Genomic DNA, 138417 nt, shown 5'->3' on the forward strand with positions numbered 1-138417 from the left:
TAACCATTCATAGCCACCCCCCCGACGGGCAATCTCGAGGTCCCGACCAATGCTGCTTGCAGCTTTAATTTCTGCTTAATGTTGCCCATTTCCCCGAACAATTTTCTTTTTTTAGACTACTGGACTCATTTCACATAATTTTGTTTCGTCAACAGGAATTAGCCGGAACATCCTGAACAGTGACCGTCCGTGAACAAAACCCCTTCCAAATGTGGTTGAAGCTTTTCCTTCCTCAAACCAGCGAGAAGACGGGTACAGTTACGTCCGTACAGTGAGCCCTGGTGGAGAGGCCTTCAGTCAATTGTGAGAAGTGTAAGAACAGATTGCAACAGTTGAGTCTGTGGAAGCCTCGCCGTAGATATTGCCATAAATATTGCATGCCGCAGATGTGTTTTATTGAACTGCATATGACAGGCCGACACAGAGTGTGAAACCGGAGTGCATCTGGATGATGCTTTTGGGTCAGAGACAGATCATGACGTCTCCAAGCAAAGAGGAATCTGGTATCAAAGAGCTGCCTTGCTGAGGCGACAAGAGAGGAAGAGGGCCTTATCATGTTGAGGCTTGAAATATTTATTTGATACAATAGACACTTACAGTTGCCGCAGCTCAAGTGTGACATGATTGAAAACCAGAGAAATCCATTAATGTTTCACATGTGGCTCTGAGTAAAAGATGAACCAACTCCCCCTTTTTTATTATTCTCCTATTATTTATATATTCAACTACAGTAGGTAATACAGTTGGAGGCAATTAATCATTTTACTGACTTTTCTTCCCATTTCTCTGCCCTGACAGTGTTGTTCACTGAACATATTGTTTCCACTGAAGGCGCTGCCTTAAATGAATTCTTATTAGCCATCTAAAAATAGTCTCCTGGTTTCAGGGTCTGGGCTGCCTGTAATCTGACAAGCACAGAGGGAGCATCATGACCAGCCAGCTGCCAGAGCCTGAATGAAAAACATAAAGAATACGGGCATTATATTCCAGATCTCCTGTGGAGCATCAGCCACTGTTAGGAAAGATTTCTTACTGATCATTAGCGCTGGTAAATCAATACAAGAAGACAGCTACGGCGTGTCTTACGTTATACAGCATCTCACAACAACACTGCTGTTGACTGTTTCATCAGAGGGTTTTGTTTTTTTCTTCCAAGACATCCGTTTCATCCACAATAATTTGACATTCGAAGTGGAACAGGCACGAGTAGATGAGATCCCATTACTGTACTTTCACACTTAAAACTTCCGACATAGCATCACCGCTAATGATGTGTTTGATGCTCCGTTGAAATCTATCCACACTATGTCCCAGCTATATTTTCTTTGATGTTAGATTGTAGATATCTACAATTATTAAAGCCATTTGCAAAGACTTTAAAGTCTTTAAAGTCTGACCTGTACAATTGCTCATTTTGATTAACGATTGTTTTAACAGATGTTTTTTTGTTGTTGTTGTTGTTGTTTTCTGTTTGTGTTAGGATCAGGAACCGAGGTGCAGCCGTCATCGATATAATAATATCTCGTATAAAGTCATACTCTCTTTACCCTCTTTAGGGATTTTACAGTCTTCTGTTCATGAAATGGTTTGATAAAGACAAAAAGAGAACCATACACGCTCCCAAAATACAAGACTCCCTCTTTGCCTGATAAATCACTCTCAAAATTACCAGATATAATTACACAATTTTAAAAAATTACTAAGCTGAGGCAAGTCGGTATATAATTGGTCTTTAGGATCAACCCCAAAGCCTTAAATCCTGGCTCATTATTTGCGCAAACAATTTGAAACGTACCTACAAAACCCTGCTCAATATACACAAAATGCACTTCATAGTTTGGATCCAAAACTATCGACCCCAAACACAGCATCCAAACTTCTTAATATAAGAAAATGAATTCCCCAAACGAGGATCAATAAAATCTATTCATGTATTCATTCAGATCAGAGCTGTGAGGTTGAGTGTCAGGATTAAAAACTTCTCCCTCTTTGCATTTGGAGCAACATTAGAAATGGATACGATTTACAAGGGTTAGAATTTGTGCAAACAAGTCGCCAGAAGAATGATTAAAAGCAAAAATGTAGTCCTCCCTCAGAAATGCTGCTGGAAAAAGATAAAATCTAAAATCGAGTTTTACCTTGCTTCTTTTTTTTTGTCAGATTCCGATCTAAAAAGTTTCACTTTATTCTGAAACCTGGTATGTTTCAAGGGTCATTAAAAGGGGTCATATTATCCAAAATGCACTTTCTAATGCTTTTACAGCAGTGATATGCCCATACCTGCAATGAAGCTTCAGAATTGAAGAAAGTGTGTCCTCTCTCTCCCTGGTTTGTTTCAGTTTTTAAAAAATGTGTTGCTCCAACCAGCCAATCAGAAATCAAACCCTATATAGTGTCATTGGGGGTTTAGCCAATCACAATCGAGGTAGGCTCCTCCCCTTTGACTCCTCACACAGTTTGGCAGTTCTGCTCAGGCACATGGCACCACGAGAGGAAGTACTTCCTCCTCTTCCCAAGATGAGCATGTGTGGGCGGAGCCAGTCTAGCTCACACAGACGCAGCAGATTCTGAATGAAGCTTCTATGATCCAATATTCAAATGGAGGAAAATCAAGGAAAAGCTGGATTTGGGGCAATAAACTTTGTATACAATGGAGCAACAAGACCATGTGAAAGTGTTGAAAAGCTGGAAAATATGACCCCTTCCATCTTAGCAAAGTGAAAATGTGAGTCTTCAGCTGCCACGAGAGAATAAAAGATCTTTTTTTATTTATTTATTTTTTTTTCACGTTAAACTAATCACTTACATTAAACACAAGAGATTCAGGATCATGCGTATTCTTCTTTTAGTCTCTGTGGGCAGATTTCAATATCAGCAATGCTCCAACTTGCATTTGAGTCCACTGGGAAGAAGGTGGGGATGCAGGATTTTTTCCTTTTTTTATTTAAATGCACAAGAGACCTCAGCGAGGATTGGCTTTAACACATGCACCAATTACAGTGAGCACAGCATGCCTCCTTTTCCAAACACTGCTGAGCGCGCCACACACCCCCTGAGAAAACATCTGCCTCTGTACACAGATCCCAATTTTGCTCCTGCATATTATTCTGGTGCACATGAGCGCACACACACACACACACACACACACACACACACACACACACACACACACTCCAAATGAAAATAAAAATAACCGTTTCTTGTTAAGTGGTGAAGCACATTTTAATTTCCGTCTTTCACATTAAATTGTAATACATATCTCCGTTGGTCTTATCCTAATGCTCACCAACTGTGAAATTAGAAATTACTTGCAAAAGTACCAAAACAATGAATCTTTAATCTTTTTTTTTTCTGTTGCCATACAAATTAAACCATTTTAAAAATTGTTTCCATTTTGGGTTTTTTTTTTCCACAAATACCAATTTGTCTCATCTCTATGAGATACAACAACATATTCATTGGATATTAAAGACTGCATGTAGCACATGAATAACAGTTTTCAGTCACTGTAATGGCTCAGTTCAGTGATGAGAATAGTTCAGTAGATGATAGAGATATTGGTGAGATTCTGCTGCTGATTTAGACTAAATGGAAAAGTAAATTAAACACTGAAGAACCAATAACAACATACACAACATGCATGTTGTTTTGTTCACGTGCTCAAGATTAGAGCCTGCAATAAAGACACTGCATGTATTCTAACTTTGAAATAACACATTTTAGGTTTTTAAAAAACATTCTTTAAATATTCAACATTCATTTCCCTCTCAAACAAACTGAGCGTGTGACAGGATGCAGTGTCGTCCCAGAATCACAATGGCTATCTCACTGTTTTATTTTATAAATACACACACTAGTGTATAATCCTAATTCAGACCCTGAATGAGATAGCAATAATTAGAAAACATTTAAAAGCTGGTGAGGCAGTGAACCACCACAGGCACGCATAATAGTTTCTAATTTTGTGCATGGCCATTGAGGGAAGCAAGAATCACTTTAATTATTTATCATCTACAGTAATGTGTGCAGAAAGAGCATAATTTGTGTGAAAGATTTAAGAACCACATGTCTTGTATCGCTTTAATGGTCTCTAATGCAACATTTACAGTTTATATCTGCTTTCATTTGCACACACACATGCACGCGCGCACACACACATGCGCGCACACACACACACACACGCACGCACACACACGCACACGCACACACACACACACACACACACACACACACACACACACACACACACACACACACACACACACACACACACACACATCATAAGTAACTAGAATTACTAGAACATCAAAATAGTACATAACAGTAAATGTCTTTAATTCTCTTGGTTAATTACATAATATTTTGGTTTAATGACCCATTACATATTCAATTCTGTTTGATTTACTTTTCATCAAATATAAATCAGTTATGTAAAAGGCACTTGAAATTCACATAACGTGCAAGTTTTTGTGGTACCACAAACGACAAAACCTTTGGAGAGATAGAAACCCGACAGGATTACAGGATTGTAAATGATGTACAAAAGGTAGTAAATTGGAGGGTCGGGACCACAGGGAGAAGCTCAGTGCATTACTGTAAATGAAGATAATAATATAATAATAATAATAATAAAAATCATAATATTCATAATAATAATCATAATAGTTGCTTTTTATCTTATTAAAAATAGAGCAATAAAAATAATCACCATCATAATTATTATTATATTCTTTAATAAATCAGTATAAACATTATTATTATATTATATATTTCTTGTTTTGATAACAATAATAATACCAATAATAATAATAATAATAATGAGGATAACTATTACTATTATTGTATTAAAAATAGATAGCTTATTCACGTAATTATTTATTTTATTTACTCCTAATACTAATAATAATAGCCATCATAATTAGAATTATAAATATTTATTGTTTAATATAAAAATATAAATATAATTACAACATTTTACAGTCAATGTTTTGATAGAACATTTAACAATGAAACTTTAAGAAAATGGTTTCCAGTGATAAGAACAAATAAGTCCTGTGATTTGTCGAGTGGGAAACGACGTTGGCCAAGAATGTTTTCATCTGAGTGTATTTTTGGTTTGTATTTATATAATTTACCAACTTTTTGCAAAAATTCCTGACCTGAATTGCATTGAATTTTCAGGGATGATTTATCATCTTCCTATAACCAATAGATTCCATTTTAGGATAATAACGGCTAACCGTTTCTGAAATAATTGCCCCCCAAAAAATGCAAAAAAATGTCTCATACAAAGCGGATGGTGACGGCACCTCATGGAGATCCAAGGAGATCAGCATCTGTTGCCATGGAGATGCTCCCTGCTCAATGTTTCACACAGTGATGTTGCTACTGACAGGCTAGTTAGCATCGATATGAGCCAACAGCTATCATGCTAGCGATGCTAACTCTGTTCTGCATACAAATGTGGCTTCGGCGATTCTCTGCGTTCTACCGAGTGTAGCTCTAGTCTCAAAATGTGCTGCTTCTTGGACTGAAACAGGAAGGACCACCAGAGCTGAAAGCTCTAATCCCCCATGTTTCCATCAGAGGAGGAACCTCATTAAGCTGCTCTTTGGCAGCAGAGGATCCTGCTATGGTACAAACAGCTCTAACAGATAATTGTTTAAAGCATTGTACCTTGGGAAGACAATTTAAAATCATGGCTGGTTTTTACAGGAAGCAAGTAAAGAAAACTGCAGTAGAATTACGATCTCCTCTTTGTTCTTATAGTCAACTTTTAAAAGTCTTGCAACCAAACTTTCATAAACATTCATCATTTAAACATTAATCTCCAAGATCAATGGATCAAGACAAACAAAAAGCACCCAAGTAATAGAAATATTACCTGATTTAAAATTCAATAGTAAGCAGAAACTCAAATCGGTTTTGTTCAGTTAAGACAGAAAAAGAAAACAATAGAGGATAATCTGATATAACCAGTCTCTAATCTCTGCCGCTTTCACTTTGAAATGAATGTTCACACATCAAAAGAATGTTTATCTGTTTACTTGTTTATTATAACCAGCTGTTTTAAGAAAAACGTGAAATAAACTTCTATCACTGTCCTTATAAACGTTGTCTGAACACAAGATAAATCTGCACTCCTTCAGATGCAAATCGCACATGAAATGAAACACCTGTGTTTTTCACAGATATGCTTGTTAATTCAGGTCTTGAATATTGAAGGCAGCTTCACATAGAGCCTCAGGTGTCCCAGCCAGGGATACTGATAATCTGTCCTTCACAACTCCCTGGAAGATGTATTAGGGGTCGTCCGCTTCAGATGGTTAAAGCAGGGATAATATGTACGCTCCGTCTGCACTCTCTAATTTGAGGGATGTGCTGCGCCATTCCCCAGCCACAGTTCACAAAGATAGGAGCCTCAATTAAAACTTCCAACTATGCAACAAGTTCCCGCTGAGTAAGACCGTGACCTCCTGTGCTTTTTTTCCCCCCCAAACATCAAACTGTTTGGCAATTCCACGCAGCTTATGCTCTGAAATCACTCTCACTCAGATTATACAAGGATCAACCGCCAGACACCATTTTCTCCAGATAATCAAAGTAGCATTCCTTGTTCCTCAAATAAGATTGTATTAAAAGCATTTCAGGTTGCAATATCTTACTTTCCACACGTGGATGGACATAAATATCAATCAATCACTAATCCACACGGACACAAGCCCATGAGTTTTACAGAAATTCTTGCTCCACAGTCCTGACCGAGCCTGGATGATTCATTCTAGTAGATATGCATTCAATACACACAAAAAAGTGGATTATGTGGGATGATGGTGGTCCACTTCATCATCAGGGTCTGCTGTGTTTGTGGATTCCATTGTGAGACTGGAATCCCTCTAAACCAGAGGAGTGCAAACATTATTACCAAAAGATCTCTTGTCCAATCTTCCAGCAAATAAACTCATATGGAGCTGCAATACAGGTCAACTTTTATAATAAAGATAACACAACATATATAGAATACAGTACTGTGTAAGTACTAAGGTTTTGTCGTATTTGGAGAAATGTAGTTTAAGTTGCATTCATTAAAATGAGAAAATATAATCATGAACTGAAGATACTTCATTTTTCTACATCATTAAGGAGGAATGAATTACAGGCAGTAAAAGCAGTGTTCCTTCGTTTAGCCGTCTCGTGCTTTCAACATCACATCTTTTTGTTTGGTGACATGTTGGACTGTGATGTAATAGTCTCGTTGGCAAAATGCTGAACCATATTTTTTTTAATGGCACATATCATTTGCAACACTTAAAGTCTGATTACAAAAATGTTTTTATGTTTTTTTTAAATGTAATATTTATTTCATGTTGCGGTCTGACTTGTAAAAGACAATATGTTGTTCTTCCTTTGGATTTAACGGCAGTCGACATCCATGAAGTTCCATTACCGCCATGTGCTGGTTCTAACTCAGGGGCCTCAAACCCAGATCCTGGAGGGCCGCAGCCCTGCATGTTTTCCATGTCTCCCTGCTTCAACACAGCTGATTGCAATGAGCAGCTCGTTGCCTGGCTTTGTGCTGAACGTGGTGATGAACCATCAGGACCTTCAGGGGAGGGAAACATGGAAAACATGCAGGGCTGCGTCGTTCGAGGAACTGAGGCTGAGACCTCTGTTCTAACTCGTCTATACTCTTCCCATTATCTTGCCGAGTTTTACTGAGAAGGTGATTTCTTGTTAATCGTCACTGATAAAACCAAAGATAGTGACTGAGAGTCAACGTTGCCTCAAACAAAACCAAACATTTCAGACATATTCAGCTCACTTGCCGTTTGTAAGTCCAACAAAGGCTTCTTCCTAACCGAGAACGTTGGACTGTAACTGAAGCACCACAGAGGTGCAATAGGATTCATGCATCATATTTCCTCCACTGTGAAACGCAATATAAAACATAATTTGTTACTAAATGAGCACTTACTTGTCAAAGTGGAATCTTTCGGTTGTCACCACTCACTGTCAATTGCATGCCGTCTCATTTCATAATGGCATGAATGTCGAGTGTGGGCAAACGGGAAAGGCTCCAACAAATTTCACCAGAAAAAAAAAAATAGAATAAAGTTGCACTGTAACCTCATTTCTGTAAAAGCAAAACACACTTTAACACTCTCCTACATAGAGGAGCACAATGACGCCCAGCCAGGATGAGCAAACCATTTCTTGCCAACGAAAACTATGTAAAGGCTGTCAAAACCCACCTCTGCATCCATGACTCAAGAGTGACTATGTAGGTCAGCACCCGCTGACAGGCTCTATATGCTCAGAGGGAGTAGCTGCGTATTGCAGAGGCAGCTCGTGCACAGATGCACGCACGCGTCAACCATTTACAGCAGAAAGCAGTCTTGGTGGGAACAGAAAGGGGTCACAGACACCGAAGGACCCAGCAACTAATACAGCATGACAGATCTCACTTGATAGCGAAGAAGGAGAAAAGCAAAGGTTAGAATTACGAAATCTCTCAGTAGATGGAGTGTCGAAACTTTACACAACATTCTGTATAGAGAATGCACACGTTTTCATTTGTGCCTCACAGCGAGAAGGCCCGGCTTCAAACACTGGCACTGTGTGGAGTTCTGTGGGCCCCACAAGCCTGCAAAGGATAAAGCAGTATAGATGATGCATAGATGGGTAAATTAAATGATTAATGCAAGAAACCATCACCGAGTTGCACCGATCACGAATGTACGAGGAACTGTTTTGCATGAGAAGGAGACCCAATGCACTGGCCATAAGGCAAGAGTCCCTAACTACTGCCTTGTGGGGCCTTGTTTATCATCAGCAGCAATTTTTGTGTCGCAAATATTCCCACAACAGCCTTTGATGTAATTACTTTCCAAACAGCTCCCCTCCAGCCAATATCCTGCTCTAAATTCACGGCTTGGCTGGTTCGTGATGTCACTGGAACACACGCAGATTTCATTTGTTGCCCTGTGGAGAACAACGACGCCGTAGTTCCACAGGACCGACTCGCATTCAATACCACAGTATGATGGAGGGAACAGGTGAAGTAAGGATCCTGGCTTTTTCAGACATAAAATGAAAATGTTACGCCGGCTACTTTTTCTTTTTTCTTTTTTTTTAAACTTATTGAGAAAGCAGTGAGCTGCAGTTAGATAAGCTAAGGCTGTGGTTCCTACGAGAAGAAGTAGCAGACTGAACAAGTTGCAATGAGCTCCAGAATACAGTTTCAACCAAGGACAGTGACACAGCTCGCCACAGTCCAGCCATCAAGCCTCTGTTTCTCCTCAGAGCCAAGGGACACAAGTAACTTTCAAACTTCTGGAATATGCTATACAGCAAGGCAGTATATCCATTCATATTCTATAGCTGCTTTGTCCAGACTGAGGTTGCAGGGAGTTAATGCATGTATGACCTCAATCTAGTCACAGTATCCTACAACAGCAGTGAATCAAAAGTTTTTCTTCTACATTCCAGACCAGATAAACATTTGCACTACACAACCTTGCACTACTTCCTGAGTTCAATTTACTCTGTGTGGGATCAGTAACTGCAGCACAGCCTGTGAACAAAGAGACTTTAGAGTTTAAGTTCAGTGGGAACAGTGAGCTTAGAAAAACACCAACACACTAAATGTTTAATAAACCACTCATTTGTGTAAAGCGACTGGGTGGCATGGAGAAATATGTCCCGATAAACAAACTCATATCCTGAAGATGATGACTTGTGTCAGATCATTTAAATTTAAAGGCTGAAAGTTGAAGAAACCAGATCCCTGATTTGGTTGGTTGATGGTTTAAAATTATGTTCATGTTCATGAACATGAGAGGTATTCAACTAGTTAAAAAAAAACAACCCAACAATATCAAGAACAAAATAATGAAGACAACCGCAAAACTCCATAATAAATTACTCGATGCGTGGACTCCAAAGGAGCACATTTCACACGGACCAAACTGTAAGTGAGCCGCAGTAGTTTGGTGCTTCTGATTGTGTAGCGACTCTATTCTCCACGCCAAACGCTGCAACAACAGAGAGGAGCTTCATGTGTCCATGACTACTGGACTGTTGCAGTCACAGACCTGGGATTTCATTTAAATTTTTTTTTATATTTAGATTTTTTGCATTAATGCAACAATGTCACACAGAGGATGTATAGCTATGCATTAATTTATAAAGTTAGGAGTCCCGGAGCCTCCTGAGCTCAAACATGTGGCATGCGCCTGGCATTTGGTCCACTGTGTGATGTGATTGGACTCAGTTTGCACCACATTTATATTGCAACCCTCTTCAAGCCAGGGGGAGCTGCTTGAGCCTCAGAGTTTAGTTTGGCTTTCACAAAACTCTCTGTTTGACAAGACTGCCCAACTCTTTCCAGCCACTTAAACTTATTTTATCTGCTGCTGCCTCCTCTTCAGTTGATGATATTTTGAGATCTGGAAAATCTTCATATTTGTCTGTTTAAGGCCCAGTTCACACAAGGTTTTCCAGTGAAAACCGAAACCTTTTGTTGTGTTTTGGGGGTCTGTTTACATGAAACAGGTGTGTGGAGCCCCTGGAAATACGACTTTTTGAGGAACATGAAAACACAGTTGACACAGTCAGATAGATTTATTGCTAGAAGTTAGGATATATAATTGATGTAGAAAAACAACTTTCAAAATACAAGATTATGGCTATTTGTATGTCGTCCATTTTGATTCTGTTTCCATTTTATCCAAGGGAAGGTGACAAAAACTGCAGCTGATCAAAGTTCATGTTAACCAACAGTAGGGGACGCCTTGGACAAGGCACCACTGCATCACAGGGCCTGAGGCGCCAGTCAAGCTAAAGAGTGTGTTTTTAGACAATAGGAGGACTCAGAAAGGTTCCTGCCAGGAATGGAACCCTGGGTTTGTTTAAATGGATACCAGTGCTTAATTGTGCCATCCAGTCTTGGTTTGTGTGGTGTTATGAAATGATACTCCCTTATTTCATAGGTAACACAACTTGAAACACATGCTGATGTCTTTGTGAGGCTGTTTGTCTGCACAGCGCAGTGTTCGCTTTACTTAAAGCTATAACCTCTGCATATGGCGCACGCAACCGAGGTCTGCTTGGCTGGGTTAAAAAAAACATTTGTTTACATGTTTAACCTGACAGGAGTTCAAGGAAAAAGTCTTTCAAATCATTACTGTGACTTATCCAAAGCAATAGAAAAAATTAATCCAGTGACTGGAGATATTTTATTAGAAACTACAAAGGTTGACCCGATGTGGGCGTTTTGATCCAAACAGTTAAGAGGATCAACACAGTGGAGTGAGACATTTCCTAAAAAGTTGTGAACACTAAGACAAACAATGACAGTGACGGACTCACCCAAGTCAGTTAATAGCAAAATCGGGTTTTGTGATTTCATGCGAGGCAATCTAAGAGTCTATTCTAAGATAATCTAATAGTATTGGATATCTGATCTTCTGGGGACTTTAAATGTCACAGAACAGCTCGGAGGTTTCGCTTAGCACCGTTTGATCTTCCAGAGACAGAGATCATCTCCTGCACTGACCCTGCTCTTCTTAACGTCGAGCTTCACTCCCCATTTTAACTTTATTGTTGCAGTGATGTTGGCTAATACAGTACCGACTAACTATGACTTTGTATAACACATATTAATTACATTTCAACCACAGCAAACCACTTTATTCCTAATATACCCGTTAAAGTCCACATTTATTTTCAGAGGCAAAGAGACAGGGACAAGTGAACAGAACTTCCGGGCCACTGTGCCGGTTTGATAAATAACACATGTCTCCAGGTACAGAATATGAGGATCAAAATGCTTAGTAAATTAAGCCAGGGAGGCTTCAAAAGAACTCTAAATAATGTCCTTTTCATCACGATGGCACTTTGTAAAAAGAGAGCAAGCTCCACTGAAAAGAACGCGTCAGTGTGGAGAGGCTCAGCATGTGCACGCCGTAGCACACCTGTCAGCTTTGTCAGGTGCAGAAATTAAGATTCATTTCCTTCCAGCAAAATGACAAAAGGAACCTTGAAAATACAGCTGTTGTTCTTGGAGTCGCTGCCCCACCATTGTTTTGTTATTTTGGATTTTTTTTGCATTTCAAAGAAAGAAGGGCAAAATGCGCTGTGAAATGTGTATTATTTTATTCATGCCCTTTGTATATAGATATAAATCAAAAAGCAATAAGTCTCATTGAAATGTAAAATAATTTGTTTTGGGAGTCTTTCATCACATTTCGTGACTATTGCGAGTTTATTGGTGGCAAAGTGCTACGCCTGGCCATCAACCTTGACTGAAATAAACAATCCAATCTCCACTTCTAAGCCTTGAAATGGCTAAAATTACCATTTTGCACAGCTGCACATAATTTTGCCAAACAGAACTCATTATCATGTTGCAATGACCGGAGTTGGTTCAAAACAGTCCCACTGGACGTCTGCCAGTCAGTCACCCAACGTGACAAAAAGTTTCCGACCCACGGCCTATCAAACCAACATGACCTTTGAACGAGGTAGTGTCAGCGTTTTCACAGACGCATCACCATCTTCGTACTGACTTGATGAAATCTGCTTCAAACTCCCGTACAGATTTAGGGCGGGGTGAATAGGGGAAATGCATTTCTGCTCATGTAACTTGACAAATTGTGCTTCAAGGTTTCTATTTATATCTTTCTCATCTCACAGGGAGGGTAGAATCTTCCCAATTCCCCTGCCATTCGCCAGAGGCTTAGTGTGACATATTGCTAATCTGGTTATTATGCAATTTATCAGCCGTCTCTCTTTTACAGCCGTGCATGGATATTATGCAGGTTTCTTATGAGCCTAACTGCAATAACACTGCAAGGAGCTAATGAGCAACCGCTACTACCATGGCAATACATCTCAAGTCACTTCAGGGTACTCTTGTTGCAACAACTTGTTAGTCTAAGTCACTCCATTAAACTAACTAAATTATTTTGTTGCTAATGATATAGCAAGCCTCTCAGGCTGGAACCAATGGATTGTGACCAAAACAAGAGGGGAGGAACTCATCACATTCCACTGTTTGACAGCCAATACTTCACGGGGGGAAAGTCACAGACCCCGCTGCAGACCAAAAGCCTCACGATAAACCCGAACCCTGAATTGATGCGGGCAGAGCAGGCATCTCGGTGAGGATTCATTACTGCCTCTGGCATCTCTCAACATATGAGCTATGGCCGCAGCCACCAGAGGAAACAGTTTTTGCAATGTGAGCACGGCTTGATATGGATGACAGATCGAGAGCAGCCCCAAGCAAACATCTTCCTCGAGCCTTAGATGGTCATCCTTTTTCTCAGGATGCCTGCGTTTTTGCGCCATCAGCTAATTAAGGGTGGCCCGTCATTAAAGACGCGTAAATCAGAGCCTAATGTGGCTCAAGAGTCCTGGTGGAGACACTGGGCGGGAAAAATGTGGCCCTCTGATTTAATGGGCCCTGAACTGGAGGGGATATAAGTCTTGATAATGATAGTCAAGTACAGTGTATTGATCACCGCTCCCTCTTATGTCTATGCGGGTAAAGGCGGCCAGGGCGGAAAGTGAACTGGGATTTCTCGGCTGTGTAGAGCAAGCGAGCACACAGGCGAGGCGGTCAAAATAACTTGACTGATAGGTTTTTATGAGACTGCTCTGCTTCACTTTGTCATTCTTCCATCTGTGGCAGGGAAAAGGCTTCTCTGCAGGGCCTTTGGTAATTGCACTTCTTTGGAAAACATTCACTTTAGCTAACTTTCAGATGACAGTCCCAGAAATCCATGCACACAAAGGAATTCACTGCAAGTAGGTCTAGAACTTGTAACTCTCTAATTGTCAAAAGAATTAATATTTAGAGACGGTGGACGCCAAGTACTGAATTGCGCGTAGACTCATCAATGCGCAGTCCAAATCTGCTACAAACACAATTCCCTTTCCTGTCATTGCTCCTTCACCAAAGTGCTAAATGCTGGCAGAGGCTGCTCTGGGAAATTGTTGAGACAGTTTGAGCCTTCCCTAATTACAAGACAACAGCGGCAAAACTTTGACAGTCTGCGGTTTGCCATTTTACATTTGCCATCATTATTGTAATGAAACATTAAATATTTATCATATATGAGCCAGGGGGAAGCATTTTGCTCAGTGTCATTAAGATTTTGGTTAATTATCATGCCCCATTGGATCCAACACCTCCTGCAATGTGCCACTACCCTCTGTCCATTATCCACTGTGTAATTATCAACACACTGTCTGGGAACCATCGCTGCATTTTCTCTTTAGAAACATGTTAATAATTACCTCAAGATGTTGATTTGCCAAACACTCTTAATGGAAAGCTCCTATTCGTTTTCCTCACACTGAAATCAAAAGGCATTTATGAAGGCACTTGGGAGTGCTGTGTGCAATTACCTGTTCACAGCGTTTTCAAAAGTGCTTTTCTTTGCTCCCCACCACCACCATATTTTTCATCACACAGGACTTTAAATTAAAAGCACAAATTGACAATGCCCCCACTCGTCGTAATGACTCACAATCTAGTGTCTGTCAGAGAGAAAACAGAATCCTTCAAAAATGTGTTGTTCTGCCATCCATCACGATTCTACATGATTCACACATTACAGCAAATATGTTGCTGGTGCTTCAGAATGTACACAATAGTGTCAGAAAATCAATCACTCTCTCAAACGCAATATCCACAGAAAGATGCAAGAAAAACAGCCTACCCAAGAAGACGGGCGCGAACATTGAACGGATCATACAGGAACGAATCCCACTTTCAACACAGTCATGTTCTGGATACAGAGATCCGACACTAAGCTAAAAATAAATTACTGTATTAATCATGGTGCGAAAAATGGAAAAGAAGACACTCCTCTGCTGTGAGCAACTGTTGTAAAAAAGCTTGTGATATGAATCCACGCCCTCCATGGATCATGTTATACTTCAATTCACACATTTCACTAACTTTACATTTAAATACAGTTTCTCCACATGAAGCCCACAACATCATTCATAATGCTTAGCGACAACACACCAACACTGACAATTATAACCAGCATGCTGATTTTCTTTTTGTTTGTTTTGTTTAATTTCTATGAAATTGAGGGTTACGATAGCAACCCAACTAATGCAATGTGTATTTTCTATAGAAATATATAGACACCACACAGTCAATTCTACTGGCCGGTCACCATGGCAAATAGGTGCTGACTTCCGGTAGCGGCACAAAGCCGCCCGCCAATTAATCAAAAATGAGCCATAAGCTTAAGCTAACGGAGTGAAGTGCACCCTATGTTGTACTTGATGTAACAAAAAACAACATAATAGCATAAAGTTTTGGTAAAGGTTCACAAACTCACCGAAGCAAAAATAAATGGCGGTATTTACCTAAACACAATCAAATACAGACATAACCATAATGGAAGACATCCATATTAAAATCCACTTTTGAGTACTTGTCTTTTCTCATCACTCCTGATTCACTGTTTACAACATTGTCCTCAATACATGGTTGGATTTGTTTGTAGCTTTGTTTTGTTTCATGTTCTTTTCATCAAGAAGCTGCTCAGAATCAAACCAAACCAGGACTTGATGAATTTGATCACTGAGTTTATTATGTAATCAGCACTCAGTAGCACTCGGTAATGAAAACCGCCGCAGCATTTATTGCAACAAATAGAAAACAGGGAACATCTCAAACTGATGATTTAATCATGGCAAAATATCAAAGGAACATTTTCTTAATGTCACAAAACTCTTGTCAATGAAAAAAAATATAATAAAAAAAAAAAAAACTTCCTTTTTGGATTTGGCTGTCAACACAACAATTCTATGAAAGTTTAAATAAATAATAAAATGATTTGGCCGTATCTGTCAGTGGCAAAGGATTCATGAACATATTCGCTCATCACAGAGCTATGGGCTGTCATATGGCTGAGAAACATTTCTTTCAGGCTCCTAGTGTGTCCAGTGATGACAAACAGTAGGAAGAGGCACTGAAAGCAGCCTCATGTCTCTCCCCCTGCTGAGATGCAACTGCAAGTGTGTGAGTCACGTAACGTGTTGGCTTTCATGTGCATCGCTTGCCAGGCGTTAATTACTGGTTTTGTTTGTGAGTCCCCGCATAGCTTCTCGCCTTGTGTGACACCTGACAGTGGAACAGGCCCAATCAGATATGAGCAATCCTTCCTTCTCTATTGAAAGTCCCTCCCCACCCCTCTTCAATTACCAGGAAGCTTCAGGTCACATGACCTGCCCTAATCACAAATGGCACATTTTGCCATCTGTCAGTGGTTTGCTGCAAGTTGGCTAAAGTGGGAGGAAAATATGAACTCTGCAGGCTGGGAATCACATTTCCTGCTGAAATACTGAGCATCGTCATGTGTAAAATGATATTAAATATTTCATGTTTGGATGTCTTTCCTGACATGCCACATATCAGACAAGAAGCATGAATAGAATTCAAGAAAAATGTGTCTCTTTTCACTGGAGGACAAACAACAGACTGCATCACCTCAGCTCTGACCGATTTATAGCTTAATTGTGGGAATTGTGGGTGACAAGAAAATACCTGTGGCATTATGTCCTTTAAAGAGCTCTGGAGGCTTAATGTGGGCATATGAAGAGGAACAGTGTTTCACCACTGAGTGTGACATGGTGGATTAATGGAAAACGATGCATGTATTGTCTTAAATGTGACATAACGAGCTTTGTCATGTGCGTCTCCTCCATTATTTGTCTCATTCTTCCCCACAGGATCTTCTTGTTTAATGCCGACATGCTACTTAATGGTGAAGAAGTACGTAGGATAATTTGGTCGAGTGATATGAGTAAATAATACACTATTGTCTGGGTTTTAGCATCAATATATTTTTTTTATTAATTAATTTCAGGCATTTGTCGTGTGCAACGTGTAAACGTGTGCAATCACTTGATGTAGCGATATCTATGTACAGTATTGCACAAACGACACGTACGCCCACATGCACACACACACACACACACACACACACACACACACACACACACACACACACACACACACACATTACCATATATAAACTCCTTATTGACAGTATAATTTTTTATTTTATTTTAGAACCATGTACTAAATATATATATTCAAATCATACAGATCATCTATACTACATATATATACTTATAAACATACAGATATTCGTCCTATATCTAGTTAAATGCCTGAAACAGGGGCAGAAGAAGTAAAACATTTCTATTCCTACTCCTCCAATATTCAATAGTGATATTATACAATTATCTTTCTGTATGGAAAAATATATTGTTATATATGTGAGTATACTGTATACAGTAAGGATATTATCTAATCAAGAAGACATAATAAATATATTTCAACACACTCACACTATAGAGACATATACATATATGAACACATATATAATATATAAAGAATAAATTCAAGTTTAAGTTTTGCATTCGTACAGATTCATATACACAGTGCCCTCCTTCTCAATATATGTTCACACCCAAACCCTACATACAAATATATAAACACACACCCGCGTATAGTCCCGTTTCGTGTTTGAGACACCCATCACTGATTATTAATGTGATAATGTGTATAGATTCTTCATCTTCATCCCTGTGCTTGTAATGTACAATAAAAGCACATTTAGTTTAGTGAGTTGCTATTTTCCTTTACATGCACAAACAAACAGGTTTGTCGGTCCTTCAATATTTAGGTCCTGTTATTGTCATTACAAGCTGGACAATAGCCTGATGATTCCATGAGGAAAATATATATTGTGATATCTGAGACACTTACAATCAAAAGCAGACTGATATTTTCCAGCTATTTCATGTTTTTGAAGCAGCTATGTTTGCGTACATGTTGATATTGAACTTCACTCGTGATGAGACTCTAAATGTACAGTGTTTTATGTGTTTTGACTTTGTGAAGTAAAAAGTAAAGGGAATAACAGTAATTCCCCTCATGGGTAAAAGTAATTTTACTTGTCTCAAAGTGCCAAAACTTTATAAAGTACCTGTTAGGGAAGTCAAGAAATGTCGTCAAGAATTGTCCTCGTAGGACGATTCAAGAGCGAGCCAATCTCTTTAAATCTCTTGGTAGCGCTCAGCAATCATGGGCTCCTATCAGCCACTGAGCAGGGATCTGAGATTGGAGCTAATTGAAGCTGATGTCCTCAGAGTGGAGGAACGTCATAAAAATATATTAAAACACTTCCAGTTTACAGCTGCCACTGTCTAAAATGTCATTCAGAAATAACTTGTAATGAGGAAGTCAGGACAAGACGTGGCTGCGAAAGGCCAAAGACACACTGTGATGGACAGAACGGTAAAGTAAAGCCCTCCTGTGAGACTCCAATGGTAACGTCTGAAATGAGCAAAGCAAGCCAGTCATTTTGAAAACAGGAGACACACAACTTCAAGTCATTGTTGACTGCAGCTCCTGTTCAAGTATTCAAGAATCTCGCGATCTTTTCCCACCAGCATTAAAGATCTGTGTGTGTACTCCATCAGTCTACGGCCTGTGGTCATTAACTTTGTGTCATGACAGAATGAGAAACATCGCTGATACAAGCAGCTGAGATGAGTTTTCTCTGCAGGGTGGTGGGCCTCATTCTTCTTGATAGAGCGAGGGATTCAATCATCCATAAGGCACTACTCCTCCCCATTGAGAGAAGTCAGTTGAGTTGTTTCAGGCATTTGATTAGGATGCAGCGTTCTGGGAACATCCAACTGGGAGGAGGCCTGAAGACCCGCTGGAGAGATCGGGTGTGATTTTTCTGGTCGCGCCTCGGTGTGCCTCCTGGAAGAAGTTGTGGGAGAAAGAGATGTCTGGGCTTCCCTCCTCTGTGCACTGCCACCACGACCCCGTGTGGACTCAGCTGAAAAGAAAGCGTTGGCCATGATTTCTGGACGTACAGTTGGAGGGAAAGAAAGGACAACTTAGGAAAGCTTGTTGACGGTGTTGTTTGCTTGGATGCTGTTATTGACGTGAGAAGCATTTCACTACCCAACATATTAACAAGGGCTGGATTCAAACGACCTACAATCAGTACAATGACAACAGATAAAAGATCATTTAACTAAGCACTGAAATGGTTTTAACTGGTTATGAAAACAAATCCAAGTGATGGATAGTAATATCTAATGTATATAGTGGGGTAATGTCTGTATGATTCTAAAGCTCAGTTCTTCTAGCAGAGGCCTGGGAGTATGAAGGTTCCACCAAGTATTTTAACTACTGCTCGGGCTGTGCTCTTCTGGACTGAGGTTCCAGATGTTTATTTCCTGCGATCTGCTGCAGCCACGCTTTCTTTCTGATGCTGCTGTCAGCTGGTGATGCGACATCTATGGAATACATACTGTATATTCATATTTCTGTGCAGTGATCTTATAAGATGTCATCGACACCTGATCGTATTTGTATTTCTTTATTTTAATTGGTTTACAAGTTACTGGCTCATTTGAACTATTTTTGATGCATATTTTCTTACATCTTTATCAGTTATTTTTGTACTGTGTAATTTTCTTCTGATATTTTTTTTCTGCTGTAACATTGTAAATTTCTCCATGAGAGATGGATAAAGGATTACATTATCTAATCTTATCTTATCTCATCTTCAATATAGACAATGCAAAGTTATTTGTTTCTTTATTTTCATTACCATTTCCATACTCTACTACTGTGAGTGTGTATGTGTGTGTGTGTGTGTGTGTGTGTGTGTGTATATATATATACATATATATATATATATATATATATATATATATATATATGATGGGCAATGGGGTTAATCTGACCTTTTAGTTCTGATTGAACAGCTGCAGGACATACTGGTAATCCAATCCACAGAGGTCCTGCCTCCCACCCTTCATGTCTACAGGAAAGATCTTCTTGCTCATTACCATGTCAATGCACTCTAAAATCTCATGAAGAGTCCCTGCCTCGATGGATCAGAGCTGTTCTGGTGAAACGAGATGGGCCTACACAAGCTTCGACCGGTGGTTGTAATGTTGTGGCTGATGTGACAGCTGTGTGATATTGCGTGAAGAGGGACCATGCAACTCGACCATCTATCACTAATTTATCGGTCAATCAAATACGAATCAAACAAAGCAGCCTGACGTTCACTGTAGTATGTCCCTCTTTAATATTTAAAGACATGTAGAGCAAGTTCACCACCAGTTTCATCAGTCCCCCTTGGAGAAGAACTGGACTCATTTCATCACCAACACACAGCTGTCAACATCCAATGAGAAACTGGGTGGAAAAGACGGAGTTCCAAAATAAAACTTAAATGATGTCGCTTTAATTTTTCTCCAGCTATCCGCAGAGGACGGGTTCATGAAGATGAATGCCAATGAACAGCTGTGTTTATTCATTATTCTTATCCAGTGCAATAATACACAGTTTATTTGATACGGAGCGGAGACACACCGCAGGAAAGCGCAGATAATTTGGCAGAAAACGACAAAGTAGCCCCAACACCCCCGAACACCTCAGCACCGCCAACTCCAACCCCACCTCCCACGCCTGGCTTAATCTTTTATTGAACAACCTGAATAACACAAATGAGTTCGTGCATCTTTATTTGTAACATTCAAAGGGACCAATCATTATCTTTTAATTACTAGTACCCAGTAGTGGGGCCCATTAAAGCAGAGTAATTAATCTAACACTTTGGCAAGGGAGGGGATCCAGTGCACAAACAGCAAGTTCATTGAAACTGGTTTTGCGCCGTAATATTTACAGTGTACACACGAAGGGGCACTGAAAAACTAATTAATGGTGCAAGCAAGAGCTAAAGTGAGGCCGTGCAAAGAACTGAAAGTACTCGTGTCATGTAAAGCACACAATACTTTACCAGCCACTCTCTTTATTTAACATTTCCTTTTATATTCTGGAACTTATTGCTGCATAAAGTATCCCTGGTACCATCATGAACATGAGCAGTCACAATAATTCAATAAACCCAGAGCAAACATATTGCGATCTTGCCTCGCACACAACACCACTTTCTGCTATTTTTATTCCCCGCGAACATATTATTAGTGTGTGCTGGAGCTATGTTGATGATTGATTAACACGTCAAATGAAATCACTGTCAAAGTAACATTAGCTGTGCTCATATTCCAAACAGTCCAATTACAGCCATTAATTGAGTGAAACCACTCAGTTCTCAAGGACAACAGGAGACTCTTGAGGACCACAAACATCTGATTTCACTGTCTTATAATCATCGCCATTTCCAGTACAGTTTAGAAAACAGCAATTGTATCATTAGCATTTCACATAATATAATGTGGCCGATCCAGCTGTGTGGCTCGACAGAGGTCTTAAATATCTTTTTGCTCATTGTGGTCATAAAATCAGGAAATATCATTCTTGTCAATTGAATGAAATGAAAAAATAAATAAATAAAAGACAGAGTAAGGCTCACAGTGACACATCCCTGTAACAAGCCAGAACACAGGCCGGTCAGACATTAAGGATAATAAGGTTAAATGCCATCAAATAATATTCATTTCATGTTTTGTCAATTCTGCACTGTAAAACAAGGGATCCATGTTTATTAAATCAGCAACATGCGTCATTCAGGAGGAGTGAGGAAACACTGATCCAGACATATTATCGATGTTGAAATGTAAGTAAAGTATTTAAAGGGGTCATATTATCCTAAATTCACCTTCTAATGGTTTTCCAACAGTATTAATCCTCTCCATACCTGGAACGACACCCCAGAAAGTGAAGAACGTGTGTCCTCTCTCTCTCTGGCTTGTTTCAGTTTTTAAAAAGTGTGTTGCTCAAACCAGCCAATCAGAAATCAAACCCTATATAGTGTCATCAGGGGTTTAGCCAATCACAATCAAGGTAGGCTCCTCCCCTTTGACTCCTCCTACAATTAGGCAGCTCTGCTCTGGCACATGCACCACGAGAGGAAGGACTTCCTCTTCTTCCCTCGATGGGCATGTGTGGGCGGAGCCAGTCCAGCTCACCCAGACGCAGCAGATTCTGAATGCAGCTCCTATGATCCAATATTCTAATGGAGGAAAATCAAGGAAAAGCTGGATTTAGGGCAATAATCCTGGGATAACAAGACCCATGGGAAATTGGTGAAAAGCTGTATGATATGACCCCTTTAAGTAAAGTATTGATGTTAAAATTGAAGGAAAATGAAGCTGCAGACGCTCACACATTGAGGGTGGAAATCATCTTATCAACTGAGATTTCATACAACAAATAGTGAGGCATGTGGACTTCCTAAGAATTTTTTTAATGAAACATAGCAACTGTGACGATCCACTGGAGATAAAAGTTCTATCAAAGACGTGTTTCTCAGTGGTTGTCAGGTGATCTGGTTCTTATTGATTGACCTGAAACCTCTTACAGTCATGGGTGTTTCTCTTAGTTTATTTTAAAACCTTCATTTGTTTTATTAGGTTGACAACACCTTCCAGTCTTAAAATTGTTTTAGTTTTTTTTCCCACCTGTACTCGTCACCCCAACCCCTCCTGGTTTATTCACAATTTGCACCTTTTCTATTCCAGAGGGCAAGAGACCAAGACTCACCAGAAAACCTGCTCATAAGTCCATAACAACGTCACAGCTGCCTCGTACATGGATGCACACAGCTCGTCTTGGGAAACACACCCAGAGGCTTCGTGGCAGATATTTGTTAACCCAGAGATCATAGTTCAACAAACCACTAGCAGCAATAAATGCCACCTCATGTGATGACATTTTGAACAAAATGCACGTAATACTGTAAGGTCCTTGAATAAGAACAAAACTGCCACAGCATTAAAGGTGTACTATGCTAGGAGGTAGTCAATGTTTTACCCAATTTGTCTTCAGTCTAGTTCTTTTCATTTTCTGTCAGATTGTTTTGTTCAGTTGGTGGAAGCTCTCGCCTCTGCTATGTCTACAATTTAACTTGAGGACTTTTTTCCATCAGACTAAGGAAAGACTAGATGCTGGTTTTAGGGTTGAGGTTGGGATGACGAGTCATACTTGTCGACCACGATGAGTCGGGTAATTTAATTAGCATGATTTTTTTTTTTTTAATTTAAGGTCAAATAATTAGCACAAAAACTGACTAATAACTATTCAGCTGATATGTTTCTGGCTTCCATGTTGGTTTTAAAGAGAGAAGTATATATATATATATTTCCATCGGGGGACTGATTTGTACTTAAAGTCTGCTAACTTTAACAAAATTGATGGAAACACTGCTGCCAAACACAGAGTGTGTCTGGATCCAGATCCAGTGGATGAACATCTGTTCCTGTACAGTTACCAAAAATACAAACAGGGACCCTTGCACAGATTGTTGCACACAGGGTAGAGAATGATCAAGCAAAAACACAGTCCAGAACTCCACAGCAGCCAGCATTCCCTTCATTTAGAGCAGTGAATCTTCCATATGAACCTTCCATAATGTCAAGTAGGCACGAACATATAGTTCCCTGCATTGCATTTGCAATTTTGTGAAGCCAATTTCAGAGTTTCACTGCTTAAATTCAAACTTTGTTATTGAAATCTGCACAGTCATGATCACACGCATCCACACTTAAATATGTGGGGTTTTTTTTAATAAAAAGCAGACAATTGCATTGTTCTATAGCAAACAGAGATAAAGTTTGTTTCAGGCTGGGTGTGACACATCCAAAACAGAAGTACAGACACTGCTAATGAATGTCTCAAGGGAGCTGATAACGAATTCATATGTCTGGAGTCAGCTCATAGAGTCGGTCCTGGCTCCGTTGGTGAATGGGGGTCATGTTTTATTCCAGAAGTAGGCTGTCTGATCTCCAATCTCAAAGCTGTTGAGGTGCGTCAGCGTGCTCAAAGTTTCACCCGACGGCGTACAATCTCCTCGCAATGCAGCCATTGTCATTGTGTGAGCGTGAATGAGATCTATCGTGTAAAGCACATTGAAACTGCTGAAGTGGTAAGATATTATGTTATATGATTAAAATTCAGTCACCGGGTCACAATCAGTTATGAAAAGTCTTGTGGTTTGGTTGCTAGTGAGGCGCTTATTTGGTCATGGCAGTGCCTCACACTTGGGGGCGGGGCTTAATGTGCTTTCCTCTCATGAGTGAACGGTGTGCGCCGCTCTGCCGGCTGACATTTGGATGAAACTGGGGTGAGAAAAAAAATCCTCTCCAAGTCAGATTGGAAAAAAGTTAACTTAGTTATTAAGCTATAACTTTTATCTTGTATTCACCTGTTGCTCTGATCTGCGTCACTCGTGGAATATTGCATTGAACCAGAGCAATTGAATCAAACGTTTGGATCACGTTTCCTAGGCCGACCTCAATATAATATCTAGAATGAAAACAGAGACAAAAAACAAAACTAAAATGCCATTCGTGCTCCTTTGTCTTGTGGACTTCCAGAATCGGGACTTTCTGACATTGTTTAGGTGACCTTTTGGCTCAGTGGTCATGGCTCACAAAAAAAAAACAAATGAAAACATGAAAATGCCCCTGTGGTTGTACCTGCAGTTATCAGGCTTTGCGATGAGTCAGGGTTCAGAGGTCAGATGTCTGGAAAGAAGGAAGAATTTCAGGGTCATTGAAGAAGTCAACAGATTTGTGTCCCAGATCAAGACGGTCTCAGATGCAGTGAGGTTCTTTCTCCTGGAATGAGTAAATACATTAGACAACAGCTTACAGTTAATTTAATGGATTAAAACAACATGTTTGTTTAGTGAGAAATGAAAAATAAGATGCAGAATTAGCCTCAAAACATTGCATTTACTGTGGATTTACAGAGAAATGGTCGACGACATTGCTGTTGCCGCATCCATTTCCCATATTGGAAGTGGATATTGCAGTATTGATTTGCTATTTTGATATTGCACCTCCATTTTCTGTATCAGTGATGGTCATCTCAGAGGCTATTCCACACAGCAGCTGTAGTTATTTTTTCCTCCTGACATCTCTGTTATAATGCAAAGTCATGTGGTGCATATTGCAGGACATCATGGCTCCGTCCAAGTGGTGCATTCAATCCATGGTGTGAGCACATTTTTATTACCCTTTATGATCGTAGTTATCAGAGTAAAATCATAAAATACAGATTGCCCTCCAAAAGCAATATAAGAGAAAACATTCCTCTGCTCTCTCTGGAAAAACAAAAAAGGAAATGAGTGCAGCTAATTACACTGTTTATGCAAACTTTGTATTTCTGCCTCAGGAAAACAGGAACCATCATCACCATCATCATCATCATCACCATCATCAACCACCACTAAGGGAAAAGACACATACCACAGGAAAGTGGTTTGGAGATGCGACGTCCCCGTAGTAATTTGTCCGGGTCATTCTCTGAGCGCGTCCCAACATCGTCCCCACACTTGATGCAGGAAATGATTCATCTGCATCCAGGAAAAAAAAGAAAAAAGAAAAAAAGCTGAGCGCCATTTCCAAATTACCTTTGAGTTATCTCCTCAATAACTTCTAATCAGACAGCTGCTGTTTCCTCCACTGTAAACAAAAGTAATTACAGTAGATGTGATGGATGGAGAGAATAAGACAGCGTGTGCATGCTCAGGACCAGTCTGGGACTGCGGAGCAGAATGCTTTAATTAGGGACGGCCTTGCCCAGCACAACTGAGTGAATCTGACAAAGCACACGTTTCAGGAGCTAAAATAAGCCTCTGCCGACGCAGAGCCTTTTGTTGTCCCAAGTTTGGGGGCTGACGATTTACTTCAGTAGCTCTGGAACGCTTACAGACTCCCGCATGATGTCACTTCATCCTTATTAAAGGTAACGAGATTTTAAATAGAATTCACGGGGAAAAATCAAACGTGTGACCGTGGAGTCGGAGCTGCCGCTTCCATTGGCCAACTTGGGAGTGAATCATTTGTCCCTCGGCACACTTGGTGATCGATCAATGTTTGCAAAACATTTATGAAATATTTAAACTTGGTGGAGATACAGGACGGCACAAGTGAGAGACAAATAAAATCAATATGAATCTGAATTTCATTCCCTGTTAATAGACACACAATGGAGAACTGTATGCACTCACTGGAATTGACTCGGCCAAAAGGTAAACGGTTAAAGCGTTTCAGAGGAAAACAACACATATATCAAGATGTAGGTTCTTATGACGGCCTGAACCAGAGACTTCTTTCAAGCTGGAGAATGAGGAGCACTAAGATTTAACCTGAAAATGATAAAAATGCAGGATGGCGCTGACATGTCTCTGGAATAGTCTCTTGTATCAACATTACTTCAAATCAATGACATTAGGGGGGCACATGCGGTGAAGGGAGTTTGAGGGCTCTTTTTTTTTTCCATACAAAATGCTGCTGCCTGACTTTTAACAGGGACAGAGAAACAAGAGCACATCACCCCACTGGCTTCCTGTCTCTTTAAGAATTGTTTTTAAGATTTTATCATTGGCCTTTCAGGTCAGAAATGGGTTGGCACCTTCTTATTTAACCGATTTTTTTCACACGTTCATACTCCTGTTTTATCATTGAGGTCAGCAAATCAGATGATCCTTGATGTGCCAAGATCCAGACTAAGAAATAGAGGTGACCCCCCCTGACTGGGGAATCGTTCCTTTAACCACTGCAGCATGTTCACAACAAGAAGACGCAGATTTCCCTATTCTCAATGTGTTTGTGTGAGACATGTCTACTGGCTTGACTAATGGCTTTAAATTGGCTTCAGTTGTTAATGTGTGTGTAATTGACGACTGATAGACAGGCTATAGTTTAATGGTGCACTTTAACGGTGCCAGTTGGGAGAGTCTCCAGCTCTCCTGACCCTAACTTGGATAAAATAGGTTTAAAAGATGGTTGAATTGATGGATGTTCATTTAATTACAAACATAACTTCAAAGAAATCCTTTATTTACTTACTGAAAGTAGTGTTCAAAGTAGTGTAGTGTTCAAACGCCACTCCTTTGAGAGAAAGCCCTGGCCTTAATCTCCCGCCTCTATATATTACTTTCATCATAATTACTATGGCAACTAGAGCTCACATAAATCTCACCTCCTTTCACTCTCTGAGCACCTCATCACCCCGTGTCTCTGGGACTGACAAAAATCTAGACTAGCCGCTCGTTTGGGCTCGAAATCTGTTAGTAAAAATCTTTTTTAACACATTGTCATCTACTAATAAAAAGATTGTTCACCGTTTGAATTAATAATTGTTCACAAATTTAGGCAACTACAACTGCAGTAAAGGTTTAAGCTTTAGTGATGCAACACAAATCATCTCCAAACACTATAAGTTTGACCCAGGAGTGTGTTGTGGTGACAGTATTTCTGCCTTTGGCTATTGATTCCCAGCTCTTGTGCGTCCTACTAGGTGGCCTTACATGCAATCCTCCGGTGGGCTCCCCGCATCAACAAAGTTAAAAATGAACCTGGAGAAAAATGAACAAAGTGAGGAAGGTACCAACCTGAATCTACGTTATCTTGTGTTTCAAGCACAATGCGATGCAGATAAGTGCCCATCAAAGTGTAATGAGGTTACAAGAAAACGCTTTTATTTCATTGGAAACCAAACAAGCAGAAATGGACGGAGGGTGTAGACCGAACCAACACAGTTGTGTCCCGGTTAAAAATGAATGCGAAGTTTGAGGTGCCAGGAAGCTCCGACGTGTCTTCGAAACCTCATTTATTTGGATTCGGCATATTTGAAAGAGATTGATGGTTGATGGAGTTTATCCATGTCTCATGCTCAGCCATGTGTTTGCCATGTGTTTAATAATCTGCCGCTGTTCTGAGGCACGGGTGTCAAACGCTGGCTGACATTGCGTGTAAAAATGACAATGAAATATAGACGCTGTTTCACAAATGGGAATAACTATTCCCTTTTTCCCTTCTCAGCTGGGTGCGCTGCTTTCATCAAATTAGCCAGCACGATGAACAAGGCCTAAAAAAGATCACTGCAGAGAAATGTCTTTTTGCAAAAATATGGCGTTGTCAACATTCTTTGGTTATTATGCTTTAATTTTCCCGATCCAGTCCTGTTGAAATGAAGTGAGGCTGTTGGTGGCTCCTGAACTAAAATAAGTGTGACACCTCTGATATAAGGCGACTCCGTTCTTGTTTAAACTACATTTCCTCTGTGTGTGGACGGCATCGGAATTTTAAAAAGTCAGAGGCGTTATCATCTTGACTGCTTTTTATATTTGATCTATAGGCACGAGAAGGATATTTGAATTGGAATGGAAATTATTCTTTTTAAAAAAAGAGCCGCAGACTTACCGACGAGCACCTGGGAAACTTCAAAATGAATCTTAGTTTGGTACCAAATATATTCCCATTTCTTTTATTTATGTGTGTGCATGCTGTTATTATTTTCTGCATCGCCTCTCAGCCCCTGTCGGACCTCTGGCTCTGAGAATATTAATAGAATTTCTTTGATGTTGACTGTATTATCAAGAGATGTCTAATGTGAAAGCTGTGGTCCATACATTACGGCAGGGCTGCGTCCATCCCCACGACCTGTTGTACTGGCGACATGTTTTTTTGGATGATGATCCTCAAACATAAAACACAAACAGGTGACCTTTTCCCTCCATGTATTCACTGATCAACAGACAGATGAGCGACGGAACAAACCCGAGTGAAAAAAGAACACCTTCATGTGACTATAGAGGGCATGTTGCTGTGACTCATTCGTTTGGCAAATCGAGGTATTTTGATGAAAGGCCTTGCCAAGTTCACTTAGCGGGGGGAATTTAGCTGTTTGATTTCATTTTGCTGGATCAAAAACTTGGATGCCGGCCCGTCTCAGTGGCCGGGGTTTTTAACGGAGTAAGTGAAGAGGAAATAAGGTCAGGTCTGGTCCGCACCTGTCAAACTGTGCATGCCATCATTGCTAATTTGTGATCTTTTGCACTCTGCTAGTTAATGCATATGGAAACAGTTGATGAATTACAGTTGAACTGCACTGACAGTGGGGCTTTAGAATATTGACCTATTTGAAGGGAGATGTAGAGATGGAGTGGTGAGAACTTTTAAAGTCAGAAAATCCCAGTTGGACTCCGGATCGGAGACTTTAAAAGTGGAGTTTGCATGTTCACTCTTCACCCAGTCGGTTGATAAATTGGTCTTATGTGTGTCGGATCCATGATGGGCCTGTAACCTGAGCAGGGTGTAACCTGCATTCACTCTAATTGTCTGATCTCATCCAGGACAGGCTACTAATGGGTTCGATAAAACACTGAAAAATGCACTAATCAAAGAGTCAATACCATAATATTTCATCAAATAATTTATTTGAATTGATAGTGATTAACGTATGTCATCGACTAATCAACAAAGACCTGTTTAGTAAGCCGATCAGACTTTTCAGTTCCTGTTTTGGATGTCCGGTAGTTCATAAATGCATAAAAACTTTTTTTTTAACTGTTTTTCAAGGGTTTACGAAACATGTTTTAAGTGACTGGCTCTTTGTACAGAATATTATGGCATGTTCTTTTAAGTCTCTTCATAGAACACATTTTTATCGCTTGGCTTTTCTAAACTGATGTTGTCTTGTTTTTTTTGTTTTTATTTCTTCTTATCTGTATTTGCAATTGTATGTTCTGTATTTTATTGCTATTGATTTGATTTTGTTTTTAATGTAAAGCCCTTTGTAGAACAGTTTAAAACAGAAACTGTTTTACAAAGTTTAATATCATTATTATTATTATTATTATTACTTTGTTGTGTGTGAGACATAATCGACAAGTTTTTGGAGTGAGATGTGTTGAGCACAATATGGTAACATCGATGTCTCATGAGATATTCTTATTTATATGTAATCCCTCAGAGCTCACGATATAGAACAAACTCAAAAGAGAACAAAAGATTGAGGTATCCAGCATATGTTTAGTCTGTTAAACTAATATGAAGCAACTTTTTCAGTGACAAATACAAAGAAAGTATTTAAAGCTGGAGTTATTCAGGCCATTACCTCATTTTGTATTTATTTGTCCAAGAAAATGTAAAAACTGAGTTTTTGTGTGCTCTCTATATAAATATTAGTTTATATTACATTTTGTATTGTTTAATTGATGCGTTATTTAGGAATAACAAACTTGATAAAAGAGAAATATGATTTTGTTCAATAACTGGGGTTTTATTTCAAACAGACAAGCCACTGATTGGATTATAAACCATGTTTCAGTAAAGTTGGACCATGTGTCTTCTGTCTAAGACATCTACTTATGTTCACCTCAAATACACAACCACTATCTAAAAATAATCGTAAGTTTTTTTTAATTAAGTATAAATTTTAAACTTTATAGATTAGAAAGTGTCAGTATTTCCATCACAATATTTGTTCAAATTGAAAAATTGAAACGGGAAGAAAAAGAATAGAACCTCATCTACTTTTGAAATTCAGCTAATTCAAAGTGAATACGAGCTGAACGTGAACTGTTCACTTCATCTACTCACTGTGGGTTCATTTGCTGTGACATCTGCTCTAGATTTTTTATTTACATCCCAACATAAAGCACTTCCGATCACAGGCCTTTTATATGTTTTTACCGGTGCACTATATTGTATGCAGACAAGCATGTGTGCTTATTCAAGGTGAACAAATGTTTGATTCTTTCAGCCCCACTTAAAGGCCTCATTTCTTCATTATTAATGGCGAAACCTTTCACAGTTCAAGTGCCATAGTACAGTGGGGCGCCTCACAAAGTGCGAGCAGCATTCTTGCTTTCCAGCGTGTAAAACTAGAATCAGAGGCACAACTTCTACAATACAGGACACTGCATTCTTGACTGCATGTTGAACAGCTTCATCCATTTTTCACAGCTCACCTCGAGCTGGCAGCCCGGTGGCGTTTCTCCTCGGCACACGTCCTCCATCACCCGGGGGGGTGGAGGGGAGATGGGGGGGTGGGGGGGATTCGAAGTCCTTCCTCTGCCGACAAACTCTCCATCAGCTCAGCCAGGTTTCCTCCCAGCTGGATGTGCAGTACACCTCCTGGGGGAGGGATTGCTGGAGTCAGGCTGAGGATGCCTCAATTGGCTGGTTTTGACTCGGAGGAGCAGCGACTCTCTGCAGACGTCAGAGGTTCTCAGCAGGTCCCTGATCCCAGTGGGGGGGGGGGGGGCTTTTAAATTCCACAATCAGCCATCTTTCTCCTTCATCATCTGGCCAAACTGTGAGATTTGCTTTTAGGTTCATCTCCTGTCTCCAATAATCGTCGTATCAATCACTGAATATCGTCCATTTCCTGGATTAAACACTTGTCATGTTTTGGATGGCAGAGATTTGACAGCTATGAAAAGCTATGCATAGAAAAATCAAGTCTTTCAAGGAATGCAGAGAACACAGCTGGTGTTCCTGACAAATTTGAATTGAGGCTTTACCACTCAGCACCTCGATTGTCTTCTTCCCCTGGTTGGGGCTTGGCATGTCTGCCCTTCCAACAGAAACCTCTATTTTCTGGCTCCGTTAAATCCTTGTGCCAACAGCTCATGCCCAGTAAGGCTGCTTGCCATTCTGGTAGTGGGATGAAAGCGTTGTGGATCCAGGTACTTTCAACTTTCTTCCCTTTTCTTCTCATATTTTCACAAAAAAATGCTTGGCTAAAGGAATTTTGATCTAACCTGAAAAAGAAAAAACCCGACTTTTTCCATCCTTGAAGACACCCAGAGCACAGACATACAGACTTTATAAGCTGAGGTTTTTCCAAAGACTTTCCAGCCTCGTGGCAGAAAACTGTGTTTTGCACTTGAATGCGGGTCTCATAAACCCTTCATGTGTTCAACGGAACAAGCGAGTCTCTTCATCTGTTTTTGTGGTCACTTGTTGAACCCGGGTGCAATGAATACATGCTCTCCCTTTGACTGGCCCTTTTAGTTCATACAGAAGCTGCACTCACATTGCTCACACACACACACACACACACACACACACACACACACACACACACACACACACACACACACACACACACACACACACACACACACACACACACACACACACACACACACACACACACACACACACACACACACACACACGCACACACACGCTACAATAAAGCTGCACTCCTGTTTATCTCCTGTGCTCCAACTTATTTGAAGAGGTTTTTTAATAATGTTTTCACTGCTTTTCCGCCAAGTGTGTGCAAAGAAAGGTAGGAGGAGACACAAACACTCATTTGCAAAGGAATAGTTTGGCACGTTTGGAAAATGATTTGCTTTCTGTGGAGAAAGTAAAACAAAACAAAAAAAAAGATATGAAAATAAAAGCGGAGCTCATTAGTCCATCTCAGAAACACAGAGCTGGAGCCAGACAGGAAGTAAGGCTAGTTTAGCAATGGAAAGGATGGGACTGCGATACAACGTGGGTCTAACAGCGAAGGTTCCCATGGAAACAGTTGGCTCTCATGCAGCATTTTGACCAAAATTACATAGAACCCTTGAGCTGCTAGATATTTCTCCTCAAAGAACAAAGAAGGTTTCTGTGACCATTGTTGTCTGGATTCACGTGAGCGTCGTGCTTCCAGGTCAATGATGTGACAAGAAGCACAATTTTCATATAACAATGCAATATGAGCGAGGGAGCGGACTGTAATTATGGAGGAGGTTCAACTTGTGCAGGTTTTTGATTATGCGTCATTGCATCGTGAAGAGGTTCAGTGAGACGACACCGAACAGGAGCTTCAGCAACAAGCCTGATCCAGAATGCTTTTTCAACTCTTGACTTCTTCTTTTGATCAAACCACAACAGAAACAAATGAAGAACAACAGCTAGATAAGTTGAGCTCGACGTGTCACACCTGACCTTGGTTCTTCGTAAAAATTCAGCTTGCATAGATTTCCAGCTGTCCTTTGACCAGATCAGGCATGATGATGAGATTAGGATTTTAAACTTGAACGAGGTTGAAGATTTCCATTATGCAACATATTAATATGAACAGCATTTTAAATTGATATCTAATTAACGCCAACACCCAGGGAAAGCCTTATAGCAACTAGCAGCCATTCTGAACATTGAGGCTACAGTGCAGTTCTGCCATGTTATTGCTTGCGTGTATAAAGTCTGTTTTCTCAAGAACAAAATGCGGCATAATAAATGTATTCCTGTTCAGGAGACGCAAACTCTAGACTGGGTTTCCTGAACAAGACCATATTAGCCATTGATTTAAAGTGCTGTGATCAGCCTGAACGACAAAACCCAGTGTTTTTGAGGTAATGAAGATATTCTGAGTTAAAATGTCTGATTTAACTGTAAAGCAGCATAACTGTACATCCTGGCACCAGGAGATCAATGTGGTTTCCAGCTGTTATAATGGTGACAGAAGCAAAGCAGACATGTGAGAGACAAATGACATACACACTGTGTAATATCTTGCTATGTCTCACCAAGACGTTTTGTACCTTAGTGTTCATTGTCAACCGATGGTATGAAGTTTAAGTTCCTCCCATGTTAAAGTAATTTTCCTCTGAGAGCTCCTGTAAGAAAAATACTTAAAAAAAACAAACAAAATCAGTTTCAATCTTTATTTCATTTTTACCTATGTCCTTTTTTAATGTAGATTTTCTTAAACTTCTTTTATCCCTTTAGAATCAGTTTTTTTTACATTTCCACTTGTTCATATTATCAGTCTGTTATCAGAGCAGCACTAAATGATCTGACACTCGAATAAAGTGTAAATAATTTATTGATTAGTGTATTCGGATTACAATCAGCTCCACGCCGTCAAGAAAGCACATAATGATCCCGCAGTAGCTACTGATTGTCAAGGAATGTGCAGATGGACCCAATCGCAGACTCCCAGAGCTCCATAAAAACAGAATTTTATTGAAAAAAGTAGACTAGATCCTGGGGAGTTGGAAGCCGGGAGAATCAGGGACTCAAGAGGCACGGGGGCCACGGGGACTCAGAACAGAAGGCAGCCGTGCCAAGGGATTCAGGACGGACAAGACTGGGGCTGACAGGACTGGGACTCGGGGGGGAACACTGGAAAGCAGAGAACTTGTTGAACACAGGAAAGCAGAGAACTTGGGGAACAGAGGAAAGTACAGAACTTGGCAAAACCACTGCTTGAGGTGTCGGGGAAGTTCAGCTGGAGAGACATTGGTCCCTCTCCGACGGCGACAGGCAAACTCTCCATCCAGACCACTAGGGCCTCTCGACTGCCCCCACTGCACGGCTGTTGTGGACACTGCCAGGGTCAAGAAGCCTCCCCCCCCCCCCCCCCAAGGAAGCAGAGAGGCAGCCGACTGGACAGGAACAGGTCAGAGGGAAGCGGGCCGGGCAGCCACATGGCGCCCTTGAAGCAATGCTTGGCTCGTTCTGGCAAGGCGTGTGCAGATGAACCCAAGCGCAGACTCCCAGGTCACGTTTACACCTGGGTTTTTAAAAAAGTGGATATTTCCCCCTTTCTGTTAAAAGGTTAATTTACCTGCATATACACCTGGTTCAGAACTACTGTGAACATGCTAAACCTGTAGGGGGCAGTAGAACGAGAAGCAGGCAGCCATAGCAGCCAATCAGGATCCTGGAAAAAAAACATGACAAATTGTGACGGAAATATCCAATTCCCCCACTTCAGATGCAACCGGAGACACTGAGTTTTCCAGATCTCCACTGTGGCCGGGAATCGTAGCTGTGTTTGTGTAAATGAGCAGCTCAAACACAGAGAAATATCACAGCTTTTTCAAATACAAGGGTACGTGTAAACAGAGCCCCAGAGCGCCATAAAAACAGCGTTTTATTAAAAAAGTCCAGGGAACACAAGGAAGCAGACGTGACAAGCCAACAGAGGAAGAGCAGCTTAAATACGCAGGAAAAGGGAGGACACAGGTGGGACTCATAACAACAGGAGCACACAGAGAGAGAAGACCATTGGTTAATTGGAAACATGAGGTGAGACAGACGGGGCAGACAGGCACAGAGACCTGACACGCATATTTACATGCTGCTGATGCAGTCTGACTGTGACTTTAACTTTTTTTTTGTGTGTTTTACATGACATTGTCCAAACCTTTTTGAAAATGTCTTGGTTAAACATTATTTAAATCACAGCATTTATAGTTAGCTTCACTCCTGTTGCTCCAATATAGATCCACATTACTTACTCTTACTTAATTCAACCTTGCAGATTTCAGTCCTTTTGATAACCACGACAAAAATCGAATGATATCGGGGGTAAAAATTGCAAATCCGCACACTTTCGCAGGCTTGTGTTTTGAATGTTGTGTCAACCCCCCCCCCCAAAAAAAAAATCAACAAAGATGGCCAAAGGCAGCTTCGATCCAGGATCCTGGTCTGATCTTACAAAACTCCTCACCGGCAGAACAACATCGCACTCGCTTTTTCCCTGTTTTATGTTGAGCTCAAGCCTCTGCATACTAAATACACTATCGAACCTCCTCGGGAGAAATAAAACACAGTGTAAAATGCTGCCAGCGTTTTCTCCTTAAGCGGTGAACAAACCTAGCAGATCGTAAAAATGATGCAAGGACGCCGGTGGTGAAGCTCAATTCCCAGGGAGTGTTTACATGCTACGCTTACATTCAGAGTAGCCAACCGCTGGCCGCAGACCAAACTATTTACACGCATCTTGATAACTTGTGATAGAGTATCCCAGGTTTCCATGAATAAACCAATTACACAGTGGTCTTCAATCCTGCTCCTGGAGCTGGTTTTCTTTACTGCCCTCTGCTTAATTGCATTCGCTGGCTGTCCCCGGTGTGAATCAGCCCCTGATTAAAGGGAAACCGGCCGAGCCGAGGGTCCAGGCTGCTTGGACTCGGAGCCGCTGACCTCAGGTGTCCCATCGCCGACTCAAAACCAGTAAGTGTGAAAGAATGAATCGCCTATTTTCAATCATTATTATTCATTAATAAATGTGACAGTACTGTAATTGTTCATCCAATAATGAGAAGAAGCCAAAGCTGAAGTCCCCGGTAAACAAAAATGAAAAGAGAGTTTTTCATCTACACGAGTCGTCCTTATTTGAGTGACTACTTTAATCACACTTCAAATCACAGTAAAGCACACCATCGTCCTGAAATGAACTTTATGAATTATTTTTTTCACCCCCGATCTGCCAAACAAGGGGTCGGACCAGAGGTGGGATCAGGGTGATACGTGTTCCTGCGTAGCACCTTCAACCGATCAACACTCATCAGGACCTTGGAAGCAGTTCAGTCTTCTGTCTTTTGCCTTCTTTCTGTCGATTCACACAAAACAAGAGAAACTTGGGGTACCTGCAACTTTCCGTGTCTGCTCGAGCGCACACGTCTCCGGCTAAATTTGTGCTGCTCCGCTTGATTTTTCATCTGTTTGCCTCAGTTTTCTGCTTCTTGATGACTTTCGAATGAACTTGCATTGCCCCGACAAAACCGTTTTTTTTTTTCCGCAGAGAAATTCCAGCACGAAGCCGAAACTTGCTTAGCAGATTTTATTTTGAAGCCGCAATCATATATGACAAGGTTAACGTATAAGAGGTGGGATCTGTTGTTTCACATCTTTGATTAATGCATCAGTCAAAGTTTCCCTTTGATTGTAAGTAGCTCCTAATTACATTTCGTTGTAATTAACGACAAGTGCTTTAGTTTGAGTGTCTCACACTCAGGATGAAAGTAGCTGAGACAAGTGAACATCAAAGTGAGTGAGAGTACGAATCCCAGAAGCGCTCAGTAAACAGGTTTTTTTTTTCCTTTTGTTGTTGTTTTTGCATATTACAACATTCTTGGAGCCTCTTTTGTCCTCTCTCTTTAGCTGAGTGATCAAGTGTGTAACAGACTTCATTTTGAAAGACCGGAGACAAAATACAGCTCAAAGTTCAAGTGCTGCTAACATAAGCCTCACTAATCTGATTTATCCACATCAGCCTGGCGTCCTCCGAAGTCACAAACTTCCCCTTTGAAGAGACACTGTGGCGGATTCGGTGCTGATTGCAACCGCATAAATACGACTCCCCGAGTCTGCAACTTTCCAAGGGTATCAGAGAGAAGACACTGCGGCCATGAAACACAAATATGAAGATCCCCGTCTAACGCTGGTTTGTGTTCTCTATAGATATCGCCAGTAACACATGAATCTGCTCCATGTGCAAAAATACAGTCCCAAGCGTTTACGCTCCAGAAACACAGAGAAAGTAACTTATTGACTCTCTACCTAAACAGTTGTACATTTGAAAGGTAGACAGTTTGAATCAATACGCTTTGGTTTGAAATGTCCAAGAGCTTTTAGTCCATTCTCTTGATCAATATCATATTTAAAATGTTCCAAGGAATAATTATGTATGTTTAATAATAATCACTTGGAGACCAGGTTGGACTTGGTTGTATTTCTGTCTGGACTTTGGACGTTCTTCCTGTGTGCATACAGGTGGTCTCTTGGTGCTCCAAGAACCTGTTTCTGTTTTCTCCTCAGTGTGGCGGGCATCAGTTGATCCACCCGGGATCCTCCACACTGAGACGAGCCAGCTGAGGGGGTTTGGGCGTCTGATTAGGATTCCCGCTGGCCAGGACTCCCTGGGTCTGGGTGGGACTTGGGGTCCCCCCAGAAGAGCTGGAGGAAGTTGCGGTGGGACAGAGCTGTCCGGGCGTCCTTCCTCTCTATGCTGCCATACGAAGGTCGACGGATTGACTCTGCATTTCCTTCCACAGTCCAAAAACATGCATGTGAGGTTGAGTGGTGAGTCTAAATTGCCAGTCCTCGCTGGGTGTGTACTGCTTCCACCTAGTCAGCTGCGATTGGCTCCAGTATACGACCGAGTTGAATAAATGACGTTTCATGGTGCAGTTTATACGTCTGCACAACGCAAATCGTCACTGAAGTGGCTGCAGGAACACCAACGGATGGCTGATGGTCACTTGTGTTTGAACGCAGTTCGAAGTGAATGCAATTTAGAATTAAGGATTGTGAAAGGCTTGACAGACTTCCAAATTAATGAGGGCTTGGCATTTGCTCATTGTGTCGCACAAGAGTGACTTTTTTAATTTCCAGAGTTTACAGTCAAAGGGGGGGGGGGGGAGAAACCGTGAGCCGCTGCATCATTTTCTTTGCTTCCAAGCACCAATTTTTCACTTCTCACAAACCTATTTCCTCTGGGCCTCGGTCCCCTCCTCCTCCGACAATGTGAAATTTAGAAAGTCTTTGCAGTTATAGGGGACCACTGGTTCCAACACTCAGCGCCACAAGAAAGAGAAATATCTCCAAGGCTGCCATTTTCTTCCTTAAATCCCACAACATTTTTTCCCCCAGTTCCAGGATGAGAAAATGAGCGCTGCTCAGAGAGGGGCGGGCCAACCAAATAAACCCCTTCTTTGGGCCGGGAGCCACTAATCTGTAATTTAATTTCAGGCGGGTTTCTGGGCGAGGAGGACACACAGCAAGGTCAAGGGCTACTGTACAGAGAGATCTGTGCATCTGGGCACAACCTGAGGTTTGATCAACAGTCTCAGCCGGCCTATTCAGAAGACACGGTGTGTGTGTGTGTGTGTGTGTGAGATGTTTCTGCAATACTAACATATGTCAGACTTGACGCAAGGTAGGCATTTCACATGTGACAACACCAAACAATCAGAGAGGAAATCCATTATTCACAACAAGTCAAATGTTTGGGATGAGTGAGCTTCTGCAAACAGAGAGGGATTAAGCCCTAAAGTAGGACCACGTCTAACTGGGAACAATTCAACCCGTCACTGTTGATCTGCATGGAAATGAAATATTTGTATTACTTTGACCATAATTCATGTTTCACTCATTATGTAGGACGGCCTCGTCGGGAAATAAATCAACTAATGGAAAAGTGGAGGGAGGAATTCAAGCAGCATGGCTAATCCCGTGTGTGAAGAGAAGAAATGTGGGTAATAAACTCGACCTTGTTCTGCCTGGGCGAACACAAAGTGGCCCCGGGAAAAGGACCAATAATTACCAGTGACCAGACAGTTTCACCATGTCTCTTTAATGTAAATAGGCATAGGGTGGTTTCACAAATTTGTCTTTGGCAATCATACATAGACATATGACACAGGTACTGTAGTTGCATAAGTATGTAAAAAAAAAAAAAAAAAAAAATGGGGGCGGAGGCAATAAAACCAGCTGAACACCCACCCCCCCCCGTCCCCTCTCCTGGAAGAGATAAAACATTCCACACCAGCCGTAGAAAACGAGCCGAGATCGTCTGCGTTCATTAAAAACAGTTTGGTACTTATAAGGCTGTGGGGTCAGTGAAGGAATCAGGGTGTATCCCATGCACCATTTGCAGTTTGCTGGAGCTTAGCTGGCATTCAATTTCAATTCCCTCAACTTACTGAATATAGGCGAGCGACACACACTGACAGGTACAAGTCACTCTGGCGACAGACGCTAATTAGCAAAGCGCAGGAGTAATGGGAAGAGCCGAGCTCGCTCTCTGGCAGGGAGAGACGGTGATGGGAACCGAGGCGGGGGTCATCTCTTTAAGTGTCTCGCTTCCTATTTAGACAGATCTCTGGCACGCGCCCCGTCACGGCCCGCGCGGGGGAGACGTCGGCGACGGCGAGACGAGACCTTGTCGCATCCTGTCGCTTTTTCCCGAACACGGCGTCTGCTCTACATAACTGCGCACGACGCAACCCGCGCTCGGTCGCCACGGCTTCTCTGCGTCCCGCAGTTGACAGAAGAAAAAAAAAAAATAGAAGCAAAAGGCCCGGGCATTAAAAAAAGAAAAAGAAAAAAAAAGAAATAATGGCACATGATGTGTTTATGTGTTTTGATGGAAACTCGAGGGAAAGTCTTAGAAAGAGGATGATGGACTCATCTTCTGCTCAGCGAGGCTTTGACATTCTGTAGGGGACGCTGGAAATAGTCTCCACGTTGATGGATAGGTGGAGGGGGATTACCCGCCACAGTCCTCTCCTCCGCCCCGCCGCCACCACCACCTCCCTCATCTGGCCCCGACTCCTGTGAAAACACACAATCATATAAATCAATGCCGTTTCGCCTCCTCACTGATGACTGTCTCGGAGAAAGAGTGAATAACCACGGGCTGTGATCACAATACCCGAGAAATCAGCCAAAAACCCAAACGAAGACATCAAACTGCTTTTGGTTCGGCTCCACAAGTTTTGACTTGTGGAGCCAAGAGCAGTGCAAACTGGAAATAATGAGAATTTTGATATTTTCTTTGTAGCTTTACAGCAGAAATATTTACATGTATTTTTAAATTTAAACCATTTGTGATTTCTGCGGTCTAAAACTTTGACGCTAGTCTTACATTACAGACAAAAAGGTTGTTAACTGAAGACGAGCAGACAATCGTCCTGTAGGAGAAAATACCTGATATCCCCTATTTCAAGAGGCTATTGGGCATGTATTTGAACTGCCCGGCACAGAAAACTACGGTACTTAGTTACAAGAGGCTTGTGGGCAGCTTGACTTCTGGAGAGCAGACATTCAAGCAGCACAGCTTCTGATCTCTTCACAAACTGTTTGACGGATTAGAGACAATACTGCTCGTTTGGAAAAAAAATACTCTATTTTGTTGGTTTGCCCAGTAAAAAAAAAAAAAAAAAGATTGTGTCGTTGTATTTTGATACACGAGGGGTATTATTTATATCCTTGTGTTATTCCAGAGATTCTGAGGTGATTTCTGTACTGCTGCTATTTGAATGTTTTCAGACACAAATAAAACCATTTTGAATAAGACTTATGATTCTGTGCCTTTGTTCACGCAAGGTTTCGTTTTGGTGGAGAACTATTTTCAAAGGAGGCCGACTTTGAATATATTAAAATTATGAGATATCTCTGAGGGAACTTCAAGTATTATTTGAAATATCTCAAGGCCAATCAAGTGACTTTATTTTTGCAAATCCGAATTTGGTCACTCTGACTGCTGCATCACTTACTGTAAATGTGTTGGTTTTTTTAATATCTGCATTACACTTCAACAGACTGATTTGAGTATATGTGATCGATATGTGATTCTTTTAGTATGTATGCTTTATGTCAGGGGTGTCAAACACATTTCAGTTCAGCAGGCACATGCAGCACAATGTCATCTTGGGTACAATTGTGCCAAAATAACCTTTGAATTTATACTTTAAAGGCTTTCTTTGTAGTGCAGAGTATATGAGATGAAAATGTTTATATTTTCACAAACAATAACTATCTAAAATTACTACAATCATGAAGTCAATTTCAAAAAATGCAAAATACAGTGAAACGTATTAAAAACCTCTCCTGTAACTATTGTGCGTCTCTTGACAAACTCCCCTGGACTGCGTGGCCTGGAACACAATACTAGTTCGCTCGATGAGATAATTAGTTTTCATGGGTTAGCTTTCCTCACTGATACCTCAGTTCGGGTCTAACTGTTGTTTCGTGTCTGCTAATCTCAAGAAACATCTTTACAAAACAAAAAACATTGTTTCATTTGTCATTCTTCCAATGTTCTTGGTTGTTTGTTGGACCCGGTTTGGTTTGACACCCCTGCAGGATATGTGTATGACTTGATGCTCCAACAGAAAAAAAATTAAAAAGGAAGCGATGGAAATGAAAGAATGAAAGACTGATGGACAAATCCTAAAAAAAAAAAAAAAGGCTCCTTTGTAATTTTCGCACGTGAGCTGGTTGTCGGCCTGGGATCTCCGTCCTGAAGCAAGTGACTCACAACCTGGACCATTTTCTGACATTTTCATCATTATTAGTCGTTACAGCAACAGAAAAAAGCAGCCAGAGGTACATTTTTAAGCAAATACTGCAGAGAGAAGGACTAAGCCCACAGATTTGGCATCATTAAACAAAACAGCGACACCATTAAGAGACACACCTCTCTCTCTCTCTCTCTCCCTCTCCCCCCTCTCTCTCTCTCTCTCTCTCTCTCTCCCTCTCCCTCTCTCTCTCTCTCCACGTCTTTCTGAACTTCCCTTCACTCTTTGCCCCTGTGGACCACCCCACTGCTAGCACAGCGAAAGAAATTGTTCTCCCTGCATCATTAAACAGTTTGTATTAAGTCGGGTGGAATTTAATTATGTCACACATGACGCTCCCCCCTCTTCTCCCCCGCCATATCCTTCTAAAAGCAATATGGCGGGCTATATGCTGCGAGCTTCAGTTTTTAGATACATTATTCAAAGCAGTCAGCTATGACTGCATGCAACCGGACTCCCAAATGAAGACTCGCCCATTAATAGAGATCTTTTAATTTGTTTTCCTTCTTAGGCATTAAAGACGTATACTTCTTAAAAAGAAGAAGAAAAAAAATGGTTGGAGTTTTTTTTCTGTTATACTTAAGCCTCTTAACATTTGTTGTTTTACTGAAAAAGAGCACATTAATGAGAATGACATCTTTGAACACAATTTCAATCATTTATTAAAAAAAATTAAAATTAATAGATTCTATATTCTTCAGTGGAAAAAGCAGGCACCACCCTGTCCCCCAAAGCCTGCATCAACGCCCAACCATCTCACAGAAGGAACTGGCTGCTTATCGTAGAATATATGCATGATTGTCTAACAGTCTTTACCATTAGCTCTGATAGATTTGATCACTCTTGCATGTAAAATTCCTTCAGCTTCAAGTCGCCTGCATGTTTTTCTTCCCCTTTTTCAAATGTGCCCCACAAACCTTCAATGGGATTCAGATCTAGGTCATCTGAGAGCTTCTCTGTGAACAATTCCTATGTGGGTTCATGTGCTTCACCTCGTTGGCCTTCATCCACAAGACAACATGACAATTCAATTTTCTCACTGATGCAGATTTCTGGTTACCTGGAAAAGGGAAAGTCATCACAAAACAGGATCCACGAGGCGTTTTCCCTGTTTCATGTCTGTGTGCACCAAACAGATCAGCTGTTACTGAGGTTTGCATGTATGAGGCACAATTTTTCCAGAAGTCTTGGTCTTGATGGTTGGCGAATGAGTTTGAATCCTTTTAAGGGACATCAAAGGCATTTAGCTTCACACATTGAGTTGGTGAAAAATGCAATGTGTTCAAAATCTGAAACAGATTACACAATTTGACCTAAAGTCATAATAGCTGCTGGCAAATCTTTAAAAAAAACAACAACAACAACAAAAAAAAAAAAAAACAACTTTGGGGATCAAGGAGAGGGATCAGTCCAGGACACACTACTTGCAGAGGACTGTCCCCACCGCAAAATAACCGATTTAAAACTAAACTTAGTCCTGCGGTAGAATGGCAGGTTCAAAGTGGTCGTTCTGCAGCCCAAAGAGAGACCTTAAGACCATAATGTGAAGATGGAACAAGAGAGAAAAGAGCCCAAATGTCAATTATTGTCACTGAGACCAAACCTGATATTCCTTTTAATTGTAGCAACAGTCACACAGCTACCGTTTCCACGTGACTGCTCGCTTTTAATAATTATTAAATTGATAAAAGTCACTTCTATGTTTCATCCATTTCAGAGTGCCGCCTTACTAGGCTTTGAAACAGACACATCTTTGATGAATCCAATACATCCAGCAATTTCCTTGGGGTGTAATTATGTTTTCACATGGCTGTATATATCCTGAGAGGTGCTCATCATCTCTGCCTCGTGACAATGGAAATGTTACTTTTAGCAGGAGACTGTTGTGGATCTGCTTTTGTTTGAGATATACTGTACCGTGAGCAGCTGTGACGATGTGTGCGCAGCGGTAATGCCGCGTTTGAAGCGCTCATAAAAATACTTCTGTTAGTGAGCTGCTCCTACCTTGTAATTGACGCTCATTATCATCCCTTTATTACATTTTACCCATGACAGCTGGTGTGATGTGGAAACATCCAAAATGAAAACCCTGAGGGCATTGCTGACAGCCTCAAAATGTCAAAGCAAAAGAAGTGATACAGTTCCTGGGTCTGTCATTGTGAATGATAGGAATCCTCGCAAATTGCAAAGCTCGTCGCCAGAATATCTGTTTCTATAAAGCATTTTAAAATGCGTCCCTGCTTCCATTTGCTCCCTGTCACATAGTAATCTGACTTGCCAAGTTATCCATCACCCAAATGAACACAGCAGCATTTCAACGCACGCATCGCCAACCTCCGCCCATCACATTCAAATCTAACCCCGATCCCCAGAGAGCTCCCGCAACGACTGTTTCGAAGTAGAATCGCGCTGGCTGTGGAGTCCAGAGGTCAGAGGTGAAATGGAAGACCCGGCCTTTCACAGCAATGGCAGCAGTCATTTAGGGATCCAAGAAAATTACAGGTCTGGCCGCTGGCAATCGAAAAGTCAAATCCAACTCGAGTGTTTTACGAAGAGCTGCTGTCCGCCGGAAATAATCCGGAGCAGCCACGGCGGGGCCGAGCCGTCCCTCCACTCCCGACACGTAAGACACAAGCTGATGGACAGATTCATTTACCGCCGGTACACGAGATTGCACACTAGTTTAGTCAGGCTATAGGAGATTGTTCACGTGATAGATACAGCCGCACAGTGAATTCAATCTAATGAAGCGTTGTAAATCCACAGCGCGCCCATTTCTTTCCTCATTTACATTGAAATGTGAGTGCCATATTTCATTTTCTCCATTGGTAACTTCTCCATTATTTATTACAAAAAAAAAAACACACACACACACACAAGCTAAAACTTCTATATTTGTGCAGCATCATGAAAAAAAAAACAAAAAACAAAAAAACCGCAGCTCTTTGGCTCCCACAGAAGAAACAACTACAATCAGAGAAAGCTATCAAAGACAAACCGCAGACAAGATGGGGAATAACCTTGGAGGAGATTTTGGAATAACGAGGAAGCGACTACACCTCGCAGATACTTGAGCATCATTACCTGATGATCAAACGCATCATGACGATTCCTCAGCCCCACAATGGGTAATTATGAAGTGTAACATGTCGCGCTCAAAGGGGATTTACCGAGCTGCCTTTTACGATTCATTTACATTTGTGTAGATACCTTACAACTCAGCAATGGAAACAAGAGCTCAGGTTCCCCCGAGACACGAATGGCGGGGTGTGGAATATATTCAAATAGCAGTTAGTAGCATCAGCGTGGGAAGAAATATAAAGAGGCTATTATTATTAGGTTTAACCATGCGAGTAAATGCCGCTGCCTTCAAATAAACTGTAAACCTCCAAAAGACACTCCAAAAAAAAAGTTACGTCTCGCATTTTCTCTCCTTTTTTGTGGCCATCTGTTTCTGAGAACAGCTCAGTTATATAACCAACGTTTTGACATTACCTTTGTGAATTAAGGCTGATTAAAAAACAAACCTGCTGTTCTGAAGCCTCACAATGGGGCACCGGATGCTGCTAATGAAAGTGTCACAATATTTCAAACACGTTGATATGGCTCTAATAACGAGGTTTACAAGTGCTGGTTTAGAAATATATACATATTTATATAGCAATGCTGCATGCGCCATTGAAAAACCCTGTGACTAAAAACACAACACAAGCGGAAGGAGGCTAATTCTGTCAGAGCAATTATAATTCGCCTAACATACATAATAAATAAAAAAAAATACAAGTAATTCCAGCTATTTATTTATTAAATTCTTTGGGGAAACAGCAGCTGAATATTCATAAATAAACAGAAATAAAACAGTATCTCTAAGTGCTTCATTTCTCCATCCATCACTCTTCAAAATCATGTCATTGTTAATTTGTAGCTCTTATATGTCCTGGTTTTTACCTGAGAAATGACAGTTTCACATTTTTGTATAATGGGAATACATACCGATTGATTAATTCCTCATAATGAGATGTTCAGTTTTCAGTCCAGTTCATAATTCTTTCACACATTTCAGACAATTTCTGGCACTTCACTGATGGGGCCTTTGTGTATGGAGTTCGCATGATCAACCCCTGCAGTTTTGGACTCACAATCTCAATACAGGTTTTGTCTGCTTCAATGTTAACTTTAACCCGGCTCCAGATGTGGACAGTTGTGTGGGTCTGTCTAAGCCCCGCAGTCGGCTGCTGAAACTGCCTTTCGCCCTCAAGATCAGCTGGAATTAGCTTCAGCATCCCCGGTGACCCAAGGCGGGATAAACGCGGTATTAAAGATGGAAGGATGAAAGAAATAAAAGAGATTTGACAGGACCCTTTAGGGCTGAAAGGCGAGCCGTTTCCACCTGTTGGCAGTCTTTTGTCCTGAGTGAAGCAGACTGACGGCTGACTGTGGCGACAGCGTTTCAGCAGGTTTGAGAGTGGCGCCAATCGTCTCATCAAGAAAACAAACATTCAGGATGTTTGTGCTCTGCGGGAGCAGATCTGATTCAGAGAAGAAGAAGAAGAAGAAGTGATGATTCACGTAGGTCACAACATACAACAATAATCAGTGCGAACAATGGAGTGAGGCAGCAGCCTCCCCACTTAATTCCAATAAGGATGAGCCGGGTGAGCTGTCTGACAGGTCATTCTGTTACCACGCCGTTATTCTGAAAGCAGCAGCATGTATCACCCTGTAAAATTTTTACACCTTTATCAGCTCTTTTTCCTATGGCTGGGGCAACCCCACCCTCGACCTCTTCTCAGAAGCAGCCTGCAGCCCTCCTGGTGTTAATTATAATGCTTCGCACCCCCCCCCAGAGCCTGGGTGGGAGGTGGAAGCGCATTAATCTTGATGCTTCACTTCCGTCCAAAGGATCATTTGAAGAGACTCCTGTGGTAAGCCCCAAAGGCAAGCCGACTCGATGCTGGGAGAAAGGCAGAAGGGCAGCGAAACAAAGGGGGCTTTTTATTTATTTATTTGTTTCCCTCTCCCCTCACTCACACCGAGATGTCATCTACCTCAACAAGGAAGTCAATCATTTTGTCGCCCATACCACTTATATTCTCAGTATGTTAATCCGAATGAGTATTTAGTATCACACAGGATGACATGCCAACAGTCTCCCACCTATGTTGTGATTGATTTGTTCCCTGATGCAGCATGAAGGTGACTGTCACCTCGCCGGCTGAGCCGAGCCGAGCCGAGATCTGGATGAAGGGCTGAGGCATGTTTACATCCAGTTTACATTCAGCCTCATTTCACTGCAATTCTAGCCAATCAAATCTCTGCACAGAGGTCAATTCCACACTTTAACATAGCGTATTTTTAGCTTCTTATTCATATGGTTTTCACTCCTGTGATTATATTTTAATCATATAGAATCTCTGTTTTTTGATGCGTAAACATTGTTTTGCTCCTTTTTTTTTTCCTCATAGCAATAAGTCGTTGCTGCCTGACGCACAATTACTTCCACCTCAGTGTGTCCCTGCAATGTGTTGTTACCGATGTCACAGACTATAAAATGGAAGGACGGGAGTGACACAGACAATCTGGTAATTGCTTTAAAACAGCCCCAGTGGTCTGAACACACATGCCATTAAGGAAAAACAGAAGAGAATGTCCACTTCTGAATGACTGACAGTTTAAATATTCACAAGCACTAATGAGCTCCATGTGATTTAAAACAATTAATGTTTCACTTCGAGGGGAGAAGATGATTTTCAAAACATTCGAGCAGCAGTGGCACTAGTCATGTCACAGCATCACTTGTTTGATCATGCTCCTCTTCATCTTTTGCAGAAGTTAATCTACTTCTACAGTGTGTGGGGGTGGGGGGGAGGGTGCAAAACGCATGAGCGTGCAGTTACATGTTTAATCTTTCTGTGAATAAACATATGCAACTTCCCGTGTTTCATCACGAAAACTTAGCATGTAAATCGTCTTGCTGCTCAGTAAGCAATATGTTTAGCATATTCCCATCACAGTGGGAGGCTGTTTGCTGTTTAAGGCTTCTTGCCACGAGTAAATTCCCAGTAGCTGAACAAATTCCCTTTGATAAGCAGAAGATCTGTAAACAATATGAACAATACGCTGGGATCGTTTTAAAAATGTCCCAAACAAATAGGATTCTGCGCCTCCTTCCTTTCTGTGGATGAAATATGACAAATGTCAAAATCCCAGAATGAACTTCAGATTTCATGTCGCAAAACTATGATTTCCACCAAGAAACACCAACCAGTCAAGATGACATTAATGGCTCTCTAGATTTAGAACAATCCAAGATAAAAATCTTGCTCTTCTTTCGGCTGCTCACCACAGTGGATCCTCTTCCTCCAGCTAATCCGGTCCGCCGCTTCCTGTACAGCTCCGACAACCATCTTCAAGTCCTCATTTACAACAGCCATGAATCTTCTCTTCTTCTCCCGGCAGCTCCATCTCCAGCATCCTTCATCCAATATTTCCACTATCTCTTCTCAACACACGTCCAAACCATCTAAACCTGGCCTCGCTCGCTTTATCGCTGAAACCTGCTAAAACCTCAGCTCTCCTTCTGATCCGTTCCTTATTTAATCCTGTCCATCCCGATGAAAATCTCAGCATCTCCATCTTCCACTGTTTCCTAGCTATACATTATCACAGGTCGCAGTAGCGTCTCGTAAACCTTCCCTTTCACTCCTTCTGTCAAACATAAGCCCCGACACTTGTCTCCACCCGCTCCATCCTGCCAGCACATTATTGGTTTTGAGAACATTGAGAAAGAAATATGTAGGCAAACGGCAGTCATGACAGTCATCTCATGGATGTTTACGGGAAATGTCAGGGAAGTTCTCACTGAGAAGATGCGTGATGCGACACTCAAGGGTTAAAATCACACCCTGTTGATCTCTAAACTTCTGATTTTGACACCCTGCATCATCACATAAGAGTATGTGAGAGAGCAGACATCCATTTCTTCATTCAACTTCACAGTTACATAAGCTTGTTAAGAAATGCACATGGTTAAAACACCGAAGGGCAAACTGACTGTACAAGTGACTCAACGTCATAATGCAGTCTTACTTCTGGCACATGTCAATGATATAAAAAGGGACAAGAAATATATATATATTTTTTTTCAAAAGTAAGTTGTTAAGACAACATTTTGATGTTTATTGTGACAGTTTCCATTTTAATTTCATAGGCCTTTGTTACATGCAGGAATAGGAAAGTAAATCTTGAGACAAGAAATGATATAAAAGCTGGATCATACTTACAGAACACATACAAGAACTATTAAAACATGTTCAATATTGACAACTTCAGTCCACTGCAATCTATAAATTCCTCCTTTGAATCTTCATTTAAAGTGTTTTTGAGGCATCGCAGTCACATAAACCCAGAAAATGTGACCCCTTTGAAATTCTACAACTCTGTGATTATATACACATGGATGTGTGTGCGACCTTGTCCAAAATAGGTCTTCTTAAGATACTACGACATGAAAATACATTTCAAATTAAAGTAAGATTTAAGGAAATTCTATGGGATGGACCAACCATAAATATGATGGCAGAGGACGATGATTGTGCTCGTGGCTTGGAGTGTCCCCATCATGGAGGTCAAAAGGACATCGAGCTGCTTGAATGACGAATACAAAGTGATGCTAATCATTAGTGGTTGAAGGCCAGAGCCAGGTGACCAACCCCATAAAGAAAACCAGGTCATCACCATGGAGCTGTCAACATCAACAACATCAAGACACGCGCGACACTTCTGCTGGTTTGGCTCTGGTTCATGTTCACATGGTTTGCTACGTTTACCAGCATTATTGATTATCGGGAGCTCATTGGTCCACTACTATAGTTTGCTTTTAGCACTATTCAATCTGACTATCGACGTTTGGTTGCACAAAGTCTAATCAGATACTCTTTGGTGACGATTGCGAAGATGGGAGTAATCACTTCAACTTGTTTGCCACTGCTTCTGTTGTGCGGAGCTTTCCTCTCGTGTGTTTGGATGCAGTGTCACAGAGCCATGGTGCCCAGCCATCTGTCTCCAGGCATGCCATCCTGTTTACGCGCGCATGTTGTTCAACATCAACACTCAGCCGATCGTGTATGCGGTTTCTCATCTGCATTATGAGTAATCTATGGTAGTTAATTGAGCCCAGAGGCAGTTGGTTTCAATGAAGGCTCCTGTGCTTTTTCTGGCAAAAAAAAAAAACAGGAGAGAAGGAGCTCTCTGGAGAAGGCAGCTCTCTGTCGAGAGGCAAACAGAGCAGAACTCCTGCCGTGTTCATTAGCTGTCATTGATCAGTGATTCAGTCTCTGCACGTCTCGTACTACAGCTCACATATAACCAGTTTCATCTCCTAAAAATTAATATTAAAAAAGAAAAAAAGGGGGGAAAAAAAGGACAGCCAGCGCAGCAGTTTCCTTCCTTGTATTTTATTTTCCGCTGCACTGTTTTGATGTGGATGGATGTTAGCCAACAGCATGCAGAGATTGCTGTGCACCATACTTGTCCATTCCACACTTTTCTGATATCAATATGATCTACTATATTCGGTTATTGGCTTCCCTCAGAGGCTATCATTGCTGCAACCTATTCCATCACAGGAGGTGCACTGTAGAATGAGGCTTGGAGGTATAAAAATGCTGATAAATGGCTGAGACAAAAGCATAAATAATGTAGGGATCAGAGATACTGGAATAGTGAGTCAAACTCCGCCTCAGGACACTCCACACCTCCCCGGAGAGGGTCCGACGCAAGTGTCCTGTCGGGCATCATCAGCATCTGCCGGGCTTCACCTGCCACGTTCAGGGAGCTCAGTCTGCTCTCAGCATGGGGCCTTCCTTGCCCTTCACTTAATTGTACACCTCCGCCTAAAAAAAGACGAGCACACCATCCCATCCCCCACACCTGGCACGATTCTAAAACACTAAGTTTTCTTCTAACTTTCACCCTATTTCACATCCTTCTGAAAATAATTGCATCTATTTATCAAATTGTCATAGTGCAAAGCCTGAGCTGCCACAGGAACAAACAAACAAACAAACAAACAGAAAGGAATGTATTCTTAGCATGTCAGGTGCAGGTTTAAGTGAATATATACAGTAGGTGTAAATTGAATCGATATTTCTTAACACTGCTGAAGGAGCCACAAAAGGGCCATTATGTAGCACTAATTGCACCTATAGGGCCTATCTTCAAAAAGAAAAAAGAAAAAAGAAATGTAATCTGCGCCCTCATTGGAATTCATCAAAAGTCTTCAGGTAGATGACCGGGATCGTCCATACCGCTCCTCATTTCACTGAGTTTTCTTTATTCCCTTCATGTCGGCCTTTGAATATTTATTCTCTTCTAATTTGCAGCTATCACAGACACAGCCGAGGTTCTGCACACACCTCTTCCCCACGTGAACAGAAATTTTTTTTTTTTTTTAAATCACTGTCAATGATGAAGATAGGCCTCTACCATCCAATGCAGAATTTTTCTAAAGGAAAGCTGTGAGGCTTCTCTCGATGAAGCTACCCGCAAAATGCAGTTCTCGTGTGAGACGTGTCATTTGCATAAACGTGATACATTAATTACAACACTCCGAGAACAATACACTGATCATCAGCGTTTTCTTGTTTTTTGCTGGAAACCGCATTCTGCAGGCATTTCGATTACTCAGCTATCAGCGAGGAAAAAGACGGGAATAATGAACTGAGATGGATATGCTCGTGTAAACTTCCAGTTCTTTTAAAGATCATGCAAAGGCTGGTGGCGAGGTTGTGTTGTTTGGACAAATGGTGGAGTTTTAACCTTACTTTTGCCCTTTAACCATCTAACAACTATATAAGCTGAATTTCTTTCAAATTTATGACCGTAGAATTGGCAAAAATGTGCAGTAAGTGAGTCCTTATGCCTCTTTTATCATTTTAATGTCAAGCGGTGACAAAGTTTGAGTGTGAATGGACAGCATTTCTCCTCTCCAATCTTTTAGACATCATAACTGGTTTGGGAGTCGTTGTGTGAAGTCTGCCATCCGATTCATGTAAACAATATAGAAATGACAGGGTTAATGAGCAAACTTTGTTGATTCACTGTAAAGCAACATTTGTTCAATCTTACTACCATAGCATAAGTGACGGGTATGAAAGGATGATGCTTGCTTTAATAATGAATGCCGTTCTCTTTCTTCGCAGGAAACAAACAGGCAGAGACAACTGTGACTGCCGGCTACTGCAAGTACATTTCTTTCTTATAAATACCAAAGTTTTATTCATTGAGCCCCTCTGCTGCCGTCTGAGTCCACAGAACCAGTAAGTTGCTATAATGATCTGTACATAATATTTATGATAACTCGCAGCGTGGATGAGCCACTAACGATGGCAACAAACAGTGTGCACAGCCCACAGAATATTGAGCGAGCTGCAGATAGCCATTTACTGCTCTGCCTGTGTGCTGTGCTGCTGGTAATGAAACAGTAAAAGTTTGATTTGATAAACATAAGTCACAAATGAACACATGTATCGATAAGGCCAAGGTTTATGAAAACAAAGTGCCCCTGTGACTCTAAAACAACTTAATTAAATGCAGAGCCGTGCTTTATTAAATAAGATATGCTGCACTCTGCATAAATGTATTAATCGATGGCAAAACTGCCATACAAATATTAGAATAATTGATCCGGGATGATTCAGCAGTGAGGAGGTCTAGGGGCTTGCAGGATATTACCTTGCAATAACAGCCTCGGTGAAGGTCAGTGGGTACTACAGTAATGACAAATGTCCTCTCTTTGACTCCTACTGGCAGACTTTATTTTGGCTAGTTACAGGAAATTACTTTCTGCACCTTCCATCATCTTCTACCCTCTCTGCATGCTGCAGCTTTATAGCAATGACCAATCAGAGTATAATAAAAACAAGCTGTAACTGTCCAACCTTGTAATAAAAAGTAGTCACACAACTGACACCAAACTGCTGGTTATTAAAGTAAGAGTTAAAGGCTTGTTGGTGAAGAACACAGACACACACTGCGAGTCTGCATGGCACTAATGGGGGGGCAGCAAGCAAGTAAAGAACCGGTCAAACTCCATCAGAATTGCCTGTCAGATGGTGGTACAGCTAAGGAACCATCCTGCCAACTGTTTGTGGCTCGGGGAACGACGCTGTGAGTGCCGTCATGTGGCGACGGCTTGGAAATGTGCGCCATTATCCCCATCTTGTAACGACATTGTTTTCTGTCACTACGACAGCTGGCTTTTTAGCTGGTCTTTGAGTGCGGCCATTCTGAACGATCACAAACGCTTTTGAGTTTCACTCGTGCTCCGTAAGCTCCGTCTTACTGTTTTAATACTTGCTAATCACACAGAATACCAGGCATAAATGTATGTGGGTGTGTGTTTGATGCAGACCAAAATATGCGTTTGAAACATTGAGGTTTGCGCGGCTTGCATTCAAAATCAAGTTTCTCTAATGTGGTCCAAGTTTCCATGACTACTGAGCCTGATGTATGGGGAGTGTCATGTTTTGATTGTCCACTTGATTCAAGTACTTTGTGCAGGTCATCACTTCCCATTTTGTCAAGGGCGTCACACATCTGCTTTCCACAGAGACCGAAGCCCTTCACCATGAGGCATGGACTAATCTCAACATACACATCATCTAATTTTATGTCTTGTTGATAACTCAAGTCCATGGAGTTGCTCAACAAAATATCAATAATACATCAAATCCAATCCTCTTCAGGTATCAGTGTAGCTTTTTTTTTTTTTTTTCTGTCCCAGGCAGCAAGTGTCAAGGTGTTAACCCACTGTTGCATCGCAATCATTCTCAAAACTCACCTGGTCGATGTAAAAATGTCTAGCATGAACGCACACATGCAATATTATTGATTTCTCGCAAACATATATTTTATGATAACAGCACTATAGCTAAGGTTCAAAATCAGACATTTAGCACTCATCTTGAATTTAATAGCAGCAACACAGCATAGACTTAAACAACAAAAGCTTTTCAGGCTTTTTTTTTTTTTTTTAAACCACCAATTAGATGGGCTGCTATCAGCTTCCAATGATCATTCCAACAATGAACACTTGCAATCTTGTGACCCTTGATGCTATATTTACAGGAGTTATTTTATACAGAAAACATTGCAAGGACACCTCCAGAAGCCACTGTTTGTTTACACAGTCCACTGTGCAATCCGCAAATACAAGTTAAAGCTAAATCAGCCAGGAAAGACGGCGCCGTCAATGGCACAGTGGAGTCTCACATGCAGTAGTTTGCTTTAGTTTCTATAGTGTGGGCAGCTCACTCATCTGAATAGACACTATCAATGCTGAAAATTGGATTGCAGTTTGAGAATATTTTCTCTTTCTTTATTGGCTTTATGTAACCAGAAGGACCCACCGACCTGGAGGCACGACGGGGAGCATGTCAAGGCAGCAGTCACACAAAATCAACAGAACTATACAACCTGGTGCATGATACAAACATTTACAATAAAACAGAAGGACAGCTATTCAAGTACAGCGGCCTTTCAAAAACAACTGTGCCATTCCTCTTTTTTTTACATTCTTCATGAGATTTTTAAAATGATCAATATTTTAAGGGTTTTATAATGATTATTCCATGATATGAGTTTTTAAGATACTTTAAAAATAAACTTCACTGGAGTCTAATGCATGATAAAACATCCCAGTGAAGGCAAACACTGACTCTCACCCACATTCAATGCTAACAGCCTTCCAAATGAAAGCCATAGGCATATTTCCAGGTCTGCTCTAGATTCTAGGAGGTGTTTTTCTCATGGTTTTATTTAATATATGTTAATCTAATTTGGACAACAACCTCCCAAGAGGAACGAGGCTCCTGGTTAAAAACCCCTGCATGCCCATGCATAGTGTGGCTTCACGGTGAAAATGATGGTGACCTGGATTCAGTCGGGATCTTTTGTGAAGATAATAGTAAAATTTGAATGACATTTACTTCACAGAAGTCTAAAATGATTATATGCTGTTTTCATTCATATTTACATGTCTGCTGACCTCTTTTTCAAATTGAGGTATAAATGCAATATATCAAATTAATTTTTGAGCCACAATAGGGGAGTGCCAGTTTCTATATTGTTGGTGAAAGTGTCTTGTAATAGGCTTTGTAATTTGTAATGCGCTTCATTTTTGAAATTATACAGCCTATGCTGTCACCACGAATCTCAATATTTGTCAAATGAAGATTGATCAAAATGTCTCTTAAAATGTCTCTCAAAATATCAGCTTCAAATATCAAAAGATCCAAGTGCAATACCAAAACAAAATGAGATCTTTTAATTGAGAAAAGAAAGTTCTGCAGTCAAAAATATCCCTTCCCTCTGAGTGTCCGCTGCTGGTTGGAGAAACAGTCGTTTTTTTCCCAAAATAGCTCAGAGGTTCAGGGCTTTCCTTGCTTATAGGTCCATGTGTATGAGCTGAGGGAAGGAGATGGAGTATGTTACAAGCTCAGCACGGCTGAGTGAGCAAGAAGGGGCAGCTCTGGGAGAGTCCCGTTTCCCTCCCCGGGGGCCTCGGGGCCCAATGATGCCAGCACGCCGGCTCCCCTCAACACCTGCAACACAGTACTTTTCTGCCGACTAATGCTGTTGTTGTTGGTGCAGGTCAAACGGGACATTAAAAAATAGCTCTACAGCCTTGCAGTCAACAGCCAATCAGACAATAGAGAATGACTATAATTGGAAATCATTGCTTGCACAGTAAATACATACTTGCACAGAATCCAAACATAGCCAGGAGTGCGAGACAGAAAATATACAAACGCTCAGCACAGGAACCACATTGTGGTATGATATTCAGGTAGCATACCATCACAGAGATCCAGATAGACCACTACAAAAAGCATGCGTGAATTAAATAGCAACATAAACAACGCCTGGGTGTTTTTTATTGGTTTTTTTCAGGTTGGAAAAGCAAGCCTGAATGACAGCTAACAGAGGGAGAAGTGCCCAGACTGCACCTGGCAGTGGCTGCCCACCAGGGAGTCTATCCACACTGCAGCGAGACATGAAAAAAAAAAAAAAAAAAAAAGGGAGGCAGTATACAGACAGAAAAATGCAGAGATACCAGGAGACGTGGGTCAGACATTCCACACAAACTGTCTGTCATATCCACAGGCAGAAGGCGCTGCGTCGTACCCCTCAGTCTGTGGGGCCGCTCCTTTGGCGTCTCCATCTGATGCACCAGAACTAATGAGGTTACACCCAGTGTGGTCCGGTCGTTCCCTCCATGGTTATGTAACTATTCCCCGCACGCTCCACAGGGAGAATCCAGTCACTAATGTGTTGGGTGTTTTCGGTTATCAGCTCTCTTTCCTTTTGTCAAGCTGTACATTCGAGTCAGCCTCTACTTCAGAACAGACCATCGCTCAGACCAGTGACGGTGCCACAAATCCACAAATCAATCCAACTCAAAGAGCAAAACCGCAAAACCAAGATACAGCATGTCTGCGGAAGATCTTCCCTGTCTGCTTTCACTGCAGGGAGCTGAACCACTTCCATGTACTCTAACGCACATCTACTATGCACAACCACTGGTACTAGAACACCAGCACTATCCATTTTTCTCCAAGATTATATTAATAGTTGCTGAGATTGTTAACATGCTTTTTATTTCCTTTGAGATTGAAGTTGGGTTTTTTCAATCGCCATGACAATAAATATTCCTTGAGATGGGCTTAAACTTAATGTCAATGCAGTCTGCTTCTCTGTTAATTTATCCAACGTGGTGTAAATCTACGACGAAAAAGACACCCAGCTGCCAGTATTTTCCACATTTAACTCACGCCTGCAGCGTGTCACAAATCAGAGAGGAGGAAAACATCTTTACATCTTTATCAACAATGGGAGGAATATCCTTTATAGATCCAGATGTGGGCGTCAATACACAAAATGCAAAATACATTATTTTAAATTCACACACGTCGGCTCAAACATGAGGACCATCCGGTAACATTTTGGTTGTTGATCGTCATACATTATGATTGGAAAGTGCTCATGAACCACACAGGTTTTTCTTTTTGTGATAGTTTCAATTTCTTAATAACATTTTGTAAAGTTTGTTGAGATATAACTTTGTCAGTGGTCAAAAATGAACCGCTGCCATGAATCTCACATTCATATACCGTATTTCCCGGACTATAAGCCGCGACTTTTTTTCCAATGCTTCGAACCCTACGGCTTATAACTTTTTTTACAGGTTAACAGGCTTCATGCCGCCAGATTCTACTTACGCATGTAGATACATGCTGTTTTTAGCGCCTCAGCTTCTCCAAAACTTGCCTTAAAAGTGATATTCCTGCTCTTCGTGAGCTCCTCTTGTGCTGCTTCCCGTGGTCCGGGACTCCAGCAGCTGATGGCTGTGAATGTTGCATTCAGGCGCATCACATAAAGCTAACCTGTTGCGTCTGTGGCTGAAAAAATCTTCCTCCTCAGAATCACAATCAGCAAATAACTGATAAAATACTTTATCGACAGAGTTAAAATTCTAGGTGATCACGTATCTGTCTCTGTGTGTCTCTGCCTGTCTCCTGGCTTCGCAGCAGGTGTGCACCTCACAGTGCTGTGTGCAGGAATTTCCAGCACTATGAAAGACAGATTTGTGAGAATTTTTTCTTTTTTTTTTTCTTTTAAACTTTTGTGGGTGCGGCTTCTATTCAGGTGTGCTCTATAGTGTGGAAAATACAGTACATTAATATTATTCTGGCAAACTCTCTGACCTCAATGCAATACTTCTGGGTTTTTTTGTTCCGTTTTGTTTTCCATATTTTCTCCAGCTTGTTAAATATAAGTAACCTTGGTGAGTCAATGGAGTACACAGTTTGTCTTCAGTCCAACTCTTTTTAAATTTATGTCTGAGTTTTAGTTTGTGTTTCTTATTGAGTAATACCATAAAAGCTGGAACTTTTGCTGTGTTTTATTCTACAGTATTTTCATTTGATTTAGGACAGCCTGGACATAAGATTTGCAAGAAACTACAAGACCTATAGCACAACAGCTTTAATTTTACATGCATCGTTTTTAATATCATGATATCACGCTTAATTTTTAAAGAGTTTTCCTTTTAAGTATAAACAATGTTTCGGATTGCCTTTGACATTGAATATGCATTAGTAGGCTGGATGCGTGACTCACTTAATAGTTCATCAACATTGTGTTTTTGACTGGGGGCACCAACATTCATGTTTGCATGGTGGATGAATTGAAATAAATTTGTCATATCAGTCAGTGACTCAATGATTCCTAAAATCAAAATGTCAAGACTTCTCATATTCCTGACTCTGCTGAATTAATGCAGCTCAGCCTCATTACAGCAGCACTTACCCATGGCCCCTCGAGAGACACGGAGTCCTCCAGAGCATTACTACCGAGAACACCAGCCAATTGTGATGAGCAGAAGAAAAAAAAAGGATCAAAAAAACAAAAAAGAAACAAACCCTGTAACACCTTGCAACACATGAAAAGATAGATCTGACTTACAGAAACATCCGCCACCGCGTTCAAATCATACTCACCTTTTTCACTTTAGCTTTTCAGAGGTGTCATGGCTGAGGAGAAAACAAAAAACAAACAACAATCAATCGAGAGCTCAAAATATGGTGTGAACGAAATATATGGCTGTGATGTTGTTACTGTAAAGCAGCCATGTTGGCAACGGTGGAGCCCGTGTGTCCATTGTCTTAGAAGACCACAGCATTATCACAAGCTTTGTAGTTGTTATCCTGTTCCCCTCCTCCTTCAGCTCCTGTCTTCCTCCTTCACCTCCTCCTCCTCCTCCTCCTCCACTCCATCTCTGAGCGCCAACCTTGCCATGGCTAACAGGAAGCAGAGGGCACAGCGCTTTATTTAATTAGTCACAGCAGCTGAGTGCTCATGTGGAACCAAACAGGGGAGGCAGATTGGGGTAGTGAGATGGATAGGCACTCTCCCACCGGGCCTTGGCTGTGCTGTCAGAGGAGCGTAGATTACACGACAGAAGGGGGATTCGGCTGGGAGGGTGGATATGGGATTGTATGGCAGGAGGATGTAAATGGCGCATGTACAAGAGGATTCATCCCAGTAAAAAAAAAAATGAAAACGATTGCTTTTACTCTTCCAGTGCTCACAGCCCTTATACAAAAAGCCCTCCTTACGCCCATTCATTTGTCTAATATGCAAACAAACAAGGAGTAGGACCGGCCTGTTTGTTTTGATGTACAACGACAAGGGGTATGACTGCCTTTATTAACTGTGACAACACTCATTATTCTAAATGATTTAGGGGCCACTATTCTTCTATCTCCTCTGACAATGATCAGGTGGCCTTTTTCCTCGCAGCCAGGCAGATACCCTCGGAGAGGGTGTAGAAGTAGCTCAGCTTGCAGCACATCCTTGATGAGCATTCTCTCCAACTCAAAGCAAGAAACCGACAAACAGAAGAGGAAACTTTTCTCCAACTACCATTTTAATTCCACTTTTGCAACAAGCGGCAACACTTTTCTGTTGCGAGGATGGAACATAGAAACTAACGAGTCAGAGCATTCACAAGAAATATCTATTTGTATATAATTAGAGGTTTTGGTGTAGCATGAGGACTATATAATTCATGCAATGCAAGGGTTATAATCCCATAATTATCCAACCCGTGTTACTTGGCCTTCAACACCAAAAAGGAGTCTCAGGATTTCCCCCCTTGGAGAAAACACAATAGTAAACACGTAGCTGCCTGCGTGCAGCTGAAACAGCACATAACACAAGTGCGGCACTTGAATAATGTGTGTGCAGCTACTAAGCAATGGTGTGCGGGGAGCTCTTTTAATTAGCACTCTTGAAGTTATCCAGTGACCCACATCTAATAATGAAGGCAACATGAATGTTCTATTTACATATCTTTAGTGGGTAATGTGTGACCGTTGGGAGAGCCCAGTGGTGGAGTATGTGGTGGTCCTAAAAGAGGGAGGGCATGTCAAGTGGAGTTGCTGCAGGCTGCTTCACTATGCCCTCTCAATCTGAACTGTAGCAATGTGGAATGGTATGTTAGCGACCCACAGGACTGTCAAACTGAGCTATGCCAGAAGAAAACTGTGCGACTTTTTTAATAAATGCCAGTCTGGTAAGGCTTCTCTCACGACTTAAATTGCACTCCTAAATTTAGGTCAATACAGTATTTCATATGAGGGAAAAGTAAAAAGTAAAGAATAAAAAAAAAACCTCTGCCAAGTCTTTTTCCCCCCCATAAAATCAAGGTGTAATCGATACTGAAAATAGAAATATTTATTTGCTTTTCATCAACATTTGCTTCCCAGCGGTCTTCCTGACTGCCATGGTTAGTGCCTTGCTCGGGTTGCTACATACAATGCTGCCACCACCTGTGTAATAAAACTCCACAGGGGCCTGTTAAAAGTCGCTCTATTCAGCTTGTTAAACAAGCAGATGTTTATTGGAACACCAAACGTATTACATTCATTTATATGTATTACTTTTTGTAGTTATCCAATTTTCCACACTGCGGTTTTAACGGTTAAATGGATAAGTAAAAACTTTTTTCTATCAATAGTCAAACAATTTGGACATATCATAGATTACATCCCAGAAGTAGTATTAAAAAAAACAAAAAAAAACAATTTCAATGAATACACACACACACAATCCCAACAGGAATCTTTAAACAATTTGATTCATCTACTTAAGATGCTTGTCTTTGATTCCCATGTGAAACACTGTGAATTTTCTGTTCCGCCTCCATTCAAGTGTCTTACTTTCATTGCTGTGTAACTCTACAGACAAGATGGAGAGGGAATATAATAAGCACAGAGGTGACTTTGACTCGGGTACAGCTGTCCTTGTTTCAGCCTGTCTGCTTGAGAGTCACCTTCTCTGAGCCTTGGCTAACTCGTTTCTTAAAATCAGCACAACGTTTAGGGAGATGGGCTCCTGGCTTTTTAATAATTTCAGCTGAGGCCGAACATCTTTTAGTGGTGGTCTTGGTGCAAAGCAGTCCGAGTAGGGCAGAGGGTGGGACTCCTTTCTGTCCCTCAGCTTTACAAAGGCCCGACATCCTCAAACCCTCCACCTTCACGGGACCGTACCTCAGTTAAGAAGGGTTAATAAAACCATTTTTCACATCCGGCGCTCTCATTTCAGAAGGCGTGCCAAATTGTTCTTTTGCAACAATTCTTTGTGTGAAAGAACTGGGTCACTGACGAGCGAGCTCTTCCAGGGCCTCGTTGCTAAGGCCCGACTCCTTAGAGTCCAGCTTTAGGGACACAGAGGCTACAGCACACAAACTGAAGCCAGCTTCTGACAGCAGAAGCTACACTTGCATGACTGCAGTCCCCCCCCCCCCCCCCCCCCCCTCCCTCCGCCCCCAAACAGCACATCATACCCAGATTACTGAAAGCATTTAAGGAAGGAAGTGGGAGAGGAAGCCAGGAGGAACTACAGTGCTACACATCTCTGCATGTCAATGGGCATCACTGTACACACAAACAAGCGTCTTTCTTTGTGACGTGGGTGTCTCTTTGTATGTGCCCGTGTGCTGCTGCTGGATCCAGCATCTGCAAACACATCCTGAATTGGAACTGCACTGTTTGTTAAACATCATTTGCCACTGCTGTACAAGCAACAAAGGGATCCTACCCCACCGCAAATGAATGAGCCCAGGTCCCTAGTTATCATTGGTTATTGTTCCAATCAGGCTGGCTTTGAAAAGGGAGGCGCGCTCCCCTTTGGACAGCTCATTAGGATAACACACAAACGTGGCTCCCCATCATCCTGAGTTTATTAAAGTGGGGCTCATTTCGGCTCCTTTGTCTCAAGCAGGAACCTCTGCCTTTGTCAGCGCAATTGGAGCCAGATGGCAAAACAAAGCTGCCTGTCTGGATTGCTGCGAGAGGGATCTCAGAAGACTGAGCCATTAGCTTGACTTCACCATCTCATGGCCCGCGCCGTCCGTTCGGATCAACCAGGTGCACGGGGGAAGCGAAAAGGAAGTCGGAGCAAGCGCGGCTGCAAGTTGTTGCCTCGTCACTAGAGTGCAGGCATGACTACACTCTCCCGGCTATATTTTCCTCTCGCCCGGTCCCTTTAGCTAAAGCTGAGCTATTACGTCTCGCTAGTTGTGGGATGGCTGACCCTGCTCCTGGCAGCACAGATCTCTCTGAAACATTCATGAGGGAGGCAGCAGAGAATAAAAGCCATTGTCCCCCTTCACTCAGAGACTCCCCTTCACCTCTCAGCTTATTAAAATCACATGGTATTAACTTTGGCGTTCACAGAAAGGCTAAATAATTCAATCAGAATAAAGAAGGAGTCAAATGAATAACTCTAATGACATTAACGCTTGAGGGAGAACCGCTCGCGACTGTGAGGGGTAGCCACTGAGGCTAGGCAGGCAGAAGAAGCTTGCTCTGCTTGCTAATGGCAAAATTAATTCAGGCCTCATAAGGTCATATTCATGCTAAGCAGAATATCACATAACCCTCATCGCAGCAAAGAAGCACACATAGCAGCATTCTGTCCGGTTCACTGGAAGTCTTGAAAGGCAAGATGTGAAAACCGAGCAAACCAGGAACTCCGCAGAACCCTACAAACACTGAGCCCTGCATTAAAGTCATTATTCAGTGAATAAGTTAACAGGAGGGAACAAAAAGGAAAGAAAATTATTCACGAGTTAAATCTGTGAAGCATATCCCCCCCCCCCCTCACCTTCTGTCAGTGGGAGTAATAAACAGTTAACGCATTCATTCGTCACACGCTCCAACCAGCTCAACCTGCTGCTGGTGACTGGAGCTGATTACTAGTGATGCATTTCTGTCATCATTTGAGCCACTCAGCCCAACTGACATTTAGTGAAAGCAAAGTTCTATTAAAGCTGCATTTGGTCAATTTATCCCGAGTGTTCTTTTCACTGAACATGTTCAGAAGAAGTTTGTTTTATTTACCTGGAAAAAAATATTTTACTTTTAATTGTACAAGGCTGTCGGGAGTTGTACAGCTCTTTAAATTGTTAATTTACACAATACATTTTGTGCAACCCTGATAATGTTTGTGCTATGAATATAGTGAAAACCAGAAACCAATCCAGCATCCTGTTTACACAAAGAAACCTTGCAGATGAAAATGTATCATTTTTGTGTTTTCATTTCAGAAATGTTCTGCATTTACACAACATTTTGAAAACATTCCAAAACATTTGGAGTCATGCCACTCCGAAGGCCGCCAATATTGATATTGTCCATCAAGTTGTGCTTGAGCAGAATAATAATTTGACCGTGGCGTGCATGATCATCTTTAAAAGTTGTGTTTTACCCTGCTTACGTGGCAATCGAGGTGGAGTCAGAGTGTTTTCGAAAACTTCCACCTTAGAAGCAGTTTCCAAACAGTTGTTTTCAGTGGCTCCGAGCACCATTGTAGTTCAACATACTCCCAAAATTCAACAGAAGTTTTCTGTTTTCACTTAATGCCTGTCATTATATGTCAGCAAGTTTTAGTTTACTGACTTAGTGCCGGCTCACAACAACCATCTGATGTCTGTAAAACTCTGGTTTCGATCATTCCTTGTCTTTTTTTTTTTATATATTTTTTAAATCCTAACACTGATTAGTTTCTTTACCAAGCGCAAGTTCTAAAAACATTGGCAACTGTCCAATGGTTGACGTTTCTGTAAGAGTTGAAACTCATTAGAAGATAAGCAGCTTTGAGAAAAACGTGAAGGAAACACGTTTTCTACACGAGCCACACACATACATACATCATCAAAAGTGATTGTACAAACAACACATATATTTCTACCGTGACTTATTGGAGGAAAAAAGTTCCACTCTCTTGTTAAACGCAGCAAGATTGTTGGCATTTGAAGAACTTATCATTAAATTCACAGACAAGATAGGCTTTACTTTTATCGCTATAGCTTTGGGGGCATGTATAATGTAAAACAGCTTGTTGGCAGCCCTAATTTAGTGCATCCATCTTCTCTCTCTCTCTGTGCTTCGAATGCTCGCACGCACGCACGCACGCACACGCACACGCACACGCACACGGACACGCACACGCACACGCACACACACACGCGCTGTGCCACTACGCTTCTGTGTTGAATGGATCCGGCGCTCCTGGCTGGTCTCACACGTGCTCGTGCTTCAATGTTCACAAACAGTAAACAAACTTCACAATGGTTCTGTTGTGTGGCTACCACTCCGCCACCTGCGTTTCTTTTGAAACTGTCTCGATTTTTGAAACCTTTGTCGAATCTGACCACTTAAAATCTATGCAGTGCATAGAGAGATCTATATGTCAGCAATGCCTCCACGTCTTTAGCGACTCTCCAAGATGATGCACTTGTGAAGAATTGATCTCCCTGCATACAGGTGTGTTTTGGTAACCCTGCACATTGGAAACAGGACAACTTGTTTTTTTTATTATCACAGTATTTTCAGCCATGCATGATTATAGGGTTTAAAACATATTTAAATCTTTGAATATCATTTCAGGATGAGAAAGTTTATAAAAGGGGGACTTGAAAGCGCAGCTGTCCTCTGACCACATGACAGGCTTGAGCCTTGACCAGGTGGATCGACTGACCTGTCTTTGACTCCTCTTCTTCCAGCTCCTTGGCCTCTTCAGCTGTGGAGAGACAGAGGAGCCATTATCAGTGGGAGTCGCAGCACAAAAGGGAGCCGCACAATGTAGTCACTTCATCGCAAGCCTATGGTGAGCTGATCCCTCGCAGCTCAAAGGACAAGCCGTGACGAGAGCGCTATATGACGATGAAGCTCTTCACAATGGTACAAACAGACACACACATACACACATATACGCAGAGAGTCATATCCACCCCTTAACCTCTCATCCAGCCCTTTCACAAAGACAGTAATCACATTAGGCTTTAGCTGCGGGCGCTCTGAAAACCCACTGTCAACAGAGTTCGGGAGGCAACTCAGTGACGGCTGTCACACTTACATACACACAAAGCATGCATGTGCGCGCACACCGCCGTGGGCTAAAAATAGCCCGGGACTGAGAATTCGAGCGGTGGAAATTTATTCCGTGACACCGTTCTCATCACAATCGGGCTCGAGATCCACCATTTAGCATCCGATACATGAGATTAAACTGATAATTGACGAAAATTAAATGTCAAGGCAACACAATTCATATGTTTATATTCCCGCACGTTTGCCCGATTTGCTTTGACTTTGACAGCAGAGACTGTAATCCTCAGGGGAAATTAAGCAAAAATCCTTATTATTACAGCAGCAGAACGTGCTGAGCTTCCCGATTCAAGCTGTCTGTGTCGGCATATAAATCTGCACTCGCCACACTTCCTAGTCTCTTTCCTCTGCGTTATAATATACGGGGAAATGGTATCTGACTGTATTATGTCCTTTGTATGTCTGCACATGACTGTGACACATTATAATTAGCTGGGCCCAGGATATGGCTTTGTTCCCTCAGCTTCACATTAAGAGGGGGTTTAGTGTCTCCGCAGGCTAATATCAACAGCCCACGACGCTGGCAACTTTGAACTGTCAAGAACACAGATGACCTGTTAACAATGTGGGCACTTCAGAGAGGGGAATTCTTCAAAAGCACATTCAAAAAGAGCAACACACACACACCGCTGCTTCACATCCTCCGAATGGCAGAGTAAAATTAGCACAGGTGTGTGCGGCCGCTCACATTCACCATTTCATTCAATGCCTCCAAATTGACCAGCCAGCCCGAGCGCTGAGGCAGCGGAGGAAATACCTCCGGGGACGGGGCTTTGATAGGAGAGCAAGGCTCATTTGAGGCACCTCAGAGTCAGGGTGAAGGCGAGGACATCCACAGTGAAGGGAGTGAGAACTGCCTCCCTCGTAGGTTGAGAGTAGCAATTTTATGCCCCTCTCAACGGCTGGATTTCAAATGTGTGAGGGGGAAAGAAAACGGTGGCTATGGACAAGACGCATAAAGGACATTACTGTTCTCCATCATCCCGGATCGTTTCTCTGTGCTGCTGGATGCTTTCTAACGCTGCCGTGACACCGGGAGTGATTCAAATATCAGTGAAAGAAAACAGCCGCGCTTAGTAAACCAAAAGCACCATAAATCCACTGATTAGGGGCCTAATTCATTCATTCCTTCACCCTAGAAACAGCAGAAGCTTCTTCTTTGTCACGCATCAATCTGTGCTGCGCTCCATCTGGTTTAAGTTGCTTATTGTTCTTTTCAAATTCAATTGAAAAACAGAATACTTGGTGGAAAACCCCCACTTAAAAAGAATATATAAAATGTTCTTTCTTTTTTAACCTTGTTACAATGCTGCAATTTAAAATATATGACAAACATCTGATGTTGAAAATAATCTTGACTATTTTGGGGTAATGTATTCCTGATTTTCACGACTTTTAATAGGGGCAGCGTAATATATTGTAAATGTGTCATCATCACAATATCAACATGCAAAATCTACAAAGAGCAAAAGGCACCATGCACTGTGGATTCATGCTCCATAAATCAAAGTGATACAATGTTAAAAATGGAAGAATAGTGCCATCAGTGGTGATTAATTCACAAATATTGCGAGATCAACCAAATGAAAAGATTGCTATCGAATTGAGAGCCCTAAATATGTTGTACCTGGTGGCCACAGAGCAGAAGCCACAGGAACCGAAATCAAGGGGAGCAGTGACTAAAAACAACAAAATATAGAAAATGATTCTGAAATGCTGCTGGTGGGAAGTATAGGTGCAACATGTAATGGAAAAAAAAGGCCGAATTGCAGCTGGTGTCCTTAAGGAGAAAGAGAGCGAGCACTGTTATTTGGAATAACAAATCTGACAGCCTACCAACATCAACAATATCTACTTCAAGATTTCTATAGCAAGAGATTTCAATCTCGATGAGGACTGGCCAGTCTAATACAGTCTCTCTATTGTTTTTCAACCAGATGCTTTAAGCCACTGTTTAAATTTTATATTATTACCCTCTTATGACTAGAACGTCTGGATTTACTCATATTTTATGGTCGTAGGATTGTCAAAAAGTGCACAAGTGATACTTCTGCTCCTTCTTTTCAAAGATGAAACTTCTAATATCTGGCAGCTATTCCATATTACTGTGTGTTTTTGTTGGAAGTGATAAGCTCATGTTACTGGGGGAGACACATGCCAAGTCCTGTCAGGGGTGATAAGCATGAAATATCAGACTATACATAGTTTTCTTATGCTAAGTAGTACATTTGGCTATGAAATTTCCTGCAATCTTCACATTCCATCATTCCTTTAATGAGTCCATACATCCAGGACCGAAGGCAGCAACATGACAGAACTCACATCAGCATTACAGAAGACACAATGAACTATTCCTTATGTATATAATTTAATTACCATAAACCCAATAATGCACTGCTGCTACAAAGAGCTCTGCGGTATCTTCCTGACAAAATGTATTTTGTTTTTCTTGGCTTCGTGGTTTGCATGTCCATTGTGGCATTTTCCTCCACAACTTACACCGACGTTAATGAATACCTCTCCTCAGGTTTGTTCTTTGGTTCTTGTGCGTCAAATATTCTGACAGGTTCAAGACTGAAAATCATTGAAAATGTTACCAATTAGTGAGACATGGACGGCACCATCTTGTTTTTGTAGAATCACAGAGTCAGTCCTGTGCAAGTTTTGTGCGCTATACATGATCGAAGCAGAAACTACCTGTCCACAATGTTCCAGCTCAGCCCGAAGCTTTTTAGATGTCCTGTTCGGTCCTGTTTTATTGAAGTCATTGAAGTTGTTTTTACGTTTGCGTAGACAACGGTGGAAATTTCAGTTTTTCCCTCAGACATTGAAATTATTCATATCGTAGAATTATTACACATAAACGAAAATATTTTAAGCATTTATTCTTTATCATTTCATCTTATGAATGATGACATTTTACAATGCAGTACTTCCATATGTTATGGTACCTTTTATTGCTTAAAACTTTTCTACTTTTCCAACCTGATCTGTAATTGTCAATAATTCTAAAAGTGAATGAATGCTTGAGTGTAGAAACAACTGATTACACCACATCTTTGTAGCTGCACCTGTACTTGTCGTTTAAATTGTGGACATTTTTAGAGATAATAAAATCATTTTAAATAGTTTTTTTAATTACAGCTTTGATTGCTTTTACCATAGAAGATCTTGTGAATCTGGTACTTGAGTCATATCTGTGCGTCACTGGTGCTTAAAGCGGATCAATGATAGCCATTGGCCCGGGGTAAACCTGTGGGTTAACCCCTGTGAAACACGTACACTGCTGTGGTTAAAACCCCACAGGGGAGACACTGCTTCCCTTGTGATTTTCATGTTACACACAGGGGAAATACATTCCGTGTCACTCACATATGAAGCCCAGAGTCGGTTTGATTAAATCACATGCTTATGTGAATGTAAAATGAGCTTTGGAGAGACGGAGAATTGGCTCTGGGTCGGTTGTGGGAAACATCCATAAGATTCAAAGCGAGCGTTATTATACAAAGAAGGCCAGCGAGAGAGATGAAAGGAAAAAATATGATATTAGGCAGAACAGAGCTATAGTGGTGCTGAGATACATGGCTGTCCCTGGAATTGAGCGTTCGCTTCCCACCGCAATACCACAAGCTGCTCTACTCTGTTATGATACACATTCTGGTGCTCCACATACATTATGACAGGGATGAAAAATGACTTACTCACTCCCCCTGCTTTTACTGACCCTTCCCCTCTTGCTGCTGAGACACAGTGGAGTGAGAGTCAACTTCAATCTGGCTATACTTGGGAACACCATTAAAAGATAAGACAACCACAATTAGGTTGCACTTCCCTGCTTCCCGCCCTCTGAACAGCTCTGGATGTGTGCATAGCCATCCTATTTTAAGACCCTCCACATCTGTATTCATATGGCACGACTCTATCGGCAGTGTAAAAATCGGCATGATATGTGAATAAGTCAGCGTTTCCACATCTCGTCGCGTTTGTGCTCAGAAAGCTCCAAAAAAAAAAAAAAAAGTCCAGAAGCATTGCTGGCAGGGGTGGGGGGAAAAAATAGGATTTAACATTTCAATAAGGCGGACAGTGAGATGACCACATAATCAATCCCGCCTTCGATGTAATGGCCACAGGCGAAACGAGCAGCTCCTCGTCCAGCCCACTGAAGAAAAGGCCCTCACGACCCTGGGAGCTCTTTGCCCGTGGGAGGAACGGCATTATATTCTCCCTTTCCATTTGATTTGATTCCATATGTTCCACGGAGCTATTTACTTTTTCCTCTGAGTTTGTGTCACTTCCATATTTATTTTTAAACCTCTGGGCCCTGGTGCAGACACTGGCTGACCTTTATTTAAATGTCTCCTCCACTCTGAGCGGATCTCATTACAGAGCTGGTGGCTTTGCACTATCTATCTTATTTCAGAACTTTTTCTCTTTGCACTTGCGGCGATCCTCAGCTATTCCGCAACGCTAATTACTGGACCCGAGTAATGATGTTCCTCCCTGCCCAAGATATGTGTCGCACCAACGCGAGATCCTGCCTATTCGCATTAAGCAGAACTCCCTCCGGATTCTCAAAGTTCCTTGAGCAGTTAACATCTCATCATTGCTCTTCTTCTCTATCTCTCTCGCTCTCATTGTGCCTCCCACGTGATCTTGGCAATACGTCGCAGTTATGCATATCATCAACTGGTCCACTATGTGAGGGGTTCAAGGAATCGCCCTGCATTTTAATGAAAGCCCCAGGACAGGCTGAAGGAAAGCATCAAGTTAACATCTATTATTCAGCAAGTCCCCTAAACTGTGTGTGCAGCAAGCCATAACAGTCCCAGAAAAAAAAAAAAGGAAATCATTGCATTAGTTTTTCGTGTACTTTTGGCGCAACTTGTCATATCTATAAGATCAATCTTCAGAACGGAGAGAGGACATCCCTAAAACATGCCTTCATCTACTCTTGAGGATGTTTTCACAGGATTTCGAAAGTCATCACCAGTGAATTGTGAGAATATACGCTGGTGCTGAATGTGTAAAGTCACCTCTGTCCCCTCCATTCCCCTTACCTTCCCTCCTGGCCTCCTCACAGCTCTCCTTGATCTTCCGGCGGCAGACAGCAGCCAGGGCAACAAGCAGCACCAGCAGACACACGGCCAGGCCAACAGTTACCCACAGAGCCACTGGGGGGAACGCGATGTTCTGACCTGAAGCAGAAAGGGCAGGGAGAAAAAGACAGAGGGTGGGGGGGGGAGAAAGAGAGAGAGAGAACCTCATTATTCACTCTCGCAGAGCTAAAATAAGAGTGCAAGTGTCACCGCTGTATCCATCACCATTATTCTGCCATTTGACAGTTTTGCTGTTCGGGCTACTTGTCATAAAAACTGCAAATTATCTCAACGGCAGAACTGCTAAAGCACAACATGATGACACCGATGATGATTATTGCCGTTGTCGTCAGCGCCGTCACATCCAGGCCGTGTCACGTTCCCACTTTCAGAAACGGTGTGACTGTCACAGAAATTAGAAATGAATGTGAACCTTGATGTGAACCGAGCAAGCGCCTCTCTTCTAGTGTCCAATTAAGACACTTGAGTCTTTCAATTGAGTCCAGATGGCAGAAGGCTTACCCGTCGCACAAGACTGTGTTGTCGTTTCACTCAAAACAGCATTGGCACGGGTTTCAGAGGATGTTGGCACTCGCTACCCCACCCCCTGCCTTCTGCTACACATTGCTCAGATGTGGCAAGTTGTGACGCTTTAGCTTGAACATCCCATCATTTTTAAATATCTTCAACACCATTATTAATTTGAATGGCTAATTTGACTTTGTGAGATATAAAAGTATATCAGCTACGTTCACAAAATGCAGGTCTTGTCCTATTAAACACAAAAAGGATGACTTTTTATTTTTTTTTAAACAATAGCAGAACAACATGAAAACATTCACAGCCGGTGTCCTATTTCATTCATTTATCTAGATTGCATCAACTTTTACCCTTAGAATATGTGTCGGTTTCTCAATCGTACCAATAAAAAGAAAGATTTAACTCTACTTGTTTACAAATATTCATTACAGCCCGGTGTGGTTAACACAACACTGAGGCTCCGCTACACCAAAATCACTTTGGAGACAATTAGCCCTCAACGCCAGTGACAGCATCCTGGCAAACTGGTTGGGAGAAATAAATACCGGTCAGCAGGACCACAAGAAAAAAAAAAAAAAGGAATCAGACATGGTCAAATTTCCCAGGGGTATTCAAACTGAACAGAGGGAGAGGGAAGGAAAACAGCAGAGGCACTAAATAGCTGTGAGCCTGGCTGCAGCACAAACAGGCCTCCTTTAGAGAGTGCCTGCTCTGGGCAGTTAAAAAAAAAAAAACCCTGAAACCCTGAAAAAAAAACAAGACTGAAAAATGACTGGCATCAGAGAGATGCTATGATGGAGCATCTGTAAGGACTTGGCATCGGCTATGAAGACAGGCAGACAGGCTATTATACCGTCCAGCCAAGATGGAGGGCAAAAAGAGGTATCTCCCATTTTCAGATGCAAATCCAGCCCATCTGATGCTGTGAAACATGTGCATGGTATTGGGAATGCTCAATTTCAGGGATGCCAAGTGCAAGTGTCTTTTCTCGGTTTGAACCACAGTCATTTCTCCATTTAGTGTCCACACAGTCAAAATAACACCTGCACCTGCATGTAGCTGAAGGGATATATGTCCTTAAATTTAAGTCTTCAAACGGCGATCCATTGCTATCTTGAGGCAACACACAGCAATCACCCTATTGACCAGAAAAATCTCCCTTTTGCAAGAGGTTTATCTATGTTTTGTGAATACTATCATAGGTCAGTACTATATCCATGTACATATGGGCGTGGCCTGGGCAGAAGTGGCCAAATGGTTTGGAATCACGTTTTGTTGCTGGTTTGAATTTCACTGGTGACAGGTCACTATTGCGCGTCCCTGAGCGGCACCCTGAACCTCCTGCTCAGTGAACTCCTCAGGTGTAGTCAAGAAGTGCATCTGGAACAAAACTTGTGCCAAAATAAAACGTGCATTACTTTTAGAAACCCCCCCAAAGGAGCAAGGGAAAGACTGCATGTGCACTGAGGTAGGGTTACTGCTCACAATCATCCAGGTATGCAAGCGTTGAAATAAAAGACTTAAAAATGTAGTTACAGTAAGATCTAGGTCTTTAAGTTGGAAGTAATGGATGTGTTCAGGTTAATTCCACAACAGCGGAAACTCTATCATTTACTTATACATAATCCTGAACACAGAAAAGAGGATTAGTCAGGATCTAACAGCAGGTGGTGATGTCGACTTTGCTTTTACCACAGACAAACTGTCACATACTTTTTTTTCCCACTTGGCCCACGACTGTCCCCAGTCCGAGCTCTGCAAATGCTCTGAGTCCATGTGCAAGTCGACCAGTTTCCTCCTCCAAAAAAACAATTCTTTTTTACGACCTGGCAGCAGCACTGATGTGAAAACAACAAGAGGAAACTCTGACTGGATTACTGGACATCACATTCAAAATGTTCAGAATGGCTTTAGACATACCCCGGAGTCTTTAAATTAGAACCCTACTTTTGCCATAATGGCTATATTTGGCGACATTATTGAATATCACCGACATTAAAATCACTACATTTTTTAATGTTAATAATGTTGCTACAAGTGAAACAAATGTAAATGCACATTGTGATTTATGTAATTACTTTAATGTCATTGAAAGGTCCGTATAATCTTTTTTAAGTGTAATTATATATTTCAGGATAGTTTCTCAATGCACAAGGCGCTACAGCAAAGAAAGGTAAACAACCAAATGTCACAAGAGAGAATTACTAAAATCTGGAAAGTCAATCTTGTCATTTTGATGTAGCTGTACAAGCCTCCACGAGCTAGCCATGACTGATGGTGCTGTGGCTCAGTGTCCAGCGAGCCTTTCACTCTGCCGTATTTAAAGGCCGCTTCAAAGGAACAGCCACAACATGCATGAACATGGAGGATCAGACACGTCAAGACGGTCAAAAAAGTAACATGTGTGAGGGTTATTGTGATGAGTAAGGAAGTCGCAGGGCTCTTTGTTGCCAGGGTCTTTCCCCTTCGCTTTTTACTCTCATACCTCCCCACCACACGCACAAGGCTCTCTCTCCCTCAAGGCGGACTGATAAAGACAAATGCCATACTCGGCTATCATTGCAACGCCGGGGCCCGAGGGGCTGCAGGATCATATTTTTCTTTTTCTCTTGTTTGATGATGTGATTTTGTTTTCTTCAGAAATAGATTTGTCTCTAATGGCTCTGTTTACCTATCCTCTCTTTCCCCTTTTCCCTATTCCCTCTGTGCCAGGGTGAGGATGGAGTGCTCTGGGCTGCACTGTCACATTACCTCCAGTCTGCAGACTCAAGCACCAAACTTCACTTTGTGAATGTGTAGCTCTCGCCAATGTACGCGTTAGATGACTCAGTTAATTTAATTTTAAATGAGCTGTCCAAAGTGTGTGGATTGCCAGCATTAAGACAATTTGATATGTTGAGTGCAAGAGAGAGAGAGAGAGAGAGAGAGAGAGAGAGAGAGACAGAGAGAGAGAGAGAGAGAGAGAGAGAGACAGAGAGACAGAGAGACAGAGAGACAGAGAGAGAAATCAAGGGTGACTGTGAGTATCTATGATGAGAACGTACAAAGCAAGATCATCAGTAAACAGAGTGCAACCCCCCCACCCACATACAACCACATGAACATCCGATATTAAGATGAAATTCAGGACATTTGACTTTGCACAGCCTTTATGTGTGTTATTTATTGGAGTATATGTGTTTGATATAAAACCCTATACACTGGCCCCCACTGCTTTTACTTGACAGCTCCAGTCCACAATGATTATCTTCACTTACATAAATAAATCCTCCTCACATGAAATGTCCAAACAATTTTGCAGACATCAGATAGGATAATCAAAGGCAGCTTGTGCAACCTAAAATTATTTCTGAATTTTGCACGAGAGCCTATTCCCCGTGCCATGTGATCAAAAACCAACAGCTTCTGGCAATCCTGTGATTCATTTCTAATGTGTCCCTTTCAGGTGCTCCAGTCCCAGGAAGTGCCGCAATCCACAGCTGTCTGAACATATAGAGGTCACATCTGCCTCATACATACTGATAAATGCAGCATGCAGTCATAATTACAGGAACACCTGCACAATATAATGCAAATGCCGTATAATAGTCTGCTTATAATGCTCCAATTTTACTGCAACTGTCTGCGAGACACTATGTCAACACTAGAGCGGTTTTAGAGGCTATTAAAGAATGTTGTATTATATACTATACATATATTCTGTTCATTTCTTGTAGTCATTTTGTTGAGCACCATCAAATAAAAAAAAAATCATGCATAGGGCAAAAAAAAATGTTTACTAAGATGCCATAAATGCACCTTCATTCAATGTTTTTAATATTACATCAGAAATGCCTGGAGCATATCTTGGACTATTACTTTTTATACAAGGTGGCACCTCACAGTAGGTGTTTTGTGTACCACAGGAGGCCACAGAAGACTGCAAAGGTAAAAATAGATATTTAATGGGGGCAGGCAAAAGAATGATAAAACACTACCTCCATATGGAGCCTGTAACACAGGGCGCATTGCCAGTGAGAAATGAGGCTCCCTTAGTCTCTGGAAGACACTATAGGGGACCCGCAAGGGGCCAGCTTAGGTATTGTTTGGGCTTCAGTGAATGTGAGAGCCAAGATTTGCAGGCATTTTTACAAGCCTGAGTGTTTTCTCTCCAGCACCTCTGGTGGAATAAAGTGCTCCTAAGACTCCCTTGCCTGTCATCTTGGTTCTGCAAACGTGTAGACGGCGAAGATCAAAGCTGCTTTCTCCCCAACTGTCACCCCAGTTTTACCTGCTTCGAAGAAACCTCGCTTCTTAAGCTGTGACCAAAGGAGAATAATGTCCCTTGACAGAAGGATGGCTTCAGGCTAAAAAGAGCCTCAAGGCTCATTGTAGACAAGCTGCAAGGATGAGGTGGAGGAGAGGAAAAGTCAATTAGGTTTTCCTTTTATTGTCAGGATGAACAACTTGTCCTTTTCCACCCCGGTTGAAGAAACAGAGAAAGAACGAGAGGGGACCTGCAGTAGGACAGTGTTGATCACAGAAGGGAGGTGGACTAGGGGCTAGCCCAGGGGTTGAGGAAAGGCGGGGAGCAGCTCAGCTGGAGGGGCTATATAGCCCTGGAGGCCTCAGTGGAACAGCCAAGCCTAGGATGGGGGGGAAAAGTAGCATTTCTCTCCAGCAACGAGTCACACGGCAGATACGGAGACGTCCGTTCAGACAATACAGTAAGGCAGGGAAGACACTGGAAAGTGGAGGAGGCATAAAAACCCAGTGAGACAAAACAGGAGCTCACGCCTAAATCACATTCACTCAACACTGGCGAGGTGACTGATGCATACCTCAGCAAGTGCAAACAGACTCTGTGATTTAAACTTCTTTATGCCGCGTCTGTGTCACACAGCCCCATCTCACAGGAAAGAAATTGGCAGAAACAATAACAACAGTGCTAATGGAAAGAAGATGGCCTCTGCGTCAGAGGACACGGATTAGCTGGAATGAAAAACATGAGCATGAATATTAGGATTACATTCAACGAATGACTTTGAATTTGTTTCGGCTTCAGTTTCAATTATGGACCTTTATTATCAACCTCAAAGGTGTCCATCAAAAGCACTGATCCCCTCATTCAGCGCCGGTATGAAAAGCATGTGACTGCACAGGAACAGCAGCTGTTCTCCCAATGCTTTCGAGAAATTTTCTTTTGTCTCGTCAGCATTTCCGCTCTGAGCCTTCCCACATATTTTTTTTTTTTTTTTAGCATTTCAATAAATACCATTTCAGAGAGGCGCTACCTGGCCGTCTTATTGGCATGCAGAGAGGCGACGCGCTCGTCCCTTGGACGACCTCGTGCCCATTTACTTACACAATTTGTCCGACATTATTGCCCTTCCCTTGACGCCATGGGCTTGTGGCAAACACAAGTGTATGATGTGCAGACGTGCACATTAAAACCGAGTAATGGCTCTGCATTTATAGGAAGAAAGTTTCTAACAGCCCTCCTTTTTTTTTTTTTTTTTTTTTTACCCCAGCAGGAGAACTATAAAAGCCATCTGGTAGTGGTAGGGGATGTGGAGGAGGATAAGTGGGAGAGTAAAGGTGGATGAGTTAGTGAGTCAATGAAGGTTGTTGGGATGAGGTAAAGGGGGTGAGTGACCGCGCAACCCGAGGAGGTGAAAAAACAAGTGGATGAAGTGGGGTTTTGGTGCTCCGGCGCTGAGCTGGTGACTGCATGAAAGCTGGACAGGGCTGGAATCACAATGAGGCTTTGTGGCGTTCGACTGCTCTCAACTCATAAGCTGTCTCTCAGACGTGTCAGGCTGTTACTGACCTTTCTCCAGAGGAAGGTTGGCTCACAGACCGGAGGTAGTCTGCTTATGGCGCAGCACTGACTGATACACAGTGATGAGTTGGTGTGGTGAGGTAACCGGCCTCATAGAACAAGACAGACTTTAATCTTATCGATCTCGAGGTGAATATTCCCAACGCCCAACGGTCACATTGCACTAAGAAGGTTACAAAGAGATAAACAGACAGAGTGCGCTTGAGTTTCAATTCGCAGGTCAGTGCCAGATATGGATCCGGGGGATTGTGACTTGTGCATACAAAGCACAAACAATGCCGCTGTGTGAAGTTAAGTAACAGACTTGAAGAAAACAAATGAATAATGTAAACGATGAACGTTTAGCGATGACGAAGTCAGATGTTGTAAATGAAAGAGCAAGGCGACTGGTTTTAAATCCCTGCAGACACGTCTGCACCGGCACAAGTATTACTCGACGGACGTCAAGCAACTCCAGTGCAAGAATGTGGAGTAAATGAGAAACAGTGTTTTCATTAGGCTTATCCACCAATGAGACAATGAAAACTGTTGCTCAAATATCAGAAGGCCTATGGCATTTAACCAAATATATTTGTTGTGTGTGTGAAATAATAAAAGAGGAAAAGTCTACAGTACATCTGGGAATAACTGTTGAAAACTAAAATTAAAAAAGACTCAACAGTCAAATCTCTGTTTGTGAATTATGCCAGTTACTTATTGATAAAAAAAACAAACGGGCATAAACATTTTCTGAAAATGTGTGGGCATTTGGACTGATAGGGGTTAACGTGCTGTGACACGATGTGCAGCAGGAATGAATTAAGTAAAGACACTTACAGGTTGGCAGTTGTGGTTCCTTGGTCCAAAGTCTCTGTTTTTATTTGTTTGGGGTTTTGTTGTTGTTGTTGTTTTTGTTTTTTTTCACGACTGAAATATTGACTGACCACAAGAGCAATAGATTTTCACATTTGTTGCTGCCCGCGTCAGTAAACACCCAGCTTGTGGTTTTTTTGGGGAAAAAAAAAAAAAATCATTGCTTGCAAAAAAAAAAAAAAAGTACGGTTGGTGAGAAACAAATCAATACATAGGTTGGTTAAGGATACTGAAAAAGAGAAAATGTTTCTGTGAATATAAGGCCTGAATGAAATTATTAATGGGAAGCTTATGGTGATGTTGAAAGTCATACCAAACCACAACACCGCTATATCTAACATGAGCTCTGTTTTATATTTGACCTATAAAAACATTTACTGTAATTATTTTTCAAATATTATGTAGAACAAAATATTTAAATAGCATAACCCTTTTTTTTGCTTACTATAATTAAAATATCTATATCTATATCTATTTTCCCTAGGGAGGTGTTCCGGGCATGTCCCTCCGGTAGGAGGCCTCGGGGCAGACCCAGGACACGCTGGAGGGACTATGTCTCTCGGCCGGCCTGGGAACGCCTTGGGGTGCCACCGGAGGAGCTGGAGGAAGAGTCTGGGGTGAGGGAAGTCTGGGCCACTCTGCTCGTACTGCTGCCCCCGCGACCCGGCCCCGGATAAAGCGGCAGACAATGGATGGATGGATGGATATATCTATTTTTTAGTGAAAGGAAAGCTGTTGGTGGTAACAGTTTCTAATGCTGAAGTGTATGTTCATGAAGTAGAAGACATTTTCCAGTAATTTGGTTTGTCTACACTTCCAATTTCTATTTTTCATGAACGACTGGAGATAATTTCATGTCCTGGTATTAGTTAAATAGTTTATGGATCTGCGCGAACATGATACATCTAAATCCCCTGTCACTCACTGTCAGAGGAGCGTTTCCGTAAATACAAGTAAACCATACAAAGACAGTGACTGATTTGTCTGGGAGGAAGCTGGGGGAAGCCAAGTCACAACTACTTTCAAAGGAATGATTTCAAGTCTTACTCAGATATGCCGGGGGCAAGGTGAGAGTGAATTTTCTCATCTTTACAGCTGAAGGTAATCCCATACCCAGTAGACTGGTTAATTAACTGAATATACAGCTCAGAGCAAACTGCATGGCTGTCCTGTTAGCAAAGCAGAGGGTCCGTACAGGCACGGGGGGGGGGGGGTGAGAATGTGTAACAGCTCTGTGGAATTTATAAACAATGGCCCGGGGTAAAGGTGGCCGGTGTTACCAGGATAAACCTCACACCGGTGGAGATACATGCCCCGATGTGGATTGAGCTCCACTATTTGTTCTGCTACAGAATGGATTTTAAATGTCACGTCAAAGTGCATGGCAAGCATCAGCTTGCTGCATGTTAACCAGCGAGCGTGTGCTTCCGTTTTACACTGGAACACACACACACACACACACACTTGCATGCTAAGAAAAGGCATGGATGAAGAAATGGAGTCACAGAGGACCAGGGCATGAGGAAATGTGTCGGCGAGTGTGAGGAATGTTTGAGAGTGTGCACGAGCTCTCGACACAAGCAGCACTGGCACGGGTGTGAAAAAGAAACGCCGCCACACTTTTGCCAGAGTCCCCCGTGATAATGATATGACAAGTCAGCCGTGTGAGGACACCGTGAAGGAAGAAACCTAAACAGAAACATGCAGGATTCATGGTAAATGAAGCAGGTAAATAAGCACTTTGCACAAAACGAAATCCAAAACGTGCGCACGCACACGCACACGCACACACACACACACACACACACACACACACACACACACACACACACACACACACGGTGTCAGCTGTACGGGGCGATAAGCTCTTAGTTCTCACCAGGCATGAATATCTCCTCCACAACAGCCAGACACGATATCAACAGTTAAATGATCATGACTTAAACTTTTGGGTGGAAAATGATTCTACCGTCCTGCTGCCGGAGCATTATCTATTAAGAACATAAGGGGATGATATGCACAGAGTTATGTAATCGTGATCCAAATCAAGTATATATTCGACTGCATGTCGATGGAGTCTTTGCGTACTGGCTTCACAGTGGGGGGAAAAAAAAAAAATCCCTAGTTTGAATCCAGGATTGGTGACCTTGCATTTGAAGTTTGCATACTTTCCCTGTGAGTTTTCTCTCGCCGCTCAGGATTTGCACCCACAGTCCCAAAAAAACATGCATTTGAGGTAAATTGGTGCCTCTCGGCTTTAATTTCTGTCAGTGCCAATGAATGTGGGTTGGTGGACTGGTCCGAGGTGGACTCTGCCTCCCCAGAGTCAGCTATGATTGGCTCCGGCACCTCGTGACCCACATGTTTGTTCGGGTACAGAAGATGGATGGATACATAAATGTTATATCATATTTCCCAGCCTTTACCTTTGAGAGGAATGGAGGCAGAGCAACTTCTCGGCCTCACAAAAAATCCCACTCACCTCATCGAACACCAGCCGGGCTCTTCCAACTTTCTCTCAGCATCTCCTGAGTCCCTCCCTGCCCCACTGGGGCCTCAATTAAAAACTCCTCTGATGTCTAGTAACTGACAGAGAGTCTATCACTTCCGCACATCCCTCTCCGCTGAGAGTGGCATTAAGATGTTGGAGGCAGAGTGGACTATTGATTTTTTTTTTTTTCCCCCCCCCTATTTCTTGGGTTGCTCCATTTCTTCACTTGGCCATCCTCGCTGAACCTCGCTGCAATAATCAGTTTACAATGTTGTGCCGTCTAAATTTTTAATTAGCTTTAAAATGAGAAGAGCTGGTAAGGATGCTGTAGAGGAGAGGATGTGTAGAAAAGAATCACTAGTGACAGCTATCAGTACTAAAACAGACTATCTGGCTGGTGGAAGAGCTTGGATGAGACTGACAAGGACAAATTGCTATGAAGGGATTAGAGACACTTGAGATTCACATCTGGTTCTTCTTATAGCAACATTACACAAGATGCAAACACTGTATCATGTGTAAAGTCCTTGGAGAATAGTATAGTTAGTTATAGAATAGTTTTTTTTGCTTCCGACAGAAACAATAGTGATGAAACAAGCACAACGAGACTGAAAAACTGACTCACTGTGGGAAACAAACTCCACTAAAGCTCTACAGTTTGTTGAGCATTTGTTACCACAGGCAACGTATGTGAAACTGAATTTATGTTTTAAAATTCTCTCATGAAAAAGTAGGCCTGGGCAATAAACCGAAAATTTACAGACACAGAAATTTACGAAAATGACCCACGTCATTTTGCCCGTGTCGGCAAATTCGGTGTTTAAAAAGAAAGATAAGAAAGGTTGGTTTTGTTTGTGTGTAGGTAGCCGGTCCCTGTAAGACGCTGTACTGCGTGAGAGACGTGACTCCACCCCCTCCAGTCTGTAACAAAGATGGAGAGGGGGGGGGCGATGGGTGACGGTTTAGAAGTTGTCGCGGCTGCTGCGGTGGCTGAAGTGAACGGCTTTAGAAGCCGTCGAAGCAAATCGTGCATATTTAGCATCAGCGGGCAGAGTGACGCGAGCCGCGGGAATCCACGCCTTCATCGCGGGCAGAGCGCCGTGTCGCGACGCGCCGTCCATCGGGCTGGACGTGAAAAGTCATTTTACGCAATATGTAACTGGAAATAGGTTAGATAGGCATTTTTCTTTCATATAACTATGGAAAAATCCCGTGTTTTCAGGTGCAATACAGACAAAGTCACGGGTATAATCTGCTCAATAAATCTTAACAACTCAAAGTACTTAATTTGTATTTTCTTCATTTATTTTCAGGCAGTGTTGTTTTACAGTCCTTTAAAGTGGCAATAAATGGGTCCAGGGGAGTCATATTATTAATATAGCTGCTATCTCTAATGGGGAAACATTTTTTTTTTTCGTGCAGGGGGCGCAGTGGAGTAGTTATCGTCCATTTATCATTATCGAGGTGAACTGCGCAATATATTGTGATACTGATTTGAGGCCATATCACACAGCCCTACGATGAAGGCAGGTATCAACGTGGCTTTGATGTCTTCTCCGGGTTGAACCAGCAGAGTTGCGGAATGAATGCAGTTTAAACAGAACCACAATAGTGTGTGCACCGACGGCCTCTTATACACCACATGTTCAATGCCTCGTTGACATTCGGTCCAATAACTTCACAAACGCCGCTGATAAGGATACTAATGAATATGTTGTGCTCTCGACAATGTCTCGGTTGCTCTGTGGCACATCTTTTCAGCAAAGCCCTCAAAAATGATCAAAGTGTGCAGTGTACTTACGACTGGAAGCTGTGATGCGGAAAAGATAATAATCCTGTGGTTTGATGAGCTGCGCAAAGTACTTGGGGAACACCGATCGAAGCAATGTCAACTTTACTCTCCCCATGTCGTTGTGCCCATTAGTCAAGAAAACATAATTCCCTACCATGGCTCGGGAGTTGGACCGGAGAGGAAAAAGCAGGTGTGAACACAAACCGTACAGACGACAGCGTATCAAATTTACATTTTGACACACACCAGGTGTGAAACCATTAAATTGCATCACTGTTTTTAGTACGTATTCATGCTGCCGGTGACAAAAAAATGTCTATGAATAAAATATGTACGCTTGAGAAAACGCAATAAAGTGCATTAAAAAACATAAAAAAGGACTCTTCTATATAGAGGAAGTGGCACATACAGGCATTAAATAATCCATTACAATATCGAAAACAAATAAAGAAATAAAAATAACCTAACAAGGTGGATGAGCTACGACGCTGTTTTCATTCTGACGACTCATTGCACCAAGAACAAACTGCAGCTTAAAACTCTCTGCAGACTCCTTGTTAAGTGCACACACCTATCTATTGCTGAAACAACTCCTGTGTTGCATCAGCAGCGTGCGAAGTGGGTGAGAAATATCATCCAGAATATGAACTTCAACATGACACTTATTGAGCCATCCATTCAAGTGTTCATTAAGTCAGGAACACACCCAGTAGTTGCGCTCGCTTTTGTAACAGTCTTCTGCATTTGCCTTTTGTCTCTTTAGATTGCTATGAAGCCGTAATGACCGGGTTTAACGGCGTTTAGTCCTTGTATATAGCGCGCACCAGCTCCAAAACTGCCGTGCCTCTTCGAAAACTTTTCTAAAGCATCATTGACTCTGTGTAACATCCTCGGGTTACACTTGCAATGAACCACTTTTGCAGTACCAATGTTTGTTAATGATGAAACAAAGCCGCGGTGGCACATCCAGGGGAACGGGGCGCTGTTACATGATAACATCTCTGAATACAAAAGGCCAGGTTGTAAGCTTAACCCTGCATCGCAAAGCATCATAAGCTTTATTGGAATCATTAAAGAAGTACCTGGACCTCTTCAAAGAGTGGAAGCTCTTAGTATGCTTCTCCCACCACTGTATTACTAGGAGAATATATAATGACAGATTCTTTTTTTTTTTTTTTTTAAATAAAAGACATGTCTCTGTATGTTTCTGCCTTGGGCTCTCATTATGAAACAGTATTTCTCGTTTTCCTCTGCAGCAGTCGTTGGTGGTTACTGGAGAGGCAGATGAATATTCTCAAAGTGCTGAAGCGGCGCTGGCCTCGGACTGTGGAACAGGTCAGCTGGTTCTTGTTAAGTCTTTCAGCTTTTAAGCCAATATTTTTGCTTTGCTTATCTCCAAATTCTCCTAAATTCAAATGCCAGCTTGATCTGAAGTCCAAATCCAGTGATGCCTTATTTGTGGAAATTTCTCAAAGCACTTCAGATTTTCTTTTTTTTTTTTTTATCACGACATTGCTCAAAGAAACAATGACAGTACAGTTCCAATGCCCCTTTAAGTCATCAGTATGCAATGATGGGAGCAGGTGGCAAAGAGAAAGTAATTTTTGCAATAACTTCATACTAGCTAAAATAAATACTGCAGTTTGGAGGCTAGCAGCAAGTTCCACTGTCACCAGGAATGATTAAAGCACTCGTTTGGAAGATTTTAGCTCGTTAAACAGTAAAACAGCTTTACCATGTCTATTAAGAGCTCGGTTGAATCAATACATATTGCCCCACTCAAAAAATTCTAGTCATTTAATGAGTCTAAATCATAAAACAGCTTCTTTCCCTTCTCTTTGATGGACTCTGTTTCAAGTTCTTATAAAATACCTTGTAACCAAAACCTCACCCCACACGCTGGTAAGAGTGTCAATATTTATCACTGAAATCACACTAAAATGGAACATTTATGGCACATTTACATACTCTCTTCTTTATTAGAGTCATTTAACGTACGCGAAAAGCGATTGGAGGCCGTGCTGTGACAGTACCCTCAGAAGAGGCTCTAACAATGCCTTGAAGCCGTTCCAAAAAATCACTGTCGAGTACAACTTGTCGTGGCTTATTGCTTAAATATACTTTTGTCTCCTTCCAGCACTTTTAAAATATGGTATTTTGGACAGACATGAGAAAAAGGCTTTGTAAATCTCTCTCTCAGTGGAATAGAGCTAATCACAGTCTTACAACTCGTGTGTGGCTAAGTTATTTAGCCTGAGAAAAAGCTCTGCCTCTGGCTGAGAAAGGAGTCGGAGACAATATTTTCACACCAAAGTCCCACAAGGGTGTCCCTTTCCACAAAACAAATATATTGTGGCAAAAACAAGGCTTTGGTAATGCACAAATAAGGACATTTATTCTCTCGTTTAGCTCAAGAGATCTACACTGAGGGCATGAAGCAAAGTAAGTAGCTGAGAGAAAGTCTAACCTAGAGAATAAATAAAAGACCAAAATCTGACACTGACTGATCACAGCTCAAGTGTCTAACTAAACAATGCTATAGTTTTTCTAAGCAGCCTTTTTGTAAAAAACCTTGAAAAGGTAAAGACAAAAACAAGAGGAAAGTGGGAAAACACAGACAGAAATCCAAGCTTGAGTGAAATGAAGGAGAAAATAAGATTAATACTAGATTCTTTTTTTTTTTTTTAAGTTTACCTTTAAGAACACAATTACAAATTCTGCTGAGCTGTCCTTGAGCAAAGCATTAACCCAAAAAGCTAAATGACTGACAGGTCGGGACTATAGTTATTTCCCGTCGTGACTATATGAACCTGACCGCAGCCTTCAACAGTGTTTGCGCTGACCAAGCGTTTTCTAAATAACTAAAACGAATCTGACTTCTTTACCCGGGACCGACTTTGAGACGTCGTCCTTTTAGCAGAACAACGGTTGACTGGTGAACCATGGCCACAAGTTTTCAGACAAGCTGACAGTCTGCATTTTAAATGGGGCTAAATTATAATTACAAGTAAAGCCACAGTTCTTCCACTGCTTTTAGATGTGCTTCTAACACAAGTCAGTCTCTAAAAGCGGCTGAATTGCACACAACGGATGATGAAGGTGACCATCACTTCTCCTAGCAATCAGTCCTTGCTTGTACTCTTCTTTATTCTTAGTTGCACAACACACCTCCACAGCCTCACCTGTCACGCCGCTGAGATGACAGAGAGACCTTGAAGCAAATGTTAAAATGAGTTCCTCCTCTTTTCTTCCCTTTTTTATCATATTTTGACACCAGTGTGAAGTGCACCGCTGGCACCTTTGAAGCTGTCTGCCCTCTTGCTTTAGAAAATTGATGACAAACAACAGGAAAATGCTCGGGAAAAAAACATTTTTAAGGCATTCTTGTAGAATCAATGGCAGATTTACAATGTGCGGGATTACAACTTGAATCCTATTTTACTCTGTAACCTTGACAGCTTCTTTTCCTGCTTTGGAGTACCGGCACTAATTCTTCTCCCGGTACACAATACAAAACAGGACACACTTGCTTTCATCTCTGGATGTAAGTCATAACTTTGCTGAGGCAGCACATATTTCAACCCCCGTAACCAGTTACATCATCGAGCGGCTCGATGTCATCACATTATGTCTCGTGGCTTTACAGAGACGCCGTAAAATATTGAAACCGAAGGACATCAGTTGTCAGCGTGCCTGCGGTGTCATTCAGCTCGTGCACACACACAATATGTCACAGTGTCAGATGCCGAAGATAAAGCGCGGATAATGTATGCAGGACTGGCGTTTATTAACTGATGTTCGCCATATGCATCGGATGGAACAATTTGGATTAATAAAATAGCTTTAATATAGCGATAGCTCATGTATCTTCTGTTAACTCTCACTTCTCTCACACAGCACAAGCAAGGTTCAGGGGTCAAGTGCTCGTTGGCCTGGGAGGCTCTTAGTGGAGTTTGAATGTTCTCCCTGTACAGGTTGGCACTCTGCTTTCCTTCTACAGACCAAAAACTTGCTTTTAGGGCCAACCGGTGACTCTAAATTCCTGTATGTGATCAACTCTCTGATGTGCAGGTGATCTAACCTGCCTTGAGTGGCCTCGGTCTACTGGGCTTGACTCCAGACCCCGTCTTCCAGGGAGGGAGAGACTCCCCCAGTTGGAATGATTAAACAATAAGGCTGTGGATACAAACAACGGAAATATCTGAACATTAACCTGAACTTACATTGGTATTATAAAAAAAAACCAAAAAAAAAACGCAACGGCAAAATTGTTTAGGAATTCAGTGTTTGATATCATGAGGTTATATTGATTACAACCGTTTGATGATTAAACGCGTTAACAATATAGACATTGGTCTTCATTAACTGTTCTATTGGACTCATGGTCATGGGGGACTGGAACCGATACAAGACGACAAAGAGCAGGAAGTACGGAAACCCTGGACTAGAAGCAGAGCCACTGCAAACCCTGACCCAAAACGGAAAATCAACAATCCTCGAATTGAAATGGATTCTCTCATGGTGAAGCAGCAGAACGGGGGCCAATACACCACCCTGCGATCCATCAACAATCAGTTTCATCAGTTTTTTTTTGTTTGTTTTTTTAATAAGAAATAACATGTGTGCTTGATTTGAAGAAATCGCCACATCTGGAGATGCTGCAATGCTGCAGCTGCACCTCATGAAGTGTAATTATTTGTTCTCTGAATGGGTCTGGATATGTATTCAAAGCGTTAATGAGTTCCACTGATGCAGCCTAACAACGGTGCATTGATAAAGATAGGCCAGACGTAACTGTACAGACGACTCAGATCCAGAACACGGCTGGTCAACAGCTGGACCCAGAGAGACAGTCACGGTAAGGACTCAGCCAGTGAACGTAGCTCAATGCTAAAGCCCGCTATTATCTAGGAGTAAGCTGTTTTTCTTTCTTTAACCTTTAAACAGAGTGTCCTAACACACTCACAACTGATGTGAAAGTAGTACAACCTCATGTGGAAAACAACTTAACAGCACAAGCGGCATCTTTCCTGCTGCACTGGGCTAAACGTCTGAAAGCATCAAGACAGATACATTATAGATATGACAGACTCTCACGGTGTGGGTCACTGAGCTGTCTCCGCCATCGACGGAGTTGCACTTAGTGCGGCAACACACACAAGGAGGGCAAGTGATGAAATTAAACACAGTTGACAATATTAATAAGGTAAGAGGAGCGAGTTTGTTTCCTTGTGGACGGTTTTGTCTGTAATGAGCTGCAAGTTGTCAGGCTCCGGGGGAAACGGGCATGGCTACAAAGTCCAAGCCAGTGGGAAGATATTAATGCAACCTGAAGGGGATGTGAGTCATCGCAAGTCGCTGTCCAATCAAACGGGTATCATAAGGAGCACGGCCGCAGCATGGCTTAATCACAGTCATTACGGTGATATTTGACACCGCGGTTGAAATAAAGGGCTCTGTAATGGGTGTGCTTCTTATCACGCAGTGAGTCAGTGGGTGCTTACCTATAGTAAAGTCGAGCTGCCAGTTCAGAAGGAGGTGAGCGAGTTGAGCACAATGGCTGCTCAAAACGCTTCTCCCCCTGGGACACGGCCACACTCGGCCCATTCTTAGCCTCCATTTCACAGTAGGTAATCAATTGCTAGTCTCTGGAGCTATCGAAGAAAGCAGTCACCTATCCTGAGAAAAAGCTAAATCTCTCAACACCTCCTAATTGAAAACACATTATAGTGCGAGACAATGGTCTTTGTGTGTTGCCAGGGACTAATTTGGACTGTTTGGATGCACAGAACAAAGCAATTTACTGAGGCTGCAAATATCCTTCGCAGGAAAATAATTCATAGTGTTATCAGGTGCTGAGTTTTAAAATCAAATACACGGGGTGAATAATTAAACAACCAAACTTTGAAGGTGTGCCCAGACAATTGTCAGTGGCTATTCTCCCAGTAACTCTGGAAAGCTGAAGCTAATATGATTTCGTATCGTCAAGCCAAGACTGATGCCAGACCTCCCGAAACCAATCCCTCTTACAGGATTTAGAGTGAGCTGTGTGAAATGTACACTGCAGGGCCACACCAGCCCCAGTGACAGTCCTCCGTGTGAGTCCAAATCAAAATGAGCCCGATCAATAACAAAAGAGAGCTTTTGTGTGTTTACTACCGTCATAAATACAGTGTCCTGAAAAGGAAAGCGAGGGAGGACAGAGAAAGACAGGTTTCCACCGGGATGGGAGCAGACATAAAGATGTCAGGCTGCAGTTTGTGGGACGGTGGCAGAGGGTAACATCGAATTGCCTTGTTATGATGCCAAAGATGAAACCTGATTTTGATTAAATGGGCACTGACAAACAGGAGATAAAAATATACACTCCACAAGGTGTACTCTGGAAGACACACAAAACCACGACGCACACCGACCAGCCAGAACAATATGACCATGGATGGCGAAATAATAGACACTTATCTTAGACTCTTCGGTTCAGGAGTGTCAAACAAATTTAGGTTCAGGGACAACAAACGTCCCAATTTCATCTCGACTGGGCAGGAATGGTGAAATAATGCTATAATAACCTTTAAATCTACACTTTCAAGTTTTTCTTTGATGTGGTGCAGAGTATAAGTGATGAAAACATCTAGGTTGGAATTAATCCAATATCAACATAAAGCCAATTTTCATAAATGACACTTTCTGGTGAAAAATACAGCAAACCCCCCCCCCCCCCCAAAAAAAAAAAGTCTCCTATAGCTGTCACATTGTGTTAAAAGGATGAATGGCTAGGTGTAACAACATGAGGAAGACTGAACCAAAATGCGATGGTGCGCAGAATACACCAACACATTTCACATAATCCGTATATAAGTTGACCTGTGACAGGGTTATACAGATGTATTAACACTTTGGCCTTTTTTTTTTTTTTTTTACTGAACAAACACCAAGTATACGATAATGAAAAAAAAATCTCTGCATCCTAGAAGATATACAGTATCAATGTAGCTTGTATTGAGGAAGAGGAAAAACATTGACACTTACTAAGTGCAGAGAAATCTTTCCAGCTAAAGGATTGTTGTGAATAAAGGGAGAATAAATCCCAGCATAAAAGAGTGGACCACATTTTATCTTTCCGATTGTACCACTTTAAAAGCACAGCAAAAACCGGCAAACAGCCCACAACTGAATCTAAACCAACAATCCCTCAAAGCTGCTAACAGTAAGACTGGAAGCATGACAAATACCATTGCCCGGGCCATAATACAGGGATATATTTCCTATGGTGAAGGCCCAGGGAAGGACTTTCAAATGTGTAAAAGCAGAGACAGCTGCAAGTGGCCCCAGTTAATAATCCTGATAGGAATAAATGTGCTTACAATGGCGCCATTGCTGTCTACCTGAATTTATTTTAGATTGCCTACATTACTTCATCTGTCTATTAGGTTGTTTTCCCTAGCTGGACTCCTGATAAGACAGAGCATGCATTCAGCAAGCCAAAGAAGGCCTGTTTGTGTGCTGGACACTAATTAATACAGTGCTCGATGGAGAAAGTTGCCTGCTTGCTGCTCCACTGACAACAGATTCATTTATACCGCTGTTCTCTGTCTCTCTGAAGGCTCTGTTAATTGCATAAATTAGTTCAGGCTCAGTCTTCAACAAGGACCTGCATGGTGGTTTGTTACGAAAGGAAAAGAAAACATGATTCTGAGCAGCATATTACTCCAAAGTTGACTGACTGGTGAGAAGAGCCAAAGAGAGGAAAGTGCAAAGACAGAAGCAAACTATTTCTCCAATAACTGCAATCACTACAATTTCACCAACACAGCCACACTAATGAGAGAATCTTTGCACCACTAGATCACTGTGTCTTTCTGTTCGCGCCTTTGGCGATCCTCACACAGCGATGCTTTTAACTCCAATTTAAGGCACATAAATGTTTCAAACTGCAGAAATTTTTGTGGAAAAATATTAGGCATGGCGAATCCGGAGAAAAACACACACTCTAAGAAGCTTCTTGGAAAAACAACAGGGGAATGAGCGCTTTCTGGGTCGGGTGAGCATGGCAGGTAGCTATTTAGATGGCAACATGGTGTCAGGATTAAGGTCTGAAGACATAATAACACAGCCAGGACAAAAAAAAGGGGGGCAAGAAAGCAAACTGGCACAAAATCTGATGATGAGAAAAAAAAAAGAATGCCACTGCTATGTGTGCTGAATAGCATCGCACGTACGCCACCATTAGCACCTGTGTTACAATCCATCTTCCTGACAAAGGTCAATGTTTATATAGCAATTAAAGATGTTTTTTAACCTTGATTTATTCAGTGAAGGTTGGCTGAGGATGTGTGTGCCGAACAATCATACAGTAACAAACAGCCTCCTTGGGGAAATACACCAGACCAAAATAGGGTTGGGCTTGGAGTAAAAAAAAGAAATGAAATAAGCCGGCTTAGAGAAGACACTGAGGGACATCAGAAGGTCCGAGGGAAACTTGAAGGAGGCGACAGAAGCACTGGAAATGTTAGCACGTGGCCAACATGACACATGAAGGCAAAACAAAGCCAGAGTGACTCTCTATTCCTGCATGAGGGGGTTTCATGAAGCTTGCTGTCTGCGACGGTTCATTATAGGGAGTTGGCAGCAGTAGATTCAAAAAGATTCATTCAAGCTGCAAATACAGGATAGGTGAAAGTCCATTAGAGAAACTGAGTAAATAAGAGAAAACACATGCACACAAATTGAGAACATAGAAAGTCCCGCAAACCCACAAGCAACCAGGGATACTTTTTGCTGTGAGTCCAGAGCATCAACCACTACGCCACTGTGAGCCGCCGAACTAAAAACAATCTGCATCAATGACAAAAAATGAAAGAGAGATGTTGAAGATGGGGTGTCATAAAGTCACAGGTGGAGTCGTGCACATACAAAATATAAACATATTAATTATTTTCCCTCTGGGACAAAGCGCTATTGTATCTAGCATCCCATCCATTCAAAGAGGCATCCCATCAATACGAAGACAAACTTACAATGGCTGAGATCTTGTGGCAGTGTTTGGAGAGAAACCACTGCAAGGCCAGCACTTTTTCTGCTGCTGCGAGTGGGTTTTAGCCAGTGAAACACATTTTTGTTATTGTGATATATTTAGCCACGAAAAGCCACCCCGGAGCTAAATGGTGTCGCTCCAAGGTACAATTCACAACATAGAGTCTGTCAATAACAAATAACAAATCAACAACCCAGAGAGGGAGGGTGTGTGTGTGTGTATGTGTGTGTATGTACACATACTGTATATACACCCACACACAATGAATGACAAGCAAAGAAGATAGTTCAATTCGTCATTACCTCGTTAGATAATCCCTATTAAACCTTCTTTGTGCATCCTCTTTTCTAACAGAATAATATTCCTTTAAAAAGGATATCCACAGTGAAAAATATATATTTATAACATTTTTAACATCAGTACATGTAATCGTAATGTAACTTGCACTTTGCACGAATCAATTAGTTGACTAACAGTTGTTGTTTTTTTCCGTTTCATTGTGTATTTCTCTTTCGTTTGCGTTTACAGATCTCAAGCAATTAAAAACAAGAGAAAAAAAATGATATTCAAGACTTCAGACAATACGTATTAGACTGCCTCTCATCTTTGCGGATGGGAACAATCGCTCGGGCTGAAAACAATAAAAAATAATTGACAGAGACTCTGTTTGAGGAATGACGGAGAAAAATGTTTTAATCTACTTTCATCCGCTTCCTATCTATTAAAGCTTTTGTTTGGTCATACTTAAAAACTCAAGGGAACTCAAACTTTCGACAACCTGTAATCATTTGAATTTATTGAAAATAACTATGGAAGATCAAACTCTACCATTGCAGAGAGTCAGAATCACATCTGAGAAGATTTTCTTTTGAAGCAACGGTGCTAACCACTGATCCACTATACCACCCAAGAAAGCTGAAGAATGCTAACTAGACAGTCAAATTGTGAAGAAAATCCTCCAGACTCGACGCCGCTGCTTCCTTTCTCTGTCACTGAGGACATCTTCAAGCCCGTTGGGCCATAATGCCACAACTCTGAGCTCAGCAAACATTGTCGTCTCCATCTTACTGTCTGTCAATCGGTCCTCATCCCTTCTAACCCTGCCTGCCCAACTCCCTCTCTATCTCCTTGCCTCATCTCTCTATCTCCTTGCCTCATCTCTCCATCTCCTTCCTTTCCCCACTCCATCGCCGTGCGCACGCTTTTCAACTGTAAATGCTGTGCCAGCAGGGCAATGGCGGGGAAATGGTGCCATCCTCATTGGGAGAGCAGGCAGACGGAGTGGGGGAGGTGTGTGTGTGTGTGTGTGTGTGTGTGTGTGTGTGTGTGTGTGTGTGTGTGTGTGTGTGTGTGTGTGTGTGTGTGTGTGTGTGTGTGTGTGTGTGTGTGTGTGTGTGTGTGTGTGTGTGTGTGTGTGTGTGTGTTTCAGTGACGGGCCCTGAAACCCCGCCATCAGACGACACACACTGCAGCAATCACACCGCTCCGGCAGATGAGATACATTGCTAAAGCTCCGCATTCACAGAAAGATCAGGGTGAGGAAAAAAAATAAATAAAAAAATTAAATGATAGGAGAGAGACTCCTGATCCCTGAAAACCTCCAAAAACATTATTCTCTTTGAGCAGAACAAAGTGGTCAGAATGGGCTGAGAGTGTGAAACAGTGCAAAGGGCCTCGAGACGGGAGGAGGAGGAGGAGGAGGAGGAGGAGGAAGAGGAGGAGGAGGAGGGTGCAGCGGTTTGTACGCGAACACTGTCCAAGAAAGCAGTCAGGCTACGGCTCATTTGCGGACTGAAGCTGCTCCTTTCCATCATTCGACTGTTCATTATTACAAGCTGTTCAGGGGAAGGGGTGGGGTGGGGGGGGGGGGGGGGGGGGGGGCTACCCCACTCTGCAAACCTATCAGTATTCCAGCAACACATAAACATTCAGCTCTCCAGAAAAGAAAAAGAAAAAGAAAAAGAAAAAGAAACAAAAAAACGTACCCACTCTCCACGGGGAGTGTTCACAAAAACAACTCCCCCTGGGAAGTGTGATGGCAGTGTGCGTTGACAGCCACGGTGTTCGCAGAGTTTGCGAAGGGCCAGTTTGTCCACTGGCGTCTCCGAAAGAGGGAAGATTAGCATGATGACTCAACACAGACTCAAAGTGGCGCTGACGCCGGACCACATAGTGCCTCGCACAGTGTGGGCAAAGGGTTCATTTTCTCAAAATTAACCTTGTCAAACTCTTGTTCTGCCTGGGGGAGATTTGTATTACTATTGTAATTTTTCAATCAGAGATTGGGGAGAGTGTGAAATTTTAACATGCTTGTTGACTCTCTACCTCACTCTATCTCTCTCTGGTTTTTTTTTTTCGTCTTTCCCATTCCTTACTTGGTGTCTTTTTTTTTTTCCTCTCACTTTCATAGTCCATTTAGAATTTTAAGCAGATTTCACCCATTCTTATTATGGGATTCAACACAGCCTGAGAGCGGTGTGCCGTGTTTGTGAGCGTATACGGGGGAGCATGTTTGCTATATCAACTCCAGCCCGGCACACTCTGCTACTCCAGCAGAAGAGTTCTGCTAGGTCAGAATTAATTACAGAAACTGTTAAACACACAACAGCTGTTGTAAACAAATGCAAATACATTTTCATTTCAAACAAGCCCCCTTGTATTGCTCCACGCAAAATACTATAAATCTTCTATGTGTTTACTAACAACTCGGGCCATCATCAAGCTGTGCTGGCGCTCCTACTGAGAAATTACACTTCTTCATGTGCACCCAGTTGCTGAAAATCACAATCACCACTGCTTTAATTAAGGGTCTTCCCTTGTTTATTTGTGGAGTTGAACACATTGCGCTTCAAGAAGCTGCGTTCTTTGGCCACAACCTCTTTTTGTCAGCCTGTTTTTCTCTTGGTTGTTCTCTTTAACTCAGTCTGTTCAAACTGTAACCCTTCAAATGTACTGTTTTTAGTTCTTGGAACAAATGGCCATTAAAGCCTATAATGCACCTCCATATGGATTTCTTTGAGTATTTACCTGAAACACTGAGGGTTTAGTGGTTTGCCCTCTCACCGCACGGTGAGAAGGTTGCCGTCATTCACACTCCACTTCCATCCAACAATCTAAAAACATTTGATTGAGGCTAATAATACATAGGTTTTATAAAGTGCTTTTCTGGACACTTGAAGACACTTTACATTGCATTATTCATTCACTCCATACTTGACGGAGGCGAGGCTGCTAATCTGCGCCATCGGCCCCTCCAACCACTCACTGCAGTCACCCAGGCAGTTTAAGGTTTAGTGTCTTGCCCAAGGACACTTCAGCAGAGATGGGAATCGAATTTGTAACATTGCGATTGGGAGACGACCAACTGAGCCATGCCGTGCGACAAATATAATAATTGGCGTCTCTCATTTGCCCATAGATGTTGTTGATTGTGTTTGCCCTGTGATGGACTGGTGACCTGTCCAGGCTATGAAGTCTGGATGGAGGGATGAATGGATGGATGCATATTTACCATTGAGCTATAAAATTATAATGATAATACAATTCAGTCAAATCTTTGACAAAATGTACAAAAAGTGTAATGATATGTACAAGTTTTAAAGCCAAAAATTGTTCCACTGGTGAAAACTTTGTGTGAGAAAAACACAACTGTATTCTATTGAAGGTGAAGATAAGGACTGGTTCACGGTACACATTGCAGGACGTTTCTCCAAATAATATCACAAAGAAGGTTCATTGTTTAAAAAGAACTTTGGGTCATCGTGTATTAAAACTCGCTGCATGAATTCTGCTCTGCAGGCCATTGTCTGGGAACGCAGTTCACCACAGCATCCACAAATACAAGTTAGAAATCCCCCATGCAAACCAGCAACTACCTGATACAGAGCTCACGTAATAGGTGACTTGCACATCTGTTAAGACAACAATACACAGCAGTGCATGACATACTGCTGTCGTGAAAATGTCTCTTTCCCTGGAAGGCCTTGTCTACTTCAGTAAATCAATCCCAAACCACAATCGACAAGACTCTCAACACTGTCACAAGATCAGCTTCCTTGCAATCCAGATCCATCACATAGTGTAAACATTATCCAGAAAAGACAAGACCCTGAAGTACACACTGGATTATCTTGTATACATTTTGATTTTGATTTACAACAGCGAAGTCGATCACCTTTGTTCCCAAAAACTCTTACAGTGCACCGATAGATAGTAACTCACTCAAAATGAGAACACACTTGTGAAAACTGAAAAACATCTCTCAGTTTTAGGATTTGATGTCATCTGAACAATAAAATGCATTGAATTTAAATCATATTAATATAATTGGTTTTATATTCACATACAAGCATGTTTTTAATTTACAATATAAACAGTGTGCCAATTTTCTGGAGATTTATAGATTTATGCCGGATCCTCAGAGCCTCTTCTCTAGATTACATGCCCGACATCATATTTCTGCCTTTGCAATTGATGTTGTCCTTATTCGTATCAGTGAGGCACCCTGTTTAGTGAAAGGGTTTATCTTAAAATGTCCACTTTTACTCTCCATGGTGGAGAAAAATAGAGGAGGCAAAGGCTGGAGGCTACATTGTTGTGGTTTCACACTGACTCACCTCCTCCAGAAGAAAGCGATAAAACGTACAACCATAAAAATCACCAATCCGGATGACTCAATCAACACTTTTAAAAAGGAGAGAGTCTGGTTTGTAGGGGGAACAGAAAAGAGGAAAAACTGACAAGAAAGTAATAGCACTATCACATCTATTTCGACCCAACTTGAAATAGTGCATCAACCGAGCAAAAAAGAGAGGGGTAATAGCAGCCACAGCCCATTTGAACAGTTACTTCCCTGCACTATTTCATTCTCACCGTGTGTTTAATACCTTTCCACTCCCCCAATGGTCCCTCTGACTGGTTATCTGTGCTGTTTTGAAAGAAGTCGACCAAACTGCTAGAAAGGCCACCTTCCCTCAGTTGTCCAGCCCTGCCAATCGGCCATCCTGTTTCCAGACAGCACAAGTCATTTCCCAGCCCAGTGGAGCAGCACTCGCTGACCTCTGCCTCGACCTCCGCCTCGACAACCCGAGCTGCAAGCGCCAGCTCCGGCCCACGGAGCAGGCTCGGGCCACCTCTACTTATTTATGAGCCATTTCACACAGAGCTGCTCCCATTAGAGACCCAGCCTTGGCCCACCTTACATGGCACTCTCCTTGCACTTAACACATAAGAGTACAGCGGTGTGGCTATAGGGGGGGGGGGGACTTGGGCGGTGGGTGACTATTACAAGATTCCAACTATTACACAAGTACATTGAGCTCCAGATTACATCAAACAATCTGAGAAAGGCAAACATATCAATCTAATTTCTGGTTAGCAAACACTTCCTGCAGGCGGCTGCGAGGAATCCAATCGCTCCTTCTGGGACTGTCTTTCATTACGGTTTTGTCTCCTGAAATATGTGATGAACAGCTATTTGACTATGCTCAAGGAAATAATCGCCCACTGATCTAATTTAACAATGAACAAGGACTGATGGGTTATGCTTATTGGGCCATAATTGGGCACTTCATTATTTCTCGTTCATTTCTTTGTTGCCTCTCTGTGACTTACAAAGCTGAAGAAGAAAAAAAGTTAAGCCTCAGCAGTAGGAAATTCGACTGGCAGATTGATTCACAAAAGCATGCAAGAATTTAATACGACTCTGCGCATGCATGACTGAAAACAAGATTACTCTGAGATCGTAACACTCAAACACTCCAGGAAGCCACTCAATATCAGCTTGTTTACTTTGCACAAGAATGGAGGTGACAATGTTGACTGAAAGACGTGAGACAAGACGAAGTACGGGGAGCGAGATGAAGACATCCTCCCACCTGTGATGGTGACGAAGGCGTAGCCCTCCTCGCCCAGCAGCGGGTTGATCAGCCGGCAGCTGTAGGTGCTGTTGGGCTCCAGCACGGCCGTCAGCACGCTGGTCATGGTGAACAGGCCTTCCTCGTTGGCCACCAATGACGTGGTGATGTTGTCCGTCAGGTTGCGCCCGCCACCGTCCTGCCATACGACGTCGGCCACTGGAAACCCGCCGTAGGCCACGCACGTCAGCGCCACCTCGTCGCCCGGCCGCAGGTTGGACTCCGGCTCTAAAGTTACCACGGGCTTGGAGTACGGAGCTGGGAAAAAGAGGAGCGACGGGGGGGTAGGAATAATTGAGGATTTATAGACAGGATTGGGTGAGGAAGAGGGGAGATAGAGCAAAGAGCAGAAGACACATAACAAATTTACGAGAGATTTAGATTCTCTGCAATGAGTGTCACCCTGGGAACTCTTTGACATGATTCCCATTAAATTCCTAATTATATTTTGGGAGCTTAGTGTAACACGGTGCTTAAGATCCCACTGACGCAGACAGCATCTGCAGCATGTCCTGATGTTACATCCCTACACTCCCAATGCCGTGCTCTCTCTAGAGAGAGACAAACCACTGAGCCAATCCCGGGAAGGAAAATACGGTACAAGCCGGGAGAGGGGAAGCTGGGCAGGCCTGAGAGGAAACTGGCAGGCCGAGAGATTTGAGACGACTCGGCCTATAGCACAGAGGGAAGCACAGAAGGGATGGCGGAAAAGGGGTGATCGTCAGCCTCGGCTGAAATCACGCTCCTCTCCTCCCTTGAGTTAAAACCCGGGTACAGAGGTGGTGGACAGAGAGGCCGCTGTATTCCCAGAACCAATCATTGCACAGCAAACAACGGGGCGGGGCTGAGGGCGAAATGAAATAAGTTGGTCCGAGGTGCTCTTTGAAAAGTGGACTCTCAAAACAAAGACTGGTTTTAGCGCGGCACACACCGGCCTCGCCAGCTGTCGGCGTGACAGACAGATCCCCATCGCGGGCGGCTTTCATTTCCTTCCAGCACAGCATGGAGAAAGCCTGTCACGGGAACGGTGAACGTTAGCTAAAAATAGAATATCTATAAATCTAATGAATAAGATTTAACCAATTTGTCACTGTTGGAGACGTTGTTTTCTCTTCCCCCAGCAATGGAAAAATGTTATTCATTAACACCGCCTAATGCACATCCATCCTTGGAGAGTACAGGAACAATCTCATAACAGATATAGAAATGTGAGCAGGAAGGAACTGCACACAGTATCATTATGAATAAATAAAAGGCCCTCGGCTGTGAAGGTGGGCGATGTAGTCGCGCAGCACAGAACATGTTAGTGATGGCTGATTGACCGGAAACAACATCAAATAATCAAAGTCAGCAGATATTGACCATGACAGAGACCACAATCAGCGCTTATTGACCAAAAACACTGCTCAACAGCCTCGGGGAAGCTGTTTATCTCCTGTTTACATCTCCTGAGAGGAAATGATCTTCACTCACCTCTGATATAGTTCAGTGTACAATACACTAATATGATTGTATGTTCCTATTACCTAGTCAGTGTATTGATGAATCTGTAGATGTGCTATAGGGACACCTCTTCCAATACATAAGATCAGTTTGTTCATCATGAGAAGATTATTACCACTTCTGGTCTGTATTCTGTGGATCTGGAGAAGCTTTGAGGATCTTCCTGGAATCCAGGACAAATTACAAAGATCTTGCTTCTGACAGGGTGTTAAATGTGAAAGATGGAGTCACTTATAAATAGAATAAGATGAAGCAAACATACATCAATATAAAACGGTGTCCAAAATATACATTATATTCATGTGGCTGCTGCATTTGTGTCATCAAAGGTCTGCATGAAGACTTTAGGAATTATTACACTGAAAAGTTACTGTGTTCATAGAAGTGTGTGTCATACCGTAATGACCAACACTTGGAATTATTCCAATGATCTCATTTGCAGCGTGATGCATTGCAACATCACAGAAATTTGGCTTTTTAAAAACTCGAATCACAAAGAAATCTAAAAATATGAATGCATAGGCAATTAATCTGATGAATGTAACTACATCTGGAGCTGCAACTGAGAATTTCTTCTTTTTTCTGGCGGTCAGTTCATTTCTTGTTTATTTCTTAATGACTCTGACGTTCATTAACATTAAAAACAAGCCCAAGTGTGTTGTGGGCAGTTGTACATTTGTTTTAGCTGCTCATAAGATTGAAAATCACTCAACACTGATGGTAATGAGAATAGAATATTGGCATTTCTTTAAGACTGTAAAGTCTAAAGACTGAAAGTACAAAGTTGAGGTTTCAGTAAGCTGGACATCCTGGATCATGGGAGGAAACCGATCAGTCATTCTGCAGCTCGGCAACGAGCCAAAAACACACAGCTAGAGACTTGAAGAAAATGTTTTTAGCTTCAAAAAAAAGAACAAGGAGTCTTGAAACTAATGGTGCAGCCCCCAACAGAGCCAGGATGTCAACACCATGAAATCAGAGTGAGATTACATAAAGAGGCAGTAGTAACTGTGAAAGCCTGAATCTCCAGGAGGTTTTAAAGACATTTTCACACTGAAATGGGTCAGAATGTGAGACGCACTGGCCAAACGCACGTTCAGATTAGAGGAGGGAGGCTCCACCTCTCCCCTCCCTCTGCGGTGCAAGCTGTGACGTCATCGTCAAGGCCACACACTCAAGCTGCCAAAGTGAAACAGCGTCCCCGCGTCCACTGTCCATGCAGCATGATCAGGGTCTGGCCGGGACGCTGGAGGGTGGACGGGTCGGCTGACACTCCTCCACGTGCCGACGAAGCATGTTCACTGTAGCGCCACACCAACAAAGGGGGGGGGGGATCAATTATATTGGGTTGCCAGGTCAGTGTGCAAATGACTGAATTTTCAATTTATGGAGTCTCAATGCCGTTGTCCTGCCGCGTCGGCCGTTAACACGAGAGTGTGTTCACCTGCTTGTGTTTCACGGGTGTCGTGTACGTCGGCCGCTTGACTCACCGGCCACCTGCAGCAGCAGAGCGGCGCTGCCGTAGTCCTGAACCCTGACGAAGCAGGTATAGCTGCCTTCGTCGGCCACCACCACCCTGCTTAGCAGGAGCGAAGCGTTGCCGGTGCCCAGCTGGGCGGGGAACAGGCTGGTGCGGTTGGCGAAGCGCTCTGCCTGGTCGGCCAGCTGGTCGTGTTCCCCCCAGTACCCGTGCACGCTTCGTTTGGTGTCTGTCAGCTGCCAAAAGACGCTCAGATCAGACAGGTTGAAGGGGCTGGCGTGGCTGAAGGAGCAGTTGAGCATGACGTCGCTGCCGTGCTGCGCCACCACTGGCTGGTCGGGGACTTGCAACTCCATCGCAGATACCGCAGCTGAAAGAGAGGATCCGACAAGTGATGGGGATGAAGATACATTTCCTTTGAAGCGGAGGGAGTGACTGTGTTTGTAGCTGCATGTAAACTGTTGGGCAAGCTTCCAACCACATGCAAATCTCAAACACGTATAGATACACTCCTTCCAGAAAACATTTGAGCACAGGAGTTGGCCCAGTGCCAGACATCATCTCTTTCACAGTTAGCTCCTTTTGAAATGACAATAAATAGTATTAGTGAATACTATTTGGCCCGGGTTTAGTAAACATACAGAATCACAGCATTAATTCAGGTTGTTGTGTGCCAATGTGACAGACTGACACCTACTCAAATTTGAATGTTTAAAAAAAAAAAACATCAATGCAGCACTTTGAAATATATGCTGTGCCTGTTTCAGAAACATCTTTGTTTGTGGGGTACTGTAGCACAGAGTGGCTGAGATAGGATGAAGGCAAGAGTGGAGAAAAGGGGGGGGGGGGTCTGGAAGTAAGCATTAGGACTTTGTTTGCGCTCCTATAGGCTTTGCCTCCTGGCGATGGCTCAGCGTGCTGAAACTCAGCGACGGGAGCAACAACATCTGTACAGCTTTAGTTTGATCGTTAGTTAAATCTAGAAAAAAAAAAAAAAAAAGAAGAAGGATGAAAAGCTGCCGCTGCTGGTGATGGGAGATAACTGCAGCAAAACACTTGTGGGTTTTTGTGAGAATGAAAAGTGGCTGTGTTTCTTCCTCAAAGCAAACATTTTTTTTTTTCCCTTGTGTGTTTGTACACGTCTGTGCGTATTGTTTGTCTAGACGAGGCCGATAGCAAAGAGCACGCTGCATAATCATTCTGGATTAGTAGCCATCTCAGGCAGTCTAGAGCACATCCATAGTATTCTCAAGAGTCAGCATTCTCCATTGATCCCTGTCTGCTGTTATACAACTCAGAGAGTCTCATCAGCATCACAGGGGAGGAAAAAGCCAGTCGGCCCCGGGAGCAATATGCCTCACTTTATGTCCAGCCTCTCTAATTGTTATAATCACAGAGAGGTTTTAGCCTCCTCACCCCATCTCTGAGCTCGGTCCATCACAAGGCCAACGCCAGTGTTTCAATCACTTTGCTCAGAGGAAGTTTTGACTGCTGCAGAGGTGCAATTATTGCTTCCCGTATTAACAACAAGCAACTACTTCATCTCAGAGGGTTCACATATAGATGGGGATTACTAAGTCGGAGTACTTTCTATCACATTCAGCCAATCAAAGCAAGGTGGCCTCTCCACATTGCACTCCCTCCCCTCCACCGGCAGAACCACAGATTGTTTTCATCTGCAGGAACAGTGCCACCTACTGTTTAATCCAGCAAGTGCAAAGAAATTGCATGATTATTTTCAAAGTGGACCTCCTAGCTTAGACCGAAACCAAGAGATTTTTTTAATCTAAATATATAAAGTGAATGATAGCTTCTTTTTTTTTATTGAACAGATTTGCATGCAAGGTAAAAAAAAAAAAAGGTTTGCCCTCTCATTCAGCAGCCTGCATCACAGGTTAAAAGATTGGCACTGCTCTGTCTGAAAATGTTGCTTCGCCCTTTTGACCTGGGACAAATCAAAGTGTCCACAACAAACCAAGTGCCACTCACAAAACAATTCTCTTACACCTTCAGTGAAACCAGCAGAAGGCCTTTTTTTTTTTTTTTTCCCCCCTCAACTGTGATTACAAAAGCTCCTCTGTCGCTGCGGGGGGCTTTCTACCTCCCCTTATTGTGGCCACATTCAGTCTGCAGCACTATTCAATACAGAAAAGTTGTCACAGTAAAACATGGCAGGAGGTGCCGTCATCAATAGGAGCAGATCTGAGCAGATTGTGGAGTGGGTTTTTTTTTTGTTTGTTTGTTTTTGTTAGGGGGCTGTCTTTGTAGGTGGCAAAACCTCTTGTGGCGATGAATAGGCTGCCGGTGTAGTTTTTGCTTTTTGGTTGTGTGTATTTTCTTTTTTCTTTTTTGTTGCAGGAGTGGAGGGTCAGTGACGGCACTCTCCAGGATGTGCATGCTGAAGGTGGAGGAAAGAGAGTAATTAAATCACCCCTCAAGAAACCTGGGATGACTCACACCACTGGGTTCAAACACAGGGGGGGGGGGACAGACGGATAGGGAGAGTCCGGCGTCGGGCACACACTTAAAGATAATATCTGGAAACAAGCCAGGGAAGAGGCTGTGGTGGAGCCTCACACACTAATCCCTCAACCCGGACCAAAGCCATGTCAGAGAGGAGAGAGAGAGAGAGAGATAGCTAGAGAGAGAGAGAGAGAGAGAGAGAGAGAGAGAAACTCCCCTTTTTCTCATTCTGTTCCTCTGCCTCACTCCTCCTCTTCCACTCAGTGCTTCAGTAACCAGTGACCTATCGCTCACTCTGAGGCCCGGGGAGGATGCAGTCCTGCACGGGGACCTTATGTAGACACGCCGACCTGCACTTGGAAAGAGAGCGCAAGGGGCAGCGTTTTGCATTGCATCAACGGAAGGAGATTGGACAGGAGAGGAGGGCACGCCGGGCGGCCTGACGTCACGGAAAGCGCGCGCATCTGATGTTCTGTTCGTCAGAGGTGAAACCCTACGAGCCAAAGCAAATCACTGTGCACTTGGCTGTTTTTGATGTGCGGCTGTTCACAACAAACAGCAACGCTCGGTACAGTCGACGTTCCGTTTGATCGTTGCTCGACATGGAAAAAAAAAAAAAAAAAACATGTTGTTTCTGTTCCCAAAGAGACAAGTGTAAGTAGACCAGGTTAAAGATTAAAACACGAATGGTCTTTGGTAAAGGGGGCTGCTGCACACCTTGTAGCAAGACCCAGTTTGTCTTCTCGGGAGGGCAAGTGAGGATCTCACCTCTCCCTTCTCACTCTCGATAAAGAGATGCTCAGGAGCCATAGAGGGCAGGCTGGGAGACGTCAGGCTGTGGGGATTTACACGCTGCACTTTGTGTTTATGGGCCTCAGCTCTGTTTGAGTGCCTGCGAGACAGAGACGGGCACTTTCACAGCCGACATGAAATAAACTCATTACAGCCTTTGCGAGTGCTGGCAACGGGCCCCGCTTAGCAGCGAGGCACAGGGCTGGCTAGGAAATGCTGCAAGTGATCTTCACACTGCTCTCCACTCTACTTTCATGACTACCCACCACCTTGTCACTATCAACACCTCCCTCCAACCTGCTTGCCTCAGATACGCGAGGCATGGGTGCGAGCGGGATTTGCTCCTGCTCGGCGTTTCTTCACGCGGTGAACCGCGCGCTCGCTCGGCACACGAGGTGAGCCCTGAAGGGTGACTGTGAGGCTGGGAGAGGGAGTGTGGGATGTGAAGGAACAGCAAATGGGTTGATCTGAGCCGCAGTACGGGGGGCGCTTGCGGGGCAATTTGCAAAGTTGTTGGTAAACAAGAATCTCACGTCTGTCAAGAGAAAACGCAAGACGCGCGCCAGCAGACAGTCCATTCACAGGTACAGTTTCTGTGCACGTCACATAACGGGACTGAAATTATTAAGCGCTGACTGTAAACTGTAGGTGTGGAGACGAGCCGGAGCTCATGGGACTGACGTCTATGTGGACATCCTCAGTAAACTTCATTGTGGGTTTCACAATCACTGTCTTTTGCCGAGTGTGTGCAATCTACAATTTGGGTTTTTAACAACGGCCGTGCATTTGAAAAGACTGGCGACATTAGCATATTCACCACCAGAAGCACCACCATCAACAGCTTGGAAGCATTACGGAACAGAGAGATGTAAAAGCAAATAGGAAAATGTAAGCTGAGAGTGGTATCGTGTTGACAATATCTGACACCCTTTCCAAGAAAATACAGACCTGCTGTAGAAGATGGATGGATCAATCCAGTCTTTGTTGGTTTATTGTCTGACTCCACCTGCTTCGCAGTTTTTGTTCTTTCTTGTGCATGAATGAGAATGAGGTTTGGCTCCGTCTTCTTCAAGCTCTGTCCGAAAGTATGACTTCATTCCCACGATTAAAAATTGCATAGGTTGTTCTATTTTTGGTTTTAGCAGATTTCTTTGTCACAGTTGGATGTGAACCACATTCTGTGTTCAATCAGCTGCTCATTAAAAAAAAAAAAAAAGTCACTTCAGCAAATTATAGGAGCTTGCATGGTTAATTTCTATACTCAATGCCTCGAAACCAGGATTCAAATTGCCGGGACTTAACCCAGTACGCCACCAGGAGGGCAGCATTGACGAAAGAACTATGATTCTACCCAGGGCAAGCTGTATTTCAAAACTTAGAGATAATAGTGCCTCCTCAGGATGCAAATTTAATAGTTACAATCCCCCATGCAGATATTTTAACAAGATGCAATTAGTGATATGAATTAAGACAACATCCCATTTGAGTCTACTTGTTTCTGGGACACTTGTATAGTGACGTGGTTTACTGGGACACTATGGAGACATAGTGGAACCAGTTAATAACCATTAACCCATGCACTAAATAATAGTCTCCATGTTTTATTGATTGAAATATAATTGTATTTATATATCATGTCCAGCAGAGAAACTAAGTTTAATGTGGTGGTGTGTGGCTTTTATTATTCTCTTTATAAAACCGCTCTTAGTGTTTTATAATGTGGAATACAAAGACTTCCAATAAAAAGTAGCATGAAGAAAATTGGTAGTGAAATCTCAAAGCAATTTATTGAATCATTTCTACTTTCAAGTGGACTTGATTATATGGCTATAAGATGTTTCACCACTTATCCAAGTAGCTTCATGCTGGTAGTAAAAACACTCTGAATGGAAAATCACTGCATTTATACCACGATTTCCTACTCGTCTGTCCGTGTTTTTACTTATAACTGTTATATAGTAATGCTACATTATTCATTCCTTCGGGGGTTTGAATATTTTCATAGATCTAGGGTTGATGTGTACATTAGCCTCAAGGCAGGACCATTTGTTAAAATCAGAAAAATCAATTATGTTGATGTAGATGTGTTTATGCTAAATAAAAGACAAACAATGTGGAAAGAAGTAACTACAACTGTCCTTAGAATCTGGAGAAAGAAATCTTCACTTAACGACAAAGGGACCATCTCACTAAGTATTTTAAAGAAGCAAACAAAAGAGTAGTATGGAAGTTAAATACACATACAGCTAAATAAATAAAGACCCTTTGTACACATGCACAGAGACGGCTACCAAGAAGTAAAGCCAAGTCAGAAACTGCAGGTTTAAAAACACATTTCTCATATATATTGTTTCTCTGACATGCAATAATCCTACAGACTGCAAACAAAAACTAGCTGATCTCCACAGGCACTTGAATCAGCTTGCTAGGAGAAGGCCTGATATTGTTTTTGTGAAACAAACAAACAAACAAACAAAGTGCCTTTTTGGAGAATACTGAGGAAGCAGATGGACAGAGGAGAGGATGAGAACTTGAGTTCTTCTGTTCCTTTTCCTCCTCGACTTGTTCTCCACTGGAATCCATTGAAGGTGCGTTCAAGCAATTAGATTCAAGTAAACAACTTCTGGTCCAATTGTTTTGGTGGTGTTGTTAATGTAAACAAGACTGAATACTCATATCTGAACTGAAGCAAACACTGAACAAGAACACGCCACCAGTCCTTGAGCGGCAGGTCTTGATCGGCTTCTAAACAAACTTTGGTGTATTTGACTAAACTTTGAGCGCAGCACAAACCACAGGCGTCTAAATGGGGCAAACACGGAACGTGGCAGGCGTCACCACCACTGTCTCTTCGTGGTGTTTTAATTACGCGTGTCTCACATAATTTGCGAATCCTCGGCTGCTGAAGAAAAACACCATCGCAACAATCCCCAAGAGTGTATTTAGCTCAGCACAAAGCGATTCTGTCGTTCAGGAAGTTTTGTCACACAAACATAAAAGCTGTGCAATATTTGATACGTTTCACTTTGCTGTTAAAAATGGCAACATAAACAGTGAGCAAGCGAGGACTCAGACAAACGTGGTGGGGTTTTTTTCTTTCTTCTTCTTTAGTCCACACCAAAAGAACCTCTCACAAGTGTGGAGACACCCTAACTGACATAAAATCTATTTTCCTGCAGCCACTTTTCAAGTCTACAAAGGCCCAAGGGTTTGATACTCAAATTAAACAAATTTATAGTGAAAACTAGAGCGAAGTTTGAAATTGCAATGCTTCACTCTTATCTCCAAAGTTGAAATCCCTCTTTTGATCAGCCCTAATTTCTACCCACAGACACTCGCCAGACCAGCAGCATGCGCCACTGATACTCAGCTGAATCAAACTGTTGATCGTTGCAAAATCCCATCATCTTATCTCCTCCTGGCAAAGATATTCCAAAAACTGAGCTGCCCAGAATGCCAAAAATGATCGGTTCTGTGTGTATTGTCGTGATACTACGAGATTTTCAAATGATGGTTATTTCATTCCTGCTGTTGCGTATCGATTCGGCGGCGAAGGAGGAATGATTCTGCACAAACACCATTGTGCAGTTGCAGTAACAAGCCAAGAGCACACGGCTCACTCTCACCCAGCACAGTTGGCAGAATGGGGCAGGTAAATGTATATGCATTAGTTGGCATTAGTATTGATGACAACTGTCACTGGTATCAGTATCACTGAAATGCAAACTCCAACTATGCACATACACACACACACACACACACACACACACACACACATAGACACACAAAATTCCATGCAGAAAGAGACACCCAAAGGCCAGAGAACACATTGATATTCCACACCTGTATGACTGCTGACAGCTCCATAGCATCACACTGTCTGAGGAATTGGACACGAGGTAGCCTGACACTACAATGGAGTCGCTGTTACAAAGCCGCTCAGGAGCAGCGAGGTTCCCATCATTACGACCGACAACAGCCACATACCCAAACACACACCGTGCCGCGGGTCCCGGGGCCCTTGCACTGTCCTTGACAAACACACACAAAAAAAGAAAAAAAACCACAAGCACACACATCAGAGGCAAACACACTTCATTGTTCACGTAGGTCACTGTTGCATTATTTCTGCCATCTGATTATTTTCTCATTTCAAAGACTCCAGATTCAGGCTATATGCTCCATCAAAGTATACACACGTGCACACGCACACACACACACACACACTTTCCCATGCATTTCAATAATTTTTCCAGTTCAATAAGCAATACGTTTCTCCCAGTTGGATGGGATCAATGCCGTGCCGCCACACAATGAAGAGCACCTCGGAGTCTTGCCTCATGAAAGGCCGTAATGGCGACAGTTTAATTTGATCGTCAGTGAACGAAGCTGTTTACACAATCAGCAAAGTCATTTGTTTAGTATAGTGAGTACACAGGTTTATACGGTGAAGCTCTATTGAAACACGCGACATAGGAAGAAATGTTAATGTGATTTCATACATAAGGAAAATCAAGCACCGGCACTGGAGGGCAAATTGCAGAGGCAATATTGACACAGCAAAGTAAACAGGTGCAATACTAACAGACTGCAATGACAGTGGGTTTAAGTTGGCCAAGTCGACAAGCAGGGGAGGAGGATGCTTTTTACAACGCTGCCCCCTTCTGCTGATTAGTGGAGCTGCAGCCCCACACATTTTCATTCTGGACATTTTGCACCACCTGAACATCAAAAGGATTTTGCTCAAAGGATCTGCAATCCCTTTCATACCGATTATTCTTATGATATAGCCAATCCCTGGATTAGTCTAAAGGGAAAGCTCACTTTTGATTTCGTGCTGTCAGGAGCACATGGTGATGTCCACAATGCTCCCATTAGAAAAAGAAAAACAACATCTGGGAAACATTAAGGGGGCGACAGGAGCATGTGCAGAGTGAGCTTTGTTGAAATTAGCAATCTGAAAATGTCCCTCTGTGTCTTGAGCTGTGCTCTTCAGACGGCCCCTCGGTGAAGAGGCACAATACGGATGGGATTGAGTGAGCCTTCTGCGGTGTAAAGGGGTCACTTTCAACATTAAGCTCTGAACATAATCTCTTCCAGTTTTGCTCCAGGAGCCCATCATGAAGTGTGATTCTCTCTCTCTCTCTCTCTCTCTCTCTCTCTCGGGAAGAGATTCAGGTGATGGAAGATAGGAGAAACCAGAACCCCGACTTGCTTATTCACAGCAATCTCATAAATCACAATGGGATTTTCTATTGCTGCTGTTTCTTTTTCTCCCCCCCCCCCCCCCCCCATCTTCTTCTTGCTGCCTATCTCGTCTTCCTTTGTCTTGCTTCCTTTCTAAATGTACACCATCTCATATCCCGTCAATAACCTGTTAATGGACTGCGGCAGTCAGATAGCGGTGCCAGCTAAAGAACAGTGGACAGATAAAGGCGAGCCTCTGGCTTACAGGCCTGAGGGGCTGACAGCTTTTGATGAGCAGAGGATTCAGGGTCGGGGAAGTTGAAGAGAGCAGCCTGGGGTAGCATCGGGGTCCTGGGGTCAGATATGACATGAGTGTGGCTTAATTCTAATTAGCGATGGAATGTTTTTAGTGTCATATCACAGGTGTCGAGTTTAAAGATGCTCTATATGTTCAAATGGCACAAATAGAAAAGCCTTTCAACAAATTTCACATTGAAGGCCACAATTGAATACAAATTGAACATCATTATTCCATTAGTCACTGGGATTAGCATTTTCACCTAATTTACTATCATAATTAGTGCTGCATGTTTTTGTTTGTACTCTCATAATTGAATGTCTGCAGCATAGTTGGTAGAACAGGTTGTCTTCTAGTGAAGTATAATTTATTGATCACCCTTGGGGAAAATGTTTCTGATTTTAACCCCTCCTATTCATAATTAGCTTGAACACTACACACCCGGAGCAGTGAGGGTTGGGTTAAACTCAAGGATGCACAGTGGTAACCTGCCAGCACCGGGATTCGAACCTATGACCCTCAGATCCTAGGTTCGTTGACCTCCTGGACCACCGCTGCCGAATGGTTCATTATAAGTAACTAATGAGTAACTAATTAGCAATTAGTAATCATAGGTTTAGTGGTTCAGTGCCCCTCCTGGTCCATATGTCCAAGCGTCCTCGAGCCTTGAGCCTTGAGCCTTGAGCCTTGAGCCCACTCTGCAGGTGAGCACTCTACATGGCAGTCGACACCAGTGGCTGTGTGAGAGTGACTGGATGAATGACAAGCACAATTAGATTTCTCAAGTCATAAGAAAAAAAATACTGTGTGTGTGTGTGTGTGTCACCATTTCACCCTCATCAAAAACTCACTGGGGTTGAAACATCTGCACTTTGATCACATCAACACACAATCTGAGAGTTTTTTGGCTCAATTCTTTATGGAGAATTGAGCCATGTGTCCTGCCACGTGGAAATGACACTGTCCTCCGCGCTGAATGCACATCCCTCATTTGGACTGTGAGGTAATTTACTCCGAAGCAGCTGCAGCTCCTTCCCGTTTGGCGGTGGTGCCAAGGTGGCAACTGTCTGTTCCACAATCAGCTGTCCTGAGCTCAACATCCAGGAGGTCACTGTGGACTTTACTTAACAAAGTCAACACACTACAACTATAATATGGGAGTGTATAATCTCCCTTTTGTTGTATTTCGGTGTGAGCGTCAGTATAAATTAGTACGTAGCTAAACAACGTGTAAACCTGGAGATGTTTTTGATCAAGTTGCATGTTTGCATCTGAGACACTACTGATCATTTTAATTCAAGCCGGACAAAACTTCTCATGCATCTTTCAATAGTAAACAGTGATCAAATTGTATTTTTTTCAAAACTAAACATGTACTCAAGTAATTCGACTTATTGTAGGCTGTTAGTTCTTGATAAGAACTCAAAAGATCACATATTGTGACACCATCAAACTTGTAGCAACAGCAAAGGATCAAGGCCTCTGCTGAGCAACAGGCTGATAATCTGAAAATGAAGCAACAAAGCAGAGGAAAGCTATTAAAAGATATCAAAGCACTTCCAACTTGCAAGATTCCGTCGGCAATGCTATTCAGAAATGACAGTTAAAGCAAGTGGAGCAAGACAAGACAAGATCAGCAAGACCCGGAACACTTCCAGATAAAATTCACAATCTCGAATAAAAATAACATCTTGCCAACGGGGTGGAAATGTGACGACGCTGGGACAGAGCGAAGTACTTCACTAAGTAGCAGCAAAGTCTGAATTTACGTCGTCGTGCAGACAGAAAGCGCAGTGAAATCCACGAGAGTCAACAGTCATCTGAAGCTGATCTCAGAGGCCACCTCGAAGTGGAAGAAAAGTGGAGCAAACCTCACAGTCAGCTGACTCAGGAGGAACGTCAACATGCTGCGTGTGCAGGAAAACTGAAAATGAGTCATAAAATGAAGTAATCTGGGAGGACAAGTGGGTGAAAAATCCAAAATCATGAACAGAACAACTGTTAGCTCGCTACATAATGTGTTTACTGTAGCGGAGGCTTATCACATCTACCCCGGGGGAGGGGGGGGGAGGGGGGGGGTACAACGTACTTAGTGTTCAGCTCAACTTTGTGAACATGCCACAATTACCGTATTATCTTTTTATCCATTTTTGAATCTCATAATATAATAACTGACTGAACTGCGGAAAAGTTCATTGTAACATCTGTTTGCTGGAGGGATGCAATTCACTTCTTTCCAGCTGGAAAACAACACAATGTTCCGTCTGCCCACAGGAGTCCAAACTTGATGATGCGACTTGGTGGGAAAGATTGGTCGCCCGATTGATGGAGAACGTGCCTGACATCTGCTGCCTTATCAAATGCTGGGCTCCTTCCTTCTCTGATTTATAGGATCGTGCAGCGGCAGTGACGCGGGGGTAAACGTGGGTCAGCTCGCTGCCAGCGGCATGATGTCGTAATAACATGGCCGCGTCTCTGCCGGCATGTCTGATGAGGCAACAACACCTGGCAGGTACGAGCGTCCTCGGCCTCGGCTGCTGGGAACGGCGACGCCGCTGCTTTCCAAGCACAGATCAGCATCCGTTCAAGCCATTCATCACAGCCCACTAGACACACGACAGAGCCACATATGGCCCCGGGCCTCTCTCTCTTCCCCTCCAGAACTGCAATCTCGGCATATTACCCATATCAATTTTTTAACGATCCCACAAGGCAGCATTTTTAGGACTTGTTGAAATAATCATGAGGTGCTTGTTGGGTAATGCACTCTGTTTCAATGAGTGCACTGTGAGAAAAGACGAGCGGTGGAAACGACGGGACGGACGCGAGCCAACGGAGACCGGTTATTATGTATGCACTGCGGCGAAACCAATCTTTGTTGAGCCTGTCCTCCATTGTTTTTAAAAGGATACTTTACTGAACGCAATCAAATTAGCAAGAACATCACTGATACGGGGTAATAACCCTAAATTGAATTTCGGCACAGGCTAAAGTGTCCCCTCTCTGCAGAATCAATTGCTGTGAAGAGAAAAGGAGGACAGGAAGAGGGCATTCGTAGTTAGCAGACCTTTAAAAAGTACACCAGAGATGCAGGCGTGAGCGGGCTATTTTCACGCTCCGGGGCCCCGCCATAATGTGCGCCGGCCGACTACTACACTAGATGCAATCTATCCAATTACGCTGGTTAATTTGAATTACCTTACAGCTCCCAATCACTGAGAGCGCAATCGGGTCAGGTTTCAATTTCTGCATTTCAATTTCCTCCATTGTTTCGGGTGCTAAGAGCTGCTGCGGCGGGGCTCTGGCAGCCCCGGCTGCTGTGCCGACTGAAACACAGAGTACGACAACAACAAGCAATTAGCTAGACGGCCTCCTGTTAGCTGTGCCGCTGGCTGACGCAGCCGGCAACGCTACTGTACGCAGCAAACCGTCGGAGCTCAGTCATTACTGTACACACCGTGACGTTTTGCACATTGAGCTGGCGCTTCTGCCCACAATGGGTAATAATGGGGATTCCTATTTTAAGTAGTAGCCAGTGAGGTCAGAGGTCAAACCAACAAAAAAAAAAAAAACATTGTTGGAAACTATCCCTCCCTCCTCCTTCTCTGAATGCCGTACTTAAAGACAATAGGCTCTGACAGACAGGACTCTTCGTCGACGCAGTGACAGCAGCTGTATATGCTCCTTGACAAACATCAGGGGGACGTTTGGCTGAGAATGATCCATCGTCTGACTGGTGAGTCAGGATACAGCTGGGAGCGGCCCAGACAATATGACTGCACCGGGACGACAGCGTGTGTCCTCCTTGCGTGCTCCTCTTTTATTCTTCCACAAACACAGTCCTCAACAAAGGACCTGTGTTGGCAGAGGGCCGAGTGTGAAATCACGTCTGCTGATGTGAACACTTCAAGTTGGAAGAGACCTTAATACTACCAGCACAGGGGATTTAACATTAACACTTACTATTAGTGTTCATTTCCACTGTTAACAGAACCACGTGAGATTACCACGTGAGGAAATCATCCCAATAAATACAGGCTAGCGTGGAATCTTAACCGAGTTCGTTATCCATCATACTTAATTATGGTGAAAGTTAAAAGTTTCACATCAGCATCCTCCTATACCAGGTTTAAAATTCCAGAACCTCGAATGAATCGGACGCTGTCCACATAGATCATTTATGTTTAACGTGTGTAGTTTCATCTTGAAAATTCCATGTTTTTAGTCACTGTATAATACGGGACCTCGAGGAGGTGTATTGGTTAGCACTCTCGCCCCCACAGGAGGATTCTGTGTGGGTTTATTGCATGTACTCCAGTTTCCTATGGACTGGTCACCTTTGCCATCAATTGTCAGGTAGGACATATTACAGCACTGCATAACCTATTTGATGAAGATGGATGGACTGCTGATTACATTAAAGGGGTCATATAATGCAAAATTCTCTTTCTAATGGTTTTCCAACGGTAATATGTGTCCCCATACCTGGAATGACTTTACATACAATGTTTCTGCACCATGTGAAAGTGTTGAAAGCCTGTATAATATAAACCCTTTAAGACAACCAATACATAGTTTTTTTTTTCCTGCTATGGAACATGTAAGTCTTAAAATCATAAAAGAGTACAAAGGGAAGTATAGCACACAATAGATGAGTCATTTTAAGCCATATTAGGGGTTAGAATTGGAGCAGTGGTTAACACTGTCACGTCATAGCAAGAAGACCTGGGTTTGATTCACCGCGGCCTTTGTGTGCTTTGTTTCCATGTTATTCCAGTAGCAGTGTGGATTATTTTCAGGTAACTCGGCTCATCCAGGAAATCCTGGACTCCAATGAGTGTATGAGTGTCTCTGCAGGCGATTGTGTGTCTTTTGATGGACTATCAGAGACGGATCCTTTTCTCAATGTTGGCGAAGACCGACTGAAACCCCCACAAACCTAACCTGGATGAAGCTGGCAGAGAACATCTTTTCTGGTCGCACCAATGCCAAATAGGACAATCATTAATGTCAGCTCAAACTCGCAAACGGAAACCTACCGGTGTCATTCAATATAATAAAACTTTGTTAAATGATTTCAGTGCTTTCAGTGATCGCAAAACTGTGAATATGCTGGTCATGATAGTTGTGATATGAAACGTTTATACCGCCACATTTTAATCAGCGTAGACATTCTCAAACCGGCACACACAAATACACACACAGCTGTTTACATAAATACACAAATGTGGATGTTTTGTATTTGTCTGGCAGACAGGATTCATAGCGTGGCTGTTTATACAAATCAGACGCAATCACTCTGACCTTTAATTAGTTTCTCCGATAGCGGCTGTCACCCACCCCATGCTAATTGAAAAACAGAAACACTACAGTCATAATGCTATCTATCAATTAGGAAGACACAACACTCAATATAAAATAATTAACAAGAATAAATAAAAGAATAAAGCGTTGTCCTGAAATGCACCTGAAAGTCTCTTTGAAGCTGCTGCCATAGTTACTACCGTGACACCAAATTAAATAAGTGCCACAATGCATGCTGGGGCTATTTTGTATCATCCAGGGTTACGTGGTTGGACTATAGCATCGAACTAATTCACTTAGTGCTCCAGTTAGTAGAGAGAACGTGAATCACTGGGCGAGCTACGATAGCCCATTACCCGTGAGTTAAAGAGCTCCATCAGTCCTCTGACACCTCCTCCTCCTCCTCCTCCTCATCCTTCCTCCCCTCCATCTCCCCTCCTGGTGAGGGAGCGAGTCAGGCAGTGGACGCCACACAGCCAGTAATGAGCAGGCCGCGGGCCCATTTGTGCTGGGAGAGAATAGGTCCCTAATGAACCACTGAAGACACTTAGGTCCACTGAGTCAAGATTGAAATGTGCCACTGATGGCCAACAGCAGGTTGTGTCGGCTCAACCAGTGAGCCGAGAAGGCGAGAAATCACGGTGTTGTGGACCATGAAAGTTCAGCCTCAACTTTGTGTGCATTGCCAAACGTAAGCTGAGGTCGTGTATTAACGTCAAGCCGCTGGAGCGAAAGGGCTTGTTCTTCAGGCGGAGCATTAATAGAAAAGGAACGTCTCCCACTATGAGACTTTCATTTACATGCCGCGTCAAACGTACGCCGACTGGGTAAAAAAGGGCCGGTGTTAAAATATATGCACCTGGTGCTCCCCTCATCCGACGCGCTCACCTCCCTCCTTTTATTTAGTGCGTCATGAGACGCTACGGGGCCGGCCCGTGCGATCCGTTTCTTTTCTTTACGACGACAAGGTTTGTTGTTTTTTTTCTTCGAGCACCACTTCTACTAAAACTTTGGAATGCGCGAGTCATGAATTCTCCGTAGCAACAGCACCCGCTTCCCCATGTTAGAAATATGAGAGGATGACTTCCTCACCACACTCTCCCGAGTTGTGGCAGGAAAGAAAAAGAAAAAAAACTGCACTTCTTGCATTTTTTTTCCCACCGAGAGGCCTCACCCTCGCCCCGAGCTCTCACTGCTCCTCACCTGTCTGCCAAAGGTCAACGCTATTCTGTTTTACAAGCCGAATTAAAAAAGAAATCGGAAAAAAAAAAAAAAAAAAACGTCCGGCTGTTTCATAGAGTTGTAACCCTGTGAAAACTGTGCTGGGAGGGATTACTGTGAGAAATGTTCCTGGATGTGCTCAGCCAGGAGCTTCAGTATGAATGTATTTCTCTCGGTTTGTCTGGATGGATGTTTTTTTGTGTTTTTTTTAGCTTTCCTAACGTTTGAGGGAGTAGCCTCATCTGAACCGCTGTTTTGTGCCGGCAAAGAGAGGACTAATAGGCCCTGCAGGGTGTATTGTTTAACAGGCAGTGGCATTTCCCACCGCAGTGACTCGGACCTAATGGTCGGGACACGGGCAGGCGGGGGACGACACCCACCCATTGCTTGGACGGCCAGAATCAGGAGGGACGTCGGGAGGGACGGCATGGTCGTCGGTGGTGGATTCAAACGGCGGGTCCGCTTTTTCAGACACGGCTCTGTGGAGGAGGAAAAGGAGAAAAAACACACACATCTGTGAGGGGTTGTGGCGGAGGATTACAGCAACAATGCTCTACCTCCGCTTTTGTCTCAGCTTGCTTGATCTCCTGTGTTGGTGCAATTGGAGACCAGCAGGCAAGCACATATTTCACAAAGTAAAAGCCATTTTAAAGGCTCAAATTATCTTTTTTGGGTGGCTTCTGAACTTATCTGAAAGTACGTCTGAAGGTGATTACTTCACTCTTTCCTCTGTTCTTTTCCCCCTTTGAGGGGGGGGGGGGGGGGGGGGGGGGGGTTGGAGCTGCGATGACAAATGGGGACTTCCAGAGTTGACAGGAAACAGCCAAGTCATTCTCTCTGCTTTCCATAGGGGAAAAAACTGCTTCAGGAGTGAATCGAGACGGACAAAACTATCTACCTCTCCACTCTCCCGTCCATGAAATATGTATGAGATATTTATCTCGGCTCGATTGGGAGAGGTCACCATTTGTATTATCTGTATTTGCCGAGACAAAAACTTCTATTTGTGTTTTGGGATGATGCTGGAAATGGTCCTTTTTTTTTTTTTTACCCCCCCCCACTTATATGCAGTTACTTTTTCTACGACCATTGAATGTAAATTATGAGGTAAAGCAACAGCGTTTGCCTGGAAAGCATCAGTCTGGAGGCAAGACGACTGACATTTTTACATCACAGTATAAAGACTTTATCATCAGGAGTCCGAAACAGAAACGTCTCATCAAGTCCTCAGTAAACACACCAAATCGTTTCTATACAATCAGTGTGTCCCTGTTTAGAATGTGAACCCAAAACTGCCGACAATGTTAAATTCGGTCATTTTACAAAGAAAAAAACATTGACTTTATATTTCTGGGGGGAAAAAAAACAGTCACATGATCATTGATGGATAATATTAACAACATGTCGACAATTTTAAAAGGAATCAGCTTTAAAATTCAACTTTGCTGTTCCAGACTGATAAAAGAATTATTCCCTGTTGGCGAAATGTTGATACTTGTGAGATGTATTTGATAACAAAAACATTTGCTGTTGTTTTGTTCCCAAGCCACGACAATTTGTGAAGAAGTGTGTTTTTCAATTAACGTTTTGGATTTCGTGTGGATCCCTGTATTATGAGTGACATGTTTTGTGATGTTGGAATTGTTAACTACAAGACATAAGCATCTGTCAAAACTACTTTTTTCTAACGTTCCCTTTAAATTAATGTAGAAAAAAGGAACTGCATGACATTTTAGGAAAAAAGATAACAGAATTACTGCTTAAATTGCCTCTCTGGGGACCATTTCAAAGAAAACGGGCATCTTTCTGTAAACTAAAGCTGCAAATCAGTTTCATTTTCGGCTAAAATAGCTTTGATGCCTAGTTCGTGCTGAACTCTTCTAGTCAGAATGCAGTAATAAATACAGTTAGCAAGATTTAGAATACTGAATTATAGATTTCCACTTAAAAAAAAGTGGTGGTATATTATTAAAACTGTCACTGTGTTTAATTAAATCGTGTAAAATAAACAAGAACCCCTTCAGAGTAATAATGTGACTTTTTCAACAGGGTTAAGTAAATACTACAATCTTTAATCTATAAATACAACCATTTTCTTGTCTCGCTCAATGACAGTGCCGCTTGAAAAGCATTATTATTAGTACGTTATGCCTCCCAACTACTCACAATAAAAGTCAGCGTAAGAATATCTGGGATATTAATTCCACGACACGCTTGATGCTCTCTCACGTTACATGGTAAATATAGGTGTTTGTGTATATAAGAAGTGAGGAATGTACAAGTGCTAGAAGTAGAGAAATTATAGGCATGATGAAAGCAAAGATATAAATAGAGGATGAGTTTTCTCTGAGTGAGCAATGATCTACCAGCAGTCATGTGTTCACTGAAATATTTATGCAATTTCTAAGCACGTAAAGGAAAAGGATCGGCAATGTGTTTCCTTCATTTTTTTTTTTTTTATTTTTTTTTTTTAAGTCTTGAGTAATCCTCCTGTCCGCCTCCTCAAAACGGACAAGAATTAGGTCCGGACCTTTTCCACCTTTCCACCATTTTTCACAGAAAACGTGGCGGCGACGTAGCGTTTACGGTAACTACAGGGCAGTTTCACAACTTCAGTCGGCACGGCGTCACTTCAAGGAGGAGGCTGGATGCTGGGAAACACCCAACCCCTCAAGAACAAGGAATGAATCTCTGTTGAATGTGCTCACAAAATCTAATACATCGGCAAAATCTGTCCTTCTACACTTTAGATAAGGAGAATCACTGAAAACACAGCGGAGACCGCAGCTGCTGTGAATCATTTCAGCATTGGAGCTCCACCTCATGGCTTAACCAAAACGTCTTTTTTTTTTTCCATCAGGCTTCACTTACGGCCTCTGCAGAGAGGATGTGGGCAGCTTCAGCACACAGTTCCCACAACAGCACGGCTCCAGCGACGAGGTTAAAAACGACACAATGCATCGATAATATGCCAGCCTCCATACTAATCCGCCCTCAGAGCGGACGGCTGCGTGAGATCGTCCGCTCTGCGGAGGACTTTCCGAAATGAGGGATAAAGAAGACGAGACACATACCAGGACAACGCTTTAACACGGGGCAGGATTTTCCTCAATATTATTCCCCTGGATAGCACAAAGTGAACTCTGCCAGCACAGCAGACCACAGTCTGACTCAAGTCTGGGCCGTCCAGACACCAGGAAGCCATCAAAGGAGGGGTTTTTTTTTGCTTTTTTGTTACTGGATGACTCAAGTCTTTCACCAACCCATTGCCAGCATGTGTGCACTTTTTTCTTCCTTTCATTTTTACCTCCCAACTTTTACGACCTGGTTCAGACGCAGCATGCGAAAAAAAAAGCTGACTAAACTCAGAGGTCATCACCTTAATGGTGAAACTGCAACGCATTCCCATACAAACGTCTTTGCTGTTTTTTGTTTTGTTTTAAATTGACAATGTGTTCTATTCATCTTGTAAATCTGCCTTATCCAATAAGTCACAGAGAGCTGGAAGCTGACATGACGAATACAAAGATGGGAAACCACACACAAGTTTACATTCGCGGGGAATTTGAGAGTCAGCCGCTAACTTAACACACACGTCTTGGGACAGTGGGGGGAAAGTCAGGGGTCCTCGGACACAACCTCAAAAGAATACCGGAAGAGGGAGTATCTCACACATGTTGATCTTCTATCGTGCACAAGATTATGAAAAAGCCTTTTTTACTCTTTCCTCGCACATCTCATCAATCCAAGATAAAAAGGTAATGTATCTTGATCATTTAGAAAAAAACTATGTAAACAAAAGATGTTTCTATATGAATGCAAAATCCTGCTGTAAATCTACAAACCAAATGTATATTTTATAAAAGAAAATGTCACTAAAATCACACCTATACCGTGTCTAAGCATCTTAAAAGCCTCCAAAAGGAGAAAAAAATGCTGAAGATGTGTAAAAAGACCTCAACAGACAATTTAGATGCACTGGTTGTATGTTTGAAAATAAAAATCTGATCACTTAAAACCCAATACCCAGTTAATTTATCAGCATTGTGCTTTAAGCCAGATGAAGCCCGTTCAAGCTCTGGGTGTCTGTTTAAACAACAACGGTGCGGGGAGCCACTGAGAACGCAACTTTTTGAAAACACCTCACAAGGTGGAACGTGTCTGACTCTGTGTCGGGAAACGGGGGCAAACTAACTCTTCTGAAACGCTGCTACCGGTCCTACGCACCACAGTCACAGCAAATAGTCCTTCGGCACATGCACAAGTAGATGGAAAATAACAACAGTGTCATAACTCCCAGTCCACATTCTCCTGGGACTTGATTTATATCTTTAACAATCCTACGTAGTCGTCTGTCCATAAAAATGCCCACCACTGCTATTGTTTACAGCATATTTTTCTCTGCGCGCATGTGTGCGTGGCTTCATTACGAAAACAAACAGCAGCACCCACTAGTGGTCGTACATCAAAATGACATTGTTTTCAGCATTTCTGTCATTTCCATGTATGGCAAAAACACAAAAACAATGCATATTCACGAGAAACGCTGTCGTTGAGCGGAGCCTAAATGTGGGCGCATCCAGAATAAATGTTAAGCACAAACTGCTCAGGTTGAATCAGGAGGGACGCCCGGTGTGACACTTGTACCAGATTAAACATTATCTGCTGTGGCCTCAATGAATGGAAGAAGCTAAAACAGACTGTCTCCATTTCCATTGTAAGTCCACTTAAAATAAAATTAAGAGACCGTCTCTGACAGATGGCTTAAGGGTCAGAAAATCCTGAGGTTTTTTTTTTTTTTTTTTCCAGCAATTGGTCATCAACTTGTGAGTCATAATCACCGCAGTATTTCCTTTTGACTGCAAGAGAAAAGAATTAAAAGTCCTTCTGAGGCCAGAGAAGGAGAAATGGTTCCCAATGTATCACAGAACATTAAAATTTACAGTTTCGTCATGATGATCGCACCATCACTCCACTTCAACAAACCTCATCATGCAGTAGTTCTCTAATAGTTTGTCTTTTTCCCCCCATAACGCTGCCGCTCCAGTCCACTTCCCTCCAAACCGTTAATGTAATGAATCTGACTGCCCTTCTGGATGCAAACGTCTCGCTGGCATATGGCCGGCACCGCTGCCGAGCTCCTCAGACCATTTGGAAGCACTCACCCCTCGGTGACGGGGACATTTCTGGACTTGAGGGACGCCGGCCTCATTGAGAGAAAAAAGTGAAAGTGAGCCCTTCAAATCCACACAGCAGCAGCAGCAGCAGGGGCTTTAATTTACTCCCCCCATCCCTCTCAGGGACGACTGGATTCATTTCAGCAAAGTTGTGTCAAACATTACTCAGTCAAATTAAACGTTAGTTCATTAAATTGAGGAAAAGAGCTTCATAAACTTTAAGAGCACTTCAGAGCTAAGAAGCTCCATAAAAGTTTGACTTTTAATCAGATTACATAAAATGTAATTCGCACTTCGGACTCCACTCCACACTGTCCAATAATAGAAAGACAACGGCACACCGGAATGTATATTCTTATCTCGTGGGTAAATTAGCTGGCGATGCCAACATGTCTTCACAAGAAGCGAAAAGAGTATCTGCTCAGTATACGTTGTGACAGGCCTTATAACAGCATGTGCCGTCTACTGCCATGATCACATCGCCGGGTAAAAGTCAGGAAATCACAGAACACCTTGCATTGTGTCTGGTGAGATGATAATCTCTCTGCGATGTTGGTGATCATTCTCGAGGGAACTTGTTGGCGTGGTTAACGCTGAATCCTTTAACAGCCCCACTGGGAGATGCCCTTTTCTGTGCAGATGGCGCCAGGCAACATCCACATTCTTGTCCGGCTTCAATTGAGACATCATGATTCCCGATGGTTCAATTTAGTTCATGGACAGAGGTGTGCATGCATGAGAAGAATCTATACTGTATAGACTGTATACAGTAAAGTGAGCGTAGTGGAGGAGAATTGAATGTACGTGGGTTTTAGAAACCATTATGACCTGACGTTATCACTCCATCTAGGAACACAAAAAGATGGCAAGTTACTGAGAAAGAAGAATCTCAAGGAGAAAGCTTCAATGGGGGGAGGCTCAGTCTACAAACCGGAATATAAAGTGTAACACCACATGCATGTTTTACATTTTATAATCAAGGACACTGGAGTTGTAAGTATCCTTGATTCATCTGACTTCGAGGATTTTTCAGTGTGGTTTTCACTGTAAAATAAAGGATGTTCTAGTTTTTCCTGCTTCTGGTGAATATCTTTCAAATTGCTTTGAAGAAACAGATGCTAAAGAAACAACAGAGGACAAACAAACAGATATGACTGATTCAGCTAAAAAAAAAAGCTAGATTAAATGAACAATTAAGAGTTTATTTCAACTCAGTATTTTAAATATTTAAGTTGACATCAATGGTCATATAATTCGAACTCACAGCAGCTTTCAGATGCAGTACCAACTTTAGTCACATGGGGGCGCAGTCGTTTTCATTCATTATTGTTAGCTTATTAGCTCAATCTTTTTCTCTCTTTTTTTTTTTAAAGTAAAGCAGGTTGTATATCTTATCTGCCTCCCGTGTCGCGTTAAAAGTGCAAAAATAAGTATAGGTGGTGTCTATTGGGGTCAGAGAGCCGAAGCAGCGGGTCTGAAGGCGGAGGGTTCACGGGGTTCCTCTCCGCTGCTCCCCAGCTGTTGCTCCTCTTTGGGGGGGAAAAACTCAACTTTACACGAATAAACCTCTTTTTTCTCTTTCTCTCTCTCCAGCAAACAAACACACCGTAAAGTGTCCGTCTGCTCGGACTCTCTCTGGCTCTACTGTTCAGCGCTTACCATGTCAGGAGGGAGAAACTTTAAAAAGAAAGCGAAGCGAGCCCCGGCTCAGCCCGTCCAGCGGTCTCTCTCTCTCTCCTTCTCTCTCTCTCTCTCTCGTCCCGGTGAAGAGGCCGTTACTTCCCGCGGCGGCTCATCCTCCTCCTCTCGCGGGGAAAACGCGACTTTAAAAGCTGCGAAGTGGAACCGCGGTGTGGACGGTGGGCGACTCCGTGGGCTGTTTTCCTCTCGGTGTTTGGGTCCGTTCCGATTGATTGAGGGGCGGCTTTTCTTCTTCACAGACGCCAGGAACCACTCCTTTCGCTGCTTTGTCCAGTGCTGATGTCATACCGGCGGAGCGCAGCGCGCGCCCCCGGATCCCGTGCGGCGGAGCACCGATCCAGCTCACCGGGAAGTCCCCCCGCTCCACCGGATCGCCCCTCTTCAGATTTAAATACCACTGGTTTGATTTGTACGAGATCTAAATGACATTTTCCATCATCGTCTTCATCATCATGCCAAGTTATCACAAACACACAATAACAAACAATAAACACAGAAAAATAAATAGATCTTTTTATTTTTTTAATAGCGGAATCAAAAACAAATCAAACAAATAAACAAATAAAAAAAACCACAATTTGTTGTTGAGTAAATGTATATATTAGAACAACGGTTGCTTAAAGACAAAGTATATAAACAATGTATTAGTGCTATTTTAACATGTCAACAAAAGCACTGATTGTAGCAAAACAACAGAACCAAAGGGTGTTTCCACAAACCTTGATAGATTAAACTGGATCTATATTCTGGATTAATTTAGCTTCAATAACTTCAATAACAAGAGGCATATAAGGTGCCATTTATTTCCTGTGAAGGCTTATTAAAGTGTTCTATTCTATACTTCAATAGATTATTCACTTTAAAAAAAAAATTCTGTCATTTTATCAATGTTCTATTTCCATGTTAGTTTCTCATCTCGCCACATGTCCAAATATCGTATTACTCTAACCTGTTCAACTTCTTCACCATATAGTTCCAATGTTACGTCCTTATGCCTTCCATAAAAACATCTAGTTTGTGATTTACCTTCAGAAAATCTGACTCCCCAGCTCTCTGCCCACTGCTCCACGTTCTCAATTGCCCCCTGCAGATCTTTCTATAAATATCTAATATTATGCCCTCTTACCCATAAAACTCCATCATCTGCAAATAAAGATTTTCCTACACTTGACTCAATATATTTAAACATATCACTTATCATGATATTGAATTATGTAGGGCTACAAACACTCCCCTGGGCATTCTATCCTCTATATGATAGATTTTTGAATAGTCCACACAAACCCTGGCTTTTATTCTTCTATCAAATAAAAAGCTCATTATCCAATTGTGCATTTATCCTTTTATACCTAATTTAGTCATTTTGATTTAAAGGCCCTCTGTCCATAACATATCATAGGCTTTCTCTCTGGCAAAAAAGATTGAAATCACCATTTCAACCCTTCTAAAAGCTGGATGAGCTGGATGGATCAGAAATCTCCGCAGGTTGGATCAGAAATTTCAGATCCGTGAATTACGTTGGTATCGGAACCAAACACCAAGACTGGATCAAGTCGGTTCCATTCCTACCTCATACCCTGCTTTGTGAATGTGAAATGGTGAACAGAATATTTCTAACAGGATGCTGGGTCTGGATTTAGAGTTAGCTTCATTTACCGATGTTAACACTGCCAATTGGATCAGCACATATGAATGACTTGGCCAGTTTATTATCCATCACTGAACAAAGTGCCAAAAGAATCCACATTATCTTTGCGGTGAACACTGTTATGTAATCTGGACTTCTATACCCTATTCTGATCTTGAAATCTGGAATGAATAGACCCACAGCAGGGTTGTTTTTATCTGGGTTGTTAGATCCGTCTGTGTAGATTTGTATATGAAAGCTCCATTCTTTCCCAATATGGGGCCTGACACTGTTGTTCATGTACTCTGACTTTAACTTGTAGCTTTTTAGTATGGTCCGATCAACATCTGGGTTCAAGAACAGCCATGATGGCATGACTGGATTCATCTCATGGGTGGAGAAGAAAAATGTATGGAAGCACATTGTGACATCTCTGTGGAGAAGTCAACGACCTGGTCAGAAACCTCCTTTAAGCAAAACTTTGAGAGTCTCTTGGAGAACCCAAAGTACAGGAAGCTGGTCCGAACCTGAGAGACAATGACTTGTTTTGTTTGCTGTGTGCTGCATAAGGTGGAAACTGGTTGTTGTATCTGTCAGCCATATGTGGTGTTTTGCTAATGACAGTATACTATGCACGCATCTCCCAGTACACTACGCTGAAATGATAAACCCATTATTTTGTCTGCCAGGTTTATGTGGTTGACAGGAGAATTTTCCTTGTAAAAAAAACCCAGGGAGACAGACGGAGACCAATTTGAAAAAGTTTGCCATCATTTTTTTTATTAATTGACTCAGATTAAACAAGATACAACACTTATTTCAAATAATACAAAAACAAAACAACCAACAAAACATAATAATTATCTTCAGCAGCATATGGTGAAAACAAGTACATATTGCTGGAGCATGTAGGAATGGCGGGACCAACCTCATCAGTTCCCTCAATTCCCGTCAGGAGCTAAACATCACCTCCAATTTTCACAATATTGTCCATATCAAGTGTACATTACACTCCCCCACCCGCCCGCCCAAGACCAAATATCATACACCATAGTATAGAGGGGATCTTCATAACCTACTGTCATGTGTCCAGGGAACCAAAATGACTGGACAGGATCAGGATATAACCACATTAACAAGTCCTTTAATGAGTTGGCTGCCACTCGCTAGCCTTTCAGGGTGGATTCCTTTGTACCATTAATTCTACTAGTTGACATCTCCATGAATACTATTACTACTATCTAAAAAAGTCTAAATTCAGTGTTTGAGGGCAAGAGAGTGGGGAGGCTCCCATGGCAATGCGACCAACTTTTTAGCAGACGTGATACCAGCAAGTATAAACCGCCTCACAGCACTTGACAGACTCAGCCCAGATAAATCACTCCATAGTAGAACTGGGACAGTCACTGGGATGGTTCCAGATGTTAAGTTTGATATTTGAGAGGCCACATTAGTCCAGGATTGCAGGAGGACACTCCCACATTATGTTTCATAACAGGTAGTCTGCATAGCGTCTGATGAACCTGCTGGTGAGTTGGGTTGCGGGAAGCCTCCCTAATATTTTCCCAAACCTGCTCCCACTCAAAATCAGGATCTAGAGCAGGGTGACCATTCCTCTATAACCTGTCCAGTGGTAAATCAGAGTAAGAAGATCTCAGAGTACAGTTTAGAAACCAAGCTGCTGTTATTTCTTTGTGTAGCAATCAAATTATAAAGAGGGTGAATCGATAAGGCTTGCTGTAGGGGAGGCTGTAGAATAAGAAAATTGTGGCGTTTGCTGAAAACAATTTGATTTTCTATGAATTTTCGTTTCAATACGCCTGTACAGTATTGTTGTTGTGATTCATTTTAGTTGCTGTTTGTCACTGCAGATATTAAAATAAGACTCACTTCAAAACTTTATTGTAAAAGCGGTAAAACTGCACTGGCTGGAAGTGCTATGAATTTCTGTCAGGTTTGTTATATCTGGTGTCGGTCACCAGTTAACGTGGAAACCAGTTGACCCGAAACACCAGTCGGCTGCGTCGCTCAACGTGACAGTGGGTCCAACAAATATAACCTAATAATTTAAAATTTTCTGTTTTTATGATTAATTAATATAATATAATAATTAATTTATACAGTTGTAATAAAAATAAAATTTTACATGAATATTTAAAATAGGCCAACCGGAAGCCGTTGGCGCATGATGTGACAGTTAGACCTTAATTGACGTTTAAATGGGTTTGCAAGCAAAGGCCACAGTCTCCGGAGCCTTCCAGGTGAGCAGACGTGAGTGGACCCTGAGCGACATAAACACTCTGCGGCAGCGAATTGCGGGAGAAGTGAGCTTCGATTCAGCCATACTCAGAGTAAGTATATTGCCTTTAACAACTTTTAATAGTTTATAGTCATTTTTCCGTTCATGTTTTGTAACTAAATACATTATGCTAGCTATATCGCTAACATGTTTTTATCATAATGTGGGGAGTGCCGTGTAAATATTGCTCTCGGTCGTGAGTCTTTCTACCAAATGTTCATGAGAGGGCTTTATTTTGACATTAACAGCGTAACCAGAACGTCACAGCAGCGTCAGATTTTACACCACACATTTCTCACTCATGGTTTGACACCAACGTCTAACAAACCAAACTAAACTAGATGAAATAATTAACTCCCTGAACTGAGGAACAAAAACAACACAGGCACAAATCAACACACACAGCAACCCTAATAACCCTCAACAACTTTTGGCAACACATAACCTGAACTCACATCATGCCTTGCAGCGACCAACTCCGTGATCGCTACATAATTAACACGAGATTTTGTTTTTGCACTGTGCAGTATGCTTTCACTTGCACTCACACTTTCTTATAACATCTTTGGTTTTAAAGTGACTGTGAACCTCATTCTAATATTCAACGCTTTTTCCATCTCTAGAATGGACACTGTCAAAGTTCTCAAGGATCTTGTTGAAAGAGATAACCCACCAGATCCGCTCCAGGTGATCGAGGTTATCGAGGAGCAGCAAGATCCTCTACTAGGGTATGTGTTGTTTGCAATTCATGCTGTATTCTTTAAGTTGCCCTTCATTTACTGACTGCAGTTTACATCTCTGAGACATGGGAAAAGATATATTTAACACAGTGCATTTTTGCTCAGCATTCGTTGTTGTTACAGTTATTTAATTGTGGTTTATGTTTGTTAGAAGTGTGATCAGTTGTGTTTCTATACACTGCTGTGAAAGAAATCATAAATTCAGTCATTTCTAATGTTAAGGACTGTGAGTTCCAGTGTTTGCATCATTGTTCTTATAACAGCTTTTACTTTAAGACGAGTGAACCTCATCCTAATGTTCAATGCTCTTTCTGTCTCTAGAACAATTGATGCAGACTTCCTGGCCTTTCTGAGTGAGTGCTTCTCACCAGAATTGGTCCAGAGTTTTCTGAATTCTGAGCCTGAACCCGCTGCAGCAGTCGCTGACTCTCAGCCGGACTGCGGTCCACCTGGTGGCCGCTGTGAGCGGACGGACGTCGGAGCGTCTCAAATGTCTGAAGGGTCAACTTCACAGACGACGGCTCCGACGGTCCATCACGCTCCTCCCGCCAGCCAGACGGGTCCTGAGAGCCAGGGACAGGTGAGACGTTCAGGAACCGCTCAGTGACAGGAACTTAGAGCTGTGATTTCACTTGTTAACAAGTTAAAGATATAAAGCAATATGGGACTCTTCAGGGGATGAAATATTAGTTATATGTCCACAATTGACAGTTGAGACAGTTGATCATTGAGTTTTAAATGTAGTAAACATAGAAAATACTTTGACAGGTTATTGTGATTGATAAATTACATCTCTTTTAATTGCACAACAAAATATGCTTTTTAAAAATAGATACATTTGATCTAAATTACATTGAATGTAATACAAGGGATTATTTAACTCTTTAATTACTCCACAAAATCAAACCTTTCCTCCTGCAAGTGGCCTTTAAATACCACCTCACCATGTGTGTGTTGCCTCATAATCAGTCAAAGTGACCTGGTGTCTCCTGGTGTTGATCTTAACTGTCTCTCTACGTGTGAAACTTGTGTATTTAACACTTTTCTTTTGTCTCCAGTGTGCTCAGGGAACCTGTCAGACCGTGTGTCCCGTCCTTCCTGCTGGTCCTCCTGTCCCTTCTAAGGACAGGTGAGTTCACTGTCCACTTCTGGCTGTTTGTACCGACATGAACATCATGACATTCAGCTTGTTTCCCAGAGCTTTACTTCAAGCTCTGAGTCACTGCACAGCTAGAAAACCTGTTTATTGAGTCTCAGTGAGCCTGAGTGGGAATCACATGTTTGGGTGTAAAACCATACCATCCTATTACATGTCGATTTATGTTTAAACTCTTGCTCTGAACATTTGTTTTTGGTGTCTGCAGAAAACGAAAACGTGGCAGCCAGCAGGAAGGGGAGCGGCCCTATGTGAAGAAGCCCTGCAACGCCTTCATGGTGTTTCTGAGGGAGCACAGGGCCGCAGAGCTCGGTCTGACCGGGAGCGCCGCTGTGAATGCGGAGGTGGGGAAAAAGGTAAGATGTCCACTGCTACATGTTGGAGATACAAATTCATTACTCATGTTTAGAAGCTGCCTTGTCTTTGGGTGTGTGTGTGCTGACAATGTGTTGTCATCTCTCCACAGTGGAAGGCATTATCGCAACAGGACCAACAAAAATATTATGAACAGGCCAGAATAGAGACAGCCATCCATGAACAGACGAATCCTGGCTGGTCGTCTGCTTCGAACTATGTACGAACTCTCTCCTCACCAAAAACTCATAAATGTTCACAAGATGTCACTTAAACTGCTCAAAAGGTTGTTTTTTGGAATCAACTTGGTTATTAAAGTATTTTCTGTTTTTAGGGGAAAAAACGGCGACGAGTGAGACGTCCCGGTCACTCCCAGGCCAACTGTCCAATGGCACCTGGACTTCCTCTTATTGGGTTTTGGCTGGACAACTTGGGACAAATCCATGCGTTCCAGCCACAGTCAAGCCCTTTATTCAACCAAGTGGCTGAACTGTTACCCGTTGCCGCCCCACACCAACCCTAAACCTCCGTGTAACCCCCGACTCACGTTACGTAGGTATGGAATAATCTAAAGTATAGACCAGTTGCTCGGCTCGAAAGGATTACAATAGGAACTAAGTGAATGTGATGAAATGGCTGGAGGCAACAAGTGAGTATGACAAAGAAATATTATTTAAAACACAACAATAAACATTTTAAATGTACAACAGTAAGCATAGCCGGCATATGCAACAAAAAGGAATATAACCCCCCCCAAGTCTTACCGAGCTTAGTGTATTTCAGTTTGTCTTCTTTAGTCGTTTGGTCAAGTCAATTGTTTTTAGTGTTCGATTTCCTGTCCTTTAAGTGGCAGCTTAGGGTGTTACCACTCTGCAATGCATGAAGGAAGGTTGCTCTTCAAGTTCACTTCTGGGCACAGGCTCGCCATCTCCGTCCGGAGAACATCCAAGGTGGTTCCATCCAGGGTTTTCTTAACCGTGAAAAACTAGCCTGCACAACAATAATGTATTATTGTGTACAGCTGAACAAAACTCAATTATCTTATCTCAATGCTATAGCTTTGTTTTGATCTTTTCTCATTACTGTATTACAAACTATACAGTCATATTTTACATGCATGTTTTATAATCAAAATATCATTTGTTAGCACATGAAAGTTTTTATCCATGTAAAACAATTCAATGAATTTCTCTTTTTATCCTTTTTGTGAATTATGACAATAATTTGATCATAAATTACAATATTCTTTAAAATAAACACATCAACCAGCAAAACCCCACTTGTGCTACTGGGTTTAACATTACAGAACCAAAGTCTACATTCAACCACAAAATAATAATTACTTAGTCAAAAACAGTGTGAAAATAACCAAAAGTGCTTCCTTGCATTGCTATGCACCAACATATATGTGGGTAGACACCATATCTTGCCCAGAAATAGTGTTTTCATTCCTTTTTACCAGAAAAATACCACTCGCGATTAGCATTCGCATCGGCTAATATTAGCATAGCGCTAGCATGTTTACTCGCACATGGCATTGACTTACCAAGATGGCGGTATCAGAGAGACAAGCAGGGAACACCACGGCACAGCCTCTCCAGCTTGTGCTCCTTCCACTTAATACAACAAATAAACCAAATCAACTCAAGGATCATGTAAATATATTTACATCACTGTTTTTTCAATAAACTCACCAGACGACCCAAAATGTTTTGCTCGGACGTCTACAGCCTGTTTCTCTCATTCCCAGCGTGCAAAACGCCGATAAACCAGTGCGTGATTTAGTCCGCAGCTCGGGAGGCGGGTCTAATATTATTTTTAACAAATCAAAAGGTCACGATCACCCAACGTGACCGTCAAAACAGGAAAATAAAGTTTGAGCGAAGGGATCACACTTCCTTTTTTCAAAATAAATCATTTTCAAAATAAAAGTGCACAAATGTAAAATACAACGAAAAGGAGAGAAAACGACCCGTTTTCTCTACTGGGTTACATCCGCCAACAAATAAAAATGAAAAAAAAAATCACTATCATTTGGTCATCATTTCTTTTTATTACCATATGATGAGTAGCATTACTTTATATTTTATAGTCATTCTTTAACCTGATGATTGTTGATGCTGAGAAGCACAAGTAAACTGCACAAGTCCACAACAGTGGATAAACTTTATTTTCTGGTTTTGCTTCTAGTGTATTTCTGCTAAGAGTCGTTGTTTCACTGAAGATGTATTCTCATCTACTTTCCTATTTAAATTTGAATGCAGCATAATTTTTGCTCGGTAAACAACCTTTATACATATGGGCTAAACCTTGGCCAGCAGGAAGGGAATTTGAATTCTTTAAATCTCAATCGGAATGGTCTAATTTTAAATTGAATCTATTCCATGTCACAATAAAGTCACGTTGACCCCGGGGTATTTATCCCAGTACACCAGCCAGCACACCACCAGCCACATCCTATTTCCAATTAATATTTGTATCGGAGGAGTTTTTGCCAGGTAACGAACGTAAAGCGCATGACTGTCATAAAGGGATTTCTTCACATCTGTGTTCGACTAGTTTAGCCTGGGACCGGCCAGAATGTGTGGCGCAAAACATTGAATCGTAAAACTGAATTTGAATGGAGAGAAGTGAATCTAAAAAGTGAATGAATTTGGAAGCTCCATTTTTTAATTTAATGAAATACAGTTTCAATTTCATTCATGCTTTCTTCTGTGTTCAAATGTAGGATCAGGAGGACTTGCTCCTGTGCTCCACTCAGCTCAAAAATGTACACGTATGATCACATGCAGCGCCACTCCAGGCAGCCCTGGTCCACAGGAGCTACATTTAGTGCTACTGCTGTGTGGAAATATGCATCACGAAGAACATTTTGAAACTTTGCATCAATAACATTTGTAAAACACGGTTTTACATGAATTTTAAGATGTGGATTAATATCACTGTGAAAATACACACCAGTGAGAACTTGCTGAATACGTGCATCAATTGCAACATTTGGGAAAAGTCAGGCTGGTGTTTTTCCAACTTAAAATAGCCCTGTGATGTACACAAATGTCCTATAAGAAAAGCATATATACCTATACAATACAGATGTACTGCAATGTAACATCTGCTGACAATGAGACTATAACCCAGTAAGAACTTCAATCAATGGTCACGTTTGGGGAAAAACTCTTTTTGAGATAGTTTTACCTCATAAAATGGTCCAGTGGTGTCCATGCTTTACCTCTTAAAAAGTATCTGAGGTCGGCCACTATTGTAATTCTACTTGGTGACGGTGGAAGCAGAGTAGAGATCGGAGCTGTGGATATAGCGGTGTGGTCGACACAGGATTATAACAAAAAACAACAACAAAAAACTCAAAGAAAAAGAAAAGAAAAGAAAAATGAGTATTCATCTTTTTTATACTTCTCTGTGAAACAATGCATTAGGTGAACTATCACTTTCTCTCCATGCTGGTTTTCATTCAGGTCCTGGGCTCAACACAGTTTGATAAGGAGGAACTGTGAAGTCACTCACTTTTTTTGCTTAATTTATTCCATCCAATTATTTTTATTCAGTCATTTCTCTATTTTTGTTTTTAAGTTTAAATTTGAAATGAATGGTTATGTTTTATTACCACCATGGTTAGCAATAAAATAGTCTCTAACCAAGTTTAGTACTCAGCTTCCAGTCTTATTTAATCTATCATTCACACATTAGTTTTGGAGCAAGCTTTAGAAGGCTGTTTTGTTTTTGTGTCAAGTCCCATGTTGTCGATTCTGAGGCTGTTCAGTGTGACGAGGTGCCCCCCCCCCCCCCACACACACACACACACACACACACACACTAAACTGTCTCTGTGTCTTCTGTCTGAACTGCAAAAGTACTGAAGGAAGACAAGATTTCTAAAAGACAAAATGTCTGAAATGATTCAAAATAAGACTCTAAAGCACTCAAAAATAAACAAACAAGCAATTCAAAACTGTTAAATCAGTTGTACTGAAATAAACATTTGAAAAGACAGTAAGTCAAATAAATGTCAGCAAAATGTTTCAAATGTTAGAAAATGCCTCAACAGTACCAACAATATTTCTGAGGTCAGAAGAGTCACATTGTCCAAAATGTCTTAAAGTGTCACAGATGTGTTTGTGAACGTGTGTCTTGGAGGCAGAAAGAGGAACATCTGGTTCTATGAACCATGAGGCTCGTTCACGATACGAGCCCTCCTCCCCTCTCCTCTCCTCTCCCGTCCATCAGTCTAGTTTGTCGTTTTAATCACAATTAAACACAACATTGTTCTGTAAAATGTCTCAAATCAACAGTTACTTCTAATTTTTGAATTTTTCGAAAAGAAAGTCAAGCTTTTTAGATTTATTTGCATCATAGTTTATATCACTTCTCATGTTAGATCCCCTTGAGGACTTATTTACGGAAGCTTTGAAAATATTTTCTCCCTTCCAGCGGCCACCGGTTTGTATGGGAATTGCTTCCCGAGCAACCAGGCCAGTCAGTGTGATTGGCAAATGCCTTCCAGTCGTAAGTTGTAGGGGCAATGACGTCCCGTGCAACCAGACCGTCCAGCAATTTGCAATACTGCAACACGCAGTATGGGAACGTGCTGATGCCCCGCTGAAATATCTCGCACCCACTGCAGACAGAAACAGAAAACACATTGGTCCAGTTCTCGTTCACGCCAGTTTTCACCAACACTCTTGAAATCTTTAACGTCCGCAACAAAGTTTTGTTTTAATTCCTGTCGTCTTCTTACAGTGACTCTGGCCTGTTCAGCATTAAGGGACGTCGACCCGCCCCCTTCACACACATCATGCAGATTTAAATAACACCGTTTTGTATGAGATCTAAATTACATTTACCATCGTCATCATCATCATCATCATCATCAGCATCAGCATCATTATCATTATCATCATGCCTCTGAGTGTTGTTGCTTTAACATAGTGTTGTTTTAAGACAGTGTATTTCAACCCTTTTTGAGCCAATGCGCACTTTTTTCTTTGGAAGAATCTGGAGGCACACCACCACCCGAAAATGTTAAAATGTGAACCTCTGTAGCCTCTATTAACAATATAAAGTCATTCTCATCAATGCTTTATCAACAGGAATCAAACAAATACAGAAAAAAGTATTTCCCGATTTCTTTTTTTTATTTTTACTCACTGAGTGTGAAACCTGGACCTGATGGATGAAGAGCTGAGATCCTGGTTCACATTCTTCCTTTTCAAAAACTTCTCCATCACTGTACTTTGATACAAGATGGGAGCAGCAAGTGGTGGAGATTAACCAGACTGACCTCTAATTTCACCAGCAACGTTCTGTGCTGCCATCTAGTGGTGAAGAGTATTGTAGCATCACGGAGTTGGTCGCTGCAGGGCATGATGGGAGTTCAGGTTGTGTGTTGCCAGAGGTTATTGAGGGTTATTGTTGGGGTTGTTGTGTGTGTTGATTTGTGCCTGTGTTGTGTTTTTGTTCCTGGGTTCAGATAGTTAATTATTTCGTCTCGTTTGGTTTGCTTTATTGGAATTTGATGTGCAACCATGAGTGAGAAATGTGTAGTGTGAAGTGTGATCCTGCTGTGAGGTTATGAGCCCATGTCAAAGTAAAGCTATCTAGTAATTAGCTTGTGGGAATCAATCTCTTTGGGAGAGTCTCCCGCAGCGCTTGGCACAGTGATCAAAGGCGATCACCAAGAACACTGTTAAGTCAGCCACTGATATTGTATATTGTTTATGTACAAAGAATGTGAACTAGTAAAATTCAAATAGCTCACCTGCCTAAATCATGTGCTCTGTGATGCAATAGTTGAGAAACACTTGAGACATTAATAGAAATAATTGTAGCAGAACTTTGATAGATTCAACTGTATCTATATTCAAGGTTAATTTACCTTCAATAACAGACACAATGTATCCTTCATTTCCTGTGAAGACATAAAAAGTTGTGTTCTACTTCATTCTTTTAGAACAGGGGTCGACAATAATTAACACTCGGAGAGCTATTTGGTCCCATTTCCCACTGAACACAACACTCACATTTTATTTGGTCAGTCCCACCGGCAGACCATGCCAGGATGAAACTGCACACAAAATATTCTTCACTGCTGGTTGCCAACTTTCAAATAATAAACTAACCCCCAATAATTACATTTAAAACACGACAAAATGAAACTCCCATAATGCCTTGCAGCTCTCAGCTCCTTTATTGCTACACATTATTAAAATGGAAGATATTGTGGGAGATCTGGGGTTTTTAGAACCATGAGTGTGAGTGGTGTGGCTTTAATGTCCTGTAGTTGTTGTGTTATGCACTATAGTTTTGCCGTCACTCTCTACAACTCTGAAATAAAACTCCTGGAATTTTGGGCGCTCCGCAGCGCAGCGGTTTTATTGTGAAAGGTACAGGAAGCTCCAGGTTTCAGATACCAGTTGAGCCGCTGTCATGACCTGCAGCCGCAATTCTACGTTCTTCATGTCATTATTGTTGCATAATGACGTTACATATATTCTATCGTCTCTATTTGTGTTTACACTTTCTTTTTGATGAAAGTCGGAACTTCCAAGTGTAATTTCATTGTGTGTATAGAAGCATATGCATAAATACCGTAAAATTCTGATGCTGATCCTCTTTAGTTCTGCTTTATCAAGTTCAGGGTTGCAGGGTCCTTTGGATGTCCAGAGACAGACAACCACATGCTCACATTCACTCCTCGGGTCAATTTGAGGTCACCAGTTAACGTCACATGCATGTTTTTTGGACTGTGGGAGGAAACCAGAGTACCAGGAGGAAACCCACTCATTTATGTGAAGAACATTCAAACTCCATACAAAAACGCCAGAATTTGAACCCAGACCATCTCACTGTGATGCAAGAGCACTGACGACTGCTTCACCATGCAGCACATAGAAAATAAACTGTAAATGGTGCGAGCTTGTCTGCCTCCTCTCTGTGCTGCAGGACCGCAGGAATCAAGCAGCAATGGAGCAGCTGTTTGTTCAGGACACGCGAACGCTGTGAACAAGGAAATGGGGTTTTCCCATCTACTATCCCATTCCCCAGCTGCATGAAGACAGCATGAACAGAGATTTTGTGGTTCATCTTGACCCGTTTAGCAGCAGGTTTCATAAAACGAAGAACCATTGGTTACCAAGAGTATTTGTTCTGTGCAGTTACTCTGCTCCGACCTGGACAGGAAAAGAGCAGGGTAATTTACTGCTCCTCCTCAGTAAACAGACACACTTTTCTCAAACCAGTTTGTAGCACAAATCTCAGTGTTTCCCGTTCAATCCCAAGTAAAGGGTGTAGGTTGGCCTCGCCTGTTCACAGGTGTATGCAGCCATGCACAATCTGTGAAAAGTCCAAGGTTGACCCATTAGAGCTGTTTGTTTGGTGTTGTCTCACACAGCTTTGTCACCTTATCCATGCTTTAGAATAAAGTGTTGCACCAGGGACGGAGGTGTCGAGTCCTGGTCGCCGTGTTCCGCAGCCCTGCGTGCCTTTACTGTTGACCTGCTCCAACACACATGGCTGAAATGAATTCGTCATCATGAATCTCTGCTGAACACTGCATGTGTGATAGTGATTAGCATACTCACCTCGTAGTGAATATATCCTGTTGTGTGTGTGTCTTATTGCTTTTGAATTTCATTGTTGACGTGCACATCGATTGTCGATGCAGGTGACTTTCTGTGTCGGTGTTTGCTCTGTGATGGGTGACTTGTCCCGGGTCTGGCCTGGCTTTAACCAGAGTCAACTGGAAACATTTGGATGAAGCAGTTCATAGGATGGCACCCATTGCACAAAATCCCAGTGCACTCACCATCGGGCATCCACTGCTTGCAACCTTATTTTTGAAGTAGGAATGTTTACATACTTTGAGCAATATATATTGAATTGAATATTGAATAGTTTTGGGGTTTTTTTTGTTTTCATTTTGTGGGGTCATTTAAATTGATCTACTCACTATATTTTTTAAACTGTATTTCATATCATATAATATACATTGAACAACTGCATCATAAGTCATTGGGGCAATGGTGCTCATGCAGTATATCACATTTTAAAAGATGAATAAAACTCTCTGGGAAAGTGCTAATGGAGCTTTTCTGATTGCATGAAATAGGCTCCAAACCATTAATTTGCCACTCCAGACATATGCCGTTGTAAAGTTATTGATTAAATAAAGAAAAAAACAACTTATTGAACTCCTGTCTTTCCCCCACCACCAGTGTCACTCACTTGTTAGGTATATTGGGACCAACTATTGATTTCTGGTGGACCTATTGAATTATTTATCATGTCTTATAATACTTTCAATGGGGATGGAACCTGTGGCCATCCTTCAGAACATAGTTTATTTCTGTTTGTCTTTGTCTGTTTGAAAAGAAAAAGAAATGGAATAAAAACATGTTTAATAAAATGTTGCTATAATTTCGAAACAACTTGTTATGGTCTGAATAAAACTGTCCACGAGGTATAAAATGTATGATGTAACAAACTGTTACAACAATGTCAGGACAAGAATTTCCTGTGCTATGAGACCAAACTGACACAGATTCTCACACTGAGAGGTATCAAACCGCATTGGAAAAATCATTAGGTTTGAAGCGCCCGGGTCTAGCAGAAAGAAAATTGGATGTTTCACGTTCAAAATAAACATTATGAGAGAAGAAAATGAGACGTTCTCACTCTTCTGTGTATCAGGAAAAAAATAGTCCGAGATGAATGTGACTGGAATACAACACGAGGATGAAAACAGACAAATATCAAAAATATCAGTTCAAAATATCACTGTTTTATGTTTTGATGGTGGATAAGGTGAATAACAAACTAATATCATATTTGTTCTTTGTGATCGGAGACGACAGTGAGACGCAGTGCAGGAGTCGGAACTGAAAAAGTCCTAAGCTCGGGCGCAATACTTGAACGCAGCGCAGACCACGTGACTGAAACCAGGAAGCGGCTCGAGTGTAAACAAAGGGTGAGTGTGCACTTCTTTTACAAACTCTGCAGCTTTCTCCGCCTGAAATGAACGATATCCGATACGTGCTTTGAATAATTTAGGTTTGAACATCCCTAAAAGGCTAAAACCACTCGTTTAATCGAGAAGATTTTACGTCTTTGTTTAGCAAACTCCTCGCCGCTAACTTCGGCGTGAGTTGGTGCGGTGGCATGGCATGGGAAATATCATTTAACGTAACCCCCCCCCCCCCCCCCCCCCCCCCCCATCAATAATCATACTACGTTTTTTTTTTTATTAATCTTGCCAGTATAATCGTATGGCTCATGTTGTGTTTGTGTCGTATGTATCGACTGGACGGAGACTGCAGTGTGTAGCTTGTGGTCGTCTCCCATGCTAAGTCTGTGTGTTGTGCCTCTTCAGCAGGAAACATGATGACCTCTTCAGACTGGCACCTCTGCTTGAAGCTGGTGGACCAGCCCAAATCCACCTTCCACTTCCCAGAGATGATGCCGGGAGACGTCCCCCCCGGGGGCTACAGAGTCGCCACGTTAAAACAGCTCGTAGCAGCTCAGCTCCCGGACTCGATCCCCGATCCAGAGCTAATAGGTTTGTCTCTGCTGCTGCATCGCATCCGAGATCGTCATCAGCTCAGTTCTGTAATCAGTCTTCAGGATTAAGTGTTTTGTGTTTTAATTTGTTCACCAGAGCTGATTCATTGTGGACGGAGACTCAAGGATGAGCTGACGCTGGACGCCTGTGGGATTCAACCAGGATCCACTCTTCACGTCCTCAAGAAGAGCTGGCCTGAGCCGGAGAGCAATTCAGGTCTATCTGGGTTCCACTGAATCAATGATTCCCGACACTGGGCTACATTCTGAAGCTGTGTGTTTTTATTTTGATTCCAGAGCCTGTAAACAGAGCAACTGCTGCCAGGGAGTTCAGGTTATTTAATGCTGCCCTCCATTCTCTTAACTCTACATACAGAGACTCCGTGAGTAAACTATTTGAGCTATTTACTCTCTCTCTCTTTTTTTTTTTTACATTTTGTATGTAAATTCTCTCAGTGGTATGACAAACTCAACATTTGTGATGAAATTCGGGGGAATTATTTGATTTGTGAAAACTACTGAAGACGTGTGGCTATATTGCACAGTGAGAAAAGCCCAAATCAGAGTGTGAAGTAAAGGCATAGATTAATTCTCTTGAATTATGACAAATATTCAGTAAGATATACCTATATAATGAAAAACTAGACTAAAATGGTCATATTTTCCTTTTTAGTGTTATTGTTTCCTGTTCTAAATTCTATTAATCTATATAATTTTGCTGTGATCATGCAGTGGAGCCATTGGAAAACAAAGTTCATGTGGGTGATTCCCGGTCGATGTGCAGCATGTGAATGCGCTTTGGTCAACAGAATGAACGAGATTGAATCCTTTAATACCGTTTTAAGTAATGTGATGTGTTATGACTACTTTTGTAGTCATAACACATCACATGTTTTCTTTATGTCACAGGAAACAATTCCCTCTTCTTTTGCCTGTATATTTACTGTCTTTTTCCACTTTCCAGGTATATAAAATGCTGACAAATAAAGAGTCTCTGGATCAGATCATTGTCGCCACACCGGGCCTCAGATCCGACCCAGTTGCTCTCGGTAAGACCCTGATAGCGGCAGAGCACCTCTTTATGCAGTCCCAGTGCCCCGGGCAGAATGTGCTAACACTTCCCTTTCAAACTTCCAGGTGTGCTTCAAGATAAAGATCTGTTTGTGCAGTTCACAGACCCAAACATGTTGGACGTGTGAGTGCAGCTCCTCTTTGCATCGCAATTTTTATGAGAAAGTAATGCTTGACTGAAGCAAACAGTCATTTGAATCCCTCAATCTCTGATTCCTTGTCTCACAGATTAATCAGCTCTCACCCGGCCCTCGTCAACGCCAT

The 138417-nt window shown here is 42.2% G+C and overlaps 2 protein-coding genes across 4 annotated transcripts in view; one reads left to right on the top strand and one right to left on the bottom strand.

The window, feature by feature from the left end:
- Nucleotides 1-38906: 38906 nt before the first annotated feature.
- On the bottom strand, nt 38907-121594 carry cd276 (CD276 molecule). Of its 2 annotated transcripts, XR_013936674.1 has the most exons (9): nt 121295-121594; nt 114839-114937; nt 99204-99563; nt 96172-96468; nt 69727-69864; nt 64260-64301; nt 58214-58246; nt 58023-58062; nt 38907-39903 (listed from the first exon to the last, which is right to left on the bottom strand). XR_013936674.1 is itself a non-coding variant. In XM_080498950.1 (8 exons), exons 2-7 carry the CDS (start codon nt 114885-114887, stop codon nt 58224-58226), a joined length of 909 nt encoding a protein of 302 aa, XP_080355076.1. In that variant the 5' UTR covers nt 114888-114937; nt 121295-121594; the 3' UTR covers nt 38907-39903; nt 58214-58223. The 2 variants fall into 2 exon arrangements, 1 of the variants encoding a protein (XP_080355076.1); XM_080498950.1 differs by lacking the exon at nt 58023-58062.
- A 14857-nt stretch (nt 121595-136451) lies between these two features.
- The window catches only part of LOC308141293 (ubiquitin-like protein 7), a 3423-nt gene continuing 1457 nt past the window's right edge, over nt 136452-138417 (top strand). The window contains exons 1-7 of one of the 2 annotated variants that reach the window (XM_080511384.1): nt 136452-136492; nt 136895-137080; nt 137180-137299; nt 137380-137465; nt 138047-138131; nt 138220-138277; nt 138382-138417. The exon at nt 138382-138417 is cut by the window's right edge and continues 98 nt beyond it. In XM_080511384.1, the coding sequence (XP_080367510.1) occupies nt 136903-137080; nt 137180-137299; nt 137380-137465; nt 138047-138131; nt 138220-138277; nt 138382-138417 (563 nt within the window). In that variant the 5' untranslated portion in view covers nt 136452-136492; nt 136895-136902. Of the gene's footprint in view, nt 136493-136554; nt 136576-136894; nt 137081-137179; nt 137300-137379; nt 137466-138046; nt 138132-138219; nt 138278-138381 lie in introns of those variants that run through there. The other variant, XM_080511385.1, reaches the window with a different exon arrangement.

This window comes from Blennius ocellaris (assembly GCF_963422515.1).
Source record: "Blennius ocellaris genome assembly, chromosome: 1".
NCBI lineage: Eukaryota > Metazoa > Chordata > Actinopteri > Blenniiformes > Blenniidae > Blennius > Blennius ocellaris.

Coding starts and splice junctions, on each gene's coding strand:
- cd276 (XM_080498950.1), bottom strand. CDS start 114,887: ATGCCGTCCCTCCCGACGTCCCTCCTGATTCTGGCCGTCCAAGCAATG. Junction 99,564..114,838: donor TCTGGCCGTCCAAGCAATGG/GTGGGTGTCGTC, acceptor CCTCTCTTTCAG/CTGCGGTATCTGCGATGGAG. Junction 58,247..64,259: donor AGAAGAGGAGTCAAAGACAG/GTCAGTCGATCC, acceptor TTTTCTCCTCAG/CCATGACACCTCTGAAAAGC.